This window comes from Euleptes europaea, chromosome 17 (assembly GCF_029931775.1).
Source record: "Euleptes europaea isolate rEulEur1 chromosome 17, rEulEur1.hap1, whole genome shotgun sequence".
Taxonomy (NCBI): Eukaryota; Metazoa; Chordata; class Lepidosauria; order Squamata; family Sphaerodactylidae; genus Euleptes; species Euleptes europaea.
In genome coordinates this window covers 29,251,044-29,394,686 of record NC_079328.1, presented here as the reverse complement: position 1 = coordinate 29,394,686, position 143,643 = coordinate 29,251,044, and the positions used below count along the sequence as shown (strand labels likewise).

Genomic DNA, 143,643 nt, shown 5'->3' with positions numbered 1-143,643 from the left:
TTGGACAATAATCTGTCACAAAGAACATTGTGCTTCAGAATGGAGTCTTCGTACCTTGATACGGGCCATATAAACTGCTGACTAATGTTGTCCTGGACCACTTGAAGAAATCCTGATAGCTGAAGACATCCTGGAATCCATCAGTGAAGCTACTCTCAATATGTTTGTTCAGGTAATAGGAGTTAGGATCACGCTGGCCGTAGGCAACCAACAACAACATCCACAAGAAACCCAAATAGGCTAGGGAAGGACAGCAAAACAAAAGGGTGAGGAAGTTAGTTTTCCATTCAAAAACTAATGCTTTTCTGCCTTGTGGGTACCAACTGGAATGCTGGATCATATTGCCAGGATAAGATGATCCCTTGGCCCCAGGGCCTCTCTGACACCAGTTCACACAGATCAGTAAGAAGCTAGAAGGTGGCTCCTGTTACAGCTTTGAGACAAGAAGAGAGATGGATTTAATGAACTCCTAGCTACTTGGGGCTTCTGCCTTGTTGAAGATTTGATTGTGATTCACAAGGCAGGATTGGCAGACTGGAGAAGTCGCACATACCATTAAAAAGAAAACAGGAGATGATGGTTTTCTATTAGCAGGGATTTTTTTTTTAATGGCAGAACAGAAGAAGAGGAGTTGGTTTTTATACCCCATTTTTCTCTACCGAAAGGAGTCTCAAAGCAGCTTACAATCGCCATCCCTTCCCCTCTCCACAACAGGCACCTTGTGAGGTAGGTGGGGCTGGGAGAGTTCGGAGACAACTGTGACTGGCCCAAGGTCACCCAACTGGCACCCAACTGGCTTCATGTGTAGGAGTGGGGAAACCGACGTGGTTCTCCAGGTCAGAGTCCGCCGCTCATGTGGAGGAGCAGGGAATCAAACCCGGTTCTCCAGATTATAGTCTGCTGCTCTTAACCACTACACCACGTTGGCTCTCTCACATTCAGCCATGTGAGCTTCTATATGCTTTCTGCAACAGTACTGCACAAGTTTACCATCTCAATGAGAAATAGGCTTAAAATGTTATGGTACAGTTTAAACCTAGTCGTCCTTCTTTGTTTAGCCTTGTAAGTTCTCAAAATCTCTTCCCAGCCTGTGTTGCTTTCTGGTGTATCAGGGTCACCAATCACCTTGTTTCAAAACTCCCCACCTTACCCCCACCCCACCCTCTTCAGAATACAAACACAAAAATACCCATTATTTCACGAATCAGGGCGAACGCTTTCTGCTCCTTCATGTGGTTGCTCTTCATTTTCTCAACATCGGTAGCAGGGGGAGGCTGGTAGATGTTGCTTCCGCTGTCTCTACGGGCTCCAAAGAGGGGGTTTGAGTCACCTGCACGCAAGAACAGGAGAAGGCAACCTTTCACTGGGCTGGTATTAGTGTCACCAACTTTCAGGTGGGGCCTGGAGTTCTCCTCAGGTTGCCAACTCTGGTTTGGGAAATTCCTGGAGATGTAGGGGTGGAGCCAGGGGAGGATGGAGTTAGAAGAAGAAGGAGTTGGTTTTTATATGCCAACTTTCTCTACCATTTAAGGAAGAATTAAACCTGCTTACAATCACCCTCACCAGGGTATAACGAGAGAGAGAGAGAGAGCATGCACAAGCACAGAGAATTTAGTCAACAGCAAGACAGGATGATGAAGCCCTAACATAGGTCAATTTAAGAGAATCCATTCAATAAAAACAATACTTTCATTACTCTCATAGAAAGGACACAGAATATAAATATGAAAGTTTTGTTTCTATGTATATATGAAGACAAAAATCACAAAAAATATAATGAAGGGAAATGCCATCTTGTTTTAATGTATAACGAAGAATGATTTTAAAGTATGTTTTAATATATGTTTTAACCTATGTTTTATGATTTTGATCTTGTTGTGACCCACTCTGAGCCCAGCTTGCTGGGAATGAGGGTGGGATTGAAATGCAATAAATAAATAATAAAAATAAAATCTAAACCTTTTTTCTTATTTAGATGCCCCTTGTATTGTCAACCCATACACAGTCATGGTACCGGTGCCAATCCACATCATGATGCCAATGGACTCACTGGCACCCACCAGTGTGTTTCCTAGTAGTCACTTCCTTCTTCTCCAAAGCAAAGGGCCAATCCTGGCTTCCTTCCACTTCCTTGAAGCGGGAAGTTCTTCAGAAGGATGCAGAAAGGTGTCATCTTAGTGCCTTCTGGGAGTAGTCTTTCAAAAAGATCATAGGAGCAACTTCCCTCCTATGGTTGACTTGGAACGTCCCAATTTTTTGTGTCTGAACCTGCACAGAAAGCCATTTTGGGGTGGGGCCCACTACCTGCTCTCACCATTCCAGACGTGCCAGTAGGGTCAACAAGGTTAGGACCCCTGCCCCAAGCTGTAGCTTATCCCAAAATCTGGCACTGGTTAACAGGGTATGTTGAAAGAACCTAAACTGGCCCATATAAACAGAGTATCTTCAGATATATATGTCCCAGGCCATAATCCAGAAGGTATTAGGAGACCCCAGTGGGGACTGCCAGTCTGTTACTATGACATGGTCTATTTTTTTTAATTTCAGAATTTTTAAAATGTAAAACTCTCATGACTAATGAGATAGGGTGAAATGGGTGCAGGCACATGGTGTTTGCATTTGTACCAGGCCCAGAGGAAATCAGGCACGGCCTGAAGAAGAAGAAGAGCATGCCATCTAGTCGCAACCGATTCATGATAACCCCATCCGTGAGGCCTTCCAGGCAAGAGACTTTCAGAGGTGGTTTGCCATTGCCTGACTCTGTGTAGCAACCCTGGACTTCCTTGGTGGTCTCCCATCCAAGTACTGACCATGCCTGACCCTGCTTAGCACCCAGGCTCTGACAAGTCCAGGCTAAACTCGGCTATTCAGGCAGCCTTGTGTGTGTGTGTGTGTAAAGTGCTGTCAAGTCGCAGCCGACCTATGGGGACCCCGTTTGGGGTTTTCATGGCAAGAGACTAACAGAGGTTGTTTGCCAGTGCCTTCCTCTGCACAGCAACCCTGGACTTCCTTGGTGGTCTCCCATCCAAATACTAACCAGGGCTGACCCTGCTTAGCTTCTGAGATCTGACGAGATCAGGCTAGCCTGGGCCATCCAGGTCAGGGCTCAGGCAGCCTTAGGCCTGAATTATCCATTTAAAATAAAAAGCCTCACTATCATTCCCCCCCTTTCCCCACAAACTCAAGCTGGTTTTAATAAATCTTGTTGCCAAATGTCGTTTATGCTAGGAAAATTAAAAAGGGCTTAAGAATTTGATGCTAAAATATTTATCACTGTGTTACGATTTTTAATGTTTGTAAGAAATCTGCCTTGATTCCTTACTGAAGAAGGAAGCTGCAATTTATATCTTTTAAACCCAACAAGCAAGGCATCAGCCTCCCGCCCCCAAAAGAGAACATCTAGCAATGCAAAATAGCCACTTACCCAGCACCAAGAACGACAGGCAAAAACCAAATAACAGTTAAAACACAGAAAAGGCTACAGATATCAAGTAACATAAATGATTCAAGACCCATCATGGCTGTTGAAAGAGGCAGGAGGAGAGAAAACTCTCCGCTTGAGGGGAGATAAAAATAGACGTTGACACAAGGGGAAGAAGACCAAGAGGAATGAGTAGCTGGCTGTCAAACTTCCACTTCACAAAGATTACAAATACATTTGGCAGACATCCCGTTTGGCTTGGCCAAGGGCTAATTTTGTTGACTCAACTGCTGTGGTGAAAGGCCCTTTCATGAGGAAAAAATGGAGGTTCTGGAGTGCTGATGGACCGGTCTGGCACACAAATTCTAGGAGAGAGTTTGAGAATGTGAAAACATTTTCCCTGGGTGGTTAGAGTCTCAAGGGAAGCCCTACAGGGTTTGTAGTTTCTTTTGGATGAAAGAGAGAGGCATACATCTGTGGTCTGATGGGTGTTAACATCTCAAAAGCAGAGAAAGAGATTCCAGCTCATCAAGGGTCATTAATGTTGAACGGCTTAATAAACTACCTGGGGCAGACAGTGGTCCGTCAATAGCTGTGTTCTCCTCATCTTCCTGCTCCACCTTTTTCAGAACCAGAGCAAAGAAAGCAGCAAATCCTAGCACCTAGAAAACATTGGATGCAAATTGAGAGACAAGACTTCTTCTAAAATTGTTTATATCTAACATTCTGCTGACCTGTTTACACTGACAGAGAATGATGCTTTCTAGTTTGTTTCTAAATAAAGACAAGGTCTATGAACAGTTCAAACATCAGGCATCTATTTTACTGTCTTGGTACAGACACAGTGCAAAAATCTGGTTTAAGTGTCCAGGTTCCCTAACCCAACCCCAAGGAACTCTAGATGGTACGTTTTTATGAAAGTGATAAGAATTCTGTAGTAAAGGTCACGATACCCTAACTGTAACCACAATTCCAAGAATTTATTTATTTTTGCCACCAAGTCACAGTTGATTTATGGTGACTCCACAGGGTTTTCAACGCAAGAGACAAACAGAGATGATTTACCATTGCCTGCCTCAGTGTAGCAACCTTGGACTTTCTTTGGTGGTCTACCATCCAAGTACTCACCAGAGTTGACCCTGCTTAGCTTCTCAGATATGATGAGATCAGGCTAGCCTGGACCATCCAGGTCAGAATTTATTAGTGGGATTCATTAAAATCAAACAGGTTTGAAGCAAGTTTATATTTATGATGTAGACACATCCTACAGAACTTCTGTAAATTAAGTACAAATATCAGTCCTTTGATCTCAGCCAAGCAACAAACAAATCAAAAGGGGGGGACAGCACGTCAAAGACTGACAACATGCATCAAAGTCTCTTCTTCAAAGGAAGAGAAAAATAATTTGGGTCCAGCTATGTTTTGTGCTGGTTAAAATAGGTAGAAGGATCAGCTTTGACCACCCAAAAAGGCTTAGCTGGGGATCATGGTCTCTGTACAGACAAAAGCCACGTGGAATGGGAGCTGTAGTAAGGAGGGGAATTGGGCAAGACAGAGCAAAAACAACAACAACACTAGCTGGATCCAACTCCCTGCTTATGAAATAATGATGCTCCCCAACCTAGATTGTCCAATTGTGTTCAAACACAGAACATCCAACAGTGTCATCTTGTATTAACCAATGAAATAAAGCTTTTGCAGCCAAGTCCTACCTAGCTAACACCTGTGAGGGGAGGGGCTGTGGCTCAGTGGTAGAGCATCTGCTTGGCATGCAGAAGGTCCAAGGTTCAATCCCCGGCATCTCCAGTTAAAGGGACTAGGCAAGAAGGTGATGTGAAAACCTCTTCCTGAGACCCTGGAGAACCACTGCCAGTCTGAGTAGTCAGCACTGACTTTGATGGACCAAGGGTATGGTTCAGTATAAGGCAGCTTCATGTGTTCATGTGTGAGAGATAGGAGCTTACCTTCAGCGGCTGTGTAATGAAAAGGCTTTCAAAGAAGGAGATGGCCATGGAGATCAGCCATTTGATGGAATTCTCCTTGCCGTAATGGAGCCCATAAAGCATTGTGAAGAATCCAGATACGCCACTAGTGACAGCAACCAGGAACCAGCCAATGAACACACACCACCACGGCAGGCCTTTGGGTGCTGGCTCCTTCTTATCCTCTCCCGGAAGGCTGAGAGTAGGTGAGCTCCTAGTAAGCCAAAAGAAGTTGGGTTGTTGCCTTGTAAAAGACATGTGAGAGGCCACAGCAACATGCATTGAATTAACAAATGCAGAAGTAATAGTGACCTATCATTACAGAAACCTCTGAAGCCTTCTGCATGTAGAAAATAGTAGTAGTTCCCCCCACCCCAGGGAGCAGGGAGAGCAATTCCGTGTGTGTGTGTTATATGCTGTTAAGTCACTTCCGACTCCAATTAATTAATGACATCTGAAATATCCTATCGTTACCAACCTTGCTCAGTAATTTCTTACTCAACATGTAATTAAATTGTGGAATTCACTGCCAGTGCATCATCATGAGCATGGATGACTTTAAAAGGGGGATAAGAGAGATTCATGAAAGAGAGGTCCATCAATGGCTACTGGTCCTGGTGAGTAAAGGGAACCTACATATTCAGAGGCATCACACTTCTGAATAGTAGCACTAGAAGATAACATCAGAAGGGCATGCAGTGCCCTTTTGGTTTGCCCATTCTGTGAAACAAGATGGTGAACTAGATGGACATCTGATCCTGCAGGACCCTTCTGATAATCTTCTGTCATCTGGGGCAGAAGATGAGGTGCTTTGTTTTGCCTGGAAGCAACAGGTATGGTTTACAGCTGGCCTTCCTTGAACCCGTTATCTTACCTGTCACTGATGGATGCTGCAGGGCAGAGTTGACTTTCCAGGAAGCCCTTCATGTGCTGAACCTGCCGTACAGCTTGGGAGTAGCTTTGCGGGTTCTGGAAGCGGTGAGCCCCTAGCAGTTCCAGCTCCGTCTCCACGTTCTGCAGTTGCATGTAGAGGCAACGGTTGTAGTCTCGGTGTTTCAGCCTCTCACCCATCCCTCTCTCTGGAGTTGGGCTCCTGGTCTTTTCTGTAAGGAAAGGGAAAAAACGGGGTTTGTTTGTATTTTAATTCATTTGCAGAGTCAGATTTACACACAAGCTTAATTACAGTTTAGGGGTCCTCAGGTTAGGTCTGCCATTGAAACTGACCCGGAAAGAAACTCCAGCTGGTACAAAATGCCACAGCAAGGGTCCTTACTGGGGCCTCTAAACGCAATTACTCTCTCTGTTCAAAACTGCCAAACTGCTATTTCGCTGCCCCTCCCCTCAGTTGGAAGATATCACTTTCTCCAAGCTCTCATTCATACAGAGAGAATCCACCCCAATTGACTCACAATATCCCAAGCATTAGGTGAAATAGCAAACTGTTCTGGACTGTGAAACGGCCACTTGTTTAGGAGCACATAAAGATGCCTTATACTAAGTCAGAACACTGGACTATCAAAGTCAGTATTGTCTCCTCTGACCAGCAGTGGCTTTCCAGGGTCTCAGGTGGAAGTCTTTCACATCACCTGATCCTTTTAACTGGGGATGCCAAGGGTTGAACCTAGGACCATCTGCATGCCAAGGAGATGCTCTTCCACTGAGCCACAGCCCTTCCCTAAACGAATGGTCAGGCAGTAGCTGCAACGGTATTGCATAAACAGCAAGAGAATCCATTGCTAGGACTGCATGCCGGCCAGATCAGTCTCTGTCCTCAGCAGATGCTCCCACTTTCATTTACTGGAATCCTGTCGTAACCAAAATTGCCAGCTTGTAAACTTACCTTGTAAATCCACCAAGCCGAGAGTAACGATAATTGGGTCATCTTTCTTCTTGCTCTCGTCATAAAATTCCTGTCCAATTCTGTTCTGCTGACAGATAATGTCCTCCACTAAGGCCAAAAGCTTGTTGATGTCGGTAGACTTCCCCAAATCGGGCTCCAAGGAAGGAAATGGAGCCCTGAGGGTTTTGAAGAGAGAGCTGGCAATTCGCCTGATGTCCTGAACAGAACCAAAAAGATGGTAACTTTGGGAAAAAAAGTGAATATGCTGAAATTATGGAACATCGCCTGATCAAGTTCCACACAGGGAACATGTAACATTTTCTCACTGTTGTCAGTGGCCTAATTGCAGTCCTAAGGGCAAGTGGTTCCATGCCGGAAATGGGAAAGGGGGAGCGAATACACAAATACACAAAAATTGGGTTGAACAAAGGTATTGATTACAACAGAATGGAGAATGGCATAGGGGTGTGGCATAGGGGCGGATCCTGGCATTGGCTAAACACCATATCAGGCGATGTAACGATCCCCGAACCCAAGTGTTGGGGAGCAATGGGAATGGCGAATCCTTGGTTCCACTAGGATGTAAATTTCTAAGAGGTTCTTTCACCATCTGGAGTGGAGCCGCATGACAGCCCCCGAGCTGGGCACCCGGAAGGACTCCACCACATGACCCCTTATGAGGGTCCCCAAAAGGGGGAGGCAGGCATGCAGGCCATTTCCCCCAAAATAGGATCCGGCCCAATGCCAATAAACAGCCTGAGCTGTGACAAGAAACATAACAAAATACATAATTAAAGGGAGGGAGGGCATGTCCGCTGCAACCTGGAACGAGGCCAGGTAGCCAAGCGACGAGGCCTTAAGTAGGCCACAGGGGTGGTGCGACAATCATATGATGCATCGCCCGTTGTGTGTCATCCCGGGCAACGGAAGCCTGCCCCTGAGCCAATCGCAGGCTGTGAGGGGGAAGAAAGATGTGGGCAGAAACGCCTGGCCATGTTGGCATCCAGGCAAGCGGCTGGAAGCTGCGAGGGTTAGCCTGCTCCATTCCTGGAGCAGAACCATGGCCCATTGGCCACAACCGGCTGTTCAGGTAAGTCCCGGCCACATGACTGCCTGGAAGCATGAGTGTACACAAAAACACGAGCCAGCATGGTCTTCTAAGTCTTCTGTGGTGCCCCAATGTCTCTCCTGATCTGGAGAACCGGGTTTGATTCCCCACTCCTCCACATGAGCAACAGAGGCTAATCTGGTGAACCAGGTTGGTTTCCCCACTCCTCCACATGAAGCCAGCTAGGTGACCTTGGGCTAGTCACACTCTTTCAGCCCCACCTACCTCACAGGGTGTCTGCTGTGGGGAGGGGAAGGGAAGGTGCTTGTAAGCCGGTTTGATTCTTCCTTAAGTGGTAGAGAAAGTCGGCACATAAAAACCAACTCTTCTTCTTCCTTCAGATTACACGTGCATCTGCCTCCCCAGTGATTGCCGACTTTTGGACCCATCTCCAGGCTTTTGGTGAGCTGTCTGTTTTTATTTTGTTTCGTAAGGCACTGTTTGTATTTCAACCTTCCAGCAATGATAAGGCACATGTATGTTTGTTTTTAATATATCATGACTGTCCAATTGATGGCATTTACCTTGATCACAGCTTCAGGGGTAAGTGACACACTCTGGGTACCCTGATGGGGAAGAGTAGATAGACTGGGAGATACTCGTCCGCTTTTCCCTGGCTTCTTCTCTCTGTTGGGCCGAGGACGGATGTTCCTGAAGATCTGCACGATGAGCAGGTTGATGGGAAACATGAGGAGGGAGCTCTCGAAGCCAATCATCACCTCCTGCCACGTGAACTCTATCTTACCTGGCAAAGTCAGGTAGAAAAGAGGGGGTTCTGTTTGTAAAACGTGAGGTTTAAGCCTGATGCAAGTATGAAGTGGCTGTCCTAGGCCTGGGGAGCAACTCCTTACCAAGAGAAGAAGCAGAAGACTTGAACAAGCAGGAGACTGAGGTTGTGGGACCATCCCATAAGTACGCATCTGAGATGCCTCCAGGAGCCCTCTTTGATATTCAGGAGGAGTCTCCAGAGAAAGAGTCATCTCTCTCACCCAGGGACACAGCCCTTCCTTCCTCCTTGGAGTCTGGACTCCCCTCCCCAACCCAAGCCCTGGTGGCCAATTTGTAGAGACTCTGTAGGCAACAGATGAACAGAGGTGGTTTGCCATTGTCTGCTTCTGCACAGCAACCCTGAACTTCTTGGTGGTCTCCCATCCAAATATTAACCAGGGAACCCTGCTTAGCTTCCCAGATCTGATGAGATCAGGCTAGCCTAGGGTTTTCAGGTCCCTCTTTGCCACCGGCGGGTGGTTTTGGGGGTGGAGCCTGAGGAGGGCAGTGTTTGGGGAGGGGAGGGACTTCAATGCCATTTGTCAAAGCGGCCATTTTCTCCAGGGGAACCGATCTCTATCGGCTGGAGATCAGTTGTAATAGAGGCACTTCAATGGGGTCCTCCTTCCAAAGTGGCCACCTGGAAGGGGGGGGGGCTGAGATTAAGAAAATAAAGGTTTGCATAAATGCAGCTAGTGAGCTGTTATCTAGGGTTGGATTTGAACCAGGGGCTTCCACTATTACATGCAAGCTAGACGTTATGGGAGCAATCCTAAGCAGATCTACTCAGAAGTAAGTCCCATGTTCTTCAATGGGGTATGGTGCCAAGAAAATACCGTTAGGATTGCAATCTACATGGAGTTCTATGTTTCTTTCGTCTTTAAGCTGATTTGTGGGGGGGTTTTAACAGCGGGCTTTCTTCTTTGGTTGTTTTAAAGTATAAAAGCTCTCCCCCAGCTGCTTTTCAACTGCAAAGACCATAGGGAAGATACAGGGACCCCATTTATTTCATCTAGCAGGGGAGGGATATTTTGAATAGAAAGAACCAGAAGGAAAAGGCTTAAACACTCTTTCCGCGTGCCCTCTTCTCAACAGACTTGTAGCCTACTTTAGAAGCTCAAGAAAGTCAAAATCATGGAATTTTGTGTATTGTGTACTTTGAACCTTAGCCAAATGTTATAGGATGCTGAATATCTGGGATCAGACGCACCAGTGCTGATGCAAACATGATCTGGACTGCAACCCAGAATGGGTGGTTGAAATCACATTGTCCCAGGAGGAACTCAACACTGCAGGAGAAAATGTGATTTCCCAGGAATGCAGGGAAGACATCTGGATCTCATCAGAAATTGCCAACAACTGGCTGCACTTTGCCAGATACAAAAACAAAACTATCTGACAAACGTGCTCACAGGCTGGGAGACATTTTTATTACTTTTGTATTACAGAGCTCAGGATGCTGGCATTCCTTCACAATAAAGTTGCGAGATATGTTAGGCTGAGAGATTGAGACCTTTCTCAGATCACCCAGAAAGCATCATAACTACATGTGAATCTGGTTTTCTCAATTCTAAGCTCACCACTGTAGCCACTACACTACTCAAGTTACTTTCTTTCTTTCATTTCTTTCTGGAGTAGAAACTATCACCTTAAATGTCATAGGGTTAAACAAGCTGAATTCTGGTGAGCTAAGCTCCTGTTTAAAAAAGATAAAGGTAGTCCCCTGTGCAAGCACCGGGTCATTACTGACCCATGGGGTGACGTAACATCACGACGTTGATGTTTTATGGGGTGGTTTGCCTTCCCCAGTCATCTACACTTTACCCCCAGCAAGCTGGGTACTCATTTTACTGACCTCGGAAGGATGGAAGGCTGAGTTGACCTTGAGCCGACTACCTGAAACTGACTTCCATCGGGATCGAACTCAGGTCCTGAGCAGAGCTTTTGACTGCAGTACTGCAGCTTACCACTCTGCACCACAGGGCCCCTGAGCTCCTGTAAAGCCCTGCTTTAAGATGACAGCCTTGAAGAGGAGCTATCAAACAGAGAATCCCTTCCCAACAGCAACGCTTCCTTGCTCAGTAAATCACTTTTCATTCCCGCGTTTCCAGCTCAAGACTGGAACCAGTATGCAATTACCTAAATCCATTTTCTGGTCAGCTGGATCCTTCGGCACCCCCCAGAACATGATGCTGGTCAGCATGGTGCACAGAAGGAGCGAGAAACAGCAGGAAACTCGCTGGGCCCGAGTGAAGGAGCTGCGAGGAGAGCGGTTGAAAATGGAATACCAGATATGTCCATCTTGGAAACCTTTGGAGGTCTTCATAAAAAACAGGTTGCTGGAGGGAGGAGAAAAAAGATGTCAGGCTGGACCACGAGGAGCAACATTCTGCAGTGACAGGAAAACAACTACTGCCAGTATTCTGGGATTCTTTGATGGGGAATAGTCATATTTTCAGGGGACACTCTTATCTAGTCAGGCTCGTGCACCACACAGATTTTATAGACAAGTTTTATTTTGAAGCAATACACATCTGTTTACTAATTTCTATATTCATCTTTCATTTTACTTTGACAATAGAAACATTTAAAAAACAACAGCAAATTTCTCTGTGTCGGGTGGGTTAGTGATGTTACAAGCGCTAGCCAATTGATATCCTCCACCACCACTTTCTCCACAGTTAAACTGGAGCCATGCTCCATTGTAGAACCAGTTTTTCAGAGCACTTCCAGATAAATAAAGCTTACATTCTTAATGTGGTGAGATTGCATCCAAACCAGCCACACTGCTAAAAATAATAATAAAAATGCCCTAGTTCACCTGAACTGCTTCATGTCCTGCTCAGTGGCTACGGGGAATACTTTATCTAGGACACAATCTCCAACATCAATGGCCAGCCAAGAGTTACACAGGAAATACCACTTCTGATCTGTGGCGACGTCATGGACCAACACACGGTTCACGTACCTGTGGAAAAAACGCTGATTTGGAGTGTTTCCATGTGAGATGTCAAAAAACACATTGAATCCCTCTTGCAGGGATCAGTATCGGCTGCCATCCCCATTGGTCCCATATCACCTATGGAGGCCCTGTTCATCTGCCATACGGGTCTTTTAAAGATCCCCAGCATGGTTGGGAAATGGCTGCCCTGCCTGTGGCAGTGCCAGGTCTCTTCTGGTCATGCCAGTCATGCCATGCAGCTGCCGTCCAGCCCCACTCTGAAACATTTGTTTAAAATTATACACATGATGAAGAGGGCTATAAAGAAACAGTTTTATAGGAAGTATAGCTGTACTTTCCATGACCTGGATGGCCCAGGCTAGCCCGATCTCATCAGAGCTCAGAAGCTAAACAGGGTCAGTCCTGGTTAATACTTGGATGGGAGACCACCAAGGACATTCAAGGGTCGCTATACACAGGTGGGCAATAACAAACCACCTCTGTAAGTCCCTTGCCTTGAAAATCCTGTGGGGTCACCATAGGTCAGGTGCAACTTGATGCCACTTTCCACCACCATAACTGTACTCAGTGATCAAAGGGTTAAAAATGTTGAGCGACGAGTGGACCTTTCGAGTTCCCCTGCATTCATAGCACCTCATCATCCCAGGTATATCTTAGCACCAGCTGCATAGCTGTACTCCCTGGAAATGAATACACACAGGAGGGCTTATACATTGGCCAGATGTGCAGCCTTACCTTCTGCCATTTTAGAAGGGAGATTTAAGAAGATACCCAGGGCGGAGAGACTTTGCCCCAGCAACTCAGAGGAACTGGAAACCACTGAGCATGGTTTTTTTCACCAGAAGTTGATTTTATAAGACAGCCCGCTCCAACATTATTGATCCTCTTATTGGGAAAATGGGGGCTGATGGAGAGGGTGAATGGACTAAAAGGTTTCTGCTGAGAGATAACTCCCCAATTACCACTCAGGTCACAAAATACTGCATGGTTGCATTGAAGGTATGTCATGTTAGAGTATCCCCTCAATCTAATTGTGTAAATAAACGATCAGGCGTTTCTTAATTTTGCTAGCTTTGAAAATATTGTCGAAGGCTTTCACGGTCAGAGTTCATTGGTTCTTGTAGGTTATTCGGGCTGTGTAACCGTGGTCTTGGAATTTTCTTTCCTGACGTTTCGCCAGCAACTGTGGCAGGCATCTTCAGAGTAGTAACATTGAAGGACAGTGTCTCTCAGTGTCAAGGGTGTAGAAAGAGTAATATATAGTCAGAAAGGGGTTGGGTTTGAGCTGAGTATTGTCCTGCAAAAGTATTGTCCTGTAAGTATCAAGATAATGTGCTAATGAGGGTATGGTATGTTAATATGGAACCATTGTATCCTGAAGTGATCTGTTAATGTGTGTAATCCAAAACTAATCTGTATGGCTATTGTTGAATGTTGTCTTTGTCTGGAGGTGTTTCAGGGCAGGAAGCCAAGCCTTATTCATTCTTAAACTCTCCTCTTTTCTGTTAAAGTTGTGCTGATGTTTGTGAATTTCAATGGCTTCTCTGTGCAATCTGACAAAATAGTTGGTAGAATTGTCCAGTCTTTCAGTGTCTTGGAATAAACAGGACACAGGGTCTTATTCCAAGACACTGAAAGACTGGACAATTCTACCAACTATTTTGTCAGATTGCACAGAGAAGCCATTGAAATTCACAAACATCAGCACAACTTTAACAGAAAAGAGGAGAGTTTAAGAATGAATAAGGCTTGGCTTCCTGCCCTGAAACACCTCCAGACAAAGACAACATTCAACAATAGCCATACAGATTAGTTTTGGATTACACACATTAACAGATCACTTCAGGATACAATGGTTCCATATTAACATACCATACCCTCATTAGCACATTATCTTGATACTTACAGGACAATACTTTTGCAGGACAATACTCAGCTCAAACCCAACCCCTTTCTGACTATATATTACTCTTTCTACACCCTTGACACTGAGAGACACTGTCCTTCAGTGTTACTACTCTGAAGATGCCTGCCACAGTTGCTGGCGAAACGTCAGGAAAGAAAATTCCAAGACCACGGTTACACAGCCCGAATAACCTACAAGAACCAATTTGCTAGCTTTGGTTTGTAAATCTATGCCTTGTAAGGTTAGTTTCTGTTTTATCTGGCATAATAGCCACAAATGAATAATAATTACTACTACTACTACTACTGTACTCTGTGTGGATTTCAGGAGCCCTGGGAAAACAGCATAAGCCATTATTCCTAATGCCTTGGGATTCTGCCTCAATTGCAGTTCAGATGGCAGGTCGGGTTGCTAACCAGCCTTGAGAAAAATATCCTGTCCCTTGAATAGAGGCTTAATACGTGGAAATGGGCAAGTGACACTTTTGAGGGCATGGAGGTAAAAACACCACCTGGTAAATAACAACCCATCTAGCCTCTATAAAAGGGTCAGCACATTTCTTTTCTCCATGCTGTTGGCAACACTAATGCCAGGGAGGGAAGGAAAGAAGAGGGAATGCCCAAGAAGGGGAGCAGGGAGAGGGAGAGAAGGAGGCAGACAGACAGACAGACTCCCCCCTTTCCCTTTAATCCAAACTCGAGAAGAATTCTCAGGCTGTACGTTTGCCTCCTACTGCGGGTGAAAATTACAAGGTTTACATTCCAAATTAAGGCATGAAAAATCTTTGGTAGCATCAGTAGCATACATCTTGAAAATGCAATATGGAAAGTGTTCCCTAGATTCTGAAAGAAGAAATCCAGTAGTTGTTTTGAGAGTTTTTATGCCGATGATAGGCGGGATTGGAGCAGCGGTATTATCTTGATCTTCTTTGGAAATACAGGCCATTTATTCATGGTTTGTTAGGTAACAGCCTTGGGGCAAAGGGCTCCAGGGAGGTATGTTCATAAATATTTAGGTAGCACACCACTAATTTCCATCCTGGAAAGTTCAGGAGAAAGAGACACGTATTTTGCAAATGGAAGATTAAAGGAAGCTCCTGCTGCCTCTTGCCTACCAGGACGGGCTGTCTCCCGAGTTGTCATGCCACAATCTGATGCTCTGCAGTTCCCCCAGAGGGAAGAGAGTACAGAGCAGGAACACATCTACTCCTCCTCGCTCAAAGACCAGCATCTCAGGGTCCACCAGGTGATGTGGCTCACTCTCGCCTTCCTGGCCATACAGGGTGAGGGTCACCTGAAACAACAAGATGCAAAAAATCACTAAAACGATGAAAATTCACTAAAACAAACCCCTCCAGATGTGGCCATGCATGAGTACAAAACAGAACACCAAGCTGATACATGTGTACAAGGAAGGAAAATAAAACTGGCACTATTCCTTCCTTGTACACATGTATCAGTTTGGTGTTCCATTTTGTACTCATGCATGGCCACATCTGGAGGGGTTCATTTTAGTGAATTTTCACTGTGCCGAATGAGAGTTCGAGCACAAACGAATAGAAGAAGAGTTGGTTTTTATATGCCGATTTTCTCTACTTTTTAAAAAGGAGAATCAAACCGGCTTACAATCTCCTTCCCTTCCTCTCCCCACAACAGACACCTTGTGAGGGAGGTGGGGCTGACAGAGTTCTCAGAGAACTGTGACTAGCCCAAGGTCACCCAGCTGGTTTCATGTGTAGGAGTGGGGAAACCAACCCAGTTCACCAGATTAGAATCCACCTCTCATGTGGAGGAGTGGGGAGTCAAACCCGGTTCTCCACATTAGAGTCCACCGCTCCAAACCACCGCACCACACTGGCTCTCTAGGAATGCATGAACTGTCTTATAAACTGTCTAGCTAATTTAGGTTTGCTTGGGGCAACATTTTTGAATTCTGTGCAAAGCCCACCTAGCCCCAATCATGAATCATCTTGTGTAATGGTCAGGCCGCCCTGACCTGAATGGCCCAGGCCCAGGCTAGCCTGATCTTGTCAGATATCAGAAGCTAAGCAGGGTCGGACCTAGTCTGTACTTGGATGGGAGAGAGCCATATTTGCAACAGTCGTCAACCAAAACACCCACATGACAAAACACCCGCATGCCCTCTGCACCACCTCACCAAATACACAGTAAGATATAACTGTTAAATATATAACTATACCCTTGGCTGCATCTGTATGGTTTTACTTCCATCCCTAGCATGGGGCCAGCAGCATACCCATCCTGCGGATTGCCCTGCAACCACAAGCCTCTCCAGGCAATGGCCTTCCTCACTTTCTTAGAACATTGGATGGGTGCCACGTTGGGGAATGGTGCTCAGAAGAGCCACCAGTGGCATGTTGACGAGCCATGTGCGGCTCCCAAGCCAAAGAGTGAGGATAAGTGCTCTAAGTCTTCTGCCCTGCGCTGCTTAACTAGGAACAAGCCCCACCCAACTCACTCCCCAGTAGCACTGCATAGGGGAGAGAGCTGTAAAATGGCAGAAGACACAAGTCTATCCAGTGCTCCACTGGTACCTGGGCAGTCGTGGCTGCCCCTCGACGGTGCCCTGTAAAAATAGTCACCAGATAGCGATACTGAGCAAAGGGGTCATTGTCCGTCAGCACCATTATCTTCACCTAGAGAGGAAGAGGAGGAGAAGAAGAAAAAGAAGAATTGGTTTTATATGCTGATTTTCTCTACCTTATGAGGAGAATTAAACTGGTTTACAATCTCCTTCCCCTCCCCACAACAGACACCCTGTGAGGTAGGTGGGGCTGAGAGAGTTCAGAGAACTGTGACAAGCCCAAGGTCACCCAGCTGGCTTCACGCATAGGAGTGGGGAAACTAACACAGTTCACCAGATTAGAGTCTGCTGCTCATGTGGAGGAGTGGGGAATCAAACCCAATTCTCCAGATTAGAGTCCACTGCTCTTAACCACTACACCATGCTGGCAGTCTTAGAAGCATTCATGACTGATGATCTGTTTGGGTTGGCAGTCTTTTCAGGCATGAACAGTTTTGAGAGAGCGCAGGGCAAAGCTGTTAGGCAGGCATTTGAGTTATTCATTGCAAACCACACACACTAGATGATTGGCTCATATGTGATCATCATACACAGTAACTTCAACATGTCCATGGTGAAAGCTGCAGCATCCCTATATAAAACAGCATTCAGCAGCCTACAGTGGCGTTCATAAAACAGTACTCAGGCTGGAAGCAGACCACGGAAACAACTTCTAACAGCCCTTGGGGCCTAATGAGATGAGATACAGAGAGATCTATGAGTCAGTGAGAGATTTATGAGTCAATTGGTAAAGATCCAATTGGCAAGTCATTCACAATCAATAAATACATAAAACTTATACACAGTTGATGCGAAGTCATACAATGACCAAAATAGGACCAAATAAAGACCAAATGCGTTTCGGCCTCAAAAAGGCCTTCCTCAGTGGTCAGACATAGAATTGTATCCTAACATCCTAACAGTATGATATCATAATGGGCGGTAGAAAACACATAAGGGCCCTTTGGGAAGAGAAAGAAAAGCAGGGATGGGGGGATTCATATTGGGAGGAACAGACTTGGGGAAATCCATTCACCCATCTTCCAGCATGCAGTTTAGATGAATACAAAGGCCGTTATCTGACCAAGTTCATAGCCCCTTATCTGATGTTTTTAATGTTTTGCAATTATACCATCAACAAATTGGCCAAAGAATACTCCCCGCTCAATTTGGCTTTACTTTCTGTCAGTCATTTCAGTCTAAAGAGTTCCACCTGACTCAAAAACTCTTCACGTGAAAGATGTTGATCCAATAACACGCAGCACCAATATAAGCAACAGATGCTGTCGAGGAAGCAGATTGGCATCCAAGTTCTTGAATGTGGCATAGCACCATCTTGTGGGCATGGTGTGTTTAAGATGCTTGCAGAACTAGAGGGATGAATGCCAGAGTGGCAGTTTCCATATGGCAGTGGAGGGTTATTATATTGGCACCCCAGTTTTCTTTCTTGGAACCCACAGTGGAATGTTGTGGGGGTCCCAGAAGGTCAGCAAGGCTGTCTTCAGATCATGCCCTGTGGCCTCCTGCTTACTGGCCTCTTATTTAGCAGGTGACCTACCAAGGGCCTCATTGCACATTACTTTTTCAGATCTAGGCAAAAATGTGTAAGTGTACACCTAAGGGCAAAACAGACATGGCAAAGCTCATTGCTTCTTTCCCTCTACTCCACCCAGCAAAATCTGAAGCCTTTTTCGACCCCAAAGAGCCTTCATCTGATGGGGGAAAAAGGGTCCTTGGAAGGAAGGCTTCAGACTTGGCTGAGTGAAGACCAGTGGAGGGACTGTGGCTCAGTGGTACAAGCATCTGCTTTGCATGCTGAACATTCCAGGTTCAATCCCTGGCATCTCCATTTAAAAGGGCCAGGTAGTAGGTAATGTGAAGGACCTCTCTGTGAGACCCAGGAGGACTGCTGCCAGACAGACTTGAGAGAGTGCAGGGCAGAGCTGCTGCCAGACTGACCTTGATAGACCAAGGCCATTTCATTTCAGGAGGGGCCATGGCTTTAGTGGTAGAGCACATGCTTTGTATGCAGAAGGTCCCAGGTTCAATTCCCAACATCACCAGATCAAAGGATCCAACAATAGGTCAGATTCCTGTCTAGCCTTAATGCTGCTGCTATTGGAGCTGCAGGAGGCTTTGCAGCGCAGACGATAATGCTTTGTATCTCAGAGAGGTGCTCATTGATTAGAAGACTCACTTTGGCATCATCTTGGATGTCTTTTCTTCCAGCCCAGATCAGAACCAGCAGGTACACTAGGAAGATGCAGCCTACAGTCGTCACGACTACAGGATTGTCCACGAATGTGGCAAACAACTCCACGGTTTTGCTGACGTCAATGGTGTTGGGCATAACGAAGAAGGAGCTCCCAAAGAATGTCAGGTGGTTACAGAGACACTGGGTGCTGCTGGGGGTTGTTTTGGGGCCAACCTGCAAGAAGAGAAATAGCCTTTATGATCTGCTATCTAACCCCCCACCCCGCTACAACAATCAGAGAAGCAGCCAGCCAAGCTTGTACTTAGCAGAAGTTGCATTCCGTTTTTGTAACAAATCACAACCCTGCACCCCTGTTGCAGTCAGTTGGCATCTCTCCACTCACATGGCATCCGTAGCTATCCCAATTTCCTTGGTGCTCATCCCAGAATACGCACTGGGATACAAAGCAAGTGATGGAGAGGTTTATGTCACTGAGAGCTACCAGCCCCAGTTCTGTTTCCACTCTCACTATGAAATAATAAGTTCCTTCTCCAAAAATGAGATCTTCTGGATGAAGAATCCAAGAATACACCGTCTCTGGAAAAGATAAGGCTCAGATGAGCACCAGGGACTGTACCATTAGATTAATTAAAGTACCAAGCCCTTTTCAGTTACTTAGTTTTGCAACTCTAACTTCACTTAACGGGAGATGGTGCTATTGCCAATCTTCCCTGTGTGTGAACAGGGCAATTGCGTGTATTTTCTACTTTGGGTACATGCAAGGCTATAATTTAAGTAATCTGGACTTCTGATCATGTATTGTATTCATACAAAATGGTGACCCAAAATGGTGAGAAGAGCACATGTAGCGCAATCTTCCCTTATATGTGGTTGGATCACCAAATATCAATACCTGAGAAGGGCTCCAGAGTTGTCATTGTTCATGTCATTTCAAACCTATCTGGAAATCTGCATCCCAACAGATACAACATTGTTTGGGAACGCCCTGGAACAATTCTCTGGATGGTAACCAAGTAATGTAGTCTGTGGTATGAGAATGAATGTTACCTCTGGCGTTTCTGTCAAATGGAACATGTGTTATGAAATCGTGTTCCGTCTCATTGGGTTGATAGCCATATCCCAGGTACAGGATAAGTGGAACATCTTGGTCCAGCTCCAAATGAATCACCAGAGATGTATTTGCTGAGGTCACATTGACTTGAAGAGCACTGAAGTTTCCCAGATTCAACATACTTATGTCTTCTTGAATTTCCAAACTCCTTGGCAACATTATCTGCATATAAAGATAATGACTCAACTCTGGAAATGTACCTCAGCCCTGAGAACCTTACCAATATAAGCACACCATCCAACTGAGGTAGTATGAATACATGTTCCTCATTCAGTGATTATCCCAGTGACTCAAGGATAAACTGTACATTCCAGAAATGGTACAGTCCTGCTTTCAATGCATGTGGATTCACTGGTCTCCCACATAAAAAAATCCCATCTGTTGAAAACCATCCAGTCAGCGAAAAATTACCTCAATGTCTTCTGTCAGGTTTGTAACTGGAATGACCAACCCATCTAGGCTGGTGAGGGTGAGGCCTCCCACAGTTCCGTGGATATCAAAGCTGTCAGTTGAGGAAAAGGGATTCACAGAGAAGCTCACCATCTACAAGAAGGGATACACTTGAATTATCAAAGGTACTTGCTCACATCTGCACGGAGCTACTCAAGAGCCTGGATCTAAATACAAGGATCCCATTCCACCAGAAACTTATTCGGAAAAGGGAGGAAACTGGAGGGATTAATTGATGGTTCCCACAAGTTCTACAGCGGGATTACCCAAGCTTCTTGAGCCTATGGGCACCAGCACAAAGTGACAACCAATGTGTGTGTGGGTTTTGCAGCCAGTCACAAAATGGCTGCCATGGAGGGTGGGACTGATTACAACATGCTGGGAGGTTCCAAGCCAAGGCACTCCAACGGAGGCAACTGTTTCCAGATGGGGGCTCCGTAAAGACACAAAGGTGATGCCTACTGGGCTCTTCTGAAGCACCTCTTGCTTCAGTGAGGTGGAAGAAATCTTAGATTAGCTCTTTGCTGTGGTGAAGAAACAATAAGTGGTTACTAGGAAACGTGCCAGTGGCCGCCATGTTAGGGGCCAGTGCTCTAGAGGCTTATGTGAACTGACAGGCAACCTTTTGGGTGAATTTGGTGGCTTGACTGAACTGCTTGAAGGCCAAGATTAGATTGTACGTGGTCAGGCATCATAAACAAGAAGGGGGGAAGGTCCCAGAGTAAAATGGCAAAAACTCTGGACTTGCCCGGATATCCACAGTCTCATCGCTGGCTTCTGAGATGCTGAGAGAAGAGGCAGAAGGCAGGGTGAAGCTGGCCGCGCTAGAGTTGGAGATATTAATGGACGTGCTGTCCACATCATCTGTCTGCAACCTTTCCAGAAAAGGACCAAATAAAGTCAGAAAATAGGAGAGAGGAGATGGACACAAAGAAGCAGGTCTAAAGGAAGGGGCCCCACAGCACACTGCATGGACCAAAGTGGCTGCTGTGTGCAACCTGAAAGGGACCCACAGCACACGCTCCTAAAAATATTGACCCAACAAAGGAGGGGAAGGATAGAGCGCACTGGGCCAGGAAATGTCTCTCAATGAAGAAGATATGAATGCACAAAAGGCCTTTTCCGCAGATGTTGGGCACTTTCACAAATGCTGAATAACGCACTTCCAATCCACTTTCAATGCAAGTGGATTTTAATCCAACCGCAAAGTGCATTGAAAGTGGATTGAAAGTGCATTATTCGGTATGTGTAAAAGTGCCCAGTGTAATCATTCAGTTCTGCCAAAACAATCTCCTCTCCATCCCTTCCCTTAGGGGTGATTAGATCTGCATCAGCCCCTAAGCAAGGGCCTTTTTGGTTGTAGCTCCCTCCTTGTGAAATGGGATGCCCCAGGAGGTGAGGGCGGAGTCATTTTAACTCCTATTTAGGCAAGGTTGCAACGCAGAGCTCTCCTGAGGGGCTTTTCATGGATTTGTTTATTTATATATTTATTTATGCTCTCTGGTTTGAATTTATGGTTGTTCTAGATTTTAGTTTGTTCTCTGACACTATGATTTTTCAGTTGTCAACCACTTTGAGTCAACAGGGAAAGTGGTAGGAAATTTCACCATAAATAAATTGTCAGTGTGTGCATTCTTCTCTGCTTAGTGGGTATTCTCTCAAAATATCATCACCCCAATTTGACAATCTGAGTTTAGGGGGAAAATACTTTAGGGGGAAAATACTTTGAGGAAGAAGGAGACAGGCACCAGGAGAGCAGGGGCCATGCTACCCATGAACACCATATTTGGAATCCCTTGATGGATGGCATCAGAGTGGGAAAATCTAGGATCTTTTTGCTGCCATTTTGCCATAAACTGAATGGGTGGTGGGACTATTCAGTTACCAACACTGTTACCATTTTTTTCCTTGAGGGAGTTTAGAAGCTGTTGGGAGTAACAGCAAATGTCATAGAAGGAAGAGGGGCCCGATACCTGTTGATATACATAGTCACAGAGGATGCTGTTAGCACTGTGGGTTCATCATCAGGCAGTTTCCCAATGAGGAAAGCACTCTGGAGGTTGTCCACGGTGGTCAGTAGTTTCTGGGACACCGAGCTCTAGGACAGAAGAGATTAACCATCTTTTGGTGGCGGTACTGAATGCACCACTCATTCCTGCCCTGCTTTGACTTCCTTCCTGAAGCACCCTGGTCCGGAGAACAGCTGTGAGGGTTTATGGGATGGAGTGGAAAGACCTCCTTCACAAAGGTAGGTCATTGGTGCTGGAACTGAAAACCAAGTTTTATACTGTAGAAATAGAAGACTGTTGCTTCTGGGGCAACAGACCTCCCACTTATCCACCTGGGGTGGAGATTTACCAGCCCCCAGTCCCAATTTGCTGACCCAGAGGAACTGAGGGGTGTGAGGAAAAAATGCCCTTCCTAAACTGACACGCTAGGAATTTCCCCACTAAAGACCATAGAGACTGGGAAAGTGCAAGAGTCCAGTAGCACCTTAAAGACTAACAACATTTCTGGCAGGGTATGAGCTTTCGTGAGCCACAGCTCCCTTCTTTACTTTGTGTGGCTCACGAAAGCTCAAATCCTGCCAGAAAGTTTGTTAGTCTTTAAGGTGCTACTGGACTCTTGCTGTTTCTGCTGCTACAGACAGACTAACACGGCTACCCATCGTGATCTATATCCAGTAGAGACTAGGAGAGGCAGCCTAGAGCATCACCAGAAGTGACATCACAACCTCCTCAAACTCTGCCCTCCATAGGCATTGCCCCCCCCCCCCAATCTCCCAACATTTGCAGAGGCAGTGTTGGGAACCCTATGGAGCAACCAAACTGACTCCATTTTATAGGCAAGATAGTCACCCTTATCAATGCTCATGCTGCCATATGCCATCCTTTCATGTGCCACAGGTCCCTGTCTTTTTAGTACCGTTAAGAATACAGAAAAGAAAGCTCACACCTGTTTAGACTGTAGGGCAGAAGACTCCTCTGTCCTGTTCTGCGCAGTTGCTTCAAGAACATTGTTCACGGCGTTGAACAGGTAGGTGGCAGCATCCTTGCGCTTCTGGTCCTCCTCTCCATCTTCAGGGTTGACAATCAGCAAGGATTCACTGACATCCTTCAGAGTATTACCAGCTTCCACCTGGAAAGGAAAAGTGGTCCAGTCTCTCTGTACATCTCTTTGTCAGCTTGATGAATCTTGTGACTAGGATAGCCTCATCTTTGCCAAAGCTTATGGGAAGGTGGATGTGGGCGGAGGAGCCAAAGGACACCGGTAGAGCACATGGATTGCGTGCTGATGGTCCCAGGTTCAAATCCAGCTCAAAGATCACAGGTATCAGGGCTGGGAAAGATCTGCTTTGGCCATCTGAAGATTACCAGCTTTACACTTCAGGCAAATATTCTTCCAGACACAATGTCTCCTATTCCAAAGCATTTTTAATTTTATCAGTTTTAAGTAGTAATCACCCCACCAGTGATGGGGAGGGAACACCACGAAAAATGGTAAAAGGGGGCTGGCATCATGAGGACAGTAATTCCTGCCTTCACTCTGAATTGGTTTTTTTATGTGGTTACACAGTCAAATCTGATTAGCTTTGTGGAAATATAACATCATTACATCAATTACATGTTCCCCAATTGGCTGGGAAAGTACTATTTCCTCTCCCCCACAGTTCAAATTCTTACCAGGTCTGGAATCCACAGGGGTTTTTTCCCCCCGAAGGTCACCCTCACACCCAAAATTCTTCTATCAATAGTCCATTGTCTGCATTGCAAGGACTACATGCAGATGATCAGAAATACATCTCACCTGAGCAGAGGAAGAAAGCTCTTCGCTCCTATAAGTGATTTCTTTGAGCACCTCAGACATCTTGAGAGCAGTCTCCATGGATGTTACGCTGACAGCCGACAGAGTGGTCAGCATGAACTCTCTCAGCTTGGGACAGAAGGAGAGATGGTTGGGAAATAGAAAACAGATGGTAGATGAGATGGGGGGTTGTTGTTGTTCATTTACATGTCAAGCATGAGTGGGGAGGTCTTATTATTGCACCAAACATGTGCAGGCATGAACGGAGCAGGCATGAGCGGACCCTCCCTCTCTGCACTTCATTGTTGGAATAATTTTTCGCCAATCGACACACCACAAAGTCCCTCTGTCCACTGTGAGAACTCTGTATCTGACGCATGATGGGAGTTTTCTGCCTTTAGGATACACACAGGGCCAATTCTTTTTTGTTAAAGATATTTTATTAACATTTATTAACACAGGGCCAATTCTGATTGTGACCAGAAAGCATATGGAGAAGCAGCTTCAGCCTCCCCCCCATGAGAGCCAGTGTGGCGTAGTGGTTAGGAGCAGCGGACTCTAATCTGGAGAACCGGGTTTGATTCCCCACTCCTCCACATGAGCGGCGGACTCTAAACTGGAGAACCGGGTTTGATCCCCACTTCTCCACACAAAACCTGCTGGGTGACCTTGAGCTAGTCACGGTTCTCTCAGAACTCTCTCAGCCTCACCAACCTCACAAGGTGTCTGTTGTGGGGAGAGGAAGGGAAGGAGATTATAAGATGGTTGGATTCTCCTTAAAAACAGAGGAAAAGTGTATAAAAACCAACTCCTCCTCCTCCTCCTTTTGAATCCACCCTGTGAGCTGCTGCTTGCTCCATTGTGGAATTATGTAACATTTGGAGCTTCACATAATTTTAGCCATGGAGAAAATAGCAGCTCCTTGGGGTGTGTGAAAATGGCCGGGGGAAGGATGCTGCAGCCTCTTTTCAAAGTGCGCCGGGCTCAGGGCGGCAGCCCACCTGGAACTTTCCTGCTAAGTAGAAGGTCCCATCCACTCCTGTGGGCTGCCAGAAAAATGCTTCAAGCTACGGAGAAGAGCAAGGGCATGCAGGGAAGGGGGCTGGGCTCCATGAGCTGACCTCTTTCCGTGTATCTGTCCGCAGGGAGGAATTAACGCTCTCTTCCCTCGTCTCTTGATTCAGGACCGACGATACTGATTTGTACAACTGGAACAGGGACATGCTGCTGTTTTCTCCTTTCAGGATGGTGCTGGATTTTTCTGATACAATGGCCTGCAGGGTCTGGTTCCCAGTGTTTATATCTTCATATTGAACCTGATGCAACAAGGGAAACAACTGAGGAGGTTTCTTCCATAACCAGCACCAAGGACATCCTGAAATACTATGCAACTGAGACGATGAGCTTCGTCTATAATCAGTATATTAGTTTGCAATTCTTTTGCCCAGCGCAGTGATTCTTCACTGGGGTCATACAACTTCCCAGGGGGCAATCTACAAACCAGGCAGGGTGGTTCAGAACTTTTTTTGGGGGGGCGGTATTTGTGATTTTAGGCAGCACCCCTTTTGGAATGGCTGATGGCCAGCAGACAGTTGTCTGAGATCACTCACCCACACCCAACTCTGAAGATAAAATCCCAATCCAAACAACTTGCAATGCTTTGCAGAATGTGCCCAGGCCTAGAATTTGGCAAGTCTATTGTGCACTGGAATTCCATAACTGAGGGTAGGGGGAGAGAAACCATTCACAAATGCTTCTCTTTGCTATGCCTTGACTCATGGACTCGGGTCTCCTTGGGGCTGCCATAAATGGACGCAGCTGTGCCTTTGGAATTATTTTGCCAAAGGCCCTGTCTTCCAAGACCTGCTGCTTTTAGGCAAAGCCATAGTGATAAATTCATTCACAGCAATAAAATGGCATACTCATAACAACAGACACTTATGCCCTCAAAACATTGTCGAAGGCTTTCACGGTCAGAGTTCATCAGTTCTTGTAGGTTATCCGGACTGTGTGACTAAGGTCTTGGTATTTTCTTTCCTGACGTCAGGAAAGAAAATACCAAGACCACGGTCACACAGCCCGGATAACCTACAAGAACTGAATTACGCCTTCGTCCACTTTCCCAGATGTCAACATTCAAGTTAATTTTAAAAGGTGCTAAAACAAGATGCACGTACCCTGACTGTGGCCTTTGTGTGGATGGTGTCCCCATAGCTGTTACTCACACCAATGGTAATATGTAAAAGGAAGTTATTGTCCTCTTCTCCGAGTGGGAGGTAAACTGAGGGTAGGTCAGGATCTTGGCCACAGTGCAAGAGAGAATCTGCAAGGAGCAAGAGGGAGGGCAAGGGATTAAGCAAACAGCGTAGGAAAGGGATCTAATGCGTCACATCTGTTTTGGACTTTGAGACCAGTGGTACTCACTCTGAGACTTGTGGAGAGTCACATACACAGTTTCATGCGTTTAAAGTGCCACCAAGTTGCAGCAGACTTATGGCGGCCCCTCGTGGGGTTGCAAGGCAAGAGACCTTCAGAGGTGGTTTGCCATTGCCTGCCTCTGCGTCCCAGCCCTGGTATTCCTTGGAGGACTCCCATCCAAATACTTGCCAGGGTCAAGGCTGAGAGTGTGTAACTGGCCCAAGATCCCCCAGCAAGTTTCCATGGCAGAGTGGGGATTAGAACCTGGGTTTTCCCGATCCTAGTCCAACACCTTAACCACTACACCACACTGGCTCTCTACATTCACCATTACCACCAAGTAAAAGAGCCACATTTACTTCCATCCCTAGCGAGAGGCCTGCCCCTTAGGGAGGCTCGCAGCTTACCCATTCCTCTGGCAGCAGATGTTTCAAGGTGAGAACCACAAACCCCACCAGGCAAGGGTCTTTCCTGAAATATGGAGCCAGCGCCAAATTGGGGAACCATGCTCCAAAAAGCCACAAATGGAATGTCAAAGAGCTACAGGTAGCTCTCGAGCTGCTGTGTGAGTATCACGACCAAACTGCCAAGGTAACAAACCATCACTTACTTGGCTCAAGGTAGAAACAGTATGTCAGTGGGGAGCTGTCCACTGGGACACACTGGTCCTCCAGGCAGGGAGAGCGGCAGGAGATGGAGAAGAGGGTTAGCACCGATCCTTGCTTCGGGGAGACAGTACATACTGGGACTACAGGGGGAGGCACAGTGCTCACGATGTAAGTTGCTTCACCGTATTTGTGCTCACTCGTTGCTGGAAAGTTTAGAAAGAAGAAGCTAAAGACAAGGTCATGTGAACACATTAAGCTGCCTTCTATTAATAAGAACATAAGAAAGGCCCTGCTGGATCAGACCAAGGCCCATCAAGTCCAGCAGTCTGTTCACACAGTGGCCAACCAGGTGCCTCTAGGAAGCCATAAACAAGACGAGTGCAGCAGCACCATCCTGCCTGTGTTCCACCGCACCCAAAATAATAGGCATGCTCCTCTGTTACTAGAGAGAATAAGTATGCAGCATGACTAGTATCCATTCTAACTAACAGCCATGAATACCCCTCTCCTCCATGAATATGTCCACTCCCCTCTTAAAGCCCTCCAAGCTGGCAGCCATCACCACATCCTGGGGCAGGGAGTTCCACAATTTAACTATGCGTTGTGTGAAAAAATACTTCCTTTTATCTGTTTTGAATCTCTCACTCTCCAGCTTTAGCAGATGACCCCGTGTTCTAATATTATGGGAGAGGGAGAAAAACTTCTCCCTGTCCACTCTCTCCATTGAATCAAACCCTTGGTTTATCGGGGTCAGTCTTGTCTACTCTTTCTGGCAATGGCTCTCCAGGGTCTTGGTGGAGGTCTTTCACAGAATTCCTACCTGAATTATCTGACTAAAGGACTCTCAAAAGCTTATACCCCCCAAATCTTGTTGGTCTCTAAGGTGATACTGGACTCGAATCTAGGTCTACTGCAGACCAACACGGCCACCCTGCAAAACTATCATTCCTACCGTATCCTTTTAACTGGAGATACCAGGGATTGAACCTGAGACCTGCATGCAAAGCAGGTGTTCTGGATTAATTACTTGGGCACCTGCTAAAAGCATAGTTTATTCTACAGCAGCATGACATGTTCCCATTCCTATCCCACGATTCTTATGGCAGACCATTGAAACAAGCTGGCTGATGGGTTGGGCTGGGAAGGATTCCCAGATGCTCTCTCAATGCATCATTTTGAATTATTGAATATGGCACTGATGAAGATCCGTGCCTGACTTATATTTCTTTGGTGGGTGGGCCGTTTTTCTGATTTGATAATGTTGAATCAGTACGCTTTAGAATGATTTTGATAACACTCGTTTGTTAATCCCCCAGGGCAACGATTGGCCAATGTGTTATAGATGCTGGACTCGAGGGACCACTGGTCTGCTTCAGCAGAGTTCTTCTTATGTTCTTACATTTCCTCGCTGGACAAGCTAGAAGCTTTTTGCTACAGAAGCCAGAAGGGAACCCCTGCTTTATTCAGAAACACAGAGCTGGAAGGAACCTCAAGGGTCATCTAGTCCAAAGATTCTTAAGCTGTGGGTCACGACCCCACATGGGGTCGGTCAACTGAATGTGGGGGTTGTGAAAAATTTGGCAACACTATGCAAATTAGTATGCAAATTTGCTTTCTTCTTTAATAAATGGTAAAATTATATGTATAGCAAAGAATTGTTTTAAAATAAATTTCTTTATGATTTATTATCAGTAAATGTTTGATTTGTATACCTATTTTATATACCTATATACCCGGGGTCGCATAAAAATTTCTTGGCTGAAAAGGGGTTGTGAGTGGAAAAAGTTTAAGAAGCCCTGATCTAGTCCAACCCCCTGCACAACGCAGGAAATTCACAACTAACCCCCACTCCCCAAGTGACCCCTGCTCTATGCCCAGAGGAAGGCAAAAAACTTCCAGGATCCTTGGCCAATCTGGCCTGGAGGAAAATTCCTTCCTGACCCCAAAGTGGCGACTGGCATTACCGATATCTTATAGGCATTGTCCAAATGCTGGTGCTCATACCTGTAACTTTAATTCTAAAGGCTTCTCTTCGTGTTTGCAGAAAGGAGCTGTTCAACACCAACACTGTCGTATTGCTCTGAAGCAATGTGAGATTACTCTGCCGGAAGCCACTCAAGTGACAGCCCGATGGGAGAAGGTTGGGCTGGGACAATCAAACACAAGAGGAAAGAACTTGGATTACAACAGCAGAAGTGTTTGGGTAAACTTCCCCTTGGGTCTTCTGAGGAATCTTTCCTTTTGATCTCTGTACTAGATTGGCAAGGCATTTCACCCAAGGCTGGCCTCACCTCTCTTAATTAAGAAAAGAAAAAGTAGAACCAGTTTCTGGTAAGTCTGCCAGTGCATGGCCTTAAATGGTACCCTTCTGTCTCAAATGGTTGGGAAAATGTGTAGATTAAATAAATTGGATCGATGCAGCTGTTCAATCTACGACTATTTGATGCAGAATTTTTGTCTCCTGACATTGTTTGGAGTGACATTGAAACTACCCCCCATCCCTGGACCAAAAGCATATTTTCAAGCAACGGGACTTCTGATGGATGAGGTACCTTTCTCTTCTGCATGAATGTTGTGAGTGTTTCATCCTTGCGCTCCAAAAGATGCACTTTTAAAATGCATAAGAAGCAAAATAACTGTCCTTTGAGAGCAACCCCCTCAAACGATTTTTGCATAAGTCACTGTTTTGTGCATGGTTTCTGAAAAAGGCAAAGCAGTGACTCAAGCAGAGCCACAACAGGCAGCCTCATTTCAGGCTTGGCGATTCTGCGGTGTCTTTGTACAGAGGAGCACTTGAATGATTCAGTTGCATGGCTTAATTACTTGACCCTAGACGACTGACTGGAAGAAGAAAAGACCAGAGCATAAATCATACAGAGACACTGAGCCAGGCTCCTCTGTGGATAGAGACTTTGACCTCACGGGACCCTCCAGCTATGTATTTATTTCTTGTGGCACATGATTGGTTCTCTGACGGAACTCTAGTGTAGCCCGGCACCAGGTTAGGAATTGCTTCTCAGAGCATGTGTGTGCATGCCTACAGCATTTCTGGTGTGGTCAATGGGCTCACCTTTCTGCGGAATTTATTGTCGAGGTACCACTTGTAAACAGTGTCTTTTGAGTCGGCCTCTGCAGAGACTCTAAGCATGACATCTTCTGAAATATTCACTGGCTTGCAGTTCGTATTGCAGCTAGGAGGAATAAGGAAGTATAATTAGCTAACACAAAGACATGCAAAAAGGAAAGCATGATCCCCTGCCAAATCCTTTCTAAGGTGAAGGGTATCATTAATGCTCTTACTCCATGATTTTATACAATCTTAAAACAACACCTTACTATGCACAGTACATTCACCAGGCAACTCGCATAGTACAGCCAGTCTATCTCATATAAATGTATACCAATTTTAATGGTCATACAAATCAACAATCTAGTATGGAATGCAAAACAAAAACACCCACATGACTCCACAACAGTGCACGTATCTATCTATCCTCCCTATCTATGACTAAATATAATGTAAAGACTTATCAAATTGTTACACAATATTTTTTGTTATAGCATGAAATGTTTATACAATCTTAAAACACATATATCCACCAATGGCTCAACGCCTATAGAGAGTACCACATAAGGTCTCATCAATGGCACAAATCAGTCTGATATGGAAAGTCCAATTGTCGTCAACAAGACGGACACTCTCCTCCAGAGGCACATCAAGCCGTTTCGTGAGAGACACTTCCTCAGTTGCCAGAGACACTTCCATGAGACACTTCCATGATTGCCAGAGTTGGGATCTTCAAATTTCATTGGAGAAATCCTTTTTAAGAACGTAAGAAGAGCCCTGACAGATCAGGACAGTGGTCCATCCAGCCTGCCATCCTGTTTCACACCCAGGCCAACAAACAAGGCAAATAATCTTTCCCCTACTGTAACTTCTGAATGCACACCCCTAATTCTGGTCGCCGTATCTCAGAAAGGATATGGCAGAGCTGGAGGAACTGCAGATGAGGGCAACCAAGAAGATGAAGGGTTTGGAGCACTTTTACTATAACGAAAGGCTGAAGAGTCTGGGAATGTTCAATTTGGACAGAAGGCAGTTAAGAGGAGACATGACGGAGGTTTATAAAATTATACATTGAGTGGACACACACTCATAAACACACATACACACCCATGAAGCTGCTTTATATTGAATCAGACCCCTGGTCCATCAACCACTCAGACTGGCAGCAGCTCTCCAGGGTTTCAGGCAGAGAACTTTCATATCAACTACTACGTGGTCCTTTTAACCGGAGAGGCTGGGAATTGAACCCAGAACATTCTGCATGCAAAGCAGTGTCCATAGGTGGCTACTAGCTATGGTGATTAAAGGCAACCTCCACATTCAGAGGCAGTAAACCTCTGAACACCAGTGCTTGGAGGCAACATCATGTGGAAGGCCTGGGCCTCTATGCTCTCCAAGAGAGCTGGTTGACCACTATGTGAAGCAGGATGATAGACTAGGTCGGGTCCTCAACCTTTTTGAGTCTGCGGGCACATTTGGAACTCCGACATAGCATGCTGGGTGCAGCCACAAAATGGCTGCCACAGGAGGCGGAGCCAGCCACAAAATGATTGCCACAGCTTAACATCTTAAGCTTAACTTCGCAGGGTAACCATCTGTCAGCAATGCTGATTCTGTGACCTTAAGCAGATGATGAGAGGGAGGGCATCTTGGGCATCTTCTGGGCATGGAGTAGGGGTCGCTGGGGTGTGTGTGTGTGGGGGAGGTAGTTGTGAATTTCCTGCATTGTGCAGGGGGTTTGACTAGATGACCCTGGTGATCCCTTCCAACTCTATGATTCTATGATTCAGTTTAATAGTGCAGATCCTTGTGCTGTGGGGGCAGCTGCTGCCAATGCAACATTAAAAAAAATTTGCACACCCAATCAAATCTCCAGTAGTCAATCAGAAGCCTTGCTGGGCAAAAGCCCTAACTGGCCCCACCCACCTCCGCAAAACACTTGGGGGCACCAGAAAATGTGTTGGTGGGCATCATGGCTCCCATGGGCACTACTTCGGGGACCCCTGGACTTGGTGGACCACTGGTCTGAACCAGCGGGGCACCTCTTCCGTTCTTGTGCTCGTATTCCATTTTCTGACCCAATCCATAAAGTGGGACCAGGATGTTGCTCACCTTCCTTCCTAGCAAGCACCTCAGCTTCATCATCTGACACTCTCAGAACCACAGAACGAGAAGAAGAACGAAATCACAGCTCACCTGATTTGGAGGCTCAGCTCTTGTTTTGCTGTCAAGTAAAGGCACTGCTCATCCTGCTTGGTTTCCTTCTCTGGGGTTTGAACTGTAACTTTCACAGTCACTGCCGAGCTGGCAGGAGGCAAGCAGGCGGGCGGGATCCGAATCTCTCTTTGGTCAATGAGGATGGATCGCAGTTGAACGCATTCCGTCCACTCAGGCCAGCAGTACCCTGCGAAGGTTTTTTTTTTCCAATGGAAGCGTTAGCATTCCCTCACCCTTCCAGCAATCAGTTTAGATGGGATTCAACCTAGTTGTGGGCACCACCATAAAATGGTTCCCATGGGAATATGTGACATCAAGTCACAGCTGACTTACGGTGACCCCAGCAATGGGCTTTCAAGGCAAGTGTGAAGCAGAGGTTGTATGCCATTGCCTTCCTCTGCAGAGTCTTCCTTGGTGGTCTCCCATCCAATAACCAACCCTGCTTAGCTTCCATGATCTGATAAGATCTACCATGCTGCCTTCCCTCCCCTCCCATTAGAATACCAATCACAACATGACCTCCATGGGAGGCTGGTGCCAAATCAAAGTGCTGGAAGGGCGTGACAAAATGTTGGAAGATTCCAAGCCAAACATCCCCCTATGGTATAAGCAGCTGTTTCCAAATGGGGACTCCCTGCAGACACAAAGTGATGCCTCCTGAAGCAAGTTCTGCCCAGAGGAACATTGGGATTAGCTGCCTGTTTGGGGGAAGAGATGCTTTGGGGAAGAAGCAAATGGGCACCGGAAAACACACTGGCAGGCACCATGATGCCCTTGAGCACCACTTTGGGGACCACTGACTTAAACACGTACCACAAGACCATGAGTAGAAAGAGGTGTTGCTGCCTTCAGGCCAGCCAAGAATAACCGTTGCAAAGATGCCAGCGTGGCGACTGGGCTTAATGTACATTCGCTTTTTCCAGTTGCTATCCTAAACCAGAAAGAAAAGTAGCATTTGGAGATGTGAATGGAGGCATCTCATCTACAGTGGTTTTCCTTTTGTTTCTCTTGCTTCAGGGATCCCTTTGCCCATCGACATGTGTTGAGGAACCCTTGCGAGTCTGCCACAGAACCATACCACGGGAGATGCGGAGGTTATGTTCACACACTGCACAGAGGATACCAAGTTCTCTCTGACGGCTAAGCCTGTTAAGGGGAGATGGGTAGAGCAGTAACTCTCTCTAGCTCCGTTTAGCCCTTCCAGAAGTGACCTCTGAGACACCGATAAGTAGGGATATGTCTGTTTCTATATGCCATCCAACTAATTCACCAATAAACAGCGTTCTAAAACTAGGCCTCTTAGACCTAAACCCCACTGTGCTGCATGATAACTCTGTGTGTGTGTGTGTGTAAAGTGCTGTCAAGTCACAGCCGACTTGCAACAACCCTTTATGGGGTTTTCATGGCACGAGACTAACACAGGTGGTTTGCCAGTGCCTTCCTCTGCACAGCAACCCTGGTATTCCTTGGTGGTCTCCCATCCAAATACTAACCAGGGCTGACCCTGCTTAGCTTCCGAGATCTGATGAGATTGGGCTATACCATGCTGCCTTCCCTCCTATGTTAATCTATATAGCCAGTTAATTCCTACAAAACAGTTTCAAGAGGACCTTCTCGGCTGTCTTCTTTCTTTCCCCCCTCTCTGTCTTGTCAAAGTCTTGCCAATACTCACAGTTCTTATTTTGTCACCGATGTTGGTTTTCTGTTTGTCGTCAAGAGGTTCTGTTTTAACACAAAGAATAAATCTGAGTTTTTAGTGGTGACTGTATAAAATATACTGGTTCATTTTCCTATGTGAATCATGACTGATTTCCTTGAGTCATGAATGGAAGGGGCTCTCATAAGATTTAGGGCTGCATTTGGGGAGGAAGGGGACAGAATTCAGTGGCCCATTGCCCTCCCCATCTTGTAAAAGGTTTTGGCCCTGTAGCTAAGAGGAGAGAGCAGAAAAACAGCAAAATGTAGTTCTGGAGGAATTTGCCTTTAGAATGAGATAGCACTAGACAGATAGTTGGAAGTTTCTTGCTGGAGTTCACTGAAACGGGAGTTGCAGACTTGAAAGACCGCACAAGTTAATTTCTTGGGATCTGCCTGATGTGGCAGTGCTGGTTTGCTTCCACTATTGGTAATCCTGTATTTTCTATATATATTTTTAATTAGAAATTAGATATCAGAAGACTCCAATGCTCATCCAAACAAAATTAAATCCTGCACTAGTACTCCTGAAAGCTCCCACTGCTTAGCAATGGAGAGAAGCTATATATATAGATATGTATATTGAAAATAAGCATTTAGATGTTCATTTTTTCTTATACAGTGAGGGGAAAAAGTATTTGATCCCCTGCTAAATTTGCCCATTTGCCCTCTGACGAAGAAATGACCAGTCCATAATTTTAATGGTAGGTTTATTGTAGCTGTGAGAGACAGAATAACAACAGGAAAACCCCCAGAAACCCAGAAGACAAACGCCAGAGATTGATGTGCAATATAATGAGTGAAATAAGTATTTGATCCCTTATCAACCAGCCAGGTTAGGGTTAGGGTTAGGGTTCTGCTGTCGACAGAAGCAATCCATCCATCAGATTCCAAACTAGTCACCATGACCAAGACCAAAGAGCTGTCCAAGGATGTCAGGGACAAGATTGTAGACCTGCACAAGGCTGGACTGGGCTACAAGACTATTGCCAAGCAGCTTGGTGAGAAGGTGACAACCCTAACCCTAATCTGGCAGGTTGATAGGAGATCCAATACTTATTTCACTCATTATAATGCACATCAGTCTCTGACTTTTGTCTTCTGGGTTTCTGGGGTTTTTCCTGTTGTTATTCTGTCTCTCACAGCTACAATAGACCTACCATTAAAATTATGGACTGGTCATTTCTTCGTCAGAGGGCAAACGGGCAAATTCAGCAGGGGATCAAATACTTTTTTCCCTCACTGTATATGAGAAAAAATGAACATCTAAATTAAAATGCTTATTTTCAAAAATCTGTTTCCTTTTCACATAATTAATCAGCATTGCCAAGAACTCCTTTATTGATGTGCTTGTTGAAGATATCTGTTGGATGTTCAACCTGTAAAAACGCCCAAGGCAGCTCAGAATATCCTCGAGACATCGTCACAATGCGAAGAGCTAAAAACCCAAAAATAATTTGAATGTAAAGAAAAGCAGCAGATAAAAGCAGTGACCGAACTGCAGGAAAGCACCCAACCATGATGGCCATTAAAAGGAACATCTAAAACGGGAATGCTGTTATTACTTTCATTACCAGAGCTGTTGGATGAGACAGTGACTGTTCCTACATCGACGCTCATATTCGAGAAGGCATTCGCGGCAATCACCTTGACTAGAAAAGCACCTACAATGAACACATTACTGAAGTTAAATATGGATAAAGATACACAGAGTGTTTTCAAACCAATTGTGGTTTAAAAGGTAAAGGTAAAGGTCCCCCGTGCAAGCACCGGGTCATTCCTGACCCATGGGGTGACGTCACATCCTGATGTTTTCTAGGCAGACTTTGTTTGCGGGGTGGTTTGCCAGTGCCCTCCCCAGTCATCTTCCCTTTACCCCCAGCAAGCTGGGTCCTCATTTCACCGACCTCGGAAGGATGGAAGGCTGAGTCGACCTTGAGACGGCTACCTGAAACCGACTTCCGTCGGGATCGAACTCAGGTTGCAAGCAGAGCTTTTGACTGCAGCACTGAAGCTTAACACTCTGCGCCACGGGGCTCCTTAAAAATGTTGTCTACAATATGTGTGTGTGTAAAGTGCCATCAAGTCGCAGCTGACTTATGGCGACCCCTTTTTGGGGTTTCATGGCAAGGGACTAACAGAGGTGGTTTTCCAGTGCCTTCCTCTGCATAGCAACCCTGCTATTCCTTGGTGGTCTCCCATCCAAATACTAACCAGGGCTGACCCTGCTTAGCTTCTGAGATCTGACGAGATCAGGCTAGCCTGGGTCATCCAGGTCAGGGCTATTTGTGGTTTACCATCCCTTTAAATAAATACTCCCTGTTATATATGCATGGGTGATACACGAGGCCAGAGATGGAGTTCCAACAACAACCACTTTATTAACAACCAAGAAGTGAACTGAACTGGAACTCTACTGAGCTGAACTGTAAGCGCACAACACCCCGATTTATATGCCAAACAGAGTCGAAGGAGCCTGGAGAAAACTTCAAGCTCAACACCAGCCTTGGTTCTGGCTGCATACATAACACTCCCCCACCTTCCTTCCACAAATTAAAGGAACTTCAATTGGTCATGAAATGGACAGGGCTGAAGAACAAGCGTTTCACAAATAATTTGGCTGCTTGCCACGTGCAGACTTGGCCCCTGGGTACTGAATTTGCACACTACAAAAATCAACCCATAGCTGCCCGTATGCAGATGATCTGGGGCTTGGTTTGGGAGCCTGCATAAGAATCTTCAATAAATCGACGTTGCAATAAAATAGCATAGGGTTGTTCAGTCTGGTGGAGATCACGAGTGGTTCTCCAAGATGAGGAGCCTTCAAACGTTACTTTTCAGTGATCTGACTACCAAATATGCTGTGGCGATCTTTTAAAAAGTTGCTTAGGCAGCAGCTGACATCACAGCACAAGGGTCTTCAATGTGTGACCGAAGGTGCATGCAAGAATTTTTTTTTTAACAATATGTTTGTTTAAAAAGACATTCTGTTAAACAGGGCTTTTGCCTGAGATGTTGAAGAGTTAGTTATGGATAACCTCACTCCCTGACATTTTGCAGCTGGTTTTGCCTTCTGGGGTATCCGCTTTGTGGTTGGCTCTGCCTCCTGTGTCAGCTATTTTGCAGCTGTTCTCATCACCCTATGCCAGAATCCAAAGGGGCCTGCTGCCCCTGATTTAGTAGATCAGATGGCAGAGTCTTACTATGTGCTCTAGTGGGGCCCAACAGGCAAATCTAAGAGCCAATAGCAAAAGCTCAATCCGGCTAGCATTCACACATGATTTCCAAGCATTTTTGACACATACTGAGCTTTACACAACCCTTGTAACATTCTTCAGAATGGTAAAGAAGAAGAGTTGGTTTTTATACCCCACTTTTTCTCTACCTTTAAGGAGTCTCAAAGCGGCCTACAATCACCTTCCCTTTCTCTCCCCACATTAGACACCTTGTGAGTTAGGTGGGGCTGAGAGAATTGAGAGAGGACTGTGACTGGCCCAATGTCACCCAGCGGGCTTCTTGTGGAGAAGTGGGGAAACAAACCTGGTTCACCAGATTAGAGTCCACTGCTTACGTGGAGGAGCAGGGAATCAAACCCTGTTCTCCAGATTAGAGTCTGCCGCTCTTAACCACTACATCACGCAGGCATCACTTCTATTTCTACATGTAAACATGGTTATTCAAGTCATTTATGTGTATGTCCTTTGATACGGCAGTACCTTCAAATTTCACTGGGATCTTGTAGGTTTTGTTTTCTCCTTCAGGACCATCCTTCAAGTGGGAGAAGGTTTCATTCGATCCAATCACCTCGAACCTCAGCTTTTCGGGTTCCCCATGAGGTGCAGAGACCTTTATCTCCAGATCTTCTCCTAACTTCACGGAGTTGGAGGTTAGCATGGCTTGAAGACCAGTGATTGGCTCAACCAAATGGATGGTAAGGCCTTCTGAAATGTCTGCTTCAGTGGTGTTACTGGAGGCAAAGATTTCGAGGTGATGTACCCCCGGGCCAAGCAGCTGTTGAGATGTTGCATCCAAGGTCAGATTGTGAGGAATGGTTCCTGCCTTGACACTGGACTCGGTCAGTGTTTTATTATCCGCTACCATGGTGTAAGTCACCCCGCTACCTGAAAAGTAGAAGATTTCCAAAATAGCTTTGCATAGGGTACAGTTCTGTATCCGTTCACTATAAAAGTGAAGTCTAATTTGTCATTGTTATGTGGGAAACCTCTATCATTCCCACTTAGGGTTGCCAACTCCGGGTTCAGAAATACCTGGAGATTTGAGGATGGAGCTTGGGTGGGTGGGGTTTAGGGAGAGGAGGGACCTTGGCAGGGTTTAATGCCATACAGTCCACCTCCCAAAGCAGTCATTTCCTCCAGGAGAAGTGGAATAAATGTCTTAAAGAAATAAATAATGAATAATTAAGCAATCTATGTAGTCTGGAGATCAGCTCTCACTCTGGGAGATCTCGAGCCCCCACCTGGAGGCTGGCAACCCTTTTCCCACCCTCTCTTTCCATTTTAAAAACAAGTAGTGTAATCAACCAATGGTATTTCCCAAAGTGGGCTTTCTTTTTAAAGAAGGAGCAGTTTGGGAGATGCGAAAAGAGGATCAAAGTGGGGGGCTGCAGTGAGAGGGGAGAAGGAGCGCTCTCTTGCTTCCACTTCCTGCAGCAGCCCATGGATCCCACCCCCAGATTTTGTCTGCAAGGGTAAGTGGACCCACAGTAGGAGCATAGATGGCAAAATGAGGGTCAGCAATGGGGGAACGGGAATCTGCAGAAATCATTAACCCCTCTCCTGCAAGTGGAAATGCCAATCAGTTGGATGAACTGCATAGTTAGATACATGCTAATATTCAAGTATCTGTTCCAGTCTGGTAAGAAAAGCAGCTTCAGGGATTTATATATATATCACATAATATGTCAATTGTATCATTAGAACAGTTTCCCATACTCTCTGGTATAGCTTGGGGAATTTTAGCAAGCCACCCACCTGAGGGGTAGGGTTGCCAACCTCCAGGTACTAGCTGCCTGGAGATCTCCTGCGATTACAACTGATAGAGATCAGTTCCCTTGGAGAAAATGGCTGCTTTGGAAGGTAGACTCTATGGCATTGAAGTCCCTCCCCTCTCCAAACCCTGCCCTCCTCAGGCTCTGCCCCAAAAATTTCCAGGTATTTCCTAACCCAGAGCTGGCAACTCTACTGAGGCGAACAAGCTACTCGCCCCCCCTTTCATTGTCAAGTCGCAGCCAACCTATGGTGATCTCTCATGGGGTTTTCAAGGCAAGAGATGTTCAGAAGCAGTCAACCATTGCTTGCCTCTGCGTAGTAACCCTAGACTTCTTGGTGGTCTCCTATCGAATACCAACCATGGCCAACCCTGCTTAGCTTCTGAGATTTGACAAGATCAGGCTAGCCTGGGCCATCCAGGTCAGGGCACTCAAACTCTTTACCCCACTGGAATTAAATGAGCAACATCTCTGATCTGGCTTTAGTTTAGCTTGAGTTTTTTTTTTAAAAAAATAGAAAATACATAAGGAGCTAGTCCTCATTTCCCCCCGTGTCATATGTACTCTTGCTCTTCATTTACAAAGAGCTAAAAACAACCCTTTTGAGAAAGCTTTTACAGAGGCAAATTCCCAAGGATTCTTATTAATGGATGGCCAGTTTATGCTCACCAACACAGCCTTATTTGAACTACTATTGAACAGGGAGAAAATGACAGCTCTGACCTCCATTGAGGGCCACTTGAATCCATAACGTTTCCTCATAAAGAGTTCTGCAATGAGAGCTGTTCCCAGCTTCGTAAGCGCTGAAGCAACCGGTGACAATAAGCTCGTCCATTTTATCCTGGATGGTTATAAGGGTTTGGGCCGACACATGCCATTCACTGGTTGTGCATTCCACAAAGATGGCAAATTCACCCGGAGAAGCGTAGCTGTAGGTCACGTTGCTAGAGGAACTGACAAGACAAAACTGTATTATAAGCAGAGCGATCAAGAGCAGTGAAATATGGAAACACTGAGCACAAGCCCAGACCAGTGGGTCCTTTGCACTAGGGTTGCCAGGGCCCTCTTCACCACCGGTGGGAGGTTTTTGGGGGGAGCCTGAAGAGGACAGGGTTTGGGGAGGGGAGGGACTTCAATGCCATAGAGTCCAATTGCCAAAGCAGCCATTTTCTCCAGGTGAACTGATTTCTATTAGCTGGAGATCAGTTGTAATAGCAGGAGATCTCCAGCCAGTACCTTGAGGTTGGCAACCCTATTTTGCATGCTTCCAAGGATCTTCACCAATCACTGCATACTAACAAGGATCTTTCCGCACATTTTATGGCACCAGATCTGAGTTTGCTTATGAATATACATTCAATAAGGTATAAATGAGTATAAATTCAATAGGGGAGGGGCTGTGGCTCAGTGGAAGAACTTCTGCTTGGCATGCAGAAGGTCCCAGGTTCAATCCCCGGCATCTCCACTTAAAGGGACTAGGCAAGTAGTTAATGTGAAGGACCTCTGCCTGAGACCTGGAGAGCCGCTGCCAGTCTGAGTAGACAATACTGACTTTATCAGTATAAATTATCAGCATCTGAAGTAATAAGAGCATGAGCTTATAGGAGCACTTCTTAAGAAGGATTAAAATGTGCAGTTCCTCTTTACCTTCTGTTAGCCCAAATAATTATTTTCATTATATCAACTGTTTAAGCAACCAGCTGTGTGTATGAAAAACTTTGCTTAAAGTATCTTTGACAGCTGGTTGTTTAAACAACAACAACAAAAACCCATGTAATTTGAGCAAGATCTTAAACTTCTTGCCTGATCGCCTGCAAAAATTTCAGCTTACGTTGGCGGGTAGTAAGGATCGATTGTGTTTCCATCTCCGGTGCTAATGATGCACGAGAGGTTGCCAGAGTAAGGAGAGAGAAGCCATTTCAATGAGATGGTGATATTCTCAAAAACAAAGCTCTTCTCCGTCACAGCCAGCCGCAAGCCTGTAAAACAATCCACAGAACAGGATTGTCACCATCAGTATGCACTTGTGAAAAAGTCAAGTCTGTTTCGTACGTTGATATTCTGCTTTCCGGACGACTGTCTCCTGAATCAGCTCACGTCAATCAAGATAGGCAGGTCCTGCCCTGAAAAACTGGGCGGGGGGGGACGAGACCAAGATACATACAGGGAGTGAAGGGGAATGGTAGATATACTGTAGGAAATTGGTTTACTGGTGGCTGAACACAGTTATAATTTATATCCAGCTGGGCAGGCAGATCTTTCCACACAGGTCTTCCTGCTTGGTGATACAACTATCCTGAAGCTCTGCATCTTTGGGTGCAGTGTCAAAAAGAATCACCTGTCAGATGTGAGGAGAGGGGCCGTGGCTGAGGAGAGGGGTCGTGGCTCAGTGGTAGAGCATCTGCTTGGCATGCAGAAGGTCCCAGGTTCAATCCCCGGCATCTCCAGTTAAAGGGACTAGGAAGTAGGTGAGGTGAAAGACCTTTCTCTGCCTGAGACCCTGGAGAGCCGTTGCCAGTCTGAGTAGACAATACTGACTTTGATGGACCAAGGGTCTGATTCAGTGTAAGGCAGCTTCATGTGTTCATGTGGTAGCTAACCACCACCGCGCACACTCACCCACAATAAAGCATGCTCAGTGACCCAGGTGGTTTCAGCTCAGGTATGCAGCTCAACATGTGGCCATCCTGATACAAACTGGACACCTCTCCAGCATGCCTGGGAATTAAGTTCCGAGCATAAAAGTCCCAGAGCACATCTAGTTGACAGGACCAGGGCATGCAAACTGGAGAGGGGAATTGGTGATGTGGGACATACGGGTTCTTTACAACATTATCTTAGGTGGCACTGAAGCAGCTGCAGCCATGGCAGGGCTCTCTTTTTGCACTGTTTGGTAACTTTAGGAACCCAAAATAAAAGCCATGTTTTTACTGCCTCGGCAGGCCAAGCAGGTGCTCTACACCTGACCCACAGTTCCTCTGTTTACTGTCGCTGCTTTTGAGCTCAGTGTGCACTATTGAAGGAAGGCTGTTGGTGGCCCTGACATTATAAAGGGCCGATTAATTACAGCTGTATGTGGAGGTCACTGAAGAATGTTTCTCTGTGGCCCTGTGGTGTGAGTGCTGCTTACCTTCCATGCAGTGGTACTGAATAGACAGGTAGCTTCCCGAACCCGGACAAGGGTCTCCAAAGAAGGTTCCATCGGCTGCCACTTGACATGCTTGGAGCCCATGACATTGCCCTGTGAGGTTTGATTTGACAGTGAATGACATTGGAATGACTGGGGTACCCCTCTTTCCCGCCCGAATCCAGCTCCAGATGAGAATCACCACCCCAAGTAACATTCACTTTGGACATCAGTGTCACCTACACTGGTTTATCCAGCTTTGGGAGCTAATTTTGGGATGAAAAGTAAGACAAAATCCAATCCACTTGTTAATTTGTTCCATGGAATTTCCTCCCCGAGATTTGCATACACCCCTTTTAGGCCATGCGCAATGCTGACGCTCTCAAGCAGGGCTCCCTACATTTGCTGAACCTTTCGAAACACTGATAAAGTGTAGCGAGCACCAGCACAAAATAGCCGCCACAGAGTTAGGGTTGCCAACCTCCAGGTAGTGGCTGGAGATCTCCTGCTATTACAACTGATCTCCAGCCGATAGAGATCAGTTCACCTGGAGAAAGTGGCCGCTTTGGCAATTGGACTCTATGGCACTGAAGTCCCTCCCCAAACCCTGCCCTCCTCAGGCTCCGCCCCAAAAAACCTCCCGCCGGTTGCAAAGAGGGACCTGGGATCCCTATCTCCAGGTGACAGAGATCAGTTCCCCAGGAGAAAAGGGGAACTTTGGCAATTGGACTCTATGGCATTGAAGTCCTTCCCCTTGCCAAACCCTGTCCTCCTCATACTCCACCCCTAAAATCTCCAGGTATTTCCCAAACTAGAGCTGGCAATCCTATACAGAGTGGTTTTGAAGCCCAGAGGCAGAGGGAAGTCTACCGTGAAGCCAAGAGTACCCAGCTGTGACACATCTTCCCAGGAGTTGTTCAGCACTTTGCTGAGTCGGCCAGTTGATACAGAATAACCAAAGCTCCCTGGATTTTTCCTGTTCCATCCGAGATTTTATCCTTCAAACCGAGAAACGCACTGGCAGGCACCATGTTGGGGATCACTGCTTGCATGCATTCATTACCTGCAACTTCATCCTTTACGCTGATCCAGCTACATTCTTCTTCCACATCAAACTCCAAGGGAGTCTCCAGCACGCAGTAGTGGGGAGTTTTCCGCCCGTAGAAACTGTCCCCGATCTGAATCACGTCTCCTGATCCGCACTGCACCGTGGCATTGAAGTTGTCACAAGCCATACTGTGGCCTGACTCTAAAAGAACAAGGGCACGATCATTGGCTGAGTTAGCAGGCTCTTAATTATTTACTATATTTTTACCCACAAAATTGGCTCCCAAAGCAGCTACGGTTATTGAGAAAGCCATCAGAAACCTCTTCCTTCTTCAACATATATGGCCGCTGTCAGGGTGGATTGGCCTTTTAACTTACTGGGAATGTTCCTGGGGGGCCACTGGGCCTGGAGAAATAGTGTAGCTGGGCCTGGTTGTATGACAACCCTCTTGGCACAGCCAGGCCTGGGAGAAAAGTCTGATTGTTTTGTTGCACAAGTTAACATCTGTCTGTCTGTCTGAGCATTTGTAGCCCTCCCTCCCCAGCAAGCTGGCTCAGGGCAGATAAGATCAATTCAAAATCCAACAATCACATAAACAAATAATACTAACAATAATCATAAAATCCGCATCAAAACTTAACTTAAAACCACAAATCGAAGATGGTGCCTAAACTCCCCTTTGCTGTAAGAGTTCCTGCATTTTCAAAAGGGATGCTTTTTAAAATATATATATGTAATATATCTATTACATAAATAGATTGTTTTACATTTTAAACCCATGATAAAATGTGATTAATCCTGCTTGGGTAAATGCAGTGCGCATACTTTTTAAAAGAAGCGTCATAGTAGTCCTACGCTCTCCACATAACGCTGCCCTGCTCCGGCTACAGTTTCTCTGTCTCTTTCATTCACCGTGATGAACATTATAAAAGACCAAATAACTTCCAGGAAAAGTCTTCAGGTGGTGTGCATTACATCCAGAACACTACCCGGAGAGAAAAGTCAAGAACGCACATTTACTTTCTGATTTCTCACTAATTAATATGGTTATCAACTGACCACATGAAAAAAAATTGCCCTGGTTGGAATTTTGGTTTGGAACCAGCTGCCAGGGAGAAAAAGGCAAGGCTTGGTTTAGCCCCTCAGCCGTTTTTAATTATTGTTTTAGCTGTATACCTATGGCTTGGTTGCTTGGGTTTTGTATAGGGATGCTTGAGCAACACCTACCAGTTCAACTGCCTGCTCAAGGTCATGGAGGTTGGTTTTTCATCAAACCGTTTGAATGTTTGCAGATGGTTCGAGCCTGTTCCTCAGGCTACTTTTCATGTATTCGAACTGTACGGTACAATACCCTGGCAACGTTTGACACCCACATCCATCTCACACATCTCGCACATCCATCTCACACAGCCTCATGGAGGTCCTGCTTCCTCCTTTGCTCCTCCCCCTAGTGAGGAAACATAAAGGGAGCTGCTCCCTGTATCTTTTTTAATCATTTATGCATGGAAGGTTTTGCCTTGGAGTTGCCACTCTTTAGATGCACTTTTTCCCCATTCATATTCTCAAAACTCAACAATAAGCTCCATACAGAGTTTTGAGAATTCGGATGGGGGAAATGAGCATCTATAGAGTGGCAAATCCAAGACAAAACCTTCCATGAATAAATGTGTGTTTAGTAGAGAACATTTTTACAAGGTCAGTTGGTTGTGTAGGAATTTAAAAAAATGGGAGTTGCTACTTCTGTTCCTCAGCAAATGGGAGTGAAGGTAACTCTGGCTGTCTTCCCTCTGTATGTGTTCACGCTACCCTGCTGCCTAGGTTTCCAAGATGGGAGGAGGGAATTTTTCATGGGCTAAAGCTGATCATTTCCATTCTTTTAATGGTAGCTTCCTTTCAAAGCCTTGATTAGCAGTTCCTGTGCGCCCACTGCCTTAACAGCATGCTGTCATTACCTAATGGCTCAATTTAAACCTCTCTGTATCCGTAGCAACATGATCAGGTTCCAGATTATATCTGTCTAACAGGCTTAACATCATTTGCCGTCCATTTCTAATTGGACTTTGGTGCAATTTTTCTCCCTTCCCACCGTGAGGCATTCCAGTAGCCATAAACAAGAACAAAATTCATGCAACTGCTTTAATTAGGACTGACCGAATTGGCACGAGACATTGTGCAAGCTTTTGAGCTCACCAGAACTCTTCATCAGGCTGGATATTTTTTTTAACAAATTAAAAAGCTAGAAGGGTTTAAAAGCAGAGTTTTCAGGCTGGGATGTTAATGTCTGGCCTTGTATGCGTCCCTTGGGAGATGCAAGCAGGCAATTAGCCTAACTTTGTTGCTGAGGGGTCAGGTTACACCACGTTCTCTGTATTCAGTCCATCTTCTCCATCCTTTGCTCTTTCACGGAAATACATAAACCGCCAAAGCCCATTCAAAAACCATCTCCAATACAGCCATAGGATCAAACGGAAAGCTTTTACTATGAACACCACCCAGGTATCAGCATTTTTTACTTCCAAGGTCCTATTCAAGGAGGATGTAAACATGCTTTCACAAATGTGAGGAAATGGGTTTGAGATCTCTTACCAAATTCGCAGATGAAGTCAAACTCCTGGCTGCAGTTTTCTGTGACGCCCCACTCGTAGCCAGAGTTCTTCAGGATGTAGCCGCAGGCAGAAGTGAGGACCGAGGGTGGGTCTTGGTGCCACTTGCTGTAGGTGATGTTGGAGGTGTCCAGCCAAACCATGGGACCTGCGCACCAAAGAATTTGCATAGTCATGGGTTATGGACCACCAAATATCTGTCCTACTGTGTAGGCCTTCCTAAGCTCTCCTTTCTTGGGTAATGCTTCTCTAACACACAGCAAAGGATTTTTTTTTTACATGTACCAGTATTGTTGAAGCTAAAGCTAAACACCATTCATTCATTCACTAACCTTTAATAGGCATAGTTCAAAAGACATCTCTAACAAATTCTCACAATCAAAATCAAATCACACCAACCCAAGATGAACAAACCAGGGCCCCTATCAGGCTCAGAAATATACAGAATATATAAAATACAAATAAATATAAAATATATCACATTATTGAAATTAAGCAAAAGGTTAAAATAATCTGCCCATCCAGCCGGACTGTGATATAATACAATAAACAATAATAGTCATAATCATTGACCATCACTAGATAAACTGCAATCACAACAGCAACTTAAAATATTAGACGGGCTTCATGGATCCCCATCTCAATAATGTTCCCAAAATTTTTGCAACCGAAGCAGTTGTTTCAGGCTCAGTATCAGACAATAGAGCAAATAACATTCGACTTTTATTATTGACTATTTCGGTATCAAGCAGATCTAATAGACAGTCATTACGAGGGCCCTCACCCAGGCGACATTCCAATATAATATGCATAACCGAATCTGGAGATCCTGCACGCAGGTGCAGAGTCTCTCCTGATACGGAATATGACTAAATCTACCTAGTAGGACCTTCGATGGAAAGGCATTCATACGAGCTAAGAAAAAAGCTCTTCTTTGGTCTGGATCAACTAAATTATGAAAATAATGAGCCATAGAGCTTAGCTGGCTAGAAATGCCAAAAAAAGCAGGTGAACATATATACGCCTTAGTAGGGAAAAGGGTTTGCAGCTCATGATCCGGAAGCCTTTGCTTGATTACTTGAAAAGTGTATCTTTCATCAGAAAGTAATCAAGAGTCAAAATCAATTCCAATACAAGCCAACTTCTGAAGACTAAACAGAATTAATATGTTAGAATAAGAAGAACACATGAAGCTGCCTTATACTGCCTTATACTGCCTTGTACTGAATCAGACCCTTGGTCCATCAAAGTCAGTAATGTCTACTCAGGTCGGCAGCGGCTCTCCAGGGTCATCACCTACTTGCCTAGTCCCTTTAACTGGAGATGCCAGGGATTAAACCTGGGACCTTGTGCATGCCAAGCAGATGCTCTCCTACTGAGCCACAGCCCCTCCCTCTATCATGGGAGCTCACTGGGTGACCTTGGTGCCTGTGCCTTCCAGTCACAACCTACTCATGGAGATCTCTCCCATGGGGCATTCCAAGCAAGAGGTGAGCAGAGGTGGTTTGCCATTGCCTTCCTGCAAGTAACAGCCCAGTCTTCCTTGGTGTATAGAGTGTTGGACTAGGATCCTGGGAGACCAGGGTTCAAATCCCTACCTTCATCATGGAACCTCCCCGGGTGACCTTGGTGCCCATCACAAACTCTCAGCCTGGCCTACCTCACAGGATTGTTGTCATAAAAGAATGGATGAAAGAAGTTCTAAGCCACTTTGAGTCTCAGCTGGGGAGATACGTTGGTTATAAATAAACACATTCCCAGTGAATGTCATGGCAGAATATGGATTTGAACAGATTCCCTCAGATCCAAATCCAGCACATGAACCACTACACCCAACCTGCCCTTATGTCACATGAAAACATTAATCTGCCTTATATTGCTCAGAGCCCTGACCTGGATGGCCCAGGCTAGCCTGATCTCGTCCGATCTCAGAAGCTAAGCAGGGTCAGCCCTGGTTAGTATTTCGATGGGAGACCACCAAAGAAGTCCAGGGTTGCTATACAGAGGAAGGCACTGGCAAACCACCTCTGTTAGTCTCTTGCCTTGAAAACCCCATAAGGGGTAGCCATGAGTTGGGTGCGACTTGACAGCACTTTACACACACATATTGCTCAGACTGGCAGCAGCTCTCCAGGGCCTCAGGCAGAGGTCTTTCAGATCGCCTACTCCCTGGTCCTTTCAAATGGAGATGCTGGGGATTGAAGCAAGAACCTTCTGCATGCAACGCAGAGGCTCTGCCACTGAGCCACAGCCCCTCCCAAATGTCCTGTGTGTTCTCTCTCCCCCCCTTCAACCCCCACCCCAGTACCACACAGAAGAAGGGAGCTCTTTTTCCTACCTTCCGTCGTTTCGTTCAGGGAGGAACTGTAGGTTAGCCCGATCCACCATTCCTCGTCCTCAGGGATGTGGTCCTCCAAGAACTTTTGGGTTTCTTCATTTTCAATAAAGACCAGATGGCCCCCTCCTCTCTCACACCAGCTCTGGGCGCTCACAAATGAGCGCTGGAGCCTCACAATCTCGTAGCATGAAAGGTTGAAGGCCACTTGATATTTTGAACAAGGAGTCCCCTCGGCAAGGGGCAACTCTTCTGTAGCTGAACAGAGGACAAGAGAAGAAAGGGTTCCGATGAGAATCCACATGCTTGGTTCAATGGTTCGCCAAATGTGACACGGCCACCAATGTAACACATCAACACACTGACGACTTGTTACCCCTGCCTGCAGAGATTTTGGGTGTCGTTTGACTGCGGCATCTCTTTTTGACGCTCCAATTCTGAATAACGCCAGCAAAACCTCTAGGACAGCTTGCTCCTGATAAACAAAGGTTGCGCCTGTGAATACACTGGAAGGAAAATGGTTTGATGCTAAGATGGACCAACAGATAGCACAAAGGTAATTGTATAGATGTCCAGCTCCAGCTGAAAATGGTGGGCCTTAATTTATAGCCTCTCCTTTGAATGCCGGCGATTACTTTGATGTATACCGTCACTGGCCATGTGGTAACTGGAGATAAAGGATCCCTATAAAAGAAGCTATTGTACTTCAGAAGCTGAGCATTTGACAGCAAGATCAGAAATACAGAGGGCTGGTTCAGCATCATTGGCTGCTCCTGTAAGTGGCTAGTGGCAAAGAGTGATTGGGCTCCAGTCGTCAGGAGAAACGGGCCCCAGTAATTGGCTTGATGGTGGCAGTGATACCGAGAGAAGAAGAGTTGGTTTTTATATGCTGGCTTTCTCTACCACTTAAGGAAGAATCAAACCAGCTGACAATCATCTTCCCTTCCTCTCCCTACAACAGACACCCTGTGAGGTAGGTGGGGCTGAGAGAGTGTGACTAGCCCAAGGTCACCCAGCTGGCTTCATGTGTAGGAGTGGAGATACAAATCCAGTTCACCAGATTAGCGTCCACCACTCATGTGGAGGAGCAGGGAATCAAACCCGGTTCTCCAGATCAGAGTCCACCGCTCCAAACCACTGGTCTTAACCACTGCACCAAGCTAGAGAGAGAGAGAGAGAGAGAGAGAGAGAGAGAGAGAGAGAGAGAATTCAGGAGGAATGCAGAAGATGGATGGCAGCAGAGCTCTCTCACTCCCACGTGGGCAGAAACTAACACTTGATAGGCTCTTTCCCCACATATGCACTACCACATATATTTTATTTGTTATTTATTTATTTTATTACATTTCTACCCTGCTCTCCCTGGCTTAGGAAAGAGTTGAATAAAATGCCAGGCAGCCCTCTAGATGCTGTGGAAGAGGTGTAAGTCCTCTTGGCTGCCTGTAAAAATTCCAATTGCAGATTATGGAGAGAGAGAATTTGCACATGTATAGCTCTGCACAGAGCAGCCAGTCAGTTAGCGGAGTTCAGGTTGAGTCCAGACAGTCAGCCCTCCCCCCCCACACACACACACACACAAACACACGTGGGTTGTTCACAGATTTTAGTGATCTGCTCAAGGTTGTGGTATTGTACTGAATAATGTTTGGCCTTTGTTAAACTAACCAGCCCTGCACAACCCGTTACATGTAATACTCGTTCTGCTCTGGTTTGGGTATGCTTGGCTCCCAACTAGATTCTGTGCCTTGCATCCTAATGAAATATACTTCCAAAGATTCCTGTGGAGCTAAGCTCGAACATCTTTATAGCTCTGCTCCTAACCTTAGTTTCTTAACCGGTTGCTCCAGTAAAAAAGGGAAACTTGGAATGCTAAATGTTTAAGCAATCCTCTATGATTATCCAAATGTTATAAGTCCCAAGGGATGAATTCCAGACCTGTTCAACAGACACCTTAATTACCTAGAGTTGGGCGGGCCATGGGAATTTGGCCAGGTCTGTGTGAACTTGCTGACTCAGTAGGTTAAGCAGACCAAAGTCTCTTTTGTGCACAATCTGAGGGCTCAACTTTCTTCTTGCTCTGGAAAAACTGTGGGGTGTCTCCTGGTATTTACATCTTCCTACTGTGTACAGTTCTGGTTGCCATATCTCAAAAAATGGTATTGTAGCGCTCAGAAAACGGCAACCAAAGCGATCAAGTGGTTGGTCTGTCTTTCCTATCGAGAAAAACTAAGGTGTTTGGGTGCAGGGGGTTAGTTAAGGGAAAAGACAATGAAGGAGGAACGTGATAGAGGTTTATAAAATCATTCACAAGGTAGAAAAGGTGGATAGATTTTCTTCCTCTCCCATTAATCCTAGATCTTGGAGGGCACCAAATGAAGCTGATGGGCAATCGATTCAGGGTGGGCAAAGGAAGTATTTTTTCATTCAAAGTACAACGAATTTGTGGAATTCCCTGCTATGCATATGATAGACAGCACTGATAGGCTGGTACCCATAATGTTGCAAGGAAACTCCCTCTTCCCCAATTCTGGAAACTGTTTTCCTTTATTATAATAGTTTGTTGTTCTTAACATGACATACCAATGGGTTACCTGTATATTTCCCTGACATTTAAAATAGCAGCTGCCCAGAGCCATTTCAGATTTGGAAAATGGCCTGGGGTAGGAGGCCTAAGCTCCTTCTCCTGTGTTCCACACACCTGAATTGGTCCCTCATGCACCAGAAACTCCCAGCACACATCTGTTTGCCAGTCCCTGGTGCAGTGGCTTTCGGTCTCTGTGCTCCACCAGATTGAAGGAAGTGTAAAATTTCAATTTGTTTGATTTAATCCTAGCATGTAAGTCATTCATAAGATAATGAAATGAGCACCAAAAGTATTATTCTATAAAGGCACAAGTTTGTAGGATAATATCATTTTACTAAAATATATGGGAGCAATTAATATTTGTAAGCTGTAGTTATCTATATAAGCCAGTAGGGAGCAGTATATTCTAACAAAAGTTTACTTCTGCTAAAACTTCTAAACAGGTGTCTATGACCTCAGTGACTGGTACAAGAAGATACTGATAAACAGGCTGGTGAGCTAATTGGTAAATTAAGCTCATGGGGTGGGCACATCACAGGGATGAAATCTGAAAAGACAAAGACTTCGAAATTGTATAAAAACTGAGATAGGAGGCGTGACATTTTGAAAAAGCCATATTTTCTGGCCATGAGGCAGACTTTTCCCTGCTAGCAAAAATAAATCTACCTCTTGCTTCTAAACCTGAGTTGTCTCAGTTCTTGGTTGAATCTGGCCAAAGAGCGGGGTGGCTTTTTGCATCCATCAAGATGAAGCCAACTGTCTGGGTGAAATGATCTGAAAGGCCAGTGGCCAAATAGTGAAGGAAGTGCTTCTTCAGCCCTTCCTGTTCTTGGAATAAGGCTCAACATCTTCTCCCTGCAACTTTGACCTCAAAATCCCCATTTTGCTCTCGCTTCCCCCATTTGTGTCTTGAACTCGTGATGTTTTATTTTTGTTCCATGTTATGTTTCCTCGTGCTGGATGTTTCCTGTTAAAATAGACTGGGATCTCTTCCGCATGCTCAGCATTCTCCTGATTATATCCAGATTTTTCTCTGTGGTCAATTCACAAACATTGGATTTAGCTTGGGAAGGTGATTCTGAATGTCTGGTTTTTGCGGTGAATCATTTCTGCTTCGGAGTCAGTTTATTTGTTCTGCGTTTGGCAAAATAATCCGGAATAACCCGGGAGGCTGCTGGGTCATCACCAATGGCATAATCGGTGGTGTCACAGCACCACCACCCTTAAAAAAAAAAAAATTGTGCAGGCGCTCTAGCGATACTGCACATAGCCACTAAACCACCTTCTGCCCTGAGACATCTGGGTCAGGTAGCTCAGTTTGGTTCCTTCTCCCTCTGCCCTGGTACTTTGGAAAACCCTGCAAGTTCTGGTATGTTCGCTTACGGCCCCCCCTTTGGGTTTTGCCAGGGTGGAAAGCCAAGGTTTAATCAACCCTGTCCCTAAGGAAATGTTCCTGTTTCAATTAGCCCTTGAGCAGTAGAGACCTCAAGAGAGCTCTTTCCCTTGATTTTAGAACACCTTGGGAAACGGGCATTTTCTCTGTAACTTCTGGGCCATAGAGCTCAGAGCTTGCTTTTCTTGGCACAATGAGATAACAATCAATCAATATAATTTCAATAAAGATATCCTCCAAACGTATCAGTTTTGCTGTTGCAGCCTTTAGGTAGTGACACATAGTCTGGGTAGATCAGGTTGTTAGTACTATCAGTTTTACTCTGAATGACTGTGCAATTTGACTGGAACTTAATTGTGCAATGTCAATTGAGCTTGATCAACAGCCATGCTTAAAAACAATCGCACCTGCTTCTCCTTCAGAAGGCAATCCTTGCATAGATAACTGATGGGTCCAAAGGTAACCAGACAACTGCAGTCTTATGGCTGGTTGCAATAAATATGATTAGAGATAAATGCAATTTCTTCAATAAAGAAGGTGATAAGAACACCAATAAAGGTGATAAGGAGAAGCTGTGGGAAGAAGAAGGGTCTTTTCTACAGTGGCCAGAAAACTACAGAATGAGTTTCCAGCCAAATCCAGGTGCATTTCTTTGCACGTTTTTACATTGAAATGGAGGGCTACTTATTGAACTTAAACTTACAAGGGCTGTGATTGTGCCTTGTTAAGACACATGGGCTGCTTTCCAATCTAGTTTGTGCCTGGAGATTTAAAACAAACCCTGTCCCTTAACAGCGGTTTAATGTGATGCTATTTACCCTGTGAAGCTTCTACACCATGAAAAGCTTCCACTGCTCATTTCCGCACGTTAAGTCTCTGTCAAAGGGACAGGACATTTTCCACAAGCCTGTTGACATCCCTAGTCCAATCGCATGAACAAAACAAAATTTGTGATGTGTATGAGACTGAAGTCCTCTGGTTCATATATTCCCTCCCATTTACCTCCCCTGATGTGTGAAGCCAAGACTGAAGGAAATCTTTGATCTAACCTTAATTTGTTGTGATGTCTAAATCAGGCACTTCAACATGTTGAGATCTGTGTCTTCCTTATAAGTGGAGCCAGTTTACTTCACTCATTCTCACTCAATTCTGAACACATGAAGTTGCTTTATACTGAATCAGACCCTTGGCCCAACAAAGTCAGCATTGTCTACTCAGACTGGCAAAAGCTCTCCAGGGTCTCAGGTAGAGATCTTTCACATCACCTACTTGCCTAGTCCCTTTAACTGGAGATGCTGGGGATTGAACCTGGGACCTTCTGCATGCCAAGCAGATGCTCTACCATTAAGCCACAGCTCATCTCCTCTGCCAACTGCCTAGAGAGAAAAAATGTCCTGTCCCTTTAATAGAGACTTAGTGGGATGTTATTTAACCAGGTGATGTTATTTACCTCCATACCATGAAAACCTTCAGCTGTCTATTTCCATATATTAAGTGTCTGTTAAAGACAGGACATTTTTTTCTCCAGGCTAGTTGGCAACCCTACCTCCAAACCACATAACCTTGATCTACACAGCTCTCATAATCCTCACTCAGTATGGTCTTTTTGGTAGTTAAAGGGGACCTTTTTTTTTCACTATCAGAAAAACTGCCTGGATCCAACCCATAAACTGAACTGTGCTTGAAACTGCAATCCCATCACATATCTAATTCAAACTGGGCCTCAGAGTATGGATTAATAAATCACCAAATGAAGATAAAGTCAGATGGGGAGATTTCTCTACAAACCTGAAGGAAGTCCCAAGTTTGCAGAAAAAAACTGAAATTAAAAACAAACAAACATGAGGGATCAAAACTCCCCAAAATAATAGGAACAATACCAAATGGAAATACCCCATTGACAATACAAAAATCAGCAATTGGTCAAATGTCTCTCAAATACTGGTCAGGACACACAAATGGAGGCGGCCTAGGTAAGTCATAAATTTGACATGGGAGATCAGCTTCGCAGCTCAGAGGGGCTTTAAGATCAATTTTTCCTTCCATCTTTTGTTTCGTCTTCCCAGTCTAATGCTAGTTGGCCACACCCTGTGCTCAATGAAGTCAGCTAAGCATCCTACAGACATCCCACGGGTATCGTCCCTCCCCCATTACATCTGGCCTGAAGAAGAGTTCTGGAGAAATCAAAAACTTGGACATTGTTTTGTACCATTTTGGTTTGTCGTCCTAAAAAAAGGAGAATAATGTCTAGAGCAGAAGATCTCAGCTGAAAGAGAAGAAGAATCCTGCAGGGGATGAATGTTTCCAAAAGGAATAAATAAATAAAAATTCTGCAGATGACGATAACTATTCTGCATATATAACAAAATTGTTATTCAACAGGAAGTTAAAACATGCTTGTTTGAACAAGCATCTGGGATCATGAGGTCTGGCTGTTTGTGCAAACAAATACTTACCGTTGATGCTATTTGTCTGACAATAATTTCCCTTGCTAAAAAGCACAGCTTGACATATTACAAATTGCAAAACAGAAATAATTTCATGACACATTAAAGCTGCAAACAGTACTAAAGATGCTCAGAATTTCTCTAGCAAAATTATTTTAAAACCACCATGCATAAGGTTTTCTCATTTTTTATTATTATTACTTTAAATGTCAGATATTACAACATCAAAATGGTATTTTATATATGATTTTCTTGCATTTTATCATTCCAGCAGATCAAAAACAGAGTCCAGTTTCTAATAAAATATTTGTGTATCTTCTGTAACGTACACTTTAAAACATAATCATAAAAATGATGTTCCACAATTTGAATCACCATTCCTGGATGTGCGGGTGTGTATGTACGCATGAGATTGGGGAGCAATTGCCTTTGGCTCCCAAGAGAGCTGGTGTGGTGGAATGGCCAGTGTTGGATATTGAAGACTTGGGTTCAACTCCTGCCTCAGTCATAACGCTAATTGTGTGCTTTTGAGCCAGCCTGCTTCTGTAAGTCTAACCTACCTCACAGGGTTGCTGTGAGGATAAAACCAGAAGAACCATCTCTATGCTACCCGGACCACCTCAATTTCCAAAGAAAGCAGAAAATAGATTCTAGTTCCTGCCATTCATCTGCCAATCGCTTTATTGTTTCAGTGACTTCCTTTCGTAGGCTCCTCAGCACAAACTGGAATCACTTTGAGCTGGAGAAACTTTGAACTGGGGAGGGAGTTGTTGGCTGCCTGCCTGAGTTCCTCTCTTACGCCGCTGTTTTTTTCCCCTCAGTTCCTCTCTTTCCTAGCAAAGATCAATTCAAAACAACGTGAAACCAAACCCCTTTCCAACCCTTAAGCGAGAGAAAAGGCAGCTCCGCCAAGGCAGCTCTTTCCAGCCCCGGAGACAGGATGGAAGGAATCTTCCGAGGAAATAAACAGGAACATCCTCAGCCAATCCAGGCAACAGTGCACGGTGAGTGATGGTTTGCTTAGCATCCAAGGGGAAGAGGGCTTTTGTGCTCATATCTCTGGCCTGAAACTGACCTGCACTTGGGAAGTCAAGTCACAGCCAACCTAGGGCAAACAAGTAGGGTTTTCAAGGCAAGAGGCAAACAGAGGTGGTTTGCCTGCTTCTGCATGGCCACCCTGGTGTTCCTTGGTGGTCTCCCATCCAAGTACTAAGCAGGGCCCACCTTACTTAGCTTCTAAGATCTGACCATTTTCATTTCATTTCATTAACCTTTATTGGCATACCAAAAGACAGAGATAGAAAAAAACAACAATATACCTCCAAAGGGCAATACATATAAGTTACAAGTCGGGTTAATAAAACTTTTCTTGTTCTTTAAGAACTCCTGTAAGAAATTCAGCCACGGTAGCCGTAATTTTAGGATCATGGTCACTCAAAAGAAATTTGCATTTCACTTCATTACTCCTGTGGTTTGCCATTACCTGCTTCTGCATGGCCACCCTGGTGTTCCTTGGTGGTCTCCCATCCAAGTACTAAGCAGGGCCCACCTTACTTAGCTTCTAAGATCTGACCAGATCAGGCTAGCCTGGGCCATCAAGGTCAGGGTGGCTATTTCCTGCAAAGGGAATTTGCTTCTGGGATCAGTGAAACATACATCCCAAAGGAACTATGTGTGTTTACTTCAGAACTGAGCAGTCACAGTCAGCTAAATGCTTCCAGGAGCCCACACGAAGCGCAAAGAGAACAGCCCTGCTACCCAGAAAATGGTTTTATGGTTCACTGCCTCTAACCTTGGAGGTTCTTTCTAGCTGTTATGCCTGATGGCTATTGATAGAACTGCCCTCTGCAAATTTTCCTAGTCACCTGTTAAAGCCATCCAAGTCAGTGGTCATCTTGTCAAAGCAAATTCCATAAATTCATTATGTGTCGTGTGATATTTTCTTTTGGATCTATCAACAACTGATATTATCGAGTGACCTCAAGCTCTGGGGAGGATGGGGGAAATTTTTCTCTCTGTCTCCACTTTTTACATACCTTACATGATTTTATAAACGTCTATCGTGTCTTTCCTTTAGTCTTTTTGTTTTCAGAATGAAAATGCCCCAAACTCTTTAGCCTTTCCTTGTAGGGAAAGCTCTCCAGCCCTTTGGCTTGATCGAGAGTATTTTTGTTGATGAGGGTCAGCCAGACCTGGACTCCCTACATGCCCTTGAATGAGTAAATATCCTCTGTGTAAATATTATCTTGAAAAGGATGATTTCAGCAATCTGCCTTGCAATGTTGCTATGCAAAACACAAAAATGATAAAGGACGTTGCCAACTCAAAGTGCTTCATAATTGATAAAGCAATCAGCAGAACAAAGGTCACTTGTTATGGAGGTTGTTTAACTGAGCTGGGGAAATATTACCAGTTTAGCCATGTAGGTGTAACTTACAGAAAGCCAGCATGGTGTAGTGGGTAGAGTGTTGGACTAGGATCTGGAAGACCTGGGTTTGAATCCCCAGTGTGCCATGAAAGCTTGCTGCGTGACCTTGGGCCTGTCATGTACTCTCAGCCTAAACTAGTTCCCAGAGCTGGGAACTAGGGTTGCCAGGTCCCTCTTCGCCACCGGCGGGAGGTTTTGGGGTGGAGCCTGAAGAGGGCAGGATTTGGGGAGGGGAGGGACTTCAATGCCATAGAGTCCAATTGCCAAAGCAGCCATTTTCTCCAGGTGAACTGATCTCTATTGGCAGGAGATCAGTTGTAATAGCAGGAGCTCTCCAGTTAGTACCTGGAGGTTGGCAACCCTAAGGCCAGGTCTTCTATGAATGAGATGGTACTAATCTTCACCATCCATTGAGCTAGCCTTATTCAGGCAGGTTTCTCTAGCCAGGATGGAGACAGGTCCAGCAAACATACACTAGGTAGGTCTCAAACCTCTAAGTATCCCATCCAAATCCTGCTGCACTCACTTTAATGGTATCCATAGCATCCTGAGTAAAGGAAGGCTCAGGAACATTCAGAATGTATGTGATTAATCCAAGCCAGATCAGATGTGATTAATTCCTGTTACTCCTGGCTATTTGTAACATCCCAAGCTTTTTGTGGTTGTGTAGGTTAAAATCAGCATCTTGAGGGCTATGTGTGTAAGTGCCATCAAGTCGGAGCTGGCTTATGGGGTTTCCATCTCTATTGGCTGGAGATCAGTAGTAATAGTGGGAGATCTCCAGCTAGAACCTGGAGGCTGGCAACCCTATGAGAGGAACACATTCAAAATTGGTATTGCCTGAACAGTTAATGGCTAATGTTTGGAGCAGGGGTCCCCAATGTTTTTGGGGCTGTGGACACAATGGGAATTTTGAAATATGGCTACCACAGAAAGTGAAATCCAAAATGGCTGCCTCCAGAGGTGGAAGCAAATGGAATACCTCCTGGGAAGAAGGAAATCCTGTAGGGGGAATGGAACCACACACTGACTCAGGAGAGCCCAGTTGCTTACCAGGTCCTCCTCATTCTCCAGTAGAAAACCCCATTCAATTGAATGATGGAAGCCAGTTATAAGCCCTGCCTTACAATGGCCCACCCACTTTTAGAAAAGCTTGGTGGTAGCCAAGGTACTGGTGGGTGCCACATTGGGGAACCATCATTTAGAGCAAGGGCCAAAAGCCTTCTAGGGGAATAGGGTTGCCAGGTCCTTCTTCGCCTCTGGCGGGAGGTTTTTGGGGCAGAGCCTGAGGAAGGCGTGGTTTGGGGAGGAGAGGGACTACAATGCCATAGAGTCCAATTGCCAAAGCGGCCATTTTCTCCAGGTGAACTGATCTGTATTGGCTGGAGGTCAGTTGAAATAGCTTCTACCTGGAGGTTGGAAGAAGAAAATACCTATGCTGGAAATAGTAGAAACTATAATAAATGGCAGCACGTGCTGCCATTTATTATCGTTTCTGCCTGGAGGTTGGCAACCCTATAGGGGAAACTGGGAGGAAGAACAAGCAGGAGATTCACGGAGTTTTTTGCTGCCAGAGTTGTTGTTGTATAATATGTAAAATAGACACTCAGGGGACAATTTTAAACTCCAAACAAAGATAAAAACGCTGTCACTAAACACATTTCTTAAGTTAGCCAGCCTACCCAGCCCATTTGGATTTCTGATTGCTGCTCTTAACGCCCTGCAAAATTCACTGCTATATTGCATTGGCTGGGGGCCAGTTTGGAGCCACTTGAAGAAGGTGGTCTCAGGATCTGATGGAGCCTGAAGCAAATGTCCTAATACACCGCTTTTCCTTTTACAGGCGAGATTCCAAGCTGGATGGAGGGGGTTCTTCTTCGCAATGGTCCGGGCATGCATAAAATAGGAGAAACTGAATACAATCATTGGTTCGACGGCATGGCTTTGTTGCACAGTTTTACGATAAAGAATGGTAGGTTTCGTTATCGGTGCCAGAGGGGGGTAGCTGTGCTAATCTGTTGAGCAAAACAAACCAGCAGTCCTGGAATCTGCAGGGGAGACAGGAGGGCTCTACTGCCCATGAAATGGGACTGGTAGGTATCTGATTTTGGTAGGGTTCCCAGCTCCAGGTTGGGAAATACCTGGAGATTTTGGGGATGGAGCCTGGGGAGGGGGGGGTTGGGACGGGGAGGGACCTCAGCAGGGTACAATACCATAGTATCCATCCTCAGCAGGGTATAATACCATAACATCTAGCCATTTTCTCCAGGGGAACTGATCATGGTTGTCTGGAGATAAATTGTAATAGCAGGAGATCTCCATGTGCTATCTGGAGGGTGGCCACCCTACTTAATAGAGGGCGGGATTTGGGAAGGGGCTTCATGGGGTATAATGCCATAGAGTCCACTTTCCAAAGCAGCCATTTTCTCCAGGTGAATTGACCTCTTTCTCCTGGAGAGCAGATGTAAAAGCAGTAGGATTGCCAGGTCCCTCTTCGCTACCGGCGGGAGGTTTTTGGGACGGAGCTTGAGGAGGGCGGGGTTTGGGGAGGGGAGGGAGTTCAATGCCCTAGAGTCCAATTGCCAAAGCGGCCACTTTCTCCATGTGAACTGATCTCTATCAGCTGAAGATCAGTTGTAATAGCAGAAGATCTCCAGCTAGTACCTGGAGGTTGGCAACCCTAGATTTTGGACACACCCACATGATCCATGCAACAACTACAGTGAAAAGGCTCCTGGTCACTAACGAAAAACAGCACGGCAGTTCCATGCAGGGTAAATCCACCAATGGCTGTTAGCCAGGTGAGCTAAATGGAACTGTGATCAAAGGCAGGATGTCTCTACTTACCCACAGGATGGAGACAGATGACAGGAGATGGCTATCTCTCCATCACTGTCCTGCCTGCAAATTTAGAGGAGGCCTTGGAGTGCAGCGCCTCCTTTTGGAGATAGAATTTAGGACAAGGTAGGTCTACAGTACAATATAGCAATGCAGCTTAAAAAAATGTAATTTACGCTGCACTAAGAACAGTGAGTGATCTTGGATTGAGCCCAATTGAATAAAATGGGGCATTTCTGAGTAGTCTGGTTTTAAGCTTGTTCCCTTTTGCTGTGAGAACGATCCTACTATGTAAGTTCTGCCTTGTCTAAGGTGCCTTGTTAATGCTCAATCTTTGTTTCCGCTCTGTTTTCAGATTTCTGCTATCCAAACCCTATTGCTTTGTTTATTAGATGCCCCATCCTGTTGATTGTATTTGACTTATGCTGTGTAGTTCACCTAGGGTTGCCAACCTCCAGGTGCTGGCTGGAGATCTCCTGCTATTACAACTGATCTCCAGCCGATAGAGATCAGTTCCCCTGGAGAAAATGGTTGCTTTGGCAACTGGACTCTATGGCATTGAAATCCCTCCCCTCCCCAAACCCTGCCCTTCTCAGGCTCCACCGCAAAAACCTCCTGCCAATGGCGAAGAGGGGCCTGGCGACCCTAAGTTCACCTTGAGTCTCAGTGAGAAAGGCAGACTATAAATGACGTAAAAAAAAGATTGCTGTACATGAACTAGAGCCTATTTCCCTAAACCCACAAATATGCATGATGGGGAGGGACTGCTTGTGATGACAGACAGAAACATTTTGCGCATGCTCAGAGGTACTGTGTTCTCTGGTTCACATATTCAAGGTCTGAGACCAGGTACTGAATCAAATACTGAGATTTTAAAGCTGGAGGTATTAAAAATGAACAGCTCTGCCTCTTGTACATTGGCTGTTGCTTTTTTTCAGGTTTGGTGTGTTGACTTATCCTGCTTGCTTTTCTTCCAAAACTGAACCCAAAGTTGTGTGTCTCTCTGACTGCAGCTGCTGAGTTCTCAACTCTGTTCCAGCAGCAGACCTGTTGAGGCAGCTACTAATCCTACAGAGCCACACAAAAGCATGTTTGTACTGGAGATTTCTGGTATTCCTGCTTCAGACAATGAAGCTAAAACTCTTTACGGAAGCTTGAGGTGATGCCAGGGGAATGCTCTACAGCCATGACTGATAACCACCTAGGTATATAAAACACAATAACAGCATATTTATGGACCCGCTGGTGCAAGATGGAGTGATCGCTACTAGTAGGGCTGCCAAGTCCCTCTTTGCCCCCAGTGGGAGGTTTTTGCGGTGGAGCCTGAGAAGGGCAGGGTTTGGGGAGGGGAGGGACTTCAATGCAATAGAGTCCAATTGCCAAAGCGGCCATTCTCTCCAGGTGAACTGATTTCTATCGGCTGGAGATCAGTTGTAATAGCAGGAGATCTCCAGCTAGTACCTGGAGGTTGGAAACCCTAACTACTAGCCAGACATCATGGTGAACTGATGGGTCTCCTCCTGATGGGTTTTTTGGTCTCCTCCAGCAAGGCCATTTATAGATTTTGGTGTTCTAAAATAGTCTTGCTCACCCGCCTAATGCCAATAGAAGCTGTGGCTTAGTGGAAGTCCCTCTGTTTTATGCAGAAGGTCCCAGGTTCAATCCCTGGCAGCTCCAGTTAACAGGATCAGGTAGTAAATTGTTTGAATAGACTTCTGTCAGAAAGCCGCTGCCAGTCAGAGTAGTCAAGGCTGGCCTTCATAGACTAATGGTCTGATGATGCAAGGGAACTGTTTTTATTTCCATTTATTTACTAGCTCCTTTGACCAAAGGTCTTGAGCTTAACCATAACAATAATACATAATACAACAACACATAATCAATTTACAACACCCAACGTATACTTAAGGTTAAAACACAGTAGAAACAATTACTAAACATAGCATCACTAATACCATAACAATATATTCCCCCTGAACCAGTCTCATTGAAATCACAAAATCTGTTTCAACATTCAACTCGTAGTTTACGTGCTTGTTTTGGTTTGACGTTTGAGCGACATCACCTCCGCCAAAAATCTTGCAACAGAACTAGTGATATCAGGATGAATATCTCCCATTATGTGGGATATCACCCAGGACTCCAAGGGAAGTTTGTATTTAGACAATATTGGGGTGATCCAACGCAACCGAGGAGCTGACCAGTGCTGACAAAACAATAAGAGATGGTGTAAAGTCCCAATATCTCCAGATTTACATTCACAAACTCGATCTGAGTATGGAGTTTTCGCAAAACGACCTGACATCTCTGCAGTTGGGTAAGCATTTAATCTGGCAAGCATAAAGGCACGTCTATGGCTTGGGATTGTCAGCAAGCTCACATAAGAGGGCACAAACTCAGGAGGGGGAATCCCCAGTGCAAGGGTAGAACATACGCACCTAGCGCGGAATGTAGTGCTAAAGAACTGTTTTTAAAGGCCCTTGGCTTGAGAGCAGAACATCTCCCTTGCATGCAGGTCTCAGGCTCAATGTTCAGCTTCTCCAGTTTAAAAGGATTCGGTAGTAGGAAAGGTGAAAGGCCCCTTCCACCTGCAGCCCTAGAGAGCCTCTGCCAGTCAGAGTAGACAAGGCTGACCTGCATAGATAGGATTGGCAGCTCAAGGTTAGGAAATTCCTGGAGATTTGCGGGGGTAGAGCCTGAAGTGTTCAGGGTATGTGGAGGGGAGGGACTTCAATGGGGTATAATGCCATAGAGTCCACCTTCCAAAGCGGCCATTTTCTCCAGGTGAACTGATCTCTTTCGCCTGGAGATCAGATGTAATAGCGGGGGATCGTCAGCCACCACCTGGAGGTTGGCATCCCTATGCATAGACTAGTAGTCTAACTAAAGTGCTTCATGGGTTCAAGGTGCTGCATAGACGGAAGTGAATGGGTCACAGTGAAGGCTGATCCCAGAACGACATTAATCTCTCCTGGAATACCACTTCTCAACATTTGTGTTGGCATAATGGCCTGGCATGGTACCTGCGTACCATCTTTTATAACACCCAGGATTGATTCTTGCATGAATGTCTGCCTTGTGGGATGATTCCAGCATCAAATGATGGCCCACCTGAGCAAAGGAGCCATCACAGTTTTAACACCATAGGTGGAGTTTCCACAGCATCCACAGTTACCTCAGACACAACAGAGTCAGGTTAATAGCTGCTGGCCATCAAGGGTTAAGAAGAGCCCTACTAAATCGGAACAAAAGTCCATTCTATCCAACATCACATTTCATATGGTGGCCCATCAGATCCTCTTGGGAAGTCCACAAGTAGAGTATGCAGATTACAGTCGTACCTCCCCACTCTGCAAGCAATGGGTGTCCAGTGAGATATATTCTTGAAGCATCATCTCTCCTGTTACGAGCCTATTCACCACCTCAGGGTCTTCCTGAGCTCATCCTTGGCTGAACTGTCTGATTGGCCACAATAAGCCCCTCCCCACTTTTCAAGCAGCAGTTCCAAAATTATGGAAGGGACTCCACAAAGATGTAAGACTGGCTTTTCCTAAGAAATGTAAGCCTGTCCTTTTCAGACAAGCGCTTGGAAGTTAATTTGTTATCTTATTAATACCTTTTTTATTTTACTTATTTGTTGCTTGTCAGTTAGGTGTTTTTGTAAGTGGGGAAAGTGGCATATAAATATTTTAATACTGCCTCTGAATGTCGAGGTTCCATTTAGCCTTCAGTGCTAATAAAAGGTGAAAGACTGTCTTCCATGAATTTACCTAATTCCCTATTAAAGCCATCTAAGCCTAAGGGCCATCTCTGTACCTTCCAGCTTGGATTTACAACAGTTAATTAGGCATTGTGCCCAAAAGTGCCTTCTTTTACCTATCTTAAACCTACTGCCCATAAGCCTCAGTGAGAAAACATTCTCTCCACCCAATTTCTCAACACCATGCATAATTATATAAATACTTATCAAGCTTACCTAATCATTTTTCAAAACCAAGAAAAAATGCTTTAGTCTGCATTGATAGAGAAGTCTGGCAATAATCAGACAGTGAACATATTGATTCATTTTGTACAATGTATCCCATCCTTCCTCCAAGGACCATATAATTGGTCTTGCCTCCTACGTTTTATACTCAACAACCCTGCAAGGTAGGTTAGACCGAGAGCAACAGCACTCAAGATCACCCAGCAAACAAAACTGTCACAGTGGGGATTTGAACCAGGGTCTTGTAAACCTAGTCTATCACTCTAACCGCTACCAAAAGCTGGCTGTTAATACCGTATGTTAACTAGTAAAAAATCAACTTGATTATGTATGTACAGTGAAATAGGTCAGAAAAGAATTATAACTGTAAAATTGGGGAAGGGGAAAAATGGAGTATAGAAAAGTATAACATTTAGTAATAGTGCAAGTGGCTTTATCAATTGTATGCTGTATTTGAATTCATAACAATGTCTAATCTTAAAAGCGTATTGTGACAGCAGGTAGACGAACCCTTGTTTACCACGAACCCGTGTTTACCGTATCATTTCAAGTATAGAATACTTATTATTTTGTTGCAAGATTAATGAAATGATCGTTGTTAAACTATTATTGTTACTACTGACACATTCAGTTGTTTTTATTGTGTATGGCAAAGAATACTATTGTCTATTACACTTTTGCCTTTAGTCCAGATGTAATGATTGTAATGATAACTGCAGCTTGAGATTTGAGATTTTTAAAATCTATTTTTCTTATTCACGTACACATACCTTTATTGGCATAATTTTTCTTATTCTGTGTACTGATTCTGTATGCTGTTTTATACATATATATTTCTAATAATAAAAAATGGGGGAAATATGTTAACTAGCCAAACCTAATATTGATTGAAATGCAGCCCTGTTTATTTATTTATTCATACATTCATTTATTTATTTAGATATGTTTATACTGCTTTTCTCCTGACGGAGATCCAAAGTGGCTTACAACATTATTTTTGCCTCTTCCATTTTATTCTTATAATAGCATCCCTGTGAGGTGGGTAAAGCTGAGAGAGAGAGAGAGGTTGGCCCAAGGTAACCCTGTGTGCTTCTCTGGCAGAACAGGGGATTTGAACCGAGATCCTAGCTTGACACTCTAGCCACTACACCATGTGGCACCGTTTGTGTGAACATGCATGAGTGAACCAGCCTAATACAATGCTACCACGCAGCACAGTGTCGAGGTTTTTGTCAAAGCATTAGACTAGCACAGCGGTTCACGTGTCCCATCTTAAGCATTTGTGTGTATCTCTGTGTGTGATTTTGCCGTCAAGTCACAGCTGACTTATGGGACCCCGTAGAGTTTTCAAGGCTAAGAGAATTATGAGAGAATTGTGACTAGCTCAAGGTCACCCAGCAGGCTTCATGTGGAGGACTGGGGAATCAAACCCGATTCTCCAGATTAGAGTCCACCGTTCTTGACCACTACACCCCGCTGGCTCTCTTAAGCATTTATGTAGCAGCAAATGAGAGGCCAGCATATAACGAGAGGCCTGTATGAGTCCCATAGTTGGAGACTTTAGCAAAGCAGGTTGCCACAACAATGTACTTTTCATTGAGATGGTGTGTCATTCGGCAGGATTTCCATCTCTGCTGAAGCCAAGCACAAAACCAGGCCACTGTGCTCTGGCAACTGGTGAAACAGGTTTCATGTAACTATGTCCATTAGAATGACTCGTAGTCAAGCTGTGGAAGTACCTTGGCTTCGCTAGCAGCAAATAGCTCATGTACTCCTTGTGTCTACCCTCCCACGGCCCTTCTTATCTGAATGTTGTCATTTATCATAACACCTGGAAGGTTGGCACATACACTTTCGTCTCAAGATGTTTTGCACACATGGTTCTGGCTGCTTGGGCAGCTGATGTATGTTAGAAGCAATCTGCATTTGCTTTACTTGGGATTTCACTCTTACAATATTCTTGGTGAGGTGTTGTTTTTTTAAGGGATTGAGGGATTTGCTTTGTTTTACTTTGCATTTTTACAGCACGAAGTGAAATTTGTGGGCTTTCTGCATATGGGTAGTAGATTGGAAAGTGGTGACTCACTTCAGACTGTTGGGGATTTTTATTGTGTTAAAATCAGAAACCTTTCTCCCACTACTGGAGAAGGGCTGTAGCTCAGTGGTAGAGCATCTGCTCTCCATGCAGAAGGTCCTAGGTTCAATCCCCGGCATCTCCAGCTAAAGGAACTAGGTGAGTAGGTGATGTGAAAGGCCTCTGCCTGAGACCTTGGAGAGCCGCTGCCGGTCTGAGTAGACAATACTGACTTTGATGGACCAAGGGTCTGATTCAGTATAAGGCAGCTTCATGTGTTCATGTGTACTTGTTTATATACTAACAGCTTTCAAATATTTTGTTCAGATTGGGGAGTCATCTCTAGTTCTATTCTGATCATGCATCTCATTTTACATTTTCAGTGTCCATTTTCCTTTGGCTCCCACCCTCCCTCTGTTTGCCATGTCTCCTTCATCCTTTCTCCTCCCCACTTTTTTTTCTCCATTGTCTTTTTATTTGTTTTTAAAATTTGGGACACTTATTCTTTTATTCACATGGTCGAGGCATTTGACTATCAACAATACAAATATCTAATAAAGCAATTAGAGTAGAATTGTAACATTCTGCAGAATACAAGAAATTTGTAGGAGTTCTGAATGTCCTTTCTCGGGTCAGAGAATATTCAGGCAAGGGAGAGGCATCTGACAGCCGGAGACCCTGTTCTGGCCCCCAGGAGTTTCCAGTATAGCTCCCAACACAGTCTCCAATCCCACTTTCTTCCATCTTAACCAGAACTCTATCCACACCCTAGTTTCAGTGTGAACAACAATAGAGATTCTATCAGGGCTCACCTCTTTTTGGTCAGAGATCCCCAATGTTGCTGTGTCTATGGGGAATTTTGGAATTTTGAAAAGAATTACTGGGTGCTACCACAAAATGACTATCATGGAGGGTGGGGCCAGTCACAAAATGGCTGCCATGGCAGGGCAAACCCCCTAATTGTGGGATTTTCAAACCATGTCCCTCCTATAATGAGGGAAGTTATTTTGGAATGGGGGTCCCCTCTCCAGACCCAAGGGTGATGCTTCCTGGCATCTTCTGAAGGAATTTCTGGAGGCATTTTAGCCTTTTGCTTTGGAGAAGAAGAAAGTGGGCCCCAGGAAACAGTCAATGGGCAAGATGGTGCCTATGGGCACCATGTTGAGGATCACTGTCTTTAGGTATACAACAGTCTGAAGATGAGAGATCTGGAGGGTTGCCAACTTCAGGTTGGGAAATGCCTGGAAATTTGGGAGGGGAAACTCAGCAGGGTTTTGATTCCACAGAGTCCACCTTCCAGAGCTGTCATTCTCTTGGTCTGGAGATCAGTCATAGTCCTGAGAGAACTCCAGGCCCCATCTGGTGGCAGTGGCACCCTAGGAAGGAAGAACTTATTTGTTATTCATGTGGCAGAGGGGTGAGGCTCTCCATGCTGGCTCCTTTCGCCTTCTCCTCTGAACACCACACTCTTATCTGTATTTATTGAGGGCTTTGTTATTAGCAATGGAGTGTGAATTCCGGACAGGTTGATCTCATTGTTGAAGGCGGGCCTAAAAGGAACAAGAAACAACCAATGTGATGTTGCAGGAGCCTCCGGGCTAATTAGGTGTGGTCTTCAGAGGAGGCAGCAGATAATGATTCTGGCAGCCCAGTACTGCCTTTCCCCATAGAGCACAGCTTCCTTTTCCCCACCCCCTTATTATTACCAATTTGGCTATCATCATTCCTTGCCAATCCATGTGTCATGAGGTCCATTCCTTCATCCCTTTTGCTATTGCGCTATTGGCACCAAAAGGATTCTTATCACTATTTCTGCCAGTGATGTGTATGAAGCTTCCATATGCTCAATCAGATCATTGGTCGGTCAAGGTTTATCTTGTCTACTCAAACTGGCAGCAGTTCTCCAGGGTCTCAGACTGAGGTATCTCTGTGTGATCCTTCTTCATACTGAGGAGATGGTCTTCCCCTGACCTTTAGCGCTCCCTTTGATATTAAATGGAGGTGTAGTGGTTAAGAGCGGTGGTTTGGAGCGGTGGACTCTGATCTGGAGAACCGGGTTTGATTCCCCAGTCCTTCACATGAGCGGCGGAGGCTAATCTGGCGAACTGGGTTGGTATCTCCACTCCTACATATGAAGCCAGCTGGGTGACATTGGGCAAGTCACACTCTCTCAGCCCCACCCACCTCACAGGATGTCTGTTGTGGGGAGGGGAAGGGAAGGTGATTGTAAGCTGGTTTGATTCTTCCTTAAGTGGTAGAGAAAGTCGGCGTATAAAAACCAACTCTTCTTCTTCTATACCACAAATATATCTGTGTGTGGGGGTCACCATTCATGCCGCTCATGAATATGATATATAGAAGATGTTGAGCTTTAAAAAAAATAATCAAAGATGTACATACAGAAACAGAAGGAGGAGAAATGACAGAATGAAAAAAATAGTACCTAGTTTGTATTCATAAATGTAATAAAGGGAGACCAATAGTCTCTGTGTATTTTTTTACCAAACATGTTGACACCAAGGCTGCTTCCAGACAAGGACTTTTTCACTACATGAAATGCAGGAAGCCCCCGATGTTGTGATCCCACCGGCTTGTATTCTCCTTTGAACTGGATCAAAGGAAGAGCTGTGGGGTAGTGATAGGCAGTGCATTCATGTAGACTCTATGCCAGGGGTGACAAACATACAGCCTGGGGGCCGGATCCGGCCCCTTGAGAGCTCTTATTTGGCCCATCGACCAGCCAAGGCAGCCCCCACTCTCGATCTGGGCTGCCGAGCCTGGTGCAGGCTTGCCAACTGAGGCAGCCACCTCCCCCAGCCTGATCTGGCCTGGTGAGGCTTAGCCCAGCCTGGCTAAGTGACATTTACGTCATATCCGGCCCTCGTAACAAATGAGTTCAACACCCCTGCTCTATGCCATCAACCAGTAATAGGGGGTGGATGTAGCCAGGCTGATGATGCATACCTATTCGTAGAGGCACCTGGTTGGCCACCGTGTGAACAGACTGATGGACTTGATGGACCTTGGTCTGATCCAGCAGGGCCTTTCTTATGTTCAACTGTTTTTTTCCCCCTTTTCCCCAGCTGAACTGTGGTGTAATTTTACACTGTGGCTCAGCTGGGAATGAGGAAAAGAGGGTGCTGGACCATGGGGTGGGGGCAGAGCTGTCTCCATAGAGCCTGTGTTTGTGGGCAGACCCCATGGGGGGGAAAGGGGAGGATGGAGTTAAGGTGACTCATCAATGTGTGGCATAGGAACAGGGCGTGTGGACGCCATTCCCACTCGCTCCCAGGCCTCTTGCTGGTATTTCTACATGGAAGCAGCTAAATAGTCTCAATCTGTTTTATAGCCAAATTCTGTCTCTTACATATCCATCCTTTCAGTGTCAGTAGATGCTTTGAGTTCATTCCAGTATTTATTTTTTTGCTGCCATTACCAAATGTCAAACAATATCAGCTATCAAACTGCATTTTTTCACATCAATGAACAAAGATATTAAGCTTTTTGTTTTCTTCATGAACAGGGGAAGTCTTCTATCGAAGCAAATACCTCCGCAGCGACACTTATAACCGCAACGTTGAAGCCAACAGAATTGTGGTGTCAGAATTTGGAACGATGGCTTATCCAGATCCATGCAAAAACATCTTTGCCAAGTAAGGAGCACTTACGCCTCATGATTAGCCTTCAGGGTTCACTGGAACAACATACTTGGTTCCCTGGTTGCCTGTATGCAGCCGAAATATGCGTGCTGCTGTTCCATGAGACCGGGGAGGCTTTGCCTTGCTTTTCCTGACTGCTTTTCCTGACTTCAGCCTAGATCAGGACACCCCCACCCCTACTTTTTAATCTTGGACTAGTAAGTCATGAAGCTGCCTTATACTGAATCAGACTATTTGTTCATCAGGGTCAGGGTGGTAGTGGCTCCACATATTCTCAGACAGAGGTCTTTCACATCAGCTAAACCCTGATCCTTTCCATCTCTCTCTTTCTCTCTCTTTATTGTGATTTTTTTTAAATTTTAAACTTTCTTTAGGGAGATTGCTTCCTAACAAGTATTTAACTCATGATAGAAATAAAGCCAGATCCTTTAAACTGGGGATGCTGGGAATTGAGACTGGGACCTTCTGCCTACAAAACAGATGCTCTAACACCGAGCCGCGGCCCAGTCAGAGCTTATCTCATACAACATGTAGGCAAGATCTGTCCCTTTTTATGGTGGCTCGTATGTTTTTAGGTGATTAGAAATGATACTTATCCATAATTGCAAAAATCCCAGCCTCCCGTGGCCTTTGGAGCCTAAGGAGTTGGAGCTTGCAGTTGGCTCCAAGACTGCTGAAGAGGGTGGAAAGCAAATATCGACCTCCTCACAAGTGTCTATCTCCTCACTGTTAGTAACACATATTCTAGCATCAGGGCTGTGTCATTTCTCCTGTATCACACATCTGTCAGAGAAAAATTGCTTTTGTTTGTTTATGTTATGTGGCAGAGAACCATCTTATGGTCGAGGAGACTACTGTTTAAATATTGAGAGGTGTGCAGATCTGTGGAATGTCACATGAAAGACAGGTTTCCTATCTTCCATTTCCCTACACAAGTTTTGAAAACTGGTGACACTGCAGTTGTGGAACACACACCCCAGGGAGGCCAGCGAGATTGCTTTGTTACTTAGCTTTAGGCTGCAATTGAAAATGTTCCTGTTTACCTAGGCCTTTGATACCTGGTCCCTTTGTGATGTGACACAATGCAATGTCGTCTCTCTCTCTCTCTTACTTCTTGGTAAACATGCATGAGCTTAACTGCTACTTAATTAACTGTGCATCAATTTGATTACGAGAATCAATAATGCAAAGCAACAACAACAAAAATCTGCTTTAAAAAGGATGCATAGGATGCAGATGTTCTTAAAGGTAAAGGTCCTCTGTGCAAACACCAGGTCATTCCTGTCCCATGGGGTGACGCCACATCCCGACGTTTCCTAGGCAGACTTTGTTTACGGGGTGGTTTGCCAGTGCCTTCCCCATTCATCTTCCCTTTACCCCCAGCAAGCTGGGTACTCATTTTACCGACCTCGGAAGGATGGAAGGCTGAGTCAACCTTGAGCCGGCTACCTGAAACTGACTCCCGTCGGGATCGAACTCAGGTCGTGAACAGAGCTTGGACTGCAGTACTGCAGCTTACCACTCTGCGCCACCGAGCTCATGCAGATGTTCTTACATAGCTCTTTAATTAAAAATCTAAGGTATCTTTCATGAGTGAAATTGACTACACCTGAAGCTGCGGAGGACCTTGCTTAGTCAATTTCACCACTATTTATATTGGAGAAGTGGTGCTTTTCAGGCCTTAGGAAATTCCTGCAGCAAATTCCCCTGTTCATGCTCCCCATTATGCTTCACAGTTATCAGGCTTCTGATACTATATCAGTGCTAGGGCCACCGTAGTAATAAGAGGAAACGCTCACGTTGCTGTACAGAAATAACCACCTGCATACAATCATAGCAAGGAACAAGAAATTGTGTAATACAAATATGAGACAAGAACAGATGCCGAATCTTCCAGCCATTCCAATGGGTGTGGGTGTGTATTGCCAAGCATGGTTGTTTGTGCGTGGAAATGCAATAGTAAGTTACCCAAGTCTTATGATTTCCACGCCAAGGTGCAGAGTTGGCCCATAAAGCAATATGTTGTGTTGTTTTGTCTACAGATCCTCCAGTAGATAATGCTAAAAGCAAAAAAAAATAAGCAGAGCTGGTACACTGAATTGGTGCTTTCTGCATCCCTATGATTCTGTGGTCCCCAAATGCTTTGGTTTCCAAGTGCAGTTTAAGGGTAGGAATATCCCCTAGAGCAGGGGTCATCAACCATGTTGAGCCGGTGGGCATTTTTGGAAATTTGAGAAAGGATAGAGGGTGGCAGCACAAAACGGCTGCCTGGGAGGAGTGACACCAATCACAAAATAGCTGCCATGGAGAGCAATCACAAAATGTTAGAATCATAGAGTTGGAAGGGACCACCAAGGTCCAACCCCCTGCACAATGCAGGAAATTCACATCTCCCTCCCCCCCCCATGCCCCCAGTGACCCCTACTCTATGCCCAGAAGATGGCAAAAAGACAACAACCCCAAAACCTCTCCAGGATCCCTGGCCAATCTGGCCTGGAGGAAAATTGCTTCCTGACCCCAAAGTGGCAATCATCATTACCCTGGACATGCAAGAAAGCGCCACGAGAACCAAACACTGAAGCACTGATGTTGGGAGCTTCCAAGCCAAGGATCCTACAGTAATGAAGGGAGCTGTTTATGAATGGGTGCTCCTTGACAACCTAAAGGAGATGCCTCCTAGATTCTTCTGAAGGACCTCCTGCTCCTGTGAGGTAAAGGAAAGCCAGGGTTGGCTCTTTGCTTTGGGGAAGAGATGTTTTGCAGAAGAAGGAAGTAGGTACCAGTAAACACATGCTGGTGGGAACCATGGCGCCCATGAGTGTCAAGCTGGGGATCACTGTCCAGGGCATGCCAGTTCCCCCCCCCCCAATAAATAACAGTGTCTGGAGTGAAAGGTTATCCATCACTGCAGTTATCCAAAAATGCCCACCGGCTCAACATGGTTGATGACCCCTGCTCTAGGGGATATTCCTGCCCTTAAACTGCACTTGGAAACCAAAGCATGGTGGTGTAGCACAGAGTGTAAGGTGGTGTAGCACAGAGGCTAAGCAAATGAGCAGTGATCCAGGGGTATTTGGTTCAAATTTCCTGGTGCCTTGCGCACTAGGTGCCTTTATTTATTTATTTATTTATTTATTTATTGACTTCATTTATGCCCCACCTTTTCCCCCGTGGGGACTCAAAGCAGCTTATAACTTCATTCATGCTTCCTCCATTTTATCCTCACCCTGTGAGGTAGGTTACACTGAGAGTGTGACTGGCCCAAGGTCACCCAGTAGGCTTCCCTGTCAGGATGGGGATTGGAACCTTGGTCTCCCAGATCCTAGTCCAACACCAACCTGTACACCTCACTGGCTGACATCCGTCAAACCATTCTTCCCCAGCCTTGGTGTCCCTGTCCATCTGGGAACAATAACACTGGACTACCATACAGGGCTGTTGTAAGGGTCACAACCTGGTGATGTGTGTACATTATTTTGAATATAGGAAGCATGGTGCCGTTGTGGTAGCGGGATGTTTGTTTTCTCAAACGTAGGGCCTTCTGCTATCTATCCCACACAATACCTGAATTCACAGACAACTGCTTGATCAACATCATAAGAAATGGTGATGATTACTATGCCAGCAGTGAAGTCAACTTCATTAGGAAAATTGATCCTCGGACTCTGGAAACACTGGAAAAGGTGAGTGTGGGCTTCTTGTGTTTACACGTCATTGTCAAAATGAGAGCCAATAAAGGCGGAAAGGGTTGAGCAAAGATGTGCTCAAAAGGACTAGGACCCACAAGATCCAGGTTCAAATCCCCACTCTGCCGTTTAATCCCTTTTAGTGACCTTGGGCCTGTTTTGCCCTCTGTTACCCAAACCTACTTCTTGGAGTCATTGTTGTGAGGATAAAATGGAGGCAGCATGAATGAAGTTGTAAGCTGCTTTGAGTCCCCACTGGAGTGAAAAGCAGGGTATAAATATCTAAATAAATAAACTCGGAGTGGCGTACCTGGTTCTCTCCTCAGCCATTTTATGCTTACAACAGCCCTGTGAGGTAGATTAGGTCGGGTGACAGTAATAGATGCAGTGAAATGAGTGGGGATTTGACTTGAAGCTCCCAGGTTTATCTGATACTATAACCATTCCACCGCACTGGTGTAGGTTCTGGTCCATTCCATCCTATGCATGAAGCTGCCTTATACTGAATCAGACCCTTGGTCCATCAAAGTCAGTATTGTCTACTCAGACTGGCAGCGGCTCTCCAGGGTCTCAGGCAGAAGTCTTTCACATCACCTGCTTGCATAGTCCCTTTTAACTGGAGATGCCAGAGATCGAACCTGGGACCTTCTGCATTCCAAGCAGAGGCTCTACCACTGAGCCATAGCCTCTCCCCAAAGTCACTTACTCCTTGATTCCATTTCTCTTGAACCTGAAGGATCTGGACGGCGTGCTCTTTTTAAATCAATGACTTAGTCATTCGTCTGCTTGCTGAAGGTGCCAACTTGTTCGTCAATAATGAAACCAGACATTTCTGGGATGTCATAAATGCATTTCCCACCCTCCTTGTTTGTGTTTTTGTCTTCTCTGATGCCACGTGGTAGGTTGACTACTCCAAGTATGCAGCCATCAATCTGGCAACAGCCCATCCTCATTATGACAGTGCTGGAAATGTTCTCAACATGGGCACCTCCATCGTTAATAAAGGAAAGACAAAATACGTTCTTTTTAAGATCCCCCCTTCAGCACCAGGTAAAAGGCAAATGTGGCTGGGATTTTCTGTGGCACAAATGTGGCGCACTAGGGTTGCTTAAGATGAGACGTGTTAACATTTGTACGATGGACGGTGCCTTAGAATGACCTAGAATGACCAAATGAATTTCAGTTCTGGACAGAATATACTCTGCATGTCTACCAGCGGGTCAATGGAATTACATTAGGCAAAAGGTTGGAGAAAGCCAGCTTGGTGTTTGGAGCAGTGGACTCTAATCTGGAGAACCGGGTTTGATTCCCCACTCCTCCACATGAGTGGAGGAGTGTACCAGGTGTGCCTCAAGGGGGGAGGGCTTTCTGCAGATGAGGTGCCAGCACAAAAAAGTCCCTGTCTCTGGTTGCTACCCATCTCTTCTGAAGACGGGAGCACAGAGGGCAGGGCTTGTGAAGAGCATCTTAACTGGAGGGCAAGACAATATGGAAGAAGGTGATTCTTCAGGTATTCTGGTCTCCAAGCTGTTCAGGACTTAATAGGTGAGAACCTGTACTTTGAGTTGTAGGCAAGTTCTATCACCAGAAGCACAATTCTTCTCAATGGAATCTGGGCATACATACAGGTGTCAATTAATGAACAGACAGAGTCATATGACACCTTAAAGATGAATATGATTTTATTCCGGAATAAGCTTTCAGGAACCAGAATCCACTTCTTCAGATACAGGCAGGGAAGCTGACTGCTGCACGCACATAGATGAGCCAACACTGACCTGTGTCCTACCCACAGTTATGAAGATGCCACTCACTATAATCGTCATTAATCAGGGTGTGGCAACAATTTGAGTTATGAGACAGGTCACAGCTTTAATTAAAGGAGGAGCAATGATTCAGTAATTGAGCATGTGCTTTGCATGCAAAAGATACCCAGTTCAGTACATCACCAGTATAAAGGATCTTGGGTAACAGAGCTGGCAAAGACCTCTGCCTCATACCTTGAAGAACAATACCCAGATAGAGTAGATATTAGTTAACTAATATGGACCAGTGGTGTGACTGAAGGCCACTCTAGATGTTTTATTTGTTTGTTTGTTTCTTGTTTGTTTATTATTCATTCTTACACCCCACCCTCGCCCCCCAGCCATGGCCAGGCTCAGGGCAGTTCACAACCAACCACAATAATATACACAAATCATTAAAATCACAAAAGTATCCAAAATCAATAAGATTCCTAATCCAGTTAACATAATAAATAGAACAAGTGGTGCTTACTGGCAGCATAAAGTCACTGCAGGCCCTGCAAAAAACCAGAGCCCTCCAATATATCAGTTGGTAATAACTCGAGGGAGGAGAGGGACAGGGAGGCCAGCACAGATGACAAGTCGTGGCTGCTGTCAACTGTAGGCCTGGTGGAATAACTCCGTTTTACAGCCCCTGCGGACATAGGGTTGCTGACCTCCAGGCACTAGCTGGAGATCTCCTGCTATTACAACTGACCTCCAGCCGATAGAGATCAGTTCACCTGAAGAAAATGGCCACTTTGGCAACTGGACTCTATGGCATTGAAGTCCCTCCCCCCTTCCAAACCCTGCTCTCCTCAGGCTCTGCCCCTAAAACCTCCCACCAGTAGTGAAGAGGGACCTAGAAACCCTATGCGGTAGGGTTGCCAGGTCCCTCTTCTCAACCGACGGGAGATTTTGGGGGCGGATCCTGAAGAGGGCGGGGTTTGGGGAAGGGAGGGACTTCAATGCCATAGAGTCCAGTTGCCAAAGCAGCCATTTTTCTCCAGTGATCTGATCTCTATCGGCCGGAGATCAGTTGAATTAGCAGATCTCCAGCTAGTACCTGGAGGTTGGCAACCCTGCTATGCGGACAGCATCCATGGGTTCGACCAGCAATTTAAAGAAATTATAATCTAAACGCTCTTTCTTTCTTTCTTTCTTTTTTTTTTTAAAATAGATTTTGAAAGTGAAACAAAGAAAAAAAAGTCTTTCCTGAAAAACCTTGAAGTGATGTGTTCCATCCCCTCCCGCTCTCTACTGCAGCCAAGCTATTTTCACAGCTTTGGCATTTCGGAGAATTATATCCTGTTTATAGAGCAGCCATTCAAGCTGGATATACTCAAGATGGCAACAGCCTATATGAGGGGGGTCAGCTGGGCCTCTTGCCTCGTCTTCCATAAGGATGAAAAGGTATGGTCATGGGCTCCTGGGTTTCCCAAGAGGGGAGGAGTTCCAGGCCTGGCACAACCAGGTTTACACTGTCTCTTTGGCTGAGAAAGAGAGTGCACCCATGACTCCAAGTGTCTTTCTAGTATTTATTTTAGTTACAAGAATACAAGCAGTGCATAAGTGGAAGCAAACAAGCACTCCTGAAAAGCAGAATATATACTCCCCTTCATCAGATTTCCAGAGAAGGAATGATCCTGAATCCTAAAGTTCTTCTCCGTCGGCCAGGTCACAGTTCTCTCCGTGCAGGCGTATCTAGTTTTATTGTGCATCGCTTTATTGCGCTTCACATATATTGTGTTTTCGAGCAAGTCTGTTGGCGCCACTTTGCCAACAACAGCATGCGTTCACTTCATGTCTCTGTGTCACAATTTGGTAATTCTCACAATATTTCAAACGTTTTCATCATTATTACAGCACATTTTTAGACATAATGCTATTGCACCCTTAATAGACTACGATATCGTGTAAACATAACTTTTATATGCACTGGGAAACCACAAAAAATGGAGTGACTTGTTTTACTGAGATATTAGCTTTATTGCGGTGGTCTGGAACCAAACCTGCAATATCTCCGAGGTATGCTTGTACCTCTGTCTCTGCAACAAGCTATAAGTTACGATGGAGTTCTGTGGTCATATCCTGTGACATGTATGTTGCTTCCACATTGGAACCCCCATTTTTCTGCATCATTGTGCAGCTGCCCACTTTCGAGGTTTTCCCCAGCTCTGCTGGAAGGTTCCCAAACCTGCTTGGATATGATCTTTCCAAAAAAAACCATACCTAAAGTGAGCTTGGGGACTGTGTGGACAGGAAGTGATGGATTTTTAAATATATATATATTGGTATATCACTGTAGCAGGAGGATTTGGGGGCAGAGGTGAGTGAAAGATCGCGTGCACGGCCGCACCAACACAATCGCATCGCTTCTGGTTTACACCTGGAAATGCCACATCACAAGGAACTGAGAGTTTGAGTGGCAAAAGGCCCCTTGCGGTGCTTCTGGGTGTAAACCAGAAGTGATGTGGTGCGGTGGGCAGGCGCATGTGCACACATTGCCTGCCAACCCTCAGCTGGTCGGCGGGCAGACAGGTGGATTTGCTTGGCCACCCTAAGAGGCAGGCAACGGTAAACCACCTCTGAACATCTCTTGCCTTGAAAACCCTTTGGGGTCGCCATGTCGGGTTTGACTTGACAACAAAAGAACAAAACAAAAAGTATTCTGGCCTTCTGCAAAACTCCCCATAGCTGTTCCTTACACACCATCTTCTAAGCCACACAACTGGCATTTCCCACAAATGATCTCACACCTTTTCCTTAAATGTCTATAGTGCCTATTCAGGAGACCAACCCTATGGCTCTTTTTGTGTCAGATTTCCAGCTCCTGTTCAGAACGACTTTCTTCCAAGCCACAAGTCCTGTTCACTATCATCAGACAGCAAATGCACAATAATGCATTTTTCCCTGAGCGATGCAATAGTACATTATCAGTAACTGCCTCTTAATATTATATGGGTCTCTTTCACCATCTATCCCTATTATATTTGTTGTAAGCACGGACATTTCCTTTGCAGTTCCACACCCTTGAATTAAACGGCAAGTGCTGAGCCGTCTGTTTTTCTGAGAACCTGGAGAGGTACAGCCTGCCTGCCAATCTGCGGTAGTTTTGACCCCTGCTGGCTGTGCTAATGGCAGAAGCATGGGACTTATTTACATTTCTTTAACCATGTACATGCCTGCCTTTCTCTCAACAAATCGAGACCCAAAGCAGGAAATTAATAAAGCAACTGAAACAATTTCAAAAATCAGGAAACACAAAGTCTGCTTCTGCATGATAGTTCTGCTCCAGTTTCATGTTTAAACTAGAACGCAAACTGGAACACAGTTTTTTAGCAGGGGCAACTGCATGACGTTATCCCTCTTGAGTCACTCTTTCGCCTCACTGCCCCTCCCGCTTCCCACTGTCCAGGAAACCAAACGAAGCAGTGAAGTCCAGATGTTGACTGGTGCAGATTGTCAGAAATAATTCCGTTGACATGCAAAGCCTTTACAATATTTATGAATGGGGTGTGGATCTAGATTAGTAAATTTCTTACTGCTAATCCCTACTAACAATAGCCTTGTGACACCAGCACTCCCTAACTATTAATTTGTTTTCCCTTTGGCAGACGTGGATTCACCTTGTCAACAGACGAAGCAGAAAAGAAGTGTCGACCAAGTTTTACACGGATGCCATGGTTGTCTTTCACCACGTGAATGCTTATGAGGAAGATGGCCATGTGATCTTAGACCTCATTTCCTACTCAGATGGTAGTCTGTATGACATGTTCTATTTAAAAAACCTGGATGGGAGCTTTGAGAGCACTGCCAAAACCACTTCCGTACCATGCTGCAAGCGATTTGTGGTTCCTCTGCAGTCTGACAAGGTAATTCTAGAATAGGATGGCTTGTTTTGGTACACATCATTATCATAACTGTAAACAACATCTGGAAGCACAGCCATCGGAACACGGGGGGGTCTCACTGGGGTCAGATTCGGATATTGTTCTGCAAAAGCATCTCCACAGGAAGCTTTCTAGGTGAAGCTTTCTCGTGTCCCCAGAACTCAGGGTAATTCAAGAGAAGCTGGTTATGCCCTATGAGGGACCCACCCACATTTTTAAATTCATTTCATTTTACGAGCTACGGCCCGTTTCAGATGACCCGGGCTGTTTCTGGGTCCACCAAAAAGATCATGTGATCGTGATCTGGATATGGCCCCAATAAAAGAAATAAGCGAATTGCTTTACTTAAATGATTACTTTACTTTCTTTAATGCTCATGTAGCCAATTCCCAGGTTTGAATCCCAACTCTGCCATGGGAACTTCCTGGATGACCTCTGGCTGGCCACACTCTCAGCCTAACCTACCTCACAGGGTTGCTGTGAGGATAAAATGGAGGAGGAGAGAATGATGCAAGCCACTTTGGCTCCCCATTGGGGAGGAAGGTGGGGTATAAATGAAGTAAATATGCTTCATAAAGTTCAAAGCAATCCCCATACGTTAGCTAAGGTCTTTTATGCATGGCTGTTTCATTCGCTGTCACCCCTTTGACGACTTTGGGTCTTTGTTTTGATTATGCACGCCGTTTCCGACAGTCAGAGGTCGCCACGCTCTCCCCCTGTGTTTCCTTGCATTTTGCCTGCGTTTCAAATTTGAGATAAAACAGGTCCTTGAAATCCCGGGCAGAATGCGGGGAAACGCAGGGGGAGAATGAGGCGACCTCTGATGGTCGGAAACAGCATGCATAATCAACACAAAGACCCGAAGTCGTCGGAGGGGTGACCGTGAGGGAAACAGCCTGCATAAAAGACCTAAGTTACCCTCAAAGCATCCCTGTACAGCAGGCCAAACTTATTCCAATATTGGAGATGGGTGTGTGTGTGCAAAGGCAGAGATGGTCTGGCCTAAGGCAACCTAGTGAGTTCATGCATGAAGTGATACTTGGACCAGGGATTCTGGGCTCATAGTCCTGCAATCCCTACTCCACACTGGCTCTCTTGCAACACAGGTAACAATTTGCACACCTTTTCCAGCGGGTAAGTGTTTCTCGCTGCTCAGAAAGGCGTCACATTTGAAGCAGACTTGGAGTGGCGTATTTTTACCCATTGTTTTTGTAGGAAGGCCTCTTTTCTGCCCATCAGCCTGCCTGGCAAGTTTCAGCCTGCCACGCAGTGGAATGGCTGAGACGTTGTTCCTTGGGACACCTTCGGAACAAGGCTGAGCTCATGCTGGGAAAACAGCCCTGTGCTAATGGCAGGGGTTGAATCAGGTTTCCCTTCCCTTTCGGAGAGCCTTCCTCCCAAACCTCCAATCAAAGAATTCCGGAATATAATGCAGGAAGACATTCAAGGCGATTATTGGTATTGGGTTGCCCAGAATGTCTGTAGCGATTATCCTTTATACTTAGGGTTGCTGACCCCCAGTTGGGGCCTGAAGATCTCCCAAATTACAACTGATGTCCAGTTGACAGAAATCAGTTCACCAGGAGAAAATGGCTGCTTTGGAGGGTGGAGTCTATGGCATTATACCTCACTGAGGTCCCTCCCCAGGCTCCATTCCTAAGTCTCCAGGAACTTCCCAAACCATAGTTGGCAGCCCTATTTATATTGTTTATCAAATATTTTCTGCTGCCTTGAGGAGGGTTTGTCTTTGCCTCATGCAGGAATCATAATTCTTTCCTATCCTTGTTGTGTGTGTGTAAAGTGCCGTCAAATCGCAGCTGACGTATGGCGACCCCTTTTGGGGGGTTTTCATGGCAAGAGACTAACAGAGGTGGTTTGCCAGTGCCTTCCTCTGCACAGCAACCCTGGTATTCCTTGGTGGTCTCCCATCCAAGTACTAACCAGGGCTGACCCTGCTTAGCTTCTGAGATCTGACGAGATCAGGCTAGCCTGGGCCATCCAGGTCAGGGTTATAATTGTGTCATCAAGTCACAACTGATTTATGGTGACCGCTCGTAAGGTTTTCAAGGCAAGAGATGCTCAGAGTGGTTTGCCATTGCCTTCATCTGTGTAGGAACCCTGGACTTCCTTGGTGGTCTCCCATGCAAGTACTAACCATGGCCAACCTTGCCTAGCTTCCAAGCTCTGGCAAGCATGGGCTATTCAGGCCTCTTCAGTTACCCACTTTACAACCTTTGAATAGTAACTTCAAATTTAATTAATTGGCTTGGATTTCACCCAGATTTTCATGGGCGGGGGGTAGGGTTGCCAACCTCCAGGTACTAGCTGGAGATCTCCTGCTATTACAACTGATCTCCAGCCAATAGAGATCAGTTCACCTGGAGAAAATGGCCGCTTTGGCCATTGGACTCTATGGCATTGAAGTCCCTCCCCAAACCCCGCTCTCCTCAGGCTCCACCCAAAAAAACTCCTGCTGGTATTGAAAACGGACCTGGCGACCCTAGTGGGGGGTGATTTTGGACAATTCCTCCCTCCAGTGGCAGCCCAAAACAACCCCCTCCCCCAGGAATGGCTTAGGAGGGGAGTTGGAGGTCTCCCACAGGAGGCTGGTTGGCATAAATTCCACCCACACCCATGGATATCTAGGTGGGATCCAAGCCATAATAAAAATAACAAAAATGTTGTGAAGTGGCTAGAGCAGGGGTGTCAAACATAAGGCCTGCGGGCCAGATCTGCCCCCTTGAGAGCTCTTATCCGGCCTAGGCTCCATCTCCGGTATCAGGATATGTGAAAAATCTCTGAACAGCTGCTGCCTATCAGAGTAGACAATACTGACCTTAATAGACTAATGGTCTGACTCAGTAGAAGGCAGCTTAAATAAAGGTCTTTGGTTCCCAGGTTCAATCCTGGCATCTCTCTTTTATAACAGGATCAGGTGGTAAGTAATGGGAAAGACCTTTGGCCTGAGACCCTAGAGAGCCACTGTCGGTCAGAGTAGACAATGCTGACCTTGGTTGGCCAGTGGAGTGACTCAGTGAAGGGCAACTTCACATACTCATGAGCTGTGCCCTTTCAACCGCTGCACATTCTTCACTATGTCTTTCAGGATGCAGAAGTGGGTTCAAATTTGGTCCGGCTGCCATCAACCACTGCAACTGCTGTGAAGGAAAAGGACGGCGGCATTTACTGTCTGCCTGAAATACTTTGCGAAGGTGAGAGGCCGTTCTTCAGGAGGGAATTGCATCAGTTTCTTAAACGTCATAATTTCAGTCCCCAGATCTGCAAGCACTGCCTCTTCCTTTTCCCCAGTCCATTGGCTGGAGGATGAAGGTGTGTCTGCATTGTGTCCCTCTTCTCCAAAAGGGTCTTGTGAGCACAGTACCCTCCTGTTGCTGAGTGTCCAGGTCTCTAAGGTGCTAGGTAGGGAGAAGTCTCAAATGGGGGCTCCTGGCAGCCATGACCTTTCCCGCTGGAGCCACTGGCTCTCTGTTCCTACTACAGGCCTTGCAAGATTGAGCTCTGTGCCTCAAGGGCGCCACCTAGGCTGCAGTACCAGTGCTGCCACCAGAATGCGCACTCAGTCAGCTGATCCCAAAGGACCAACTCCTGTCCACCAGGCCCTATAAAGCCCCAACTCCAGAGCATGAGCTTCAGTTTGAGCAACTTGACTCTGTGGAGGAGATGGTGTCTGGCTAAGTCGCTTCTCTTTTATGACTGGTTTCTGGAATTTGACCTCCTACCTGTGACCTGCCCTGACCTGGATGGCCCAGGCTAGCCTGATCTCGTCAGATCTCAGAAGCTAAGCAGGGTCAGCCCTGGTTAGTATTTGGATGGGAGACCACCAAGGAAGTCCAGGGTTGCTGTGCAGAGGAAGGCACTGGCAAACAACCTCTGTTAGTCTCTTGCCATGAAAACCCCAAACGGGGTCCCCATAAGTCGGCTGCTACTTGAAGGCACTTTACACACACACACACACACACCTGTGACCTATTTAATCTCGGCTGCTGCTTTTAGAACTTCACCCTTTCTATCCATGGACTGTGCTATTCACCTTTGGCCTTGCGAGAATGACAGCCGCCACCACCCTGACCCCTAAGTGCCAGAGGCCTAACAAAATCCTTGGATGTCTCCCCAACAGCTGTGGGCTGTGGAGACTTTCATATTTAAAAGTGGAAGCCTTCCTATGCATAACCTGAAGTTGGAAAAAGTCCAGGAACAGCTTTATATCAGGGGCCTGCAACCTATGATTCCAGAGCCAAATATCACTCAGTGTGGAACCAAATATGGTTCTTTGACAAAGAAAACCATATCTTTTAAGATACGGCACAGGTTGAGGTGGGGTGTTAGAACAGTGGGGTGCTACAATCACCACTAACTGAAGGGAATGGAAGGCTAAGGTTTTTTTATGGGACTAAGGGGCTTCTTGGAGATGCTTTTCAGAAAGAGAAATGATAGAGGCGGACAGTTGCCGGTAATCCAAGCGTGAACCATGCGCAGATTTATGCTCCTGCATCACAACAATCGCACAGGGGTGCTCCTGTGTATACATAGGACTTATTGTGAGACGTCATGTGTGCCCCTTCCTGATAAAGGACTTGCAAAGATCAGTGTTTGGGCTGCAGAAAATGATATGGATTATTAATCAGCACCTCAATTATCGGTAATGCTAAATTGTGTATTTTCAGTTATGCAAATGGTCTTTCTTGTGCTGGCTCTTTGTTGACCTCTTGCTCTGAGTCCTGATGACTCTTAAATTGTAAAAAGTTGCAGACATCTGCTCTGTATAGTTCTGCCGCTTGCGGAAACTGGCCCTGAGATGCCACAGACTTTGGCAGAATGGTGCCCATTGGGTTCCATCTGCCACATCATTTGCCCAGGGGAATGCCCATTAAAATGATTTGGAACCCTTCAGAAGAGTGATTTTGGAGGTGAGCACAGCCGCAACTGGGGCCCGACTCCTGCTCACGCCAGATGAGCTTGCAAAACAGACTGTCCTGATGCATTGTTAATATCTTTAAATATATAGTAGCTGTGACTTTATTTCCTCCACCACCCATTGGCATTTATGAGCTTGATTTTCTCCCCCCACTCCCTTCACCTGCAGGAATAGAACTGCCTCGCATCAACTATGATTATAATGGCAGAAAGTACAGATATATCTATGCAGCAGAGGTGAAATGGAGTCCAGTTCCCACACAGGTAGGTTATTTCCAGGCTTGCTTCCTGTTAAAACATGGCATTGTGCAATACTATACATGCGTTTTTTTTGCCGTCAAGTCGCAGTCGACTAATGGAGACCCTGTAGGGTTTTCAATGCGAGGAGGTTTTTATAACCTGCTTTTCACTACCGTAGGAAGTCTCAAAGCGGCTTACAATTGCCTTCATTTCTCCTCTCCACAACAGGCACCTTGTGAGGTAGGTGGGGCTGAGGTAGGGTTGCCAACCTCCAGGTACTAGCTGGAGATCTCCTGCTATTACAATTGATCTCCAGCCAACAGAGATCAGTTCACCTGGAGAAAATGGCAGCTTTTGGCAATTGGACTCTATGGCATTGCAGTCCCTCCCCTCTCCAACCCGCCCTACTCAACTCCACCCCACAAACCTCCTGCCGGTGGCGAAGAGGGACCTGGCAACCCTAGGCTGAGGGAATTCTGAGAGAACTGTGACTAGCCCAAGGCCACCCAGCAGGCTTCATGTGGAGGAGTGGGGAATCGAGCCCAGTTCTCCAGATTAGAGTCCGCTGCTCTTAACCTCTACACCATGCTGGCTCTCCTTCAGAGGTGATTTGCCATTGCCTGGCTCTGCGTAGCGACCCTGGTCTTCCTTAGCAGTCTCCCATCCAAGTACCAACCAGGTCTGACCCTGCTTAGCTTCCGAGATCTGTTGACATTGGGCTACTAGGTTGATACCTGCACACATAGTATTTGAGAGACTTATACTAACCAGTATTACAGCAAGAACCTATATACCAGATGTTTGAGTAATTGGGAATAGAATTTACAACATATATACATGCCTGGTTGGGTTTGAACTGTTTGTATTTGTATTCATTAATGTATTTCTGTAAATGTGTGCAGGTTTTCAAAGGGTTTTAATTAACCACTGATGAAGGCCCCATAGGCCGAAACGCATTTGGTATTTGGTTATAGCTATCAACCTCAGGAAATGCCATTGTGCTATTTTAATGCTTTTAAATAATTTTAACTTTTATATAGCACTTCTCGTAAATTATACTTTCAGTATTTATACATAGACTTATATATATTTTCTTTTCACCCAACCTTGGGTACCCAGCTTTTGTTTTTAGGTTGGGTTTTATTCCCCTCCTTTTTTTCTTCCACTTTTTTTCCACAGAAGCAGCAAGGATCGTCTCTGCCCTCTCAAGAGCAGAGAAGGCCATCCTTAAGCCATAGATTCCTGCTAGAGAAATCTAGCAAGTTTGTAGGTAACTGACAATGTAGAAAGGATTTCTTATTTTATGTATCCCAGTTCCTATTAGTAACGATTTTTGATTCTTTTAAACAGAAAGTCTCAGTCTGTTTTTGTTCTGTGCAATTTAATCTGACTCATGCAAACTCAAACAAGTTCCATCGCCTCGACAGTAGCGCATAACTGTGCCATCCATTTTGATCAGATTTCATGCTCACTGACCCTGAACAGCATACAGTGATGCAAAATGGTGCGATCACACTCTGAATGTTTGGAGATGAATATTCCTGTCCTGGTTTCAATGCCAATGAAAATGTATGCCCAAACCCACACCCAGCAATGCAAATGTGGGCCACCCTAGCTGCCATACAACTGGCTAAAACTGCCACTGCAGTGTGGGTCAGGCTATGCTCTCTCTCCTATATTGCACCCTCTCTACTGGGTCCCACAGAGTTAATAGAGAATGAAGTTTGCTTTTACCCATTTAATGCAGCTCCTCCACCTACAGGGCTCAATGTAGATTCTGTTAATTTTGAAAAATTAATTACATTGCTGGGCCAGGTCTTCCCAGGGGGGAGGAGCTTCTTCCATGCACCCCATAATGTGTAACATGCATGTGTACATGGGGGCAGCCTATGGATAATTGATTTAATTCTGCAACCCATGTAAAACCGCCCCTTCAGTTTCTTTAGAAAATTATGCATAGTATGGAGAGAGTGGACAGGGAGAAGCTTTTCTCCCGCTCTCATAATACCAGAACACGGGGTCATCTGCTGAAGCTGGAGGGTGAGAGGTTCAAGACAGATAAAAGGAAGTATTTCTTCACACAACACATAGATAAACTGTGGGACTCCCTGCCCCAGCATGTGGTGATGGCTGCCGACTTGGAAGGCTTTAAGAGGGGAGTGGACATGTTCATAGAGGAGAGAGTTATCCATGGCTACTAGTCAAAATGGCTACTAGTAATGATGCATACCTATTCTCTCTAGGAACAGAGGAGCATGGCTATTATATTAGGTGCTGTGGAACACAGGCAGGATGCTGTTGCTGCAGCCGTCTTGTTTGTGGGCTTCCTAGAGGCACCTGGTTGGCCACTGTGTGAACAGACTTCTGGACTTGATGGACCTTGGTCTGATCCAGCATGGCCTTTCTTATGTTCTTATCCATTCCGCTTTCCTCTTCCTCCCCTCCTCTTCCTCCCCTCCCCCTCCCAGATAGTCAGAAGAGTCAGCAGCAGCTGCTGCATTTTGGTTGGCCATTTGCCCATTCGTGTGGGCATTGATAGCTCTAGGGTTGCCAGTTCCAGGTTTGGAAACTCCAGGAAATTTGGGATGGAGCCAGGGAAGGACAGGGATCTCAGTAGGGTACAATGCCATAGCGTCCACCCTACAAAGTGTCCATTTTCTCCATGGAAACTGACCTCTATAGTCTGGAGATGAGCTGTAATTCTGGGGGATCCCCAGGTCCCACCTGGAGGCTGACATTCCTTGGTAGCTCCTAAGATCAGCAGCAGCTGTCGCCCCAAAGAGAAGGGCAGGCTAATGAGTGGCAGTCATTGTTGCTGGTAGCAAGCAGCTGCTGCTGCTTGTTGAACAGATGAATTAGAAGCAGAGGAGCTCTTTACTTTCTCTCTGCATCACAGCAGTACCTGGGAAGGGGCCCGCTGGACAGCATTTTGCCAGGTGACCTCAAAAGCTAGAACTGGTCCTTGCCTAGGGCAGGGATTGCATCTCCTTTCTCTGCAGCTTTTCAAAGGAAGGTTGAATTAGCATTCATCAGAATATGGATTGCATCAGTTCCACCTCTAGAATCCATGACCTATTTTAATATCCCTTACATGTCACTCAGTGATAATAATGGGTGCTTAATGCTGCACGTTTAACAACAACCTAAAGCACTTGAATTAAATTCATGTTTTGTTGACCTCTAAGGTTTTGACGTCTCATGGTGTTAAGGTTAAAGAAAACATGGTGAAAAACAATATTTGGATCCAGTTTGGGCTTCTTGGTAGCAACTCAATCTGACTCAGGATTCCATCCCCCCCTCCACCCAATGGATCAACCAGTGGCATCTTTGGGTCATAACATGAAGCATGACTTGTCTGTGATTCATTGTCCTAACTGCTTATTTACCACCAAGCTAAAAACATGAAATCCAGGCCATGTGGCCGTAGCTATACATCTTCCCACAATCTCCCTTTCCCACAATCCCCCTATGATCACAGTAGGGTTGCCAACCTCCAGGTACTAGCTGGAGATCTCACGCTAGTACAACTGATCTCCAGACGATAGAGATCAGTTCACCTGGAGAAAATGGCCTCTTTGGCAGTTGGACTCTATGGCATTGAAGTCCCTCCCAAACCCTGCCCTCCTCAGGCTCCGCCCCCAAAACCTCCTACTGGTGGCGAAGAGGGACCTGGCAACCCTAGGTCACGGTCATCCTATAAGACCTAAACGAGGAGGGAGATTGATTTCTTTTTCCTACTTCACTCACTTAGGTAGCTAAATTTGACGTTCTGACCAAAAGAAAACTTCATTGGGAAGAAGAACATTGTTGGCCAGCAGAACCAGTATTTGTACCGAGTCCTAATGCCAAAGAAGAAGATGATGGTAAGAGACATGATGTTTTAGGTTGCCAACTCCCAGCTGAGAAATTCCTGGATATTGGGGAAGGAGTCTGGTGAGGGTAGGGCTTGGAGAAGGGCTTCAGTGAGGCATAATGCCAGAGAGTCCACCTTCCAATGCAGCCATTTTCTGCAGGGGAACTGATCTCCGTAGTCTGGAGATCAGTTGTAATTCCGGGAGATGTCCTGACCCGAACTGGAGGCTGGCAGCTTATGTTCCTGTTCATGAGGGTGGGAATAAAGATGAATGCTGCAGCCCAAGAAATAAAACCTTGATAACACCTTGAAGACAAATGGATTTATTGTGGCATAAACTTCTGTGAAGTAGAACCCACATCCTCAAGATACATGTGGTGCGACCCTTAGTTGGAGAAAATGTAAACAATGGGCATCAAGAGGTCATAAAATGCAAAATATATAGCAGGTGTGACATTTCTATGCTAAGTTTAAATGTATACAAGTACAATAATTGCTCACAAAAGCCGTAATTGGTAATACCACATCAGTATCTCCTCCAGGTTGAACAAAGTCTTTGTGTGTCTTTCTCGTTATTCTAGACGGTTAGCCATATTGGAGTTGGATCAAGGCAGCTTTTCTGCTGGTGTAAAAGGAAAAAGAAAAAAGCAGCTTTTCTGCTGGTGTAAGAGCCCCGTGGTGCAGAGTGGTAAAGCTGCAGTACTGCAGTCCAAACTCTGCTCACGACCTGAGTTTGATCCCAACGGAAGTTGGTTTCAGGTAGCCGGCTCAAGGTTGACTCAGCTTTCCATCCTTCAGAGGTCGGTCAAATGAGTACCCAGCTTGCTGGGGGTAAAGGGAAGATGACTGGGGAAGGCACTGGCAAACCACCCCGTAAACAAAGTCTGCCTAGAAAACGTCGGGATGTGACATCACCCCATGGGTCAGGAATGACCCAGTGCTTGCACAGGGGACCTTTATCTTTGGAAGAAAGGTCTCCTTAGAACCAAAAGGCTAGGCTGGGGTCATGGGTAGGGTTGCCAGGTCCCCCCTCTCCACCGGCGGGAGGTTTTTGGGATGGAGCTTGAAGAGGGCGAGGTTTGTGGAAGGGAGGGACTTCCATACCGTAGAGTCCAATTGCCAAAGCGGCCATTTTCTCCAGGTGAACTGATCCCTATCGGCTGGAGATCAGTTGTAATAGCAGGAGATCTCCAGCTATCGCCTGGAAGTTGGTAACCCTAGTAATGGGACTGGCTTGTACAAAAGATACATGGAATGAGGGCTGTAGTATAGAGAGGGATTGGTGAGCTTGAGGGAAAAAGCTGATTCAATCCAACCCATTAGTATGTTGCATCAAAACAAACGCCTTCAGAACTAATACAATTTTATTCCAGTTTAAGGTTTAGTGGACTAGAGGACACTTCCTCAGACACAACAAGTGGATCCCTGCTTTTCATACATTTTATGTAGGAAGTTTGTGGAAAAGAAAAATGGCAGATCAAGGGGCGACGAAATGTAGGAAGTACAGAGCGAAATGTAATTATGTAAAGTGGCAGTCTAATTGGGAAAAACAGGACAACCATTCACTTGTCATACTCAACTAATTAGCACATGTAAATAAATGGTGGAGAGTCACAAGCGTTGTTCAGATAAGTTTCAACTGCTTAAAAATGGGAGATTCTGTATCATAAGTAGTTGAGGAGTTTCTCTAGCCTTGCTAAAGTATTTTACAAGGTATCTTTTTGAACAGGAGATGTCAGAAACTGAATTTAACAATGTTTTGCATCAAAGTGTGCGCTCTGCCTTTTTGTTGCCTTCGTTAATTTTTAATCCCACGCTTCATACAGTAAGCTCATGGGGAGTTACCTGCACAACAACCCTGTAGAACAGATGAAGTAGGTGGGTTCTGTGATTGAATATTGCGTTCAAGCGAAATGTTTTCTTCACCATACTGGCTAAATTTATTACCACTCTTCCAACTGATGTGAGAAATCCAATCATTACTTCGCAGAATTCCAGTAACCAAAAAGGATCACTGAATTTTTAATGGCTCTGTTTGCACAAAGTATTCTTCTTTGACAGCCCTACAACTGGCTTGCATAATCAGCCCAAACATACTGACAACTCAGCTGACTCACTGACAGTACCGAACTAAGAACAAAGCAAAGCTATGATCAGCCTTAACACATGAACACACATAATGGATCTTTCACGCAATCTATAGGAGCAGCTTATCATCAAAGGGTCCACCTTGAATTGTTGAACAGAGTTCTAGAGATGAAAGAGGTGTTTTTTCCCCTCCCTTTTAAATCTAAGCAGAAGAGCTGACTTAGCAGATACAACAGCATTTCAAGTTTTTCCGCCTTCTGTTGTTGTCCTTTATCTTTTGGGAAAATTTGTTGTGTAGGAGAAAGTTCCATTGAGCTCAGTGGGGTTAACTTCGAAGTAAATATGGAGAGTAGGGAGTCAAACCTTGGTCTCCCAGATCCTAGTCTGACATTCTAACCACGACACTATGCTGGCTTTCAGATCCATGGTTAGTGGAGTGAACTGGGTTCAAACAGTCACACTAACCACATTTTAATCAAACCCTGGTTTTGTGCAATGTCTGAATGGAGCCTGTGGTTGTTTATGCATGGATACTTTCACTCATGTTTGCCCCCGGTCTTGGTTGTTCCTTGGAGTTATGCATGAGTTTTCTGTCCATTAGAGATGACCTCGCTGCCAGCCCTTGCAATGTCCAGGTCTTTCCATTGCTCTGTTAACCCGACTCTTCCATCTTCCCTGAGCAAAGCCCGGGTGAAATCCCCATGCATAAGGCAAAGTACAGGACACGCAAGCTTGGTTTCGCTCACAGCCAATTACATAGCAGCACGTCCAGAGGCGGGGATTGAAATACTTCCTGCTTCCTCAGAGCTCTTTCTGAGCAGAAGAAAATATTTTTAAAACCGAGGCTTGGATTTCTTCCCACGACCTTCCTTTCAGATTGCTCGGTTTTTTATGTCGTTGTCCTTAGAATCCTTTTTTATGCGGCAATTGGGTTTTGGGGAGGAATTTTCTCTCACAGTAAGCACTACAAGTAAGCCAATTACAAAGCAGCATTTTAAGGGCGGGGACTTGATTTGAGCTTGGAGACTGCTGGTGCATAGATTCCCAACAGGAAAGTGTGGGTCCAGCGAGCAAGGAACCTCAGGTAAAATTCCCATGCATAAATGACCTGTGACTGAAATCTTACATCTGACCCATTTAGCCTTACAGCTTATTCATCACTGTAGCCCAGAATCTCTCTGAACTGGAAGCTGGGCCACCTTCTTGCCTAAGAGAGCGCTGGGCTTGTGCTCCCATCTGTTTGTTCCTTCCACCCGATAATACTAGCTTGATGTGGGATGTTGAGAGTGAAGCTTTTGACACATGTCACTTTCCTTTGTTAATAATCACTAGCGCATCTGTCAGTGCTTTTATGTCTCGCCCTTTCTCCAAGAATCCCAGGGCGGCGTCCACAGGTTTCTCCCATTTTTCTCCTCATAACAACTCTCTGATGTAAGTGAGGCTGAGAGAGAACAACAAACAACCCATCGCATCTGTATGCTAACAGGCAGATCGATTGCGTCGCTGGCTTAGGTGGACTGGAGACCACTTCGTCAGATGCATGAAGAGTTGGCTTTGGTTGGCTCATTTGTATATCTGCTAGGTGCCAATCCCTGTGCGGATGGAGTAATGTGCACAACAATGTCCGCTGCGAATTGGGGAAGAGGATTCTGTGTATTTGGGAGAATGCCCAGCTGTGTGGAGAAATGCCACTCCCCCCCCTTACCTCCAGATTGGGGGCAAAAAAACCCCATCAAAAGGAGTTTCTGCTCTCTGCACATGCACCTGGGATACATCGTAGACCATTAAGCTTACAAAGGCAAAAAAAATAGCTCCAAATGCCAAATTTTGGAACAATAATAAATAATAATAATAATAAGAGGGTAGGGGCTGAGGCTCAGTTTGTAAAGCATCTGCTTGGCATACAGAAGGTCCCAGGTTCAATCCCCAGAATCTCCATTTAAAGGGACTAGGCAAATAGGTGATGTAGAAGACCTCTGCCTGAGACCCTGGAGAGCTGCTGCCTGTCTGAGTAGGCAATACTGACTTTGATGGACCAAGGGTCTGATTCATTATAAGGCAGCTTCATGTGTTTATGTGTTTAATAAATTATAGCTGTCGTTTATACACCAACAGCAATGAAAAGCTAGGTATTATGCCATGATTATATTTAAAAGTACAACCTTTCAGGCATGCAATTAAAAAAATAATATCGTAAGGAGTCTGGGATTGATATAGAACTTTGGAGTGTGCCTTCATGAATATTAACTCATTAATTTTTACAATCCTATAAGGCTGGCCAATATTATCATCACCACATGACAAATGGAAGCAGGGCTGGGAAACCAATGTCTTGTCCCGAGCCTCCTTTCTGTGGTCACGGCAGAGGCAAGATTTGAGATGGGGAACTCCTGACTCGCAGCTCATGCTCTTAACCTGCACCAGATCTTTCTCAATACTACCACATGGGCTGTGACAGCTGAGCAATTTTTTGCTTTGTGCTGTTAAATTGTTGTTGACGGATCACTTGGTCGTCGTAATAAAATGTTGGTTCATTGATTGCTTCGTGAAAATGTTAAAAAGCATGCTAGGACTTTTTTTAAAATGCTGCTTCCTCCAAGCCACTCTGGGCTGTACTATTCATGGTTCTCCTATATGTTATCCTCACAACAACCTTGCAATGTAGTTGAGGCTCACTCAGTGACAGTGAGCCATGTATCTTCCCTAATTTTGTTTCGGTCACCAATAGGGTATGTTCTTCACACTACCAAGGTGCTACCCTCATAGGGTTGCCAGGTCCCTCTTTGCCACCGGTGGGAGGTTTTTGGGGCAGAGGCTGAGAGGGTGGGGTTTGGGGAGGGGAGGGACTTCAATGCCATAGAGTCCAATTGCCAACAGCTACCATTTTCTCCAGGGGAACTGATCCCTATTGGCTGGAGATCAGTTGTAATAGCAGGAGATCTCCAGCTAGTACCTGGAGGATGGCAATCCTATACCCTCCCTTCCCCCAGTGCATTCTGCAGGAAACATATTATCATCAAAGTACTGAGGCTGCCTTGAGGCCTAACACCAAAGGTTGCACGTAAAATAAAATGCATATTCTGCTCATCTTCCAGAATTCTGTTATAGCGTATCTTCTCTTGCCCCTTCAGGTATTATCCTGACAACCATTGTGACGACAGAACCCCAGAAGCCACCTTTCCTGCTCATACTGGATGCTAAAACTTTCAAGGAGATTGCTCGGGCAACGGTGAACGTAGAACTGCACCTGGGCTTACATGGCATCTTCATCCCTGAGGAGGATTTGAAGGCACAGCAGGAGATTGGTGGAGATGGAGGACCTGAATCCCAGGGTTGTCCATCTCATAAAACAAACCACATCCCTGAAGCCAGCCTATCGGCTAAAAAACAGATGGAAGACTTGTAACACTTCAGATCTTGGCACTTATGCCTATGTATTTGGTCCATACTGCTGAGTTTACAGCATTACGCTGACATAATGATCAATATGTCACACCTTAAGTATGCATTGATTGGGACAGCTAGACTGACCGTACAAGCCTAAACTGACTTATACCAGCAGTTCAGACTGTTAGCTGTGGTGGCTAGTTCAGACGACTCTAATCCTACTCCACCAGTGGGGTTGCCAGCTCCGGGTTGGGAAATACCTGGAGATTTTTGGAGTGGTGCCTGAGAAGGATGGGATTCGGGGAGGGGAGGGACTTCAATGCCATAGAGTCCAATTGCCAAAGCAGCCATTTTCTCCTGGTGAACTGATCTCTGTCAGCTGGAGATCAGTTGTAATAGCAGGAGATCTCCAGCTGGTACCTGGAGGTTGGCAACCCTATCCACCAGTGATTGTACTGCCTCATTTGCTAGTTTGCATGAACTATGCCTTAAGTCACTTCAAAGCCACACAAAAATTATAATTCAGGGTGGCTTTCAAAAGATTGGGGTTTCTTTTTTTAAAAAAAAATGAGCATCTTCCTGTGAGAATCCCTGCTACCGCAAAAATGAACCACTGGCTGCTCTCTGGCATTCACAGCCCAATTCTGACTGCTTTTCTCTACCCTTAACAGGCAGGGCGCAGTATCTGCAGGGTGTTTCTCTGCAACGAACTCAGAGCTCATGACTATGAGTAGTTGAAGCGAGTGTGTTTACAGCATGGTGTGAGTCACACTTGCAAATGTTTTATGTAATCTTCCATGGATTGGTGTTCCTCAAGATGTGCATCATAATAATAGGGGAGGGGAAAGAAAATCTCTCTGTAATTTGATTTTTATCAGAAATGCTGGCCTTTAGCTGCAACACACTTTGAGACATTACCGGGAAGGTCTATTTCCCAAGTTTGATGAAGACCAAACTGAAATGCCAAATTTGATCAAGTGTTTTGGGGTTTTCTGTTCTGTTGTTATGAGTCATTATGTGGCCTTTAAAAGAAAGGTAAGGTTTCCCTCCCTTCTAGGTGGAAGAAATCCAACTTCCTTTCAAATTCAGTGAGGCTTTAGATAATCTTAAATTTTTAAATTATTATTTAGAGAAAGCTTTCCTCCTCTAAAACCTTAATTTCTCCTTGTTTTTGTTCCTTGGGAATGTCAGGTATGATTGCATTGGCTTCACTATCTTGTAAATAAACAGTGTTTTACTGGCTTGCCTGAAGTGAGATTAGTTATCTTGTTTGTGCTGTCATACATTTAGGTTAGCTAACTGCTGGTTGCAGGAAAACAACCAAGTTACCTTTGACTTCTATATCTAGAGAACATGACAATTAGCAGTAGGAATTTGGGGAAGTAATTTGACATGCTGCAGACAGCAAGACTGTGGCTTTTCCCCATATAATATCCCTTAAGGTCATTCGAACAAAAAGAACAAATAAATATCGTCTTGATTGATTTTGTTCTTATGCCTGGGGCAAAAAGAGAGAGAGTAGACTTCAACTTTAAACATGTATGATAAACGGTTAGTGTATAAGTAACTAAGCACAACGTCAAATTGTCATGTCGCAAGAAACATAATCTTTTGCAGTTTTAAGATGGAAAAGCACTGCAGCTATAAAATGTTCTCGCAAATTTGTTGACACGAACAAAAAAAATCCTTAAGAACTGTACAAGACAGAGCTCTCTGGACGACCGAGCATTTTAGGATCTGGCATTCTCTGGTCCCTAGGAACCGTAGATGTTAACTCAAATACACAGTCCTACTTGCTATAAAGTATGGTTCCCACCTTCCAAACTGGTCCTTCCCATGTCAGTTTAATATCTAATTGATTCTCAAGGGGAGCTGTTTAACTTCATACCATGAAAAGTTCCAGCTCTTCATTTCCACTCATCAAACTTCTGTTAAAAGGACTTCTGTCTACTTGGCAAACTTCTACTTGGCAAATTTAATGCAAAATAATTTTTTTAAAAATAGCCACAGAACTCAGAAAAGACTAACACGTAGGGTTGCCAACCTCCAGGTACTAGCTACACCCTGCCCAGAAGCCCTTACTGCCATGGAATTGCCACTGGTTCCCCAAGCTTTCTGAGACACACACAGCTTGGGGGCAGGGGGAAGGCAATCAGCTGTAAGTGGTGGGTCTGCTCAATGGCCTCCTCAGCACTGCCTGAAGGCAGCATGATGGGTAATTAACTGTAGGGTGGTCAGGGCCCCCACTGCCCTACGGCTAATCACCCCCCTGGGCTGCTTGAGTGATTCTGGTGCCCCATCCTCAGGTTTGGTCTGGGGTTGTAGAATCACTAATATGTGTGTATGTGTGTGTAAAGTGCTGTCAAGTCGCAGCTGACTTATGGTGACCCCTTATGGGTAGGGCTGCTAACCTCCAGGTATTAGCTGGAGAATATCCTGCTATTACAACTGATCTCCAGCCGATAGGGATCAGTTCACCTGGAAAAAAATGGCCGCTTTGGTAATTGGACTCTGTGACTCCCTCCCCTCCCTAATCCCGCCCTCCTAAGGCTCCACCCTAAAAACCTCCCGCCGGTGGCGAAGAGGGACCTGGCAACTCTACTTATGGGGTTTTCAAGGCAAGAGACTGAGGAGGTTTGCCATTGCCTTCCTCTGCATAGCAACCATGGATTTCCTTGGTGGTCTCCCATCCAAATACTAACCCGTGCTGACCCTGCTTAGTTTCCAAGTTCTGGCGAGATCGGGCTATACCATGCTGCCTTCCCTCCCAGAATCACTAATATGGCCCCTGACAATTTGGAAATGTGGATTTTTTTATAACTGGGTGGCCATCTTGCAGGTAGCAATCAAATCTGCTTCTTCCTGGGAAAGGAAGTTGGCATAGGTCATAGAGATGGCAATCAAAATGTCATTTGATTATCTTATACAATGTTGACTGCACTAACAGAGTTTCAGTCCACCTAGGAATTGATTTGAAAGTTTCCAAAGTAGATAAAAGTGAAAATCGCTCTTTGGCTTATCAACTCAGTATTCTGTTACTGGTTTTGCTATGCTTATCCCCTGAGGGCATGGTATGTTTGCTGTGGGAAATTAAGGGAGAAAACAAAGGTATGTGTAACGGAAACCACCAGGTTTGTTTTTGACCAGCTCAGTTTGAGTAACCCTGAAGTGCATGCGAAGTTATTTTTTAAATGTTTCATTGAAAGCATCCTGTTTCTATTCGGACATGTTGAAAGTGTGAATCCCCTATCCTTCACACCATAGCTCCAATCCAAAGGGGTGTGTGTGTGCAGGTCTTCTTAACCACGAAAAGATGATGAGAGGTCTGATCATGGAACATCTACATCCTGTCTACATAAACCCTAGGTCAGGAGTGTTAAACTCAATTGTTATGAGGGCCAGGTATGACACAGAATCATAAGAGTTGGAAGGGACCACCAGGGTCATCTAGCCCAACCCCCTGCACAATGCAGAAAACCCACAACCACCTCCCCCCTGCACCCCGTGAACCCCACTCCATGTCCAGAAGATGACCAAGATGCCCTCCCTCTCATCATCTGCCTAAGATCATAGAATCAGCATTGCTGACAGATGACCATCTAACCTCTTCTTTAAAAACCTCCAGGGAAGGAGAGCTTACCACCTCCCGAGGAAGCCTGTTCAACTGAGGAACCGCTTTAATGGTTAGAAAATTCTTCCTAATGTCTAGATGGAAACTCTTTTGATTTAATTTCAACCCATTGGTTCTGGTCCGACCTTCTGGGGCAACAGAAAACATAGATGTCACTTTGTCGGGAGTGGCTGCCTCGGTTGGTTCAAAGGCCGGATAAAAGCTCTCAAGGGGCTAGATCTGGCCTGTGGGCCTTATATTTGACACCCCTGCCTTAGGTGTTTTATTCAAGTGTACATTAGGTGCATTAAGATGTAAAATACAGAAATGGATGTAAAATACAGAAATGGAGTCACGGGAAAACCAAATACATTATCTTCCTAATTCACAAAAGGTACCTTTCATGGTGGTCTTATAAAGGAATCAAACAATACTGAATGACTTTCAATCCCAGGCATCTCCATTTAAGCGTCAGGTAGTAGATTATGCGAAAGACCTTTGCTTGTAACCCTGAAGGATTGCTGCCAGTCAGAGAAGACAATAACTGACCTTGACAGACCAAGGGTCCAAGGCCAAGAATAAGGCAGATTCAAATGTTCAAGAAAGGATTTGAATTCAAGTTTGAGTTTAACACACATTGGATACATCGGATCTTACAGACCATTTGGATTTTTAACTTAGCCTAATCAAAACAAGTTGCTGCAATGCAAAGCAATATCTTGTACCTAAGAATTATCCACAAAACCATTTTAGTGAACAGTCCGATTCCAGTAAAATCTTCTTTCCATCCAAAGTGTTTTTCTGGCCAATTTGATTTGTGTCACTCTTTGAGCTTCCATTTCCGTCATTGCTGAAGTAAATGCACGGCTTCTTGACTTTCGTGATGCAGGATCAGACCATGAGCTCTCCAACCGGACATGCAATTTAGGGCTACTGAAATCAATCCAGCCACTTAAGGAATTGCACCACCAATATCCTGGAAGAAATTTCAACGCAGAAGATCGTAATCGGGCTGAAGCTGACAACACACAGCCCCTTGTGAGCAGGCAATATAAAAGGGTGTGCATGTTTTCTGTGGGGCGGGGCAAACCAAATTTTCCGGTTAGGGTGCCCTGCTGAACTTAATCATGATTTATGCCAGTGTGCTGAAATCAGCTGCCCTCATTTTAGCTGGTAAAACCGTCATTCGTGATCCTTTACTCATTAGCCAAGCGAAAAACAGGAAGGCTTTGATTTCCCCTCCGATCTGAGTCTCGCTCACGCCCTCTCCGCACACAATGTTTACTTCCCACAGGGAAACACACAAGCACTTTCTCTCGTGGAGTGTGATGTCAGCGTTTATTATGAACACAGCGGCTTCCTGACCAGCTTACTTGCGGCAACATAAACACACATCTACCAATGATGGTATATGTCTTTTTTTTCCTAGAGAGAATTTATCTCTTTATTTATTTAGGGGAGGGGCTGTGGCTCAGTGATAGAGCATCTGCTTGGCATGCAGAAGTTCCCAGGTTCAATCCCCGGCATCTCCAGTTTTAAAGGGACTAGGCAAATAGGTGATGTGAAAGTCTTCTGCCTGAGACCCTGGAGAGCCACTGCCGGTGTGAGTAGCCAATACTGACTTTGATGGACCGAGGGTCTGATTCAGTATAAGGCAGCTTCATGTGTTCATGTGTTGTATGTGTGAAACACCCCTTATTGAGCGATGAGATACAGACTTTACACTTTTATAGGGACCTAAATTTCCAATTAGTGGTATTGGACAGTGGTCCAGTTCTGAAGCTGTAAATTCCCATAGCAAGTGTCCCTGTAGATACAGCCTTATGGGAAAAATAATGTCTGATCTGGCGCAGCCATATTGGCTGGCACTGATTCCCAGAAGCCGTTCATATGCATGCAGTGGATACAAATGGATGATGATGTTCCTGTGAATCGCCACCAGGAAATGGGACCTTCCAACATGGTTGCATTGTATCAGACCTCCACGTACCCATATCCACAGGTAATTAGGTGAGGAAGATTATTCAGTACTTGAATTAAGCTAGAATGAAAAAAAGAAAGGGTTGCATGGAAATAAAACCAAGGTTCTGTTTTTTGTTTTTTTAAAGAGAAGTAGAAAGATAATAGGGTGGTGCAGTAGAAGGGGGGAAGGAAAGACTGAGTGAAGGTGAACACCATATAGTGAAATAGAAAGAAGCAATATGTAATAAAAGTTGATAATCCTGTCTTCACTGGGAGAGATGGGGGCTGTGAGAAAGGCAGGTACTTCTTCACACAGAAGTACTTCTTCAAACAGCGCAGAGTTAAATTGTGGGATCTGCTGCCACGGGATGTGAGGATGACTGCCAACTTGAAAGGGGAGTGGACAAATTCACAGAAGACCAGGCTATTAGTGGTCATGATGGATATCTCCTCCCTCCGGTATCAGAGGAAGTATGCCTCTTTGTATCAGATGCTGGGGTGCACAGGCGGGAGGATGCTGCTGCTGTCATCCTGCCCGTGGGCTTCCTTAGAGGCAGCTGGTCAGCAACTGTGTGGACAAAATGCTGGACTTGATGGGCCTTTGGTCTGACCCAGCACGGCTCTTCTTATGTTCTTCAGATAGGGGAGGAAGGCCTGAATAGTTTTCTGTTTATTTCAGCAACTCACTGTCAAACGTTGGCCTTTTATGCATGGCTGTTTCCCTCGCTGTCACCCCTCCGACGACTTCGGGTCTTTGTTTTGATTATGCACACCGTTTCCGACCATCAGAGGTCGCCTTGCTCTCCTCCTGCGTTTCCATGCATTTTGCCCGCGTTTTCAAATTAGTGATAAAAACAACAGGTTCCTGAAAACGCGGGAAAACATGCGAAAATGAGCGGGGAGAGCGAGGCAACCTCTGACGGTCGGAAACTGCATGCATAGTCAAAACAAAGATCTGAAGTCATCAGAGGGATGACGGCGAGGGAAACAGCCATGCAAAAAAGGCCAAAGTATTCTTAGACCTGTCCTTCCTGGAGCTGAGTATTACATCACATGCTTTCCTTACTGGCCTACATAAGCTATTTGAGCACGCCAAGTCACTGTTTACAGGTTCAAGGGAAAAGCAGAAGCACAATTAGGATTCTGTGCATAATTGACAACAGGTGACAGCAGAAACAAACAACTAATTGAGACATGATTAATCAGTTATGGCTTTCAGGTTACGTATATTCAAAGCACAACTCCCTTGGTTATGAAATTGCCAGGGTTCCAGTAATAACCCACGAACAATATGGGCCTTCTTACAGATATTTGTATTCTGCTTTTCTCCCAAAGGGAACCCAAAGTGGCTCACATCATTCCCCACTCTTCCATGTTATTCTCAAAACAATCCTGCGAGGTAGGTTAGGCTGAGAAAGAACCACTGGCATAAGGTCATCCAGAAAACTCCCTCTGGCGCAGTGGGGAACCTGGGCAGGAAAGATGTGGTCTGCAGTGCATCCTTCTATTTCGCTGAAGTCAATCGGCTTAGATGGGTGTGACTTCGGTTAGGACGGCTTTGTAGCTTTGCCAACCTTTTAAAATTGAAATACAAGCATGGGGAGCTACCAATTTCTTTTGAGCAATGACAGGGGGAGGGGAGTGCTTATCCCCCTCACATTTTAAAGACATAATGTCTTTAAGGGTGTTATAATCCTTTCCAAGCTGCTGTTTGCCCCCATACTGCCCCCAAAAGCCTATTGTGGTATTTCCCCCATGGAGTGAACAGAAACTTTGAACAGGGAATGCTGAGCCCCTCTGTTGCTCGAAAAAAAATGGCCAACCCTTCTGGCTGCATTTCACTGCTTTAAAAATGTTGATTCAATTAAAGAGTTCCTGCTTAGAGTTTGGATCAGTAGGTCTCTGGTAGCTTCTAGGGCAGATCTGCTCCATTTGCAACTCAACAAACTGAACAAAGACCACCAGAAATGCATGCATATGCAGAATATATATGCATATACAGAAGTGCCTGCCTGGTATGAGACAACTTTCTCTTTCTGCAGTCCTGTTTTATCAAGACCCAGGCGAGCGACTTTCAGTCTGGTACATTACTAGTTCTACCAGCCAGCTGCAAGCAACTGTAAAAAGCAAGGACAACAATGCAGAAAAAACCCTACACTCTCCATGTTACCTGCCTCAAATCCATTCAGTCCAATATATCCAGATCCTTTAGTCTTTTCTCGTACATCTTGCATTCTTAATGTGTTAGCAAGGCTGTTCTACACCACAGCCAACGATTCCAGTTTGTCAACATCTTTATTAAGGTAAAGAAATCCAGACTGACTACCCTAGGTAAGCTCTAACTGGTGCAGACTAGACACATACTTCCTATGCCTTAGGTACGATGCACAATATATGCTGTGACATCATTTGCCCCAGCTAGTTATTTTCTGTTTAGAAACTTTCATGCTGGACAGTCGTGTCTGCAAAGACATACAGTAAAATTAACAGTTTCACATAAAAATAAAGCTGATATGCTCCTAGTTTCCTTTGGTACATGTAAAATAATTATATATGTGTGTGTGTTATACACAAACACACACAATATATATATAATTATATATGATTTTTTTCTTTTACCATGACTATTTTAGATTTATAAGGGGCCTGTAAGCTATGGCTCTAGAGCCAAAGGTAGTTGTGTATGAAACCATCCATGGCTCTTGAACCGTGCAATCCTGAAGGAGGGGCCAAAGCGCCATAGGAGATGGCGTGACCCCCACCAGCATCTGTGCCACTTTGTGCCACGGATGATTCCGTTGGGATCGAACTCAAGTCGTGAGCAGAGCTTGGACTGCAGTACTGCAGCTTAGCACTCTGCGCCACGGGGCTAGTTACAAAGTGGCAGTTAATTAACCATAAATTGTTTCCTCATAGAAATGCAAACAATACCTGTGGATTTTTCCTCGAAACACACCAAGTTGCCTATACCTGACTGCTGAGCTACAGATCATCTGCTTGGGTTGTTCTGCAATCGCTGATCCAAAGGGCCCTCCAGAATTATAGCTGTAGCACAATGAATATGACAAAGCTAATAGGGTAATAGGAGCCCTGTGGTGCAGAGTGGTAAGCTGCAAGCTCTGCTCAAGATATGAGTTTGATCCTGATAGAAGTCGGTTTCAGGTAGCCGACTCAAGGTTGACTCAGCCTTCCATCCTTCCGAGGTCGGTAAAATGAGTACCCAGCTTGCTGGGGGTAAAGGGAAGATGACTGGGGAAGGCACTGGCAAACCATCGTGTAAACAAAGTCTGCCTAGTAAACGTCGAGATGTGATGTCACCCCATGGGTCAGGAATGACCTGGTGCTTGCACAGGGGACCTTTACCTTTTTAACAGGATAATGTGAAACTCCTCTTTAAGGTCTGGGTGCATGCCGTCTTAGAATTGTGATGATTAACCATTTTTATAACAAACACTCACGATTAAAGCAAATGCATGCTGAAATAAGGCTGGCTACCTGTCCCTGAGTTTGAGTTCTTTCATTAGCCATATTTATAGGACATTATCTTTCCATGTATTGATTACTCTGTGGTATGTTATGTGTTTATTCATCGGTCACATGTTATAATTACACTTCAACAACTCCTGACCACAGATTATTTTGTATCACCATGCAGAATATGATTGGGTACGTGCATAATATAATACACGCATAATAGATCCATCACCCTGTGTTTATTTTTCTATTTGGGCAGGCCAAACACCAGATATTTGCTACATGCACAGGGGTCAGAAAGTCATGCTAAGTCATAACTATGTGGATATCATCATTTATATAGATCCCATCAATATGTATTATGTATGGTGCTGTACAAAACACAAGAGGGCAGGTCCAGCCCTGAGGAGCTTGCAAACAAAAATTTGCACCACAAAGATGAGAACAAAGGAGGAACATGCATTCATTCCAGCATGTGTATATATCTGCACTCTTACATAACAATCCTCCGCAGGTCTACTCAGAAGTAAGTTCCACTGTATTCAGTAGGGCTTACTCCCAGGTATGATGAGGAGCGCAGCCTTAACGCATCTGATGAAGTGGGTTCTGGCTCACAGAAGCTTAAGCAAAAAATGAGCCTTTTAAAGGGGCTCCTTGTTGTTTGGGTTGCACATCTACCCCTTCTAGAACAATATTATTGTTGTTATTACAACAACAATAATATTACCATGTAGATATGTGTAATTTATTCTTCCACCCATTATTGTCATAAGAACAATCCTAAACCTTAGGAACACATGATCAGTCTTGGTTACAAAGCAGTCTGTTCAGCATCTATACAAAGCAGTCTGTTCAGCATCAATATTTATTCCAGTATAAGCTTTCATGAGTCAAAGCTCATTTCATCAGATACTAAGTACATTTTGTGGTGGAAAGTCCAATAAAGTTGAAGCTGATGTATGGAAAACCCATTGGGTTTTCAAGAGAAGAGATGAACAGAAGTGGTTTGCCATTGCCCGCTTCTGTGTAGCAACCTTCTGTGTAGCAACCCTGGTGGTCTCCCATCCAAGTACTAACCACAGCAGACCCTGCTTAGCTTCCAAAATCTGATGAGATCAGCACACATACTCGGAAGTAATTCCCATTGAGTTTACTGGAATAAATCCCATGAGTTGAACTCAATGGGACTTTGTCGAAGGCTTTCACGGTCAGAGTTCATTGGTTCTTGTGTCGAGAGACACTGTCCTTCAGTGTTACTCCTCTGAAGATGCCTGCCACAGCTGCTGGCGAAACGTCAGGAAAGAAAATACCAAGACCACGGTTACACAGTCCGGATAACCTACAAGAACCAATGAACTCTGACTGTGAAAGCCTTCGACAATTATTATTTCCTTTAAATTTTTGCCCTCCCCCCAAGAGAGTGGGGCCCTAAGCTATAGCTTGTTTATCTTATACGTAAATTCGGCACTGCACACACACACACACAGATTATATATAAACAAAACGCAAATCACAATATTAATACAAAGGAGACACCAGATATTTGTATGGAGGGAGGAAGTCGGTGGGGAAGTCAATTATAATTAATTAATTATATTTAATACTGAAGACATACACCTAATAATTCTTTAATTTTTTATCGAGTCAAAGATTGGTATATAGGATGTATTGTCAAATGAGATGTATAGTAATCATTGAAAAATAATAAAAATATATATTTTAAAAAAACAATGCAAATCACCTACTACAGTAAGGGGGGACACCCGCAAACCCCAATTTGCAAATGAAATCCCCTCCCCCACACCCAACCCAATAGCCTCTAAGCATGCACAGACCGCCTCCCACCATGAGGTCGGGTTGGAGGGGACGAGGAGCCCAAGCCCCCGGCTCTTCTTCCAGGCTTGTTTTTTCCCCCCGGAGGGCGGAACAAAACGCCTCCGCGCCCGGCCAGGCCCAGCCCTCCCGGTCGCTCCTCCTCGTGACGCGGCAGGGGCGGCGCGGGGAGATGACGTCACGGCCGGGGCTGGGAAGGATGGTGAGACGCCGGCTGGCGGCGGGGCGGTCCGGCCTGCGCGCGTGAGGAAGACGGTTGAGAGGAAGACGGTTGAAGACCGTTGGGAGGAAGACCGTTGAGAGGAACGCCGAGGCCTGTGAGGGGAAAAGGCGGGAAAGCGGCGTCGGCGAAGGCGGCCCAGGGCTTCCCCCCGCTCCCCTCCCCAGCGCGAGCGAGGCCGGCCGGCGGGATGTCCGCGGGGCCGCAGGGCAGCGCCGTGTCGGACCCCCAGCACCCGGCCCGGCTCCTGCGGGCGCTCAGCTCCTTCCGCGAGGAGGGCCGCTTCTGCGACGCCCACCTGGTGCTCGAGGGCGAGGAGATCCCGGTGCAGACCAACATCCTGGCCGCCGCCAGCCCTTACATCAGGTGAGACCCGGCCCAGGGATGGGCTGGAGCCCGCCCGCCCTCGGAGCCGGGGGTGGTCCTGCCCAGGGGCAGTGGGCACGCTTATTGGGGGGGGGGTCCCCTTGGAGCGAGGCTTGCTCCGAAGTCATGGTTGACCCACCGTGGCAGAAACAGAGCTGGGCTGGTCGCATGGACACATGAAGCTGCTTTATACTGAATCGGACCCTTGGTCCACCAAAGTCAGTATTGCCTGCTCAGGCCGGCAGCAGCTCTCCAGGGTCTCAGGCAGGGAGGTCTTTCACATCCACTATGCCTGCCTAGTCCCTTTAACTGGAGATGCCAGGGATTGAATCAGACCCTTGGTCCATCAAAGTCAGTATTGCCTGCTCAGGCTGGCAGCAGCTCTCCAGGGTCTCAGGCAGGGAGGTCTTTCACATCCCCTATACCTGCCTAGTAGAAAAGGGCAAGAGTCCAGTAGCACCTTAAGGACTAACAAAAATATTTTCTGGTAGGGTGTGAGCTTTTGTGAGCCATAGCTCACTTCTTCAGATACAGCTTAGAATGTGAATCCATCTGTCTTTAAGTAGAGGAGAGTGAATTCAGACAAGCATTAGTATGTAAATGTTAACAGTGTGTAAGTGTGAATAGCAGGCGTGATGGGATTAGGTGTGGTATGCAGAAGAGTCTGTGATGTCCAGGGGAGAGATGGGTGTGGAGAAATCAGCGTTGGTAATGAGCCATGAATGCAAGGTCTTTATTCAGCCCAGGTAAATGCATTGACTTTAGTTTGAATATCAACTATATACCTGCCTAGTCCCTTTAACTGGAGATGCCAGGGATTGAATCAGACCCTTGGTCCATCAATTTCCTGCTCAGACTGGCAGCGGCTCTCCAGGGTCTCAGGCAGAGGTCTTTCCCATCACCTACTTGCCTAGTCCATTTAACTGGAGATGCCAGGAATTGAACCTGGGACCTTCTGCATGTCAAGCAGATGCTCTACCACTGAGCCACGGGCCCAACCTGGGGTAAATGCTTACTCCAGAGTAACGGGGGGTTGAGGTTTAAGTTCTCTAGCCTTTCGCCCCTGACCTCTGAAGTTAAGTTGGATGTGTGGTGTTGCTTACAACGAGGTAAGTTGGATGTGGGCTGGCAGTGCTAGCCCATGGCAATTTTTATCCGGAGATAAACCCGTACTGCTCAAATGAAAGGGAGTCTCTACGTCCGTGCGTGCCTAGGGCTGTAGTGTTAGTTTCTGCTTTAGCTTCCTTGCAATCCGCATTTCCTCTGAAGGAGATTTTTTTTCCTCCATCCCCTATATTTCATCCTTACAACAACCCTGTGAGGTAGGTTAGACTTAGTGTATACATGACTAGCCCAATGTCACCCAGCAAGCTTCCATGGCAGAGTAGGGATTCTAACCTGGGTTGCCCTGAACCTAGGCTGATACTCTAACCGCTACTGCACACTGCCTCCTTGCTCATGAGGAGCAGAAAATATGCCATGTATGTATTTGATTTTAGGTATCTCATCAGATTGGGGCTCTTAAGGCAAGTGTTTGCATTATGAGTTCAAATACTTCACGAGTAAGGGTTTATATGTATATCTAGTAGGGTTGCCACCTGGCGGGGGACGGACGGGACAAGGCCTGGCCTGTGTTTTGTGTTTACACATCAAGGTGTTTTTGAGGATTTAGGTGCACCTAGAAGTGTTGCTGGGGGTTTTGCAATTTTTCTGCTTTGGAAATCTTTTCCTCCCCCTATCCCTGATATTTACTCATCCAGTGAGCAGAAGGTTTGTTGTGAACATGCTCCAGTCACCCTGTTTATTAACTTAGATTATTTTGAACTGAGCCCAGTTCAATAATGAGGTGGGTGCCTTGAGCATATGCAGAATTATTTTCAACTCTCCAATAAGTAAGCCTTAGGAGACCCAGGACCGAGGTCCAATCTAGTCCAGCTTTTGCGTTTGTAGTAACAGCCAACAAATTAATAGACTGTTAAGACTCTGGTCTCTGTAAAGCTGACAGATAGGCCATCCTTGATTGTTTGTCCTCAGTATCTAGAGCCGATATTGCCTCTGAAAATGAAGGTTCAATTTATGAAGTATTCCTGCAGGTTGGCTGAAAGTTTCCCTGAGCATGTGCGAAGTGGGTCTGTCTTTCAACAGTGAGAAGATACCTTTTCCCCCATCCCATACATACCTTTAGGATTATGCAAATCATGATTTCTAGATAGCTTGGAGCCCTAGTACAAATTAAACTGTGTGGCCTTACTTTGAGCATTTGGAATGGAGGTTGCCAACTTTTTTGTTTTAATTGCAGGGGTCCTGTGCCTTTTTCAAGCTATATATCAGAAGCTTTTCCTGACATGCTTGCCCATAATGCTGGCTTTTACAGCCTAGAAAGAAATCTGCTTTCTTACCATTCTTTTTAACCACCTTGGATTATTAAAAATGCTAACTTCTAACCAATCTGCATTTAGCAACCTTGAAAAATACACCTTGTTAGTTTTTCATAAGGCCCTCACAAGCCCTGTAATCTTGTGAAGCTGTTTATGTTAATAGCCATTCATTGTGGAGGATATGCATGTCATGCATGAATAGTGCAAGTCTAGGATTTCGACCATTTGCTTCCTAGCTTCGAGCTCATGATCATATTAATAAAAGCCCTGAAGGAAGGTTGTTCTAAGGACTTTGTGACGAAAGAAAGGGAGCTAGGGTAGGAAACTAGATAAGAACACAAAAGTAACCCTGATGGATCAGACCAGTGGTTCATGTAGACCCCAATATTGTGTTTCTCACAGTAGCCAGATGCCTCATTAGTCCACACGCTGGCACAGAGACCAGCTACCTTCCCCAACCCAGGATAAACAACTGAATAAGATTGGTTAAACATCTCAGAGCTGTTTAGGTTACTACCTCAAATGTTTTCTTTTTCTTGCCAACCTGATTGGTTAGGTAGCAACCAAGCTTGCTTTACTGGTAGAGTGATACAAACAACAATATAGTGGTGCCTTAGAGCAATGTAGGCAACAGAGTCAGGTCCTTGCTCCCAAGGAGCTGACAACATAAAATGGATAGTGAGGGAAAACAATGGAAGGAAGAAATGCCATATTTAAAGCTTGGGTACAGTTGGCAGTTAGGCTTCAGGGGCATAGTCCCAAGGCTAGAGCCGAAAGGTAGGATGTGAGGAGAGACTGAAAGGAAGAGAGTTTCTTCTCTCCCTACCCTTTCATTTTCCTCTTGCCCCATACGCGACCTCAGCAGCAGTGACAATATCCTTTATCCCCAGTGGGGACCCAAAGCAGCTTACATTGTTTACCCCCCCTCTGTTTTATCCTCACAACAACCCTGTGAGGTAGGTTAGGCTGAGTGTGTGACTGGCCCAAGGTCACCCAGCCAGCTTCTGTGGCAGAATAGGTGTTTGAACCTGGGTCTCCCAGATCCTAGTCTGGCCCTCTAACCATTACACACCATTGTCGTTCACCATGTATCAAAGTGCAGAGAGATGTTGCGCTGAATAGGCCCATAGATGCACTGAGCTAAAATCCTGGACCTCTGCTGTGTCATTCTGACCCATCTTGGATACCATGTCCTTTTAATTCGTTTACTTCCTTAGAAAGCACATTAATCTCATTGCGCTATTAACAAGAGATGGCATGTAGCTATGTTTGTACAGTCTGCTGTATGATTCACAGGCAGGCAGAAGCCTAAGCTCTGACCAGCCCCCAGAGTAGCAGACGTATAGAGTCTGGATGAGTTCTTGGGGAAATTATTGTCAAGTTCCCTCTTTGCCTGCTCATGCTCACATGGCTCCCTCTGTTCTTTTTCCTCTCTTTGGGTGTAAAGCGATACAGGAAATCTCATCATTTGTTTACCAACATTACTTACCCAGGGCACTGTCAACATTCTCCAGTTTAGTGTGACAAACACGGGCTGATTTGCAAAGGTCAAAGGCAAGCTGTTTTTAATCAGGGAAAAGGTTTTGAAATTATTGGTTGGCAGTTAATTAGGATCCCCGTGGTGCAGAGTGGTAAGCTGCAGTACTGCAGTCCAAGCTCTGCTCACAACCTGAGTTCGATCCCGACGGAAGTTGGTTTCAGGTAGCCGGCTCAAGGTTGACTCAGTCTTCCATCCTTCTGAGGTTGGTAAAATGAGTACCCAGCTTGCTGGGGGTAAAGGGAAGATGACTGGGGAAGGCACTGGCAAACCACCCTGTAAACAAAGTCTGCCTAGGAATGTTGGGATGTGATGTCACCCCATGGGTCAGGAATGACCCGGTGCTTGCACAGGGGACCTTTACCTTTAGTTAATTGGAAGGCAGCTTCTCTGGCAATTCATGCTTTGTATGCCAAAAAGGTGTTTTTGTTTTTATATTGGCTTTGGCATGGCTTACAGAAAACAGCTGAAGACTGTGTGTACGTGTGTGTAATTCCGCCCTCATTTTTGTGATGGTCTTTAAAATACTTTAAAAAAAAATAGAATACCACCACATACCTACTTAAGGAGAGTGTTACGGATTCCGTGGACTGCCAAAAAAACATATCAATGGGTTATAGTTCAAATTAAGCCTGAACTGACCCTAGAAGCTAAAATGACTAAACTGCGGCTATCGTATTTTGGTCACGTCATGAGATGACAAGAGTCACTGGAAAAGACAGACATGCTAGGAAACGTTGAGGGCAGCAGGAAAAGAGGAAGACCCAACAAGAGATGGATTGACCCAAAAAAGGAAGCCTTCAATTTGCAAGATCTGAGCAAGGCTGTCAAAGATAGGACATTTTGGAGGACTTTCATTCATAGGGTCGCCATGAGTCAGAAGCGACTTGACGGCACTTAACACACACACACACACACACACACACACACCTACTTGAAATCTGCATGGATGACTTTAAGCTGAAAATGACAACTGGTATTACAGCATGAAACACTGTGACACCCTTGGAGAGAAAGTAATATTTTATTAATGGCCTCCTCAGGATGAAATGCTTAATAAGCCCCAGCAATCTGACTGATAGAGCCTGACCACACCGTTTCAAACACTGGTATATTTTCAGCTCTGTCTGCTCTGATAAGTGGTTTCAGGTCAATGCACAGGCTCTGAATATTGAATCATTACTCTTTGTATAACCTAAATTAAAGGGTTTTTGCTGGCTTTAGAGGCGTTTATGACAAGCTTTGTTAAGCATTGGTTGTTTGACGGTTGTCATTTCATCAGGTAGTTTATAGTTCTGGCTGAGTTAGTAGATTAGTCATTAATTCCTCTTTATGAGTTTAAACATCAGCAAAGGTTGGTGTAAAACAATGTCAGGTCTTGTTGCCAGCACCTTTGATGTCAAGTGTGATGTCTTGAGAAGAGGGACCCCCAGCTGATACTTGAAGGCTCTGATGTTCACCCGTTTTGGCCTTAAACAGAACTCGTAGCCTTTAAGACTTCCATTGGCCTTTTGTTTATCTTCCAACCAGTTGTGTGTCATACAAACTTATAACTTGTTTGCACTAGAAAAAAATTGAATTTTTATTTTTAGCCGCATAGGCTACCTCTACAGCCACAGTGATATAGTGGTCAGGAAAGAAGCAAATTGTCTAACTGAAGCATTATTTCAGTTCAAATACACAGGACACATTGATCAGCAGACTGGGGGAGGGATCCACCAGAAAAGCTCATGAATGGTGTTGGTAGAGAAGACCTTTTTCCTGCCCTTTCCCAAACAGCTTTCTGTTTCTCCCAAAACTGGTATCTGATGATTGGGAGTAGGTCAAACAGCTTTCTATTTGTCCCAAAACTGGTATCTGAGGATTGGGAGTAGGTCACCGGCAAAATATGTGTGTGGGGGAGCAGGCAGCAATGCTAAAGAATCATGTGAACTTATACATTGTTCTCACTAAAAAAACTAAATTTTTATTGTTATTATTGCTGCAGTCTCATCGCTCTCCCACCGCCCCCAGTCCTGTGGCACCGCTTATGAAGACCTCCTGGTCCTCCAAATTCAGGTCAAAGGGCAAACTGCTTGAGAAGGGGGAAGGTCTACCCCAATAACACCTTTCACGAACTCTTCCTGTGAATCCAACACAGGTTCTTTTTTTCCTGGCAGGGTTTCTGTCCTTGTTAAGTTGGATGACAGGAAGAAATTGGCCGTGTGATTTTTAAAATGCTTATTTAAATTGCAGGTAGATGTGTTGGTCCGAACCAAAATTCAAAATCAAAAGCCACGTAATACTTTTGATTAAGCATTTTAACAGACATGTGGCCTGAAGAATTGGGATCTGACCTATCTTTTGTCCCTTCCCTCTTTGTTTTTAGCATCCAGCCTGATTAGGAGATGTAAAGAACGTAAAAGCTTGCACACTTTGGATATTTTGGTTGGTAAAAAATACTGTATAATTTTCGTAAGTTATTTCATCAAGTTTATATTGTACAACATACAGCTGCCTAAAAAGCTGTATCTATACACAAGAAAATTAACATCCCTAAACAACTGTCCCTAGAAACTAAAATGACTAAACTGAGGCTGTTGTACTTTGGTCACATTATGAGAAGACAAGATTCACTGGAAAAGACAATAATCCTAGGAAAAGTTGAAGGCAGCAGGAAAAAGAGGAAGAGATGGATTGACTATAAAGGAAGCCTCAGCCCTCAGTTTGCAAGACCTGAGCAAAGCTGTTAACGATAGGACGTTTTGGAGGACATTGATTCATAGGGTCGCCATGAGTCAAAAGCGACTTGACAGCACTTAACACACACAAACAACGAGATAGACTCCTGTCAAAACCTAAAAGTCCAGGACTGGCTCCCAAGGTTGTTTTCTGAGTAATACAACTGGGGCTTAACGTTACAATCTAGTTAAGTTTAACATCTTAACCATATTGGTAAGCTGTGAGAATATATTTGATTTAGTCAGCAGTCATATTCTGGGAAAGATCGTTTAATGAGGGTAGGAACTTACAAATCTAATTGGTTCTTTTTTACAGTGTAATCAATTATTATATGTAGATTTTTAACCCCAAAATTGAATTTTCTGTCAATGCAGCAAGATTTTGTTTGGGGAGACTGTTCCTCCTGAAGACATGTTTTATAATAGGGCATTTTGCTGGTGGATTTAATACGCTGATGGATGAAAAAAATGTGAATGTTGGGTCAGACTCAGACCTCTAATTAAAGGAGAGGCCAGAGCCAGACATGAAGCTTATTGCCCTAAGCCAGGGGAAGAGGAGAAGAAAACTGCTTGAGAACAAATCCCAAGCTGCAAAGTTGATGGATTGGAAATTATGAGCACTGGTGAAGGACCATGACTATATTGTAATATCTCCCCTCTTCCCTTTCTCCTGCCACCCAAAAATACTGAAAACCATACACCTGTGAAGAAATTGGTAACTTACTGAGATCAAATGCCAGTTTCCAAATTAATGTGGGAAGAAGCCATGACAGTGAAGCAGCCTGATTTTACACTGTTGGGTATCCTACTGCTACAAACCTGAAATTCAGTATGACCTGATTTACTTTATTACCCAACAATGATTTAGAAAGAGTCTACATTTCCTGATAGCAAAATCAGGGTTTCTTTTTTTCTGTGCACAGTTGTGTGTGTGTGTGTGTTAAGTGTTGTCAAGTCACTTCCGACTCATGGCGACCCTATAAATCAGTGTCCTCCCCTATCGCTAACAGCGTTCCTCCGGTCTTGCAAACTGAGGGCTGTGGCTTCCTTTATAGGAGTCAATCCATGTCATTTTAGGTCTTCCTCTTTTCCTCACCTTTTCCTAGCATTATCGCCTCTTCCAGTGACTCTTGTGCTCTCATAATGTGACTGAGTCACAACAGCCTCAGTTTACTCACAGTTACTTGGGGATAAACCACAGCAAGACTTACTTCTGAAGTAATATGTATATGTTGAGACTGAACATCGTTGACCCACCGCCCCAACCACTGGGTTTGAGAAAGCTTCTCAGTAGAAATTTGTAGTAAATCTGATTTCAGATTTTTTTTAAAAATAACTCGAGTCTTGTTACCTGCTAGATTGTACAAAGAGGAGTATTTTTAAAATAGCAGTACCGTGCTTTTCTCTCTCCAGTCTTGCTGTGTGTACCCTCTTGTGAGAAGATATCTGGACAGAAAGGGAAAGGACCCCAGAGAGAGCTGGAGTTGTTTTGAGGCACGGAACAGAATGGGACTCAAAGCGAGAGCGAAATCAGCTGCATGCCTAGAGCTACAACACCCTTAAAATTGCACAGTGCAGCAAATTCCTTTGCCTTAAATAGCAGCTACCTGTAGGATACCCATGGCGCAGAGTGGTAAGCTGCAGTACTGCAGTCCAGGCTCTGCTCACAACCTGAGTTCAGTCCCGATGGAAGCTGGTTTCAGGTAGTTGGCTCAAGGTCGACTCAGCCTTCCATCCTTCCGAGGTCGGTAAAATGAGTACCCAGTTTGCTGGGGGTAAAGGGAAGATGACTGGGGAAGGCACTGGCAAACCACCCCATAAAACAAAGTCTGCCTAGTAAACGTTGGGATGTCGTCACCCCATGGGTCAGGAATGACCCGGTGCTTGCACAGGGCACCTTTACCTTTACCTGTAGGATAAATTGCAATCGGGAGTGTTGATGAAACATCGCGCATCTTGATGGCAGCATGTAACAAAGGTCTGGGTCTGAGTTCAGTGAGTAGCCCACATAACACAATCACTGTTATTTTCAGTCTATATAAACAAATATCTAGGTCTCCCATGTATAATTACATTAATATTTCAGTTGTTAAAGTACAGGTTGACTATCCCTTATCCGAAAATCCGATGTACAAAATGCTCCACAATCCAAAACTTCTGGTGAGATGGTGACAGCTTTGCTTTCTGATGGTTCAATGTACACAAACTTTGGTTTCATGCACAAAATTATTAAAATCTTGTATAAAATTATCTTCAGGAACCGGCTTTGATTCCCCACTCCTCCCCATGAGCGGCGGAGGCTAATCTGGTGAACTGGATTTGTTTCCCCACTCCCACACACGAAGCCGGCTAGGTGACCTTGGGCTAGTCACACTCTCTCAGCCCCACCAAACTCACAGGGTGTCTGTTGTGGGGAGGGGGAGGGAAGGTGGTTGTAAGCCGGTTTGAGTCTCCCTTAAGTGGTAGAGAAAGTCGGCATATAAAAACCAACTCTTCTTCTTCCTATATCGTATCCATGCTTAAAGTAGTAGCCAAAATGTGAAACATTTTATGTAGCCTGGGGATAGTGGAGTGTGCCAGTTAGCATGGATGGAAAGATTAGAAAAGGTGGGGAGGTGTAACCTGTTCTCAGGGGTGCATTGCCTTTTTTTTTTTTTTTTTTTTTGCTTGATTCTGCTTTGTATGAGCCTGGGGGCATGGAGTGATGTGATTTCTCATGGGTTTCATGTCAGGCTTCTGGATTACAGTTCTAAAGTAGAATTTTTGGAAGACTGACTAAAGTATGACTGTCTCCCTACCATAAAAACGTAGCAAATTTGAAGGAAAAAACTCCAAACGTTTTAATAACAATAGTAAATTTCTACCAAATATATTTATTGACAATAATGTGTAATGATAGTGTCAACCCCCACAAATGCTGGCAAAAATACAAAATAAAGAGGGACTCGCTGATAAGTACCTCTCGCTTAACGAATCGCATGAGAGTTGGCAGTAGCCCTCATAATGAAGTAACAATACTTAAAAATCCGTACAAAATTCTGTCTATGGCATCAGTGGGTTGAATTCTTTGGCTCTTTTCTGTTGAGTATTTCTTGGAGAAAGCCTTCCTCCAAAAGAGGAAGCATTTTCCTACTGGAGAAAATGTTTGATGGAAATCTTTATCGGAGAAAGGTTCATCAGGCCTCAGATGTGGGCGGGAGCAGTTTGCTGTCACCCAGGTGCTCCTACTACCATCCAGTCTGTCCCTGGTTGTTCTCTTGGCCCCCTCTCTCTGTCAACTGTGGGAAGGAAGCAGCCTCAACCACCTCCTCAGTCTGGAAGAGCTCAGCCCTCTCAGCCCTTGCAAGTCCCAACCCCCCAGTGCTTCCATCAATTGGCCCTTTGAGGCTTTCCTGCCCCCTTCCAACTGAGGCATTAGCCCCATGGCTGTCACCTCACTTTCTGGCAGCACCAGGCCCTCATCACACCCTGAAGGCATGGTTCCACTGGTCATCTGAGCCATGGGGCGGGGCAGAGCTGCTGCACACACACCCCGTACATACCCACCCATTAGCTGGTCCACCTGGCCGTGGCTGACGTAGCCATGCCTTCCAGCTGCACCAACGATCAGCTGAGCCACAGGGAGGGACCCAGCTTCTATACACTAGCTGGGTATACCCACACAGCTCAGTGCCCATGTGTTTGGAGGCACCCCACGGAGGCCTTGGAGCTGTGATTGGGAGCCCAATCCACTCCCGGACAACTTCCTTATACCAAGTTAAATCCAGTGATTTCCTTCCTCTAAGCATTCCTGGGACCAGGAGGAGGCTCTGGCCACTGGGCTAAGCTCCTTGTCTCTCTGCTGTGGTGCCCCCCGGGCCCCACTAGGCCTAATTTCTATGTCCGCTTTCCCTGTGACAGTCTAGTGATCCCACAGAAGCACAGTTTCTTGCTAAACTGTGAGCAGCAGTATAGAATATGTGGCACAGGTCATGTTAGCCATGGTTTCTGTTCTTCCCTGGTCTCATTGGGTGAATATGGATTTTCGAAAGTGGTAATCGACAATGATGTGAATGTAACCATTTGGTAAATCTGTTATCTATATTATCTTGTCAAGGGGGGAATGTTTCCCCAGATGCCACGATACCAGTTGTCTGTGTAATTGGAATGGGCGTGGGTGTCTTTATTAATAAGTTTTACCTCTTATTAGCCCATAAACTGTTCTCAAGCTAATTATGCCTGGTTTTGTTCCTCATGGTATACAAATGGCTTCCCAGATAATTGGACTGTAGCCACCAGCTTTAGATTTATTCATGGCTTTCTTATAAGAGATAAAGCATCTTCCTTTGTTGTGGAGCAAGGTGTGGCCCACCTGTGCTATCTCCTGCTTCTTACCCTTCCTGTTAGGTATTGTTTGATTTTGTTTTTTATTGAAGCTTGTGAAGAGACTGATGACTACAGCTGCCTAGTCATTGCATAAATTTGGTGCAGTGTATTGCCCTAAATTGTAATGAGAGAGTGAGATTGAAAATCAATTCCAATGTTTATGTAAGGACCTGACTAGGTGAGTAACTAGCAGTCATAATTGTCAGTGTCTCGGAGCACTTTTGGCTAATGAAAGTGCTAAGTGATTCTTCATGTGATGGTATGTGTTGACAGCTTCCCTTCTGTCTTTATTTGTGGTGCTAACATTTGTTTATTTAAAAGTATACTACCTTAGGAAGGTTGTAGTTGATCTCTCTATAGTTCTGTCCTGCTTCTCAATTATTCAGAATTCCTGGCGTCATTTCCCTTCTAGTATAGCTGTACAGCTATATTGGTCTGGTCAGAACCCAAACACAAGAACAAAATCAGTGTAATACATTTTAGAACAGACCTAATTGACACAAAATGTTGTGCATACTTTCAAGCCCACCAGGATGCTTCATCAGACTTAGATGTTGTAAGATAGCAAAAGATGGAAGTGTACCAAGCAGACTTTCAGGGGAAGCGATCTATAGGCAAGGGTGTAAGGTCTGGTCATGCTAGCTTCCTTTGAATTTTTACCTTACATTGAGTATCCAGTATGGCTTTGACTGAAATTCTCAGCTGCTCCTTGAGCTTTTTTGAAAAAACCTTTGCCGTTCCATTAGTTATCCAAGAATTCATGCCTAGTGTTTGTCACACCTTTCTCCTAATTTTTGCAAGTACTTTTAACCAAAGTTTCCTGCTATGATACACAGATGTTTTCCAACTTCTTACCTTGTAGGAAATCCTGTCTCCATCGCCTTATCTATTGAGGAACCATTGTGCCTGTACCTATGGAATTCCTGCACATTGTAGATAATTCTGGGGACAGGGTGAACACATTTGGTTCATATGGAGTTCTAGCCTACTCTTTTTTTAGAATGGCTTCCCAGAGGTTGCTGTAATTGAATCATATATCATGTAGCTGTGTATCATGTTAAGGCATATTCACTTAGAACTGCTGAGCTTATAGTTTTTCTAACTGTGTCAGTCTGAGTTCAAGGGAATGTGAGATTATTCCAGTGAGACCTTGCTTTGTTCTATGGGGTCGTGTCTGTTTAAGAGCAAATTACCAGAGATAAAACTTTGTTTGGGAGATGCTGTGAAGAAAAACTTTGTTTGGGAGATGCTGCGAAGCGGTATGGAATCATACTGAATGAGACCCTTGATGTTGCTTTCAGTTCTATGAAAAGAAGATTTAGCAATGGTGATTTACTGTGCTGCATGTTCAGGTAGTACCACATCTGGAAAGAAGTTTTTCAGTGTTGTAATTAGATACAGAGCTAATGTTGTGGGATATAATGACCATCTATTTCAACACTAGCTTGGCTTTTGCTTATTAACCGCTAGGAGCTTAAATCCTTCTAATTTAGAATTCGCTTCTAATTTAGAATTAGAGCATACTCACCCTATGGCACATGTTGGATCCCTGCTTGGAGAAGTTTGATCAACTGGTTTGAAGGTGTGTGTGTGTGGGGGGGATAGTCAGCATGGTATTGCTACTGTTTCTTTGATTATGCTTACGATAATCAAATAATGTATATCTTTATTTTTAATTTTTTCTGATATTTTAATGTGATTGTGGTTTTAGTTATAAATAGCTTTGAAAAGTTGTATGGTTATAAGAAGGAGAGATGCCTTTGAGTCACAACTGACCCTATCCATGTTGCATTCCAGACAGAGGTGGTTTGTCATTGCCTTCCTCTTCATGGCAACCTTGGTCTTCCCATCCAAGTAACCATGGCTGACCCTGCTTATCATTCAAGTTCTGACCAGCTTGGGCTGAGCTGGACTATGCAGGCTGCCTTGGTTATAAACAGTATAGAGGTGAAATACTGATATATTTGCAGTGGGGTTGAGTTGGCAAAGCTGTGTGAGTTTCCTATTCTCCGTTTACAATTGAACCTCACTTAGGGGACCTTTGAGGATAATATAATGGTAAACTGGGTTGAAAGCACAAACAAAATTAATCAATATTATCGGGGGGAAAACACCATGTGCAGGAATAAAGCATGGTTAATACTGGCATAGAGAGAGTGATTGGAGTTTTGCAGTGTGTTACCTGTTGATCTGGAATTAATGCAGTCCTGCTTTTATAAACTGGCAAATGCTGTGCTTGGTTCCATTAGCTGATACAATTTATGCCAGTCATGAAAAGTAATAGTACCCCTTCAGTTGGCATTGGTTAGCTTAGAGAGCTGCATCAGATTTTGAGAGATTTAATACACTTGGATGGTAGAAGGGAAAGTTTAGAAGATATAAAATCAAATAAGCATGTTTTGATTTATTTGCAGTGTTGGCCAAAACGAAGTAGCATCAGTATGCATATTTGTTGAATATGGGAGATTGGATATAGTTTTCAGCACCAACTCAACAAGAAATTCAGGGTCAAAACTGTGTGTGACCCACTGCCATCCTAAGAAGAATTGCACCCTTCTGCTTCAACAGACTTGCAAGGGTGTAACCTTGCTTAGGATGGCACTGTCAGTTATCTAGTCTTTCTTGAGGTCCTGTGGATTAGTTTTCTTCACAAAATTATGCTCGCCAAGCTGTCCCCCCCCCCATGGAAAGAGAGTAACACTCCCAGCTATTCAAGATTTCCAGTCCAGATTTCAGCTTTCTTCAGATGTCATGCATTTGCATATGTAAATAGGATGGGGGACATTCGCAAAATTGAACATTTTGTCCTTCAGACTCTAACTTCCCCCTCACTTTTGTGCAGCCGGTGACAAAAGCTAACAGTAGGTCCTATACAAAGCCCAATTGCACAAGCAATTGGCCCAATTGCACAAGCAACCCAAGCCAGCATATGAAATATGTTTTGCCTTTTTTTGTAATCTACTGCTGTACAAAAAGGCAGAGTTGGCCATCTGACCAGTCTAAGGTGGTCAAATAGTTTTAAAGCATTAACTTGCATTAGAAGAATAAAAATGATACTTTAATAAACAACAACAGATTTGATACTAATGCTGCTTACAAATTAGTGAACTTTTGTTACACAGCAACAACTTTGCAAGTTCTCATGAGTACTTCACATTCTCTCTCTCACACACACACTCACTCACTTCCTCACTTCTTCCTCCTTCCTGCCCCCATCTGCACTGGCCAAGGATGGTGGTGGTGGTCTGGTGTGTGTGTTTTCAGGAACTAAAAATATGACTTGGGGGAGAGGGTTGGATCTTGTAGACTCTGTGTGTGAGGGTTTATTTGGGGGCGTTTGATGAAGATGGCATTATTCACTCTGTGCATTTGTGGTAAAATTAAAAAAAACAACATATGAATATATGGTAGCTGTATCTCCCTGTTGGAGGGCAGAGTGCTCTAGTTTTTGTCCTGTGATGTTGCAATGATTTATTGTTATTTCTCGGGCATTCTGAGTTTGCTCATCATGTACAGAACGCCTGAAAACAAATAGGTAAGCAAAAAATTTCAAGAGAATTGGCACTCGGTGGAGGGTGTGGCAAAGATGCAGATCTTTTATATGTGCTGCCGAAGGGCTAGGGTGTGACCTGGAGGGGAAAAAACTTGTTCTTTGTAGGACAGATCTTTTGGGGGAGGGGGCTTGTCATTAAAAATGTCGCGTCGTGCTTCTTTATGTCGATCTTGAATTTAATGGCCGTAAAACTTTCACAAACTGAAGTCACAATCAACTGTAGGATTTGAGATGGGAGAGCTTTTTCAGCTATTAAAAAAGGCACCATTGTAAAGAGACTGGCTCTCTTTTATAACACAGTTAAACAGGACTTAATTAGGGTTAACATGGGGAGATGGCGTTCTGACAGCTCACAAATGGTAATATGGTGTATTAAGTGTGGAGAAATAGGCTTGCTTTCACTGTGGCTTGGCATGAAGTGGGATTTAGAGAGAGAAATTTATAGATATGTTGGTATCGGGCAGAACTAAGGACCAAGGTGTATTGGGTGAACCTCAGTCTTTTAAAATGTGGGCAGTCACGAATCACTTCTGAAGTATGTGTGTGTTTGTGTGGGGGGGAGTAATATGATGCTCCAAAAGAACGTGTGGGTGGGGAGTGATGTGCCTGCCTGTGCCCCCCAGGTATTTTTTTCTCCCAGCCCATGTAATTCTTTCCTATAACCTTAAGCAACAGCTTTTATGCTGACTCAGTGTTGTTACCATGAGGGATGTGTAACCAGATTAGATTTGCATATTTGATACATTGCTTCATGGTTTGCATATCCTGTCTGGCAAGTGACCTGTCCCTGATCAGGAGATGTCGTTTCATAATTGTATGCTTATTTGCATCTGTATATGGGTGCTTGCACACAAACATTACACAGCCTACTGCTTTGTGCTATTCACTAATGCGACTCCTAGTTACATACTGACAAGTTAGGTTAAATGTTGAAAGGGTTCCATGGTTCAATAAACATAAAAAAGAGCCCTGCTGGATCAGACCACCGGCCCATCTAGTCCATCATCCTGTCTCTTTCAGTGGCCAACCAGTTACTTTGGAGGGCAAACAACAGGGCATAGAGGCCGAGACCTTCCCCAGTGTTGCCTCCTAGCAGTGGTATTCAGAGGTTTACTGCTTCTGGATGTGGAGGTTCCCTTTAGTTGTCACAGATACTAGCTATTGAAGAACCTAACCTCCCAAATCTGTCTAATTCCCCCTTAAAGCCATCTAGATCCATGGCCATCATTATGTCCACTGACAGTAAATTCCACAGTTCAATTATTCATTGAGTGTAGAAATGTTTCCATTTGTCTGTCGTGGACCTATTGCCCATCGGCTTCATTGGGTGCCCCCCCAAGTTTAGTACAGTGGGAAAGGAAGAATAAAATAGAATCAAATAATAATTTTAAAGCTTTTGAACTGTGCCTCTGATTCATTTCTGTTAACACACTCTTGTGTAATCCATTGCTTATCTGCACTGTTGTGTTTCTCAGGGTATGTCCTGGGAACCACTAAGGTGCTTAACACTACAACTTAGGTAGTCTTTTAATAAGATTCTGCTTCTTGTTTTTTCCCCCCGCTTAGAAATCTTGTTAACATGGAGCTTCTCCCCAACCTACCATAATCCCATGTCATCGCCCCCCCACCCCCCCGTAAGTTTACTTCTTGAAAATGCAGGGTAGGTCTTTTATTCCTGAGTTTACTAACAAGTGGACTGCTGTTTCAAGACTGGAATCCCTTCTCACCGGCTTGTCTCATCAGTTGCAATCCTAAAAAGAAATTAAGGAGAGTATTTCAAAAGGAGGAAAGTATTCTTCTTGCTGTGTGTGTACACATGAACACATGAAGCTGCCTTATACTGAATCAGACTTGGTCCATCGAAGTCAGTATTGTGTACTCAGACCAGCAGCGGCTCTCCAGGGTCTCAGGCAAAGGTCTTTCACATCACCTCCTTGCCTAGTTCCTTTAACTGGGAATTCTGTGGATTGAACCTGGGACCTTCTGCATGCCAAGCAGATGCTCTACCACTGAGCCACAGTGTCCTTGCTTTTGCTTGCCCCTGCCCAAATGCTTATCTGATCAGGACAGTTTTCGGTTGGCAGTGGGAGCACATTCAGGTTGGGGTGCGATGGGCCTCTTCAGGAACTGGGGAAAGCTTAGTCAATTGAGGTATGACAACAGAGAGCCCTGCTGGAGGGGAGCCATGAAGGAGCTAGAAAAAGATTCTCAAGTGTAAGGATGTGTTGCTGGCAACCAAGATCAATTTAATTCATGTCATAGTATTCCCTGTTACTATGTTTGGTTGCGAAAACTGTACAATGAAGAAAGCTGACAGGAAGAAATGTGGTGTTTTAAGAAAGTGTTACAGATACCATGGACCGCCAAAAAACAAAACAAAAAGTGGGTTCTACATCAAATCAAGCCTGAACTGTCCCTAGAAGCTAAAATGACTGAACTGAGGATATCTTACTTTGGTCACATTATGAGAAGACAAGATTCACTGGAAAAGACATTTACACTAGGAAAAGTTGAAGGCACCAGGAAAAGAGGAAGACCCAACATGAGATGGATTGACTTGATAAAGGAAGCCATGGCCCTCAGTTTGCAAGACCTGATCAAGGCTGTTAACGATAGAATGTTTTGGAGGACATTGATTCATAGAGTCACTATGAGTTGGAAGCGACTATGGCACATAACACACACACACAAAAAACAGACCCTCATAAGCAACACAATATGACCCAATAGGACAGGGATGGGGAACCTCAGGCCCGGGGGCCGTATGCGGCCCCCGAGGACATTTTTTGTGGCCCTTGGGAGCTCCGGGGCCCTGTTGCGGAGGCGCGGTGCAGGGCAGCCCTCCCTGAGGGTGTTCCTGGGACCACAGCTTGCAGGGGTGCTGCGGTGCCCTTTGGACCTCCTCTCTCCGACTGACGGCTGTTGGTCGGCGAGAGGAAGGGGAGGGACACTTCCCCCAAGGCTGCCCCCTATAGCCGCAGCGTGCAGGAACGCCGGGGCACACTGTAAGCCCCTCTCGCTGCCTGTCTGCTGTTGAGCAGCGAGAGGGGGGGGGAAGAGGCCCGCGACTCCCGGCGGCAGAGCATGCGCGCAGGAGCTGATTGGGCTTCGGAGGGCCTTTTGTGGACTCTGGGGGAGGAGGGCATGGAGCCTGGGGCCAGGTCGCGTGGGGCCGGCGGGTGTGTGTGTGGTGGGGAAGGTTTTTCTCTCTCCCTCTCTTTCTTTGTCTCCCTCCGTCCTTTTATTTCTCCCCCTCTTTCCATTTCTTTATCCCTCTCTCCCTTTTCCTCTTTCTCTGTTTTCCTTCCTTCCTTCCTTTCTGATCGACCGTGGGCTGCGCCCCCCTGGTGCCTCGTTTGCTCAGGCCCACCGCTGGCTGCCCTCCCGCCTTGGCGGGGGGATGACCGGGGGAGCGGGGTTGCCAAACTCCAGGTGGTGGCTGGAGACCTGGCAACCCTAGCCTCTCCCCCCCCCACTGGGAGATCTACACCTGGTATGGCCCCCGAATGATGTTATAAATGTGCAAATGGCCCTGGGCGGGAAAAAGGTTCCCCACCCCTGCAATAGGATGTCTACAGCTCTCAAAGGTTACATGGACCAGAAATTGCTTTGTGAATCAGATCAAGGTTAATCTAGTTAATTGTTTTTTATTTGGAAAACTTTATCCTTGTCATCATTTGGAATGCTTTTGTATAATCTTGAAAACCCAGTGGATTGTGGGAGTATGTGCATGAAATAAGTAGTGAGATTTAAGATCTAAATTGGCATCATTTTTCATTTCCTGATAGAATTAGCATGACAGCCTGTTGTACTCTCAACAGCCACCAACTAACCATCCTTCTTTCTGTGTGGCTTGCTACCTTTGAGAGTTTACAGATAGAAAGTGATCCATTCTGAAATGGATGAATGTCTTTTAGTAGTTTGCGGCTATCTTGGATTCATCATTTACTGTGTATATGTGTATAACTTTTTTAACATTATCCACTTTTTAAAATTTTCAGAACAAAGCTGAACTACAATCCGCCGAAGGAAGATGGTTCAACTTATAAAATTGAACTTGAAGGGATATCTGTGGAAATTATGAAAGAGATATTGGACTACATCTTCAGTGGTCAGGTTTGTTCCCCCAAAGTTCAGTCTATGTAGCTTTGTGCTTGGGAAACTCTCGTTGTAACTGACCTGCCTGAACCTCTTCAGTGGGCAGATGGGAGACCAGTACGGTTTAATCTTGGCAAACTGCCTTGGATAGACCTGGCCTCCCTTTTTAGAACTTCTGGTCATAAACCACATCTTAAGTGGTGAGAGTCATAATTCCTACAAGAAGTCACAGTATTTAGTGATGACTTTGTATCCGAGGTGATCAACCTGTGCTATGTGTGCTGCTGGTGGCTGTGTGTGAACCACAATGTTATCCCTTGGTATTTAGTGCTTGACTTGTGGCATGCTTGTTCACTTCCCTAGTTGTAACCTTTAAAAAATTGTTTTTTTGCAGATCAAGCTAAATGAAAACACAATCCAGGACGTAGTACAAGCTGCTGACCTCTTGCTGCTTACGGACCTAAAAACCCTGTGCTGTGAGTTCCTTGAGGGTTGCATTGCTGCTGAGAACTGTATCGGAATCCGGGACTTCGCGCTGCACTATTGCTTGCGTCACGTGCATTACCTCGCTTCAGAATACCTGGAAACGCACTTCCGGGACGTCAGCAGTTCAGAGGAGTTCCTGGAGCTGAATACTCAGAAATTAAAAGAAGTGTTGTCCTTGGAGAAGCTCAATGTTGGGAACGAAAGACATGTTTTTGAAGCAGTCCTTAGATGGATCGCCCATGATCCTGAATTAAGAAAGGTGAGAAGGCAGAACTGTGCAAAACTGCTAGAGAAATATTTTTCAGCGCTTGATCATTCCCTGGGCACTTTAGGCTGAAATGTTCTGAAAGGATTTTGGTTGCTGCATTAAAGTGACATTAAAGGGGTGGTATTATTCATCACGGGGGGGGGGGGGTTGTGTGCTTAGCCTTTAGAGACCAACAGAGACGAAGGGAGTTTTGACTCTCGAAAGCTTGTACCCTGAAAATCTTGTTGGCCTCAAAGTTGTACCTATACTTGAATCTATCTGTTCTATTGGAGACCAACACAGCTACCCTCTTTTCTGTTCATAACTTATTTTGGAGGGTTTGCTAATTTGCACAATTCTGTCCTTGCTGTTTGTGGGGAAGAGGAAGGAATGGCCCAGTACTGTTCCAGCCACTGGAAATCTTAGCTCACATTCTTCTGGCTTCTGAGATTCCTTTCAGCATTGATTACAACCCTTCCTATTTCCTAGGAATGTGCTACTTTAAAAATAAATAAATAAAAGGATTTGAGATTATTGGGAAGGTTGCTGTCCAAAGCACAACACTCGGTGCTTCTGCAGAATGACACAGCCCTGGCTATTGCGAAAGTCTTCCCTTTGCTGTCATGCCCACTCTCCAACTTCTTCCATATATTTGTGCCATGAAATTGCAGCCAACTTAATGGCAAGTGAGAAGCAGAGGTGGTTTCCCATTGCCTTCCTGTGCAGAGTCTTCCTTGGCAGTCCCGTATCCAAGTACCAACCCTGTTTAGCTTCCGATATCTGACAAGGTGTGGCTACACCATGTTTCCTTCCCTCTCTTCCAGCTTCTTGCCACTGCTTTTGAGAGCTAGCCTGGTGTAGTGGTTAAGAGCAGTGTTTTGGAGCAGTGGACTTTAATCTGGAGAACCGGGTTTGATTCCCCACTCCTCTACGTGAGCGGTGAACTCTAATCTGGTGGTCTTGGGCTAGTGACAGTTCTCTTAGAGCTCTCTCAGCCTCACCTACTTCACAGGGTGTCTGTTGTGGGGAAGGGAAGGTGATTGTAAGCCAGTTTGATTCTTCCTTAAGTGATAGAGAAAGTCGGCATATAAAAACCAACTCTTCTTCTTTTTTGTTCTCCTACCCCAACACTAATATCTGTAGCTTTAGCATAACCATGGATTCTAAGAAGTAAATTTTCCTGAAAGCTGCACACTAACATACTTAATTTGTTTTGTAATCGTGTTTCGAAAAGTTCTTTCCGCTTTTTCAGGTTCACATGAAGGATGTAATGTCAGCTGTCTGGGTATCTGGGCTGGACTCTGCTTACTTGCGTGAGCAAATGTTGAGTGAGCCGTTGGTACGCGAGATTGTCAAAGAATGTAACAACATTCCACTCACACCACCACAACAAGGGGAGGCAATGCTAGCCTCTTTTAAACCCAGAGGGTACTCGGAGTGCATTGTGACTGTCGGTGGTGAAGAAAGAGTGTAAGTTGCTCAGCTGCAGTGTTTCAGCTTTTGGCAGCCTGTGTGTGTGTGTGGGGGGTTATTTATTTAAAACATTTTAATGCTTCCTTGCCACCCATTCAAGGTCCCCAAGCCGGTGCACATAAAAACATTAAAATGTTTGAACAATTAAAAACCACATTTAAAATTATAAAATAAATAAATAAAAACACATAAACAAACAATATTGAGGGTGCTCGAGCACTTTGTAAGTCTATTAGAATACTCCTATTCGGCATTACCAGATAGAATCTCCTCTGTTGTCTGGGTTATAATAATTTATTAGTACCATCACTGACCAGCACAAACAAACAACCATACAAACAACAGCCACAATAGATAATAAGAAAACCACAACATCAGCTACTACTGCTACTACAAACAATCTAAGCCTGAAAATTACATATTACGTGTATGAATAAAATTTATATAAACATTGTATAACTTGGTGTGACCCCCTTAGTATTTTGAGTAATAAAGTATTTCTGTTACTCTTATCCTGTCAGCCTGCAACTTATTTTAATAGCTACAGCACAGAATTTAGCAGTCAAGAGTGTAAACTATGATTTTTCATCAGTTGAGAGCTTCTTAGCCAGAAACTCATCTGGTTGGTCAGGGAAAGCGTTAAGCAAAGGGGAAAGAAACCTTGTGCGGACTTCTTGGTAGAATGAGCAGTGGATCAAGATATGTTCTGAAGTTTCTATATCCCCTGTTGTCTGGGTTAAGTTTCAGCTTGTGCTTTATCTGCTCAACCACTGCATCCAAACATTGGTTTAGTACAGGGACAGCTACATTTGCGGGGGGTTAGTTTGTGAAATATAGAGGGTTATCTGTATAGTGGCAACTGACATGTGGTGACAGAGCTCTGAATTATTTTGGTAGCATATAATTGGAAATAGACCTACGGTGGTGAACTAAGTTGTGCCTTTTCTTTATTTTAGTTCCCGGAAGCCATCAGCAACTATGCGATGTATGTGCCCTCTCTATGATCCGAACAGACAACTCTGGATAGAACTGGCCTCTATGAGTTCACCCAGGATAAATCACGGCGTACTTTCAGCCGGTAAACAAATGCCTCTCTTAAGCAAGAGGGACAAAGCCTAATGTCATTATAGGTTGAGTATCCCTTATCCCAAAATCTGAAATGATCCAAAAACGTTTTGAGCGCCGACATGACACCATCTGTCCTCATGTGACAGGTCGCAGACAAAACGCAGGCACGCAACAGTTTATTCAGTGCATAAATTCAGAGTCAGGAACGATGATGATGCCAAACAACCACAGGTTATCCACATGGGTAGCTGAGATGGTGACACCTTTTTTTTCTGATGGTTCAGCGTACACAAGCTTTGTTTCATGCACAAAATTATTTAAGATATTGTATAAAATTTCCTTCAGGGTATGTATATGTCTACGTAAAACATAAATGAATTTCGTGTTTAGATTTGGGTCCCATTGCCAAGATATCTCAGTATGTACATGCAAATATTCCAAGATCCAAAACAATCTGCAACACTTCTGGTCCCAAGCATTTCAGATAAGGGATACTCAACCTGTACCTATTTCACAAAGTTAAATATACTTATAGCTATTTGGGATCGTGGTCACTTAGGAAGATGACTCTCACCGTATTTTTGAGAAGAAACCAGCAGGAAAAGACTCCTTGGCTAAGTAAAGGTCAAGCAAGGAGCAATATCTGTGGCCGCTGCCTTGTTTTTATATAACAGACCCAATGTACATTTGGGCTTTTTGGTCCTCCACTTTATACTACCTCCCTGTCCCAAAAGGGATCTTCCAGAGCAGCACCCTCTGGAACTGCTGCCAGAAGGAAAAATTGGCGCATACACCCTCGCATACAGAATCATTTACATGCATGTAACGCGCACTAGCTTAGGATCCTGGCCGTATTATATCTGCATTATAGAACTTGCCAAAAGCTGTTTGTCTAACCTTGCATCTGGAAAATTACATGCTCATTCCTCTCTGTGTTGTATTAAATACAAGAGTTCAAGTAGCTTTCTAAGAAGATACTTAATGAGAACTGATTTTTAAAAAATATGTAGTAAAATGCCGTACTCACAAAGTATTCTTGCAGCCTTAGAAATACTGTTAGGCAGAAAGCTTGCAAACATTTTTTTAAAGGAATGTTCCACTTTAGAACCTCAGTGGAGCTTTGCTCTTAATGTTCTCCTGACTAATGCAGAAGGGAAAAGCCGCTCCTGGTTTAAATTTTGAACTGGTGCTCAATAGGCCAAAGAAGTGTTTAATTGTTCTTTACTATCAGTGAACCAATTTTGATACCCCTAATTTGGCCTGTCTTGGTGCCCCTGAAAAGCTAAGTAGGAAAAAAGCAAGGAGTGCCAAGGCTGACTTGTAATAGCCGATATACTTGGTGCCTGATATTTATAAACCTTATACCAGCTCAATGTGTTTTTTTGGGGTATTGCTTTAATTTTTGAAATCTTTGTGTGTTCTCTGTTTTTCAGAAGGGTTCCTGTTTGTACTTGGAGGTCAAGATGATAACAAGGTTACTTTAAGTTCTGGGGAGAAGTATGATCCAGATACGAATTCATGGAGCCCTCTGACGCCAATGAATGAGGCAAGTTTGCCATTCGGAGTCAGTGTGGTGTAGTGGTTAGTGTTGGCCTGCTGGGGTCTGGGAAACCCAGGTTCAAATCCCTGCTCTGCCAGTGGAAGCTTGCTGAGTGACCTTGGCCGAGGCATTCTTTCTCAGCCTAACTTGCTCCCAGTGTTATTATCATTGTGAGGATAAGATGAAGGGAGGGAGGGTGATGCTGTGAACCACTTTGGGTCCCTATTGGGGTGCAAAGCCGGGTATAAATATCTAAATAAATAGTAGTATCCTCAACCGAGTTGAATTTTGAATTGATCAGATGTTCGTGAGGCCATTTTCTTTAATCTGATTTATTTAGAACAATTTAGAATGGTATAATTACGATAATTTTAGAATAATTATTCTAATTAACAGGTAAAAAGGTAAAGGTAATCCCCTGTGCAAGCACCGGGTCATTCGTGACCCATGGGGTGACGTCACATCCCGACGTTTACTGGCCAGACTTTGTTTACGGGGTGGTTTGCCAGTGCCTTCCCCAGTCATCTTCCCTTTACCCCCAGAAAGCCTGGTCCTCATTTTACCGGCCTCGGAAGGATGGGAAGGCTGAGTCGACCTTGAGCCGGCTACTTGAAACCGACTTTCGTCGGGATCGAACTCAGGGCATGAGCAGAGCTTGGACTGCAGTACTGCAGCTTACCACTCTGCGCCACAGGGCTCTTACTTTCATATTACTCCCATAGAAAGGACACAGAATATAAATATGAAAATATTTAGTCTGTATTAAAAGGTGTTAATTTATAAGACTTGTATTACAAATGTAATATGTACCTTTGTTACTATTGAATTGATATTCATGTGTATACAAATACATTTATGAACATATTAATATTCATTAATACATTGTGATTCTTGAATATAATTCTATACCAAAGGTTGGGTACTAGTTGATATATTGTTTGTCTTGCACATTTAGTACCTGTAAAAAGGTAAAGGTAAAGGTCCCCTGTGCAAGCACTGGGTCATTCCTGACCCATGGGGTGATGTCACATCCCAATGTTTACTAGGCAGACTCTGTTTATGGGGTGGTTTGCCAGTGCCTTCCCCAGTCGTCTTCCCTTTACCCCCAGAAAGCTGGGTACTCATTTTACTGACCTCGGAAGGATGAAAGGCTGAGTCAACCTTGAGCTGGCTACCTGAAACCGACTTCTGTCGGGATCAAACTCAGGTCGTGAGCAGAGCTTGGACTGCAGTACTGCAGCTTTATCACTCTGCGCCGCGGGGCTCATATTCTAATTAACAACCTGTTGAATTCTTTTCATTGCCAAAGCAAGCTTATTGATTTTCTTTTTTTTCCCCCACTGATCTTTAATAGGCACGGCACAACTTTGGTTTAGTGGAGATTGACGGTGTGCTATATGTCCTGGGTGGTGAGGACGGGGAGCGGGAGCTCACCTCCATGGAGTCCTATGACATTTATAATAGGACTTGGACGAAGCAACCAGACCTGACCATGATCAGGAAGGTAGGACTAAGACAGTCGAGCTCAAACAGATGCGGGGCTTGTACGTTATTTACTGAAGGGTTGTAATACTTGTGTAACTTGGTCGGTAGCATAGATCTCTTGAAATTTCACTAGGTATGCCGCACTAAATGGGCCGACCAACCTGTGTATTTTATTCGTCAAAGTGAAATTGTAGGCACTCCAGATACCGTGGCCTTTCAATTGGTAAATTTTAAATAGAACTGCTTTGATTATGCCAATAAAGGTTTTTGAATTTGAATTTAAAAGGACTTTAAAAAGCCACTGTCATGTTTCAGAGTTCTCAAGGAGAGGCAGAGCAGTATCAGCTCCGCCAACTTACACCAATTTCTTCTCCAAGCTTTTACCTGGCAGTCTGATGTATTTTCTGTATGAGTGCTGTCAGGGAATGGTATGCTTTAGCGGCCGTGCTGGTTAAATGTGTTATCAGAGAGCAAACTTTGTCTTTTCTCTTTGATTTATATTTATTTGTTTGTTGGATTTTTGTGGTTCCCGTTCCTGACCAGGCCAGGTTCAGAGTGGGTCACAAAAGTACAATGAAAATAATCATAACTTCATAATTAAAACTAATTGCATCACTTAAAACCAGGTGCCCTCAACCCATCAGCAGCACAAAAACAGTAAACAATGGACAATGACGGGAAGCCATGCAGAGGGAATAAGGGAATAGCATATCCCAACAAATTAAATAAAAAACTGCCATAATAAAAAATTCTGGCCTCCCTTCCCAATTGCTGACCTCAGCCATATGCCTGGCGGAACAGCTGTTAGCCTCTCCTTTTCCCAATATGTAGATTATTTTGAAAGGGCAATTGCTTCTGTTCTTTTTTTTTTTTTTTTAGTTGTTTAAAAATGGGGTTGTTCTGTCTCTTCTAAGTGAAATGTTACTGTGTATGATAGCTACATTTATATATATTTTAAGATTGGTTGCTATGCAGCTATGAAAAAGAAGATCTACGCAATGGGCGGGGGCTCGTACGGCAAACTTTTCGAATCCGTCGAATGCTATGACCCAAGGACCCAGCAATGGACTGCTATCTGTCCCTTGAAAGAGAGAAGGTTGGTAACATGTTCGATACGGTCCAGGTTGCTAAAAAATGTACTTCACATCAGTCTCGTAAGCTCTTCAGGCGTTTCATAGAATCAAATAGGGACAGGTGCGCTTATAGATCTTCACAGCAAAGAGAATTCCCTGAGGGGGCAGCCCCTCACTAAATACACGGTGGCTGCATTCAGACATGATGGGACATCAACCTGGATTGTTGGGTTTGCATGCTTCGTCTCTTCTCCCTGTGCAACTCTGTTCCCACTGCATGATTGGAAGCTTCCAGGTTTCGGAAGCCTTCTGTCAATGCGTACTGAGTGTCTTTATGTCAATGTGTGATTAAAACAACAACAACAACCCCCGTCTATTTGCCCAATAAGTGTAAAGCTAATTCTGCTTTGTAGATAATTTGTAGTTGTGTTGAATTCTGCTTATTGCTGAGAGGGAATTTGCCTGCTAAATTCTTTATACAGCTTTTATGCTTTGGTTGGGTTTTGAATAGTTTGTTCCTTTTAATGGTTTTTATGCCGTTTTACTATTTTACTAGTTTTTACTTCATGAACCTCCTTTAACAGGTTCTGTGGCAAGGCAGCATATACGCTTTCTAAAGAAAAGTATTCTTTTGTTAGGTTTGGAGCAGTGTCATGTGGTGTGGCTTCAGAGCTCTATGTCTTCGGTGGAGTGAGAAGTCGTGATGATAATCAGTCCAGCGAAATGGTGACGTGCAAATCAGAATTCTATCACGATGAATTTAAAAGGTGACAACTTCGCAGTGGAAATAAGGTTCCTCTCGCTAACAAAAGAGTTGATGCAGATCAGTCTGCTTTCCCTGTAGTGTTTTCAACGAACAGTGTGCAGCTTTATATGCATAGTTGATCTAGTAACCTTTTATAATATGGCTGCTCTTTTTGTCCCCTGAAGTTTAATTTGAATGGTACTAACAGAACATATGAAACAGTGCTGAATCAAAAGTCTTTGTAGCCCAGTACAGGGGTGGATCCAGCCAGATTTTCTGTTTCACACTGCAAGTGAAAGATGCTAAAGAGTTCTTTAGCCAGTGTGGTGCAGTGGTTAGGAGCAGTGGACGCTAATCTGGAGAACCCATGAAGCCTGTTGGGTGACCTTGGGATAGTCACAGTTCTCTTGAAGCTCTCTCAGCCCCACCTACTTCACAGGGTGCCTGTTGTGGTGAGGGGAAGGATAATTGTAAGCCAGTTTGATTCTTCCTTAAATGACAGAGAAAGTCGGCATATAAAAACGAACTCCTCCTCCTTCTTCTTCCTTTTCCTCCTCCTCCTCAATATTTCTGTTTCTTCAAGGAGATGTTTTCTGGCAGCCCCTTATTGCTTCTTATTCCCCGAAGCTTCATCATTGAGAACGTCGCTTAGAACAGCTTTCATAGTGTCCCAGAGATTATTTTGAAGAATCCCTGGTTTAAGCATTAATTTTAAAGAACTAATGAATTTCAATGGGCTTTTTTATCAGCAATTGTTTGATCCAATTGGATTTTCTGCTCATGACCACACAAAAAAAGGAACATGAGGTCTTCATAGAGAAATGCCTCATGGGACAAAGGCTGCATTAAGAAGGAGGATTGAGTTAGACAGATTGAAAAGGCTGATTGAAAAAAAAAACCTTCAGTCTGCTCTTATTAGAAACAGCTTGCCAAGGTCCCAGGCAGAGGTCTTTTCCAGCCCTGCTGTCCATGGTCCTTAAACTGGAGGTGGCAAGGACTGAACTTGGGGTACTTCTGCATGCCTGGGAGCAGTGGATCCTCCCCTCCTAAGATGCATCTAATTGCATTAATGGCATTTTTGTTTGAGGTGGTGGAATAAATTCCTGTTACCAAAAGTGCAGTTGTTGCATCCCTGTATTTGCATATTTTATATAAAATCAGGCATGTGTGGGATACTTCCAGTGATAAGCAAGATTGCCCAATGGTGCCAAAGTATTTATAAGCTTACATTTGTGTTCAGTAACCACCTTGAGTTGTGGTAGCATGAATACTTCTGGTAACCAGAAGAGGGTGCTGTTTTATAAGATTTGTTTGTTCAGGTACAAGTCGTACAGATGGCTTCAGGAGGGTTATCGGTCTGCAGCAGAAGAGCTAAGACTCGAGTCCAGTAGTCCAATCAGATTTGGGGGGGGGGTATAAGCTTTCGAGAGTCGAAGCTCCCTTTGTCAGATGGTAGATGGCCTGGTCATTTCTCGGGTTTCCTCGGTAGAAATCCAAATGCTTCTGTCAGAATGATCAAAGAATCACTGGAGTCTGAACTTGTATTGTCCATTGCCTGTTTTGGCACGACTTATCTCTAGAACAGTGATGTTCAAACTTTCTACTCGCATTCCTGCATTTTATGTGCTCTGCCCAGTAATCATAGCAAAGGATTGTGGTACAACTTCCAAGAGCAACATAGAGCAGTGGGGAAATAACACTCTTGAGACTGCAATCCTTTTTTCCTGGGAGTAAGCCCCACTGAATAACTTGGGACCTAATTTCTGAGTGGATCCACTTATGATTGCTCCCTAGGAGGGTAGTCCTAAGCAGAATTAGTACTCTTTGACACAGTTCAACTTCAGTGCACTTAGAAAGGTGAAAGTCTTCCATAGGAACACAATCCTAAACATGTTTTCTTAGGAGAAAGCTAGATATATGGTACTTGCTTCCATATAGATGCAAATAGGATTGCGCTGCACGTTGATGCTCCATTCCCTCTGAAAAAAATCTTCTAAAAATAAAATACTTTTATACTTTGTGCTTGGAGGTTGTGCAAATGCCTTGAGTATGTAAAGATGTACAACGGGTGTATCTTTTCCACAAGCATGTGTCCTCATTGCACAAATTACTCTTGCCACACTTTAAATATTTCCTTTTCTTGCAGGTGGATCTACTTGAACGATCAGAACTTGTGCATCCCAGCCAGTTCTTCATTTGTCTATGGAGCTGTGCCCATTGGAGCTAGCATTTATGTGATTGGAGACCTTGACACAGGTTAGAAGCTAAGCAAAACCTTTTTTTTTTTCAAAGTACAGTTTTAAAAGTTAAATTTGTCTCCAACGATGCCACTGCTAGACATCCCTCTGGCAGCTTCCCAAAAGGGTGGGTCAAATGCCAAAGTAGCATCTCTTCTGTAAGCCTCAGAGATGTCCATTTAGGCTCCTCGCACATTACATATGGGCTTTCATGATTTTCTTATAAGTTCAACAGTTACAAACCTTTTGTGGAAAGGTGTTATTAGTGTTTGAATGATTCCTGTATTGCTTAGTCCTGTTTTTAACACATCCTTGAAATGTCAAGCTCCAGATTCTCAGATATCGCTACTCTCTTTTCCTAGCATTTTACGGTCATAGTGGATACAGGAAAGGTGGGGTATAAATGTGGCATGTAAATCATTTTGACATTGTCTTGGGGAGGGGTCTACATAGTTTTTGCAATAGAACTTCTCAAAATAACGAGTGTAAGAAGCAAAACGTAGTTGGATTTGCGTTTTCTCTGCATGTTTCTTTTTTCTTTGTCCATGTGTTTCCTTTAGGAATGGCCTTGGTTTTATTGGGTAAAGCTGCTTCTTAAATGCTGTTGAATCCTGAAGTAACAAGTGTCTTTTGCAAAAGGTACCAACTATGATTACGTGCGAGAGTTTAAAAGAAGCACTGGGACTTGGCACCACACGAAGCCACTGTTCCCTTCGGATCTTCGCCGCACTGGATGCGCGCCGTTGCGTATCGCAAACTGCAAGCTCTTCCGACTACAACTCCAGCAGGGGCTGTTCCGCATTCGTGTTCCTTCTCCTTGAGAGATCTCTGGAAAGCCTAGGAGGTGAAGAACGTCTTGAGAAGGTCCACCATTTACAACACAGCTTTATCTACAGAAGAAACAAACATCTTGCATCAGAAACTTAGATTGTATGCTCAGCTTGGGTATGGTAACTGTTCTAACTTTGGGTTTTTTTTTAAACAACAACACACACAAACACAACCGCTTAAATGCTTAACCCTCGGCATATTTGTGGGTGAGCTGTCGTACGTCGGCAACTGGCCAAGGCGAGGCCTTCGGTTCTGTTTATCTACAGATACTAAACCATGCTAGTGAAGGAGTTCCTTTGCTTCTAACAAAGAGGAATAGGTTAAATGTAGTGGGAGAAAACAAGAGAGGTGCGTTTCCGCCACAGGGAATTGTTGTGCATAACTGTCCAGTCTTGAACTTTTGTTAGCACTGATGACGCTAGAAATACTGTATGAAAACCAATCTTACTAGTTTGCCAAAAGAGACAGTTGACTCCACTGTGGAGAGAGAGATGGGCAATTGCACCTTTATTTACCAGGCCTTCCTTACAATTTAAGGTCTGTGCCTGAAAGAGTAGAATTTGTACATATGTCATTTTCAGTGTGGGTTTTTTTCATTCCTAACAATCTTTTTTTAAAAACTATTTTAAATGGACTGCGCTAAACCGAGCTAAGGGTTACAATACAATATAAAACGGATGATTACACTGGATATATATATTTTAATTTTTAAACCTTGTGTAGAATCAAGCGTATCTAAGACTTCGTCACACGTGGGCCAGCGTGCAGCCGTGGTGTGGATTTCAGACGCTGCAATATCCAGCCCTCATTTAAAGGGGAGAGGGCTGGGCCTTCCAAACCTGCCACGCTGTCGCTACGGCCGGGCTAATGTGGCCCTGAGAGGTTGCTGTTTTGGGGAGCTGTGCTGTAAGGAGTATCTTCTTTCAAGACAACTTGAAAGTTTCTGCCGGCTCACCATAAGACGTACATTTTAATGGATGTTCTAGACAAAAAAGTCAAGAAGGCAGAACATGAGGTGTTCTAGAGGTTGGTCGTGATGGCAGGGAAAACGATTGAAAGGTAATACATTTAAGAGTCAGTTCTGGAGAGTTCATATGGGGATCAGAAGCTGGTGTACAGATGACCTCTTTCAAATGCACACTCCTTGACCACTACTGACCTTCAGAATGCTGTTGGTGAAGTTTTTTTTTTTCTTTTCCAGTTTTTTGTAAGTTTTGCTCAGACTATTAATATTTAATTGAATTATACATAGGCAGTTTCTGCTGGTAGAACACAATTTACCTCACTACTGTAAATTTTGTTTTGTTACCTGGTGTTTATAACAATCAAAAAAAGAACGATGGGGGGGGAGGGAAAGGCAGCTGAAACGCTCCGTGTTGTCTCAAACCATATTCTTGCACTGCAGGTTGTTAGAATCGGTATTGTTGCAAGATGTGCTTTCGCATTCTGAAACATTTTGGGTCCTCAAGTAATACACTTCGTTGGACTTGCTGCTGCTCTTGTTTGTACCATCCTGAATCTAAAGGGACTCTGTCTTTGACATTAAGAAGAAGGACACAATTACAGCTAGAGATTGATGTGACAGTTCTTGAACTCCACTGATGGAGACATTCCAATTTTGGGCACAGTCCACTCACAGTTTAAACGGTTTTGAGTCCCGTTCATCTCAGTGAGAAAGATTTAAATGCATGCTTCTCTTGCTCACTGAAATCAGTGAGGCTTAGAAGTTGTAAACTTTGGCTGGGTCATTTCTTTTTCTTCTTTTTTTAATAAGACTAAAAAGAATAACTCTTAAGTAAACAAAAGATTTGTTCCATTAATTTGTGCCGCTAGATATGCCTGATTCTGCTGTATGCAAGTTTGGGCAGATTTTTTACTTGCTGGCCATATTCTTGAAATAAGGCACATTCTTGAACAACATATGACTAGGCTTGTATGAACAATGGGGCTTCTTCCCCCCCCCCCCCCCCGCCATGTACACACACTACGAGCCACACGTAGGAAGTGCTATGCAGAGACCTGGGATGGGGGAAGAGGAACAGCTATACCTTATAGAAGGCCTTATGTGTACCTGAAGGGGTTTCTTGGTTGGCAGCTGGAACATTTTTTTTAATCCAAGATAAGGCAAATTGTTGCAGATTTTAACACAACTGGATTTGCGTCCTGCATTGGGAGTGACTAAACTCAGTACTACGTTTGCATATTCTAATGGGCTTCCCTACGCATTATTATAATACTGTAAGCTATTGTTTCCAACTTTGGCAGTCTTATGAAAAGTCTGAAGTGTCTACTTCTTATAATTTTTTTTGCAAATTATTTTTTTATGACGATGCTGAGAATATATTCTGCAAATTTGCAGTGACCCGTGGCTCACTGGGAGTTGGGACCTTCATATTTATTGTATCGTCAGGTGCTGGTACAGGCTGCATATGCCTTTATTTTATTAAGAATGTTATTTTTATTGGAGCAAGCAACAAAAAAGCCCTCCGTACGGTGAGCCTGATGACGTTTCAAGAAAGAATTTTTGCTTTAATTTCACTGACATTTCAGCATGCTTTGGGGCTTTTTTCGGATATTAGAAAACCAACGTTGTCATTGGGGGTGGGGGGGAACCAAGCAGGTTAAGGAAATGGAAAATCTAGGCCAGAAACTGCTGCTCTTTCTCTGCAGAATTTGGTAGCTGAGTTCAAGCTGTTTGTTGATAAACGTACAGCTCTGTTCTTTAAGCCGCTGCACAGAAAGTATTTGGGATAGGGCAACCATTGTGGAGCAGCTTAGCACTACCACATTGCCAAGATGCACAGTCATCAAACACAACACTCCAAAGTGGAGGGAAAGCTGCTGTTGGGATTGCACTGATACTGATTCACCAACACAGAGCCAACAAAACTGGTGTGCTTCTGTGCACCTAGTATTTGCTTGTGAGCTTTTTCTAGTGGAACTTGCAACTAGCAGATAGTGGCCAGCACATGAGTACTCTAAGCTGCCTTTTTAACTGGGTCAGATCACTGGTCTCTAAGTGTCAGGACCGTCTACTCTGACCAGCAGCAACTCTCCAAGGTCTCAGGTAGTGGTCTTCCGCGTTATCTCCTATCTGATTCGTTTACTTGGAAATGCCGGGGATTGAACCCGAGAGCTTCGGCGTGCAAAGTAGATGCTGTGTACCACTGAGCCATGGCCCTGTTCCACCCCCAAACAGTGTTAGGGTAGTTGTTCTTTGTTCTGGGTCACAGCTTCACCCAGTATGTAGGGTCACTGTGATCTTGGGCCCAGATGACAAATTATGGCGGTGAGCCTGTACATCTGAAGTGCATCACTAGTGGAGACTTGCAAAATAGTGGAATGGGGATGGGAAGGCAAAATTGGGAACGCTTCCACCCCCACCTCCCAATTACTTCTCCCCATCCAGTCATTCACAGAGCCTCCACAGAGAGGCCAAGTGATTTTGGAAAGCGGTGTTCTTTTACTATCCCGCTTCGATTCATAGGACTTGCCTATTTTAAATCAAGCTGCCTTCAGATCTCTTTCAGCCCTGAAAGTGTTGAATGCAGGCTGGGTTTATTTCAGTGGCCCTTGCCTGCAGTTAATGCCTAACAGAGTTTGTGCTTAAGCAAATGTGCCTGAGTCTCAAGAGCAGCAAGATCTCTGGTGATTCCTAGCTCTTGTTAGCACAGTACCGTTTTATGCTTTACTGTGATGGTGAAGCAGTTTGCTGTTAACGTTTTCACTCTTTGCTTCGAAACTAAGTTGTTCATCTTGCGCTTAGTCTGTTGCACCTTTTGGGGGAAAGTGCACCAATCAAAACTTTGTTGATTAGAGTAACCTCTGAAGATGTATCTGGGTTTAAGCTAATGCAGCCGTAATTCCGTTTTTTAATCTTTTAAAAATGGCAGGGTGGGGTCTCTTTCCACAAAAACCCAGACATCATTAAGGGGATTAACAGAAAGAAATGTATTGGTGGGGGGAAGTATTTCTTGCATCTCTGGCATTAAGCAGTGTCCACTGGTGCAAATAAATAAAAAACTTTTTTAGGTGCAGTTTCTGTGCTCAGTCACTGTGTCGATGTTTCCAAAAAGCACTGAATCTCCATCACTCTCTCACACACAATGCAGTATGCAATAACAAAAACCCCGTTCTAAGTGCCAAGAATTTAGTTTCCCCTATGCAGGTACTAAAGATTTGCTCAGTTAAAAGTGCCGAGGTATTTAAACCATTGAGCTACAAAAATACTAGTGGGATTTTAAAAACAAACAAACCATGAAGCATGCTTGAACTTATTCAACTAAGGTTCTGCCAGGGTGTGTGTGAGCGCACGTGTGTGTATGTTTTAATTTATCCTCCAAAGCTGCCTTGGGAACTGTCACTACCTGTGGTACACGTGGACTCTGGTGTGCTGTTAATATTCTAGTGCCATGCACGTAAATAAATAGTAGATGATAGCTAACAATTTCATTTTGTTTAATTTATATACATGCCCCATGGCGCAGAGTGGTAAGCTGCAGTACTGCAGTCCAAGCTCTGCTCACAACCTGAGTTCGATCCCAACGGAAGTTGGTTTCAGGTAGCCGGCTCAAGGTCGACTCAGCCTTCCCATCCTTCTGAGCTCAGTAAAATGAGTACCCAGTTTGGTGGGGGTAAAGTGTAGATGACTGGGGAAGGCACTGGCAAACCACCCCGTAAACAAAGTCTGCCTAGTAAGCATCGAGATGTGACATCACCCCATGGGTCAATAATGGCCCGGTGCTTGCACAGGGGACCTTTACCTTTTATATAAATATTTAAAACCATGAGCCTGATCCATTCCTGTGTGGGCACACAGCTATGCCTTGTAGGGCCCAGTGGTGCCCTCTTCCATTCCTTGTTTGTCTGAGGGCGGTGGTGGTTGGATCAGCCTGCCAGCAGTTAATCTGGTTGCTGGGGGCATTTAGTCACAGTGAGTAATAAGCTGGAGAAGTGAGGGTGGCTGGATGTGAATGTGGGAGGTGTAGACGAACTGTAAGTAACAGCCCTCAGCTGCTGTGCATGCGCGGTCAGGAGCCGGCAATGCTCAGTGTCCTGTTCCTCTCCTCCCTCGAGTGCACAGTGGCGCCTGTTGAGATATGGATTGTGCCCTGTGCAAGTTATTTTAAGTGATCAACAAGCAGAAGGGAAAGGATGTACATCTCAAGTTTAAGTATAACGATATACATTCAAAAGGCAACCATGTTGGCTTGAAGAGTCTGGCGCCGCTTCCAGCCTACACCGTGCCCTTTGTAACCCTTGCCACCCTTCGGTTTTCAAAGCCATTTCCTAAACCATAAGGCTGTAAAATATTCTGGAATTTATTTCAGTTGTTATGAGCAGAAAGATCCACTGAGGACAATATGGACTGGTTCGAGATGTCCTAGGTTTTGGTTTTTCAGGCAATGTGTGTCAACCGAGGTTTGTATTCAGAACTCAACGAAGTTCTGTTGGGACAGCTTTCTTAGAAGCAGGCCTGCCTGCACACAAGTGCCTCTCTGAGACACGGTGGTTTGAGGGCCGGATCCACCAACTCATTCTCCCAGAATGAGCCACTTCATTCACTGGGTAAATAGAAGATGGCAGACCAAAAGTCTGCCTTTTTTTTTTTAGTTACTCAGACTTGGGGCTTCAACTGGTGAAATATCAGATGCTCTCAGGTAGAACTAGACCTTGTGCCCACCTTCCCATGTCTGTCTCCTCCCCCCCCCAAATACCATGAATATTTACCTGTGCTATGACATCATGACCGTTTCCCTCCCCCAATCCACAGCACCAACGGGCACCCTCCAATAGCTGCTTGCCGTTGTTCACTCCAGATTCACTGTGCAAGTATTATATACTCTGTGTGAGTTTCGTTGAAGCGCACTTGTTTAGCATGAGCCATTAATGGTGTATCCAGACAGGTGCTGTTGGATCATTTAACAGTTCTCTGGACCGGGGTCTAACTGCAGAACTAGCATTACCATCTTTTAACAATATTGTGAAAGAATAGTGTAAGCAACCATCACCAAGTGCCTAATAAGACTGTAGTCAGCGGATTAATGTCTTTAAGGGTATGTTAATTTTTCTTAATGCTAAATTGAGCTTTTTTTAATGAGTCTGATTGCTGGCTATGTCAAGCACTTAAAATTTCATGGTCATTCTACTATTTTAACACTCTTAATAAAGCCTTAAAAATAAATAGGGAAGCGGGAATTTTTCCTTTTTGTCAAGAGCTCTAGGGTTAGGGCAAAAGAGCTGGCCAAAAAAATAATAATAGCAGCTGTAGAAGTAACAGAGACATCTTAGATTCATTATGCATTCTTGTCAAGCTTCCTTGGACACAATGGTAGTTACTGCTGAATAAACATGCTTAGGATTGGACTGTTTAATTACGTTGCTCAGAGTCTTCCCACTGACTGTAGGACCAATCCGGATTCATTCAGATCATTTTCAGTTTGACTCTTGAACCCAAGCAGACATTTGCTCTGCCCTGGTGCCTCTGGCTTCCATCAACCAGATCCGACTGAAACCCTTTGGGTGAAGTGACATTGATATTCTCATGAGTGCTCAGTTTATTGAAATCGATTAATTAGATACCTGTTCTGAATCTTCACCTAATGTCCCTCAGATTCCCCCACCAAAAAATATATTCCTAAGACTGTTTCTTGACACAGTGTTAAGGTTTTTTGTTTTAAATGTAAAAGCGGCTGTGTGAGGGGGGAGAGAAAGAGAAATGGGTCAGGGCCGTGATGCTGGGGGTGGATGTACTCCTTTCTCTTTGCACTGTTTCCCCAGTCTGCCTCTGTAAGGAAACTATAGGTGTTTGCCGTAGCGATCTCCTTCTGCTATGGCCCCAATCCAATTTACACTTCCCCATTTCCCTCCTGCCTCATGGCTGTTTTGAACTTCTCTTTTTAAGGAGGGAGATCCCTGGGTCTCCTACTGTCTTGTCTGGTTTCGTCCTGAGTGTAGCCATGTTAATAATATAGTTGTAGACAAAACCACGTAATGCCATTTGAGCAACGCTCAGCCTGAACTACCGAAACCTGCTGCTGTATGGGGGGGGGGGGCATCTGTCATCAGTGGGTTTTAGACTCTGTTGCTCAGTAATTAAATTGTGTTTGTCATATAGTAAAACAAGAGGAAACTGTCCCTTAATTTAAGGGCATTTCTATTACTAGGGCTGTAACGTCCAGCCCTTTAGGCTGGAGATTGCTCTGCCATTTGAGAATAAGCAAATAGATGAGAGTGCCACTCAAAGTGTCTCGCAGTCTTTTCACATACACCTCTGCCTCAGCTGCCCCCCCCAAAGGAAAAATGAGAACCAGGGTTAGGTTTTGTTGAGGGATGACTGCATTTCAGAACCCTAGCAGAAGGGGAAACAGTGTGCAGATTTCTCCTACCATTAATTGTAACAGGCTGGTATTTTTCTGGTGTGGTTCATAAGCCTGAAAACAAGCAAGGGCAATACAGCAGAGCAAAATGTGCATTTTTTGCTTAAATCAAAATCTCATTTGTAATTGCTCCATGAGACAATGAATATAAAGTTTCTAAAATTACTTCATGTCAGCTTTTTGGATAAAATATGGATGGATCTTTCCAGCCGCTGCTTTCTATGAAGAATTCTCAAGCTAGTGTTGGTGTTCTGGCATATGCTTCTACCCTTCATCTCCCCACCCCCTTTCCATGTATGAACTGGACCTCGCAGCCTTTGCTTGAATTTGGTAATCCAGCTATGGGCGCATGTCCTTTACAGGGATAGATTTGGGTGGCCTTGAAGTATTAACTAGACGGGGAGAGAGAGAGTGTCCCTTGAAGTACAAGTAATCTTCAGCATCCTGCATCTTGTTTGGCTTTTTTTCAGCTGTGCTGAAGAAAAATCTTACCACTGTGTTTTCACTTGAATTTTGACATTTAACTATAGCAATGTTAAACAAGCAGGAATTCCCAGCTTTTGCTTCTCAGGAAATGCAGAAGAACCGCTTACACATGTGCAAGGATAACCTTTGCTCATTCTGTTTGGCACAGCTGGTCACGTTTTGTTCTTCTTCGATACCCAGAGCCTTGTTCTTTAAGCAAACGTAAAGGTGCTATTTTGGCCATACTTCTGAATTCTTTAATGGTGTGCTTGACACGTTTAAATCCATCCGTTTACTTCAATGGCAGTTGTTTGTTCCTTTTGTGGTATTTTCCATGTTTAATTTTCAGCTTTACCTTGTGAACACTCTTCCCCTACTGTTCTTTCTTTTCTTAACCCCTTTCATTTAATACAAAAGCTACCTTTGGTTGAACAATAAGTCTTTTTGCAGTCTCCCTGTTGCTGTAAAATTGTAAGAAATACTTCATTTATACAAGGGAGCTTTCTGTAAAGTCATCCCTCATGAAATCAGAAATGTTTCTCCAGTTGCATCCAGTTCCAAGAGGTGTGTCGGAGGGTTATAGCTAAAAAGTAGTCACCCAATTCCATTTCAGTTATTGTATGCTAAGTTTCTCACTTCTTGAGCAGGACATCTCTTGGGAGCCTATAATTTCGCTAGCTATTTTCCAAGTAAAAGACTGCTTGCTCCAAGTATTTAATCAGTGAAGTCAGCATGCCAAGGAAGAACCAACATGAAACCATTGTCAGGTTTGCCAAAAATTCTTCTAATGAAGGATGGAGCTGCTGTTCACAATTCTAGGGAGGAAGTAGGGTGCCTTTCTCATAATGGGATAATAAACATCAGTTGATTCATCCTGATTCCTCCTTTCATTCTGGTGGCATTAAAAATATGCATGGCATCTTCTGCTCTGTTTGTGTGTTTCTCTGA

At 44.8% G+C, this 143,643-nt stretch overlaps 3 protein-coding genes and 1 non-coding gene across 4 annotated transcripts in view; 3 read left to right on the top strand and 1 right to left on the bottom strand.

Moving 5' to 3' along the window:
• The window catches only part of LOC130488714 (polycystic kidney disease protein 1-like 2), a 64,544-nt gene extending 14,468 nt beyond the window's left edge, over window positions 1–50,076 (bottom strand). Inside the window, exons 1-36 of the mRNA XM_056862353.1 lie at window positions 50,043–50,076; window positions 48,280–48,534; window positions 45,925–46,089; window positions 43,354–43,539; window positions 42,294–42,404; window positions 40,995–41,142; window positions 39,887–40,116; window positions 37,872–38,276; window positions 35,730–35,819; window positions 34,133–34,182; window positions 33,274–33,391; window positions 32,440–32,647; window positions 30,247–30,367; window positions 29,181–29,322; window positions 27,179–27,379; window positions 26,328–26,473; window positions 25,272–25,466; window positions 24,154–24,279; window positions 23,302–23,484; window positions 22,320–22,444; window positions 21,095–21,221; window positions 20,308–20,439; window positions 19,833–20,058; window positions 19,168–19,361; window positions 18,768–18,998; window positions 16,542–16,643; window positions 15,102–15,280; window positions 11,941–12,087; window positions 11,259–11,458; window positions 8,876–9,096; window positions 7,240–7,460; window positions 6,278–6,496; window positions 5,386–5,617; window positions 3,987–4,083; window positions 1,190–1,330; window positions 55–240 (exon numbers count right to left, since the gene is read on the bottom strand). Coding sequence (XP_056718331.1) covers window positions 55–240; window positions 1,190–1,330; window positions 3,987–4,083; window positions 5,386–5,617; window positions 6,278–6,496; window positions 7,240–7,460; window positions 8,876–9,096; window positions 11,259–11,458; window positions 11,941–12,087; window positions 15,102–15,280; window positions 16,542–16,643; window positions 18,768–18,998; window positions 19,168–19,361; window positions 19,833–20,058; window positions 20,308–20,439; window positions 21,095–21,221; window positions 22,320–22,444; window positions 23,302–23,484; window positions 24,154–24,279; window positions 25,272–25,466; window positions 26,328–26,473; window positions 27,179–27,379; window positions 29,181–29,322; window positions 30,247–30,367; window positions 32,440–32,647; window positions 33,274–33,391; window positions 34,133–34,182; window positions 35,730–35,819; window positions 37,872–38,276; window positions 39,887–40,116; window positions 40,995–41,142; window positions 42,294–42,404; window positions 43,354–43,539; window positions 45,925–46,089; window positions 48,280–48,534; window positions 50,043–50,076 — 6,094 coding nt within the window. The remainder of the gene's footprint in view (window positions 1–54; window positions 241–1,189; window positions 1,331–3,986; window positions 4,084–5,385; window positions 5,618–6,277; window positions 6,497–7,239; window positions 7,461–8,875; window positions 9,097–11,258; window positions 11,459–11,940; window positions 12,088–15,101; window positions 15,281–16,541; window positions 16,644–18,767; window positions 18,999–19,167; window positions 19,362–19,832; window positions 20,059–20,307; window positions 20,440–21,094; window positions 21,222–22,319; window positions 22,445–23,301; window positions 23,485–24,153; window positions 24,280–25,271; window positions 25,467–26,327; window positions 26,474–27,178; window positions 27,380–29,180; window positions 29,323–30,246; window positions 30,368–32,439; window positions 32,648–33,273; window positions 33,392–34,132; window positions 34,183–35,729; window positions 35,820–37,871; window positions 38,277–39,886; window positions 40,117–40,994; window positions 41,143–42,293; window positions 42,405–43,353; window positions 43,540–45,924; window positions 46,090–48,279; window positions 48,535–50,042) is intronic.
• Window positions 50,077–55,640: 5,564 nt separating this feature from the next.
• BCO1 (beta-carotene oxygenase 1) lies at window positions 55,641–93,569 on the top strand. Its single transcript, XM_056862835.1, has 11 exons — window positions 55,641–55,704; window positions 58,972–59,100; window positions 69,549–69,678; window positions 73,220–73,367; window positions 74,273–74,420; window positions 76,335–76,567; window positions 78,772–79,029; window positions 82,154–82,259; window positions 84,152–84,246; window positions 87,974–88,085; window positions 93,295–93,569. The coding sequence occupies exons 1-11, from the start codon at window positions 55,641–55,643 to the stop codon at window positions 93,567–93,569; spliced, it is 1,698 nt and encodes a 565-aa protein (XP_056718813.1).
• On the top strand, window positions 66,094–66,170 carry TRNAG-UCC (transfer RNA glycine (anticodon UCC)). Its single transcript has one exon. It is a non-coding gene; the product is annotated as a tRNA-Gly (tRNA).
• Window positions 93,570–104,839: 11,270 nt separating the features above from the next.
• Window positions 104,840–134,841, top strand: GAN (gigaxonin). Its single transcript, XM_056862741.1, has 11 exons — window positions 104,840–105,015; window positions 123,570–123,684; window positions 124,061–124,411; window positions 125,652–125,869; window positions 126,829–126,950; window positions 128,374–128,486; window positions 129,835–129,984; window positions 130,925–131,061; window positions 131,677–131,805; window positions 133,930–134,039; window positions 134,660–134,841. The coding sequence occupies exons 1-11, from the start codon at window positions 104,840–104,842 to the stop codon at window positions 134,839–134,841; spliced, it is 1,803 nt and encodes a 600-aa protein (XP_056718719.1).
• The last annotated feature ends 8,802 nt before the right edge of the window (window positions 134,842–143,643 follow it).

Coding starts and splice junctions, on each gene's coding strand:
- GAN (XM_056862741.1), top strand. CDS start 104,840: ATGTCCGCGGGGCCGCAGGGCAGCGCCGTGTCGGACCCCCAGCACCCG. Junction 123,685..124,060: donor ACTACATCTTCAGTGGTCAG/GTTTGTTCCCCC, acceptor GTTTTTTTGCAG/ATCAAGCTAAATGAAAACAC. Junction 131,806..133,929: donor TATCACGATGAATTTAAAAG/GTGACAACTTCG, acceptor CTTTTCTTGCAG/GTGGATCTACTTGAACGATC.
- BCO1 (XM_056862835.1), top strand. CDS start 55,641: ATGGAAGGAATCTTCCGAGGAAATAAACAGGAACATCCTCAGCCAATC. Junction 59,101..69,548: donor CAGTTTTACGATAAAGAATG/GTAGGTTTCGTT, acceptor CTTCATGAACAG/GGGAAGTCTTCTATCGAAGC. Junction 84,247..87,973: donor GGAGTCCAGTTCCCACACAG/GTAGGTTATTTC, acceptor TCACTCACTTAG/GTAGCTAAATTTGACGTTCT.